Source organism: Epinephelus lanceolatus, chromosome 11, assembly GCF_041903045.1.
Source record: "Epinephelus lanceolatus isolate andai-2023 chromosome 11, ASM4190304v1, whole genome shotgun sequence".
NCBI classification, from domain to species: domain Eukaryota; kingdom Metazoa; phylum Chordata; class Actinopteri; order Perciformes; family Serranidae; genus Epinephelus; species Epinephelus lanceolatus.
Genome location: NC_135744.1, coordinates 25542515 through 25679215, shown reverse-complemented (window position 1 = coordinate 25679215; position 136701 = coordinate 25542515). Strand labels below are relative to the sequence as shown.

Here is a 136701-nt window from a genome sequence, read left to right as displayed (position 1 = left end):
ACATTACAATATATACTCCAGCCCTCAGTTTTTACACAATGACACTAAAGAAATAGTTCATATCTTTTTAGGGCACAATGTGGTTTTACTTTCTTAAAGAGATAGTTCGGATCTTTTAAAGAGGGCTTGTATGAAGTGCTAATTCATAGTCAGTGTATTACTGACAGCAGATTTCAGTCAGCACATCCCCGGTTTGGAGAAGCGGGCTGGAGTCTGACACAGGAGTGAAACAATGTGATGTCATGGAGGGGTCAGCAATAAAACAAATTAAAGCCACCTAAAAAAAAGTCCCACCTAAAAATAATAAAAATCACTTTAAGTGTTGCTATTTGAATATTTTCACTGCTATACCTCACCATCAGAGAGAGGTTGACTACAGAGAACTGATGCTGTTATGTTGCTTTCTTCAAAGCCAGACTCCATTGAGAAAAACAGCAATTTAACATCAATGAACACTGGAGTTGCTGCATCCATCAGTTATTTGGTTTGTGTTATTGTGTGACTTTGGCTTTTATATGGCTTCATTCTGATTCACCAATGTCACGCAATAACACTACCTAACTAAGTGATCAAAGCAGTGGTAGACGAGCAGCTCCCGTGTTCAGCGAGCTTAAATTACTGGTTTTGTCAGTGGAGTCTGGTGGCTTTGATGAGAGCATAGATGGGACATAAAAAGACAGAACTAATGTCTACACATCAGTGCCACCACCAATGAATTTTCAGTTGCACTGTATGACAAAAAAAAAATCTGTTCTGGCCCTTTAATCCTAGATTACATTATTGTCTAAACTGAGGCGGTGTGTATAATTCTTTATTTAGTGTGTGTTTTCTCAATTTTAATAGATATATTTTAGTTGCAAATATCATCATCACTCTCCTATTTGAAAGGTACATATATAGTGTCAGTAACTGCAAATACAAATACAGGACAAAGGTTTTTGGGACCTTGGAGTCAAAGGGCTAAAACACATATTCATATAATCAGTTCTATGCTGGATTATGGTGTTTTTAATGTCTTTATCCTTGTTGTTGTTGTTGTTGTTGTTGTTGTTGTTGTGTGTTGATGTTTACTATGTATTTCCTCTCTGTTTGAATCCCCTGATCCTCTTGCAAACCCGTGTGTGTGCATAACTTTGATGAATGTATGCCTAAGTTGGAAACACTTTCTCTCGATTTACTTCAACTTTCCGACCCCCTAAAAAGATGCCGCTGCCTCCAGAGAGCGTAAACAAGTCTGGTTTCCTAACCCGGCTTTCAAAATAAAAGCACAGCAGGACTGTCATCCTCTGAAGAGGACAAATATTTAGTGGATATATTGCTGGCAGCAGGGAAAAGGCTCTGACCAGAGAATGGATGATGCATGTTGACCCTACTATAGATAGCTGGATAGATGTAACAACTGAGATGTACATGATGGAAAAGGTTACTTTCTCTTTAAACCCCCAAATGGACATTTTAATACAGCAAAGGGGAAAATGGGTGCAATATGTCAAACATCTGAGACCTGATTTTGTTAAGGTAATGAACTGGAGCAATGTCCTTAACACTGTATTCCCGTATTGTATTCTCTTCCATGTCCAAATCAAGGAAAAAGAAAAATCATATTTTCCTTAGTCCAAATATCTCACTGTAACATGTGTGCAATTATGTGAAGCCAAACTGCCACAAGCATTTTTATTTTATTTTTGTTGTCACCTCTATCTGTCTGGATGTGTATGTTATGGCTCTTTTTGTCATAGCCATTCCTTGAAAACGGAAAAAAAAATAGATTATGAGTCAGTCTAACTGAAAACAAGACTGAGATTTGTGGTACATGATCCTTTCTTACTCCATTATTTTAATTTTTTACTCTTGGCTTGAGAACAGTATTGACTGTGCATGTGATAATGCATTTCGAAATAAAATGATGAAATTTTTTTTTTCTTTCAGTTTTTCTTTTATACCCTCAATATTTTTTTACTTTGGCTTAGTATTTATTGTATGTCTCTGTCTAATTTTGTATATTTTCTTCAGTCTGCTTCTATGTCCTGCGTTTGGCTTTACTTGTTATCACCACATTACACAATAAAATAAATAAATAAATAAATATAAATAAAAGGAATAATATAAGGAATATAATAATATAGTATAATATATAAGAAAATAGAATACATCAAAATATAATTATAGAATAAATATTAGTAATCAAATAAAAAATAAATTAATTAAATATATTTAAAAAAAAAACAACAACAAACAATAAAAATTGTATTATTTCAAACAGTATGTTTCGAGCCTTTTCCCCCAAACGCATGTCTGGTCCTCTAAGGGTGGGACATGATAAATTATTAACAGCAATAATAACAGAAAAACAATGTATAATTGATTGGTTCATGGTTGCTGTTATAATTACAGAGTGAAGAAACACTGTTACTTAAAAATAATGTTATATTATTATAGTGTACTGATATAGGAAGAGGGCGGACACGTGGAAAAAAAATCTCAGATAATCTCATATTTATCACGTTTCCCACCAGTCGAGCAATTATTTTGAAAAGCTTATCCAACCGGAAGTCTCCCGTTAAACTTTTCCAGCTCCACACAGACACAAAGCAGTGAAGGCTATGGTGGGTGAAGACGTGCACGGACCTCCAGCGAGCTCATTCCCACTGTGACTGACCTGCAGCGGTGTGTAAATATTCATATCTCCTGTCGTGACAAGATGTCTGTGAACGAGGTGTACGTGTTCCGACCCTTCAAGCTCATCGCGCTGCTGTGCGTCTTCCTGGCGCTGTGTTTGGACGTGGTGGCTCTGCTCAGCCCAGCCTGGGTCACTGCGGACCATTTCTCCCTGTCTCTGTGGGAGTCCTGCTCCCAGTCCGAGGCACGGCATCCGACAGAGGAGGGTCAGTGGAGCTGCTTCTCCACCCTCACATCTGGTAGGAATCAGTGCACCTCTTTGGCTGTTTTTAACTTTCTGTCTTTTGGAGTTAGGATGCTGTGATTCTGTTGGAGAGAGGGTAACCAGACACTGTGTGAAAAGCTGTGATCTTGAGGTTGTAGCACTGTAAAGTACTTTTTTTGGGGGGTAAAATTGCCATTAATGTGATAAATTGCATAATCCTTAAAGCACTGGTAGTTGTGCCATTTAACTCTGCATGGTTTTAAAGCAGCATGTTATCAGTGGCACTTTTCAGAGTCTCTTATTAGGACTGCACAGAGGCTGCACATCCCATGTTTGACAAAAACAAAGAGGAATGTTTGTTGAACTGTACGAGCAGACTGGCAGCTCTGGCCACTGTCTCCCAGGATGAGTTTGTTTTAGTTGGCTTGTTTGTGCAGCAGCAGCAGCAGCTGAGGCATTCAGGGTTTCTTATGCTGCTGATACATTTCCTCTGTTCATACCAGAGCAGTGACGTGTGTCACTGTGACAAACACACTGTGATGCTCAGCAATGGGTTTGACTAATTCTTGAGCAAGAGCTTGAATTAAAATCATGTTCATTGTTCAGTTATCAGTATTTTAGTGGTATTATAAAATATTTTAAAAGGCAGTTAACATATCATTGTTACATTTTGATTCTAAATGAGTGACATTGATGCTTTAACATTATTTCAAGGTCATGTCAAGTAGTTTAGGGACTGTTCGTTACTTATGAGAGGTGAGGGCTGACGCAAAAAGGGATAGGCATGTCAAAAAGTTTTTTAAGCACTTGAGAGGGATTTTTTATATTGGCTTAATAGAGGGGTATACACATTTAAATGACTGTATTTTGGGGTGCGTTCACACCTGCCTTGTTTGGTTTGGTTCAATCAAACTCAAGTTCCTTTGCCCCCTAAGTGCGGTTTGTTTGGGCAGGTGTGAACACAGCAACTGACTCAGGTGTGCACCAAAACAACCGGACCGAGACCTTCTTGAAGAGGTGGTCTCAGTCCCGTTACAAATGAACTCTGGTGTGGTTCGTTTCTGGTGAGAATGTGTTCCGACCACGATCTGAACCAACTGCAGTCACATGACACATTGTTTGGGTTAAACATGAGCATGTTACAGTCCTGGAGGATTATTAATGTGCACCTCCTCCTGTACTGCCTTAATATGCACATTCAGCACATCCAATGCATCAAAACATTGTTTTCTAGTTGGAGCTGCGCCTCGTTTTCAAACTGTATGGTTTGACTAAAATGAACAAAATGCACAAAAGCAATATAGTCCACGATGAGCAGCGCTAAAATCAACCTGCATAGTTGTCCCTCCATTGTGACATTAGAAAGTGTCACATTTATCTTACAAGGGTACTCTTCTTCAACGTTTTGTTTACTTCCTGGATTTTTCCCACATGGAAATTCTGACCAATCAAGAGCAGCTTTCTCACACAAGGCATTTTATCTGGTCCGCTTGTAAATGCTGTCGTGAGAACATGAACCAACTCTAGGCAGTTATGAAACTTTGTAACAAAATTAGTCCCTGATTCAGACCAAAGCAAGACAACTCTAGATTTTCTTTAAAAGTCGCCCACATTACACCATTTATTACAGCCAGAAACAGAAATTATCATTTGATTTTAAATTTCCGGTGGTCCTTAAACACATCAAAATCAACGATCAAATCTGAGCTTTAAACAGTTATATTTCATCAAAATGGCTTTATTTCTCATTAAGATTTGGCCCAACCAGCAGGCATGACGAGTGAAAAACCAAGACCTTTTTCAACTCCAGGATTTCATCTTCAACTTTTAACTTCAACTCTCAAACATCAAAGGGTATGTTGTAAAAATCTAATTACAAATTTATGGTGGAGGGAGGATCAGGCATTTTCTGCAAGTCACTTAGGGAGGCTCACGGAAAAATATTTGTAGCGTCAGGGAGGGTCAAAATGTAAAGAAAAAGGGGAAGAAGTCACACCCCAGCCGCCCCCAACCTCTGATAAACAAAGAACAGTCCCTTAGGATGAGAATTTACAGAAAACTGAGCATGTGCATGTAGGAACATCATCTCTTTGGCACACAAAGAGTTAACCCACTCACACCACCAGAAGGCTTTGAGTGGTTTTGAAGAGACACATTCAGCATCTTCCCCGTCATCCACCTCACCACGCCTGGACCCACCAGGTTGCCTTTTGTCAAGCAGAGAAACCACATGACGGGAGTGTTTATGCCTCCAACCCCCACCCATGCCCCACCAGGGGAGGAAATCCTCATTAAATGTACCAGATTTACCAGCATTTGGCTGGTGGCTGCTGAAACAGTGGCTTGGCTTGTTATTATCTGGAGCTGCGTCTCTATTAAACATAGCAGCTGATGGAAATAGTTATAAAAAGGCTTCGGGCAAACCATGTAAAATTGAAACTAAATTTAATGATCAATTTGTAGTTGTGTTCTGTTAGTTGCTGAAAGTATGTTAAATATTTTAGATTTTAGTTGATCATTAATTTCATGAAGCCTGGGTGACCTTTGGTGCCATTTTACACACAGCGTCAAAGAGGGAAACATCCATGGGGGTGACTGACCGCTCTGATACTGAGGAATGTGTTGGGGTGAATAGGAGGCGGGTTGTTGCTTTGAGTGTCTGCATAGCTCATTACAGCAACAGTGGAGGGGTGTGTGGAGGTTAAAGGGCCAGTTCACCAAAAGGCAAAGCACATTTATAATGCACACATTCTCATACCATGTCCCAGGATTCTTAAATTTCAGCCCATCTTTGGAGTGACGTAACCGAGTAGACACATTTCAATGCAGAATAAATTGCGAGCGACTGAAATAATGCAGATGAAAACAGTGTTATGACTCGCAGCCTCAGTGAGCGGTAGAAAAATACACTTGTGATGTGAGCGTGCAGTTTAATATTCTTTGAAGGGAGAGTGGGTTTTTTTTTTTCAGACTAAACCAGAATTTTAACCACATAATGGAGCAAAGATGTTGGACAAAAAATATTTCCTGCAGGCTGAATCAAATTGAATTCAGATGTGACATTGGGGAATTTTTTAAAGACAATTAAATAAGGAGCTGTGAGGGAGGCAGACACACCCATCAAATGCAAATTCTTCCCTTGAGTCAAGTCTTTGGAGGTTAGGCCTCCTTCTGACACTGACAAGTGGGACATCAAAGAGCTAACTCACAATGCAGGCAGAAATTAAAACATTTTCCTGAATGCATCTCTGTTTTCACACTCTGTATCAAGGCTTTACTGCACAGAGAGTTCAGCTCAGCTCAGTTAAGCTTTGAAATGCGGCGTTTCAATGACCCGGTGTTGTGTAGGTCTTTCCAAGGAAGAATCTTTTGACGCAGAGGATGCGATGACTTAAACTTTTCCACCCGGAGCAGCTAGAGTTGTTTGGAATAAACAGAATTAATGTGGTGTTAAAAGGCCACCATGGTTGAGCCGACATGGAAAAGGCTGACAGCCACAGGCAGAATCTCCAAGGAGATGTCACAGTATTGAACACGCTGACTTACATGTGATATTTTGCAGTACAAAAGCACCACAGTAACCATTAGCTGGCACCAAGAATTTCACCAAAATAGACATTTTTTAGTGATTACTAATAGTGAGAGGTGGATGGATTCACAAGATCGGTTCCTTAGAGTCGATTTGTGTAAATGTATTAAACCTTTTGACTTTTGGTACTTTTTGCAAAATATGGTGTTTATGTGACAGCTCGTGCGGCCCTGCCACAAAACTTCTCTTTAATGCATTACGAGTCATTATGTATGAGTTTACATTAATTAAGATAAAAATATTTATTTAAATGCCTTGCTTCAGCATCTTACTTATATGTAGGTCAGCAATGTAAGCTCAATACGGTGTTACTGAAACATCAACGATCAACGATCTGTCATTCTTTGAGCGTAAAGTAGCAGTTGTTATGGTTACCTCCGCAGCTTCGTGCAGCATGGTGTCAGAATAATCCAAAACATGAGTAGGTGATCATATTTAATGGCTCACCTGATCTGTTTCCTTTGCTTTTCATTATCAAGGTGTTTTTAAAATACTTTAAGGAATAAAATACAACACGTCTTCTTTGTAGCATCCGTATTGTTCCCACATTACAACTTAAACAGGGCGGCTGCAGGCCTTTAAAAAGTCTTAAAATGTTTTTTGGTGACATCACCAATATAATTTTTGGTGTTGGTGTTCTAGGAAACATGATTTTAACAGGAGGGAAACACTATTTGACGGGGTACCAGACTTCGGCACAACACTTGTATGTGCGTTATGCCCCTATTTTTGCCCCCTCAGTGCAATGAATCTGCATCATTAAACTAGGACCTTGAAAGCTATGAAAAATGGGAAAATGCAAGTGCAAAGACACATAGCTTAAAAGAACAACAATTACTTGTGGTGGTTAAAGCCGGTGCAAACTAGGTACAATGGGGATCAGATTGGGATCAAACAGAATGATCACAGTAGTAAGATATTTGAAAAACTGAAAGAATGAAATGGAAAGAACACCATGCAGGTTCACAAAAGGGTGTGTCTGTGACAACCAATCACACCTGTTAAAAGAATACATTATACCTAGCGACAAGGTCAACCACACCTCCTCACTAGGATAAAAGTTTATGTCCCTTCCTTGCTCAGAGTTGCTCCGAGAACGTTCCTAAATCACTCCTTGTCTAGGACTCCTAACTAAAAATTTTTAGGCTAAGTTAGGAGCTCTCTGAGAGTATTCTTAAAATGTCTGTGAACACGGCCCCAGGGCAGTGGCATCACACATGTAGAGCTGTAAGCACAGGGTCATTTTAACTTTACTATTCATTTTGAACCGACACCAATGTGTTTACTTGGAAAGAGTATATTTTCACTTTTGGTGGATATTTCCATCACAAGTGAGGTCTTAAATTCTGTTTAAAGTGGTATTAAAAAGATCTTAAAAGGCCTTGAATTTAGCTCGTTTATACCTGTAGACACCCTCAAGCTCATGAAGAGACCAAACCTGGAAGAACAACCATCTGAGGAGCACATGAATGCACCATTGACCTTGATTGGCAGAGGTCTTGACTTGAGGTCTTGTCCTATAGCCTCTCTTTTACTCGCCATAGTTGGCAGTGTGAGCAGTACCTTACAATAACAGCAAGTGGAGTGGGAACAGCTTGGGATGAATGTGCACCCGGGCGTTTGACAGACTGCTCCAGTACATAACAGACATTAAGAAAAGTCATTCCAAAGACATTATTCGTTCATCATCGCCCAGCGCTAATTTCTAACTTAATTTTGCTTTAAAGATCAGCCTTGATGGAGACAGATGAGCGTTGAATAATGTTCTGCAAATAGCTGCTGAAACTCAAGAAAAATGCGTATAGAAAGATGTAATCAGAAACTATCAGTAATGTTCATGGGTGTGAGAGAGTAAGTGCAGGAGAGGCCAACTTACACTGAAGCACAGCACAATATGGAGATTTATTTTTGCTTCCCCATATTTTAAAGGATACAATTTGCAGATATAGGCAGCAAATATAAATTTTAACCCTCGAAACATGTATCTAATACTTGTAATAACATGTAGCCACATTCTTGTGTGTTTAATCTGTTTAGTGTGATTACAGCGTGAGTGATCAGGTCCCCATGTCTCATGCAGACCTGAGTCCATTCTGCTTCACTCACTTTACTCTGCGGGATTAGCTCTTGTTTTGTGTTTGTCAACACAGCGGTTCAATTCAACGGGGCCGTCCTGTGAATCGAGCTTTTGTTGCTGCACTCTAACCTGCATGTGTCTCGTCCTGCAGACTGGCAGATTGCCACGCTGGTGCTGCTGGTCGCCGGTGCTGTGGCAACTCTGGTGGCCTTCCTGGTGGCCCTGATTTCCCTCTGCAGGGGGACACAGAGACGGCACTACCGCACCGTGGCTGTGTTCCTCTTCACTGCAGGTACGCTTTTCTCCTCCTTTCTATCTCTTTACCACCAAATGTTCTTAAATCATTTTCATATTTTGCCCTGTGCGAGTGTTTATCCAATGTTCCAACACATCATGCACATTTGGAAACAGAAAGATGGCACATATACGTTCACTGCGACCACAACAATTTCCATATAGAGAGGGATTGGGGCTTTTTTTGTTCCAGTGCTCAGATTATATAGAAGGGTGCAGAAGGAAAGAAGCAGCTGAATGAGGCATGTTGGGTTGAGCTCATTCCTTCTGTGGTGTGGAGTCTGGGGAGCTGCTGCATCGCGAGCCAAGAAAAAGCAGCCGCAGAATTTGCAGACTTACCAGAGAAGTGAAGTCACTGAGGGGAAAAAAAGCCACCACAGACTCCTCACCCAGCGCTGCCTCATATGTGTCTGCTCTTCTCCTGCATGCTCTGTGAGAAGGTCCTTTGGCTGAAGCCACATTCTGCCACTGGTGAGGGAGGATCTATTTGTGAAACATATAATTAAAACTGAAGCAGTCAAGAAGACACATTGTTCCATACACTATGCAGGCGTTGTAATAACTGACTCACAGTCTGTGCTTACTTTACTTTAAAAACAGTGATGAAACACTGACCACTTGCCGCTACTTATCTCGTGCCCAGTTTCAGTTATGAAAAATAATATTGGATTATATAAGAAACAGACATCCTGTCATGCATCATAAATAACCGTCCTCATCTTGCAGTTTTACATCGTGTCTGTGGACTAAACTTAAAGGTCCAGTGTGTAAGATTTAGGGGCATCTATAGGCAGAAAGTGTATATAATATTCATTGCTATGTTTTATTAGTTTATAATCACCTGAACATAAGAATTGTTGTGTTTTTGTTACCTTAGAATGAGCTGTTTTATGCCTACATACGGAGCGGTTCCTCTTGCACAGAGTCGGCCATGTTGTTTCTACAGTAGCCTAAAATGGACAAACCAAACATTGGCTCTAGATAAGGGGATTTGGCCTCTGTAGTTCTCCTGCATACACACACGCACATATATATATATATATATATATATATATATATATGTCCCCAGTCTATTTACCACCCAGTCAGATAAATAAGTAATAAACCCAGTTTATTTACAGTCCAAGTACCACCCAGTGTTCCAAAATAAACATGCAATCTTCTTTAATCTTTTTTGTATAGTTTTATTAAATTAATTTATATTCGCGCTTTATTTCAACAGCAACAGACAAATACTTTTTGGTCCCTTTTCGAATTGTGTTGCAAGTCAAGAAAGTCACAGTCTGTCTAAGGTTTGTCGTAGCATCATTTACTTTTGTGCGAAACCACTCAGCAAACTACATCTCTCGTCTCACACAATAGATGTCCCAAATGCCAACATGGCCACTACCTTGGCACATTTCACTCCATTCTTTCAGAACAAGGGAAGAAGTATTACAAGAGGTGAAAATCATTAAAAGTCTGCCCATGTGGTGAGCTGCAGCTATGCCAGAGGAGAGTGAGTTGGTCCCGTAGAAGGTACAAAGCACACAGGCATGTTAGCTTTAATGAAAGAGAACGTCATGATGAAAGTTGTGTGTTTTTGGGTGTGTAATCTTTGTAATTACATATTTTCACAGTCTTTACTTCAACAGTTTGATGAAAGACTGACCTTATTGACATGCAAAATTATCATTTAAAGTGACAAAAATCATATGTGTAGTTCATGGCATGATTCAAACAAGGTCAAAAAAGTATGTCTTTCTTGCTGCTATCTAGCGCACATTAGGGTCCCATTATGTTCCACTGAAAGGGGGAGCTTTGCCTCTCCGTTTGCTTTCTTTGTTTCTATGGATAATTGGTGCCACTGTCAGTTATCTGTTCGTTAAATGAGAAGCTGCAGCCAGCAGACAGTTATCTTAGCTCTGCATAAAAACTTGAATTATGGGGAAAGAGCTGGTTTTGGATAAACTATAAGATATAAGCCATTACTGAGCTTTAGAGGTGCTGGTATGTGACCTCTGGACAGAGTCAGGCTAGCTGTTTCCCACTGTTTCTAGTCTTTATACTAAACTAATGCTGCTTATGGTACCTTCATGTTTAAGTGACACAGTCCTGTGTAACTCTTGTAAAACTAGTGAGTGTATTTCCCACAATGTCAAATTATTTATCCTCTAACATTTGTCTGATGAGTCATAATATTCTCCTCAACCCCAGAATCCATGTGTTGTGTCCATTGTTTCAAACCCATGCTGTGTGGAAACATACTAAGTTTATTTCAAAATCAACATAAGATCCTAAAGTTTCTCAAAATACTAAATATGTAAATATAAAGATTATATATTACTGTAAAAATCTGCATTAGATAATGCACAATGCTTGACTGAATGTCTGGAACAAGTAGATAGATGATAAAATGTGATGCTGTCAAACAGTGCAGGAAAATGTTTAATCTGACCCTGATGGGGAAGTATAGGGGATTTTTGTCTTGTTCTGTCTCGGAAACCATCAGCCACAAAGGACCAGTGTGTGCAGTGGACTTAATGGCTGTGCCTTTGACTGCTGGCCATTTACTGAAAAGCGTGGGAAGGCAGTGTTATCCTTTCCTGTGTGTAATTGCTTTAGGAGCCTTGCGAGAATAAGGTCTCCTTACAGGCACACAGTCCTCAGCAGAGCGGCAGCAGCAGCAGCAGCAGCAGCAGCAGCAGCAGCAGCAGCAGCAGAGGGGTTGGACTCTGTTAAACGCCCCTTGGCATGACCACGGCTGTGTGGTATTTATTTTCTGTCCAGAAATATGACCTCAGCCAGGCTACGAGCTCAGTCTGGGCTCCATCAACATCGCCACATTCTTGGGCTGCCGTCGTTCCCCCTGCACACCCCACTGCTGCGTCCTGTAGGAAGGAAAGGCGGAGTCACACAGTCCCTTCCTCAAGAGTCACCTAGCGTGCACGGGCGGGAGCAGAGGTAGCCGGTGTGAGGGTAGACCACAGTGTGCCTTTGATTGCACGTGTGCACGTCTCACAGTGACGCATTTAGCACCGGTAGTTATGATCCTGGATGAATTAAAGGGAAACTGATTCACAATGATGAGGCATTCAAGTCATTCTTTCTCAGTGATGTCAAGGGCAAAAGAATAATGATGATTGTTGGAAAATTGTTCCACATTTCACAAATGAAAGAAATGCACATGCCGAGATGTGTTGTCACTGTCAGGGGAAAAATGCCACTTCAAAAGAGCAGTCACATCAATGAATTTACTCCTCAAATCTAATTTATTATGTAATTAATTAGTGTTTGATTAGCATTGGTGTTTGTAACTAACTCATTTATTTCAAGGTGCAGTACAGTAATAGCAGTTTGTATCTGAGACGTCACACTAAATGTAAATAGTACCAAGCTCAAGCTACTTAAGTCTGTTTTGACATATTCCGGTTTTCATCTCCAGGCTCCTAAAACCACTCCGAACTTCCATTGTTATTCCCGTCATGCAAAATCTTCAGAGAGGCTCATTTTGATGAGATCATCTGAAGCAGCAGATACACTGACTTGAGGAAGATAATCACTTTATATAACCATTCTCTGGTTACCTTCAGTGACTCTCTTCGCAGACGCTGAAAAACCCTTCCGTCTCTACTTTATCCTTCAGCTTCTTTTTAAAACCAGCCACTTTTCTGCCTTTACAGCAGCGTGTTCGCCGTCAGATCTGTGTTCTTACTCGAGCAAGGCCATAAACGCCTCGTGTTTTACTTGAATAGTGCGTTTTCATGGATGCGACTGCTGAAAGCTCAAACCTACTCAAGGTGTGAGACGAGGAGCAACAGAAGAAATACGTAGAGTAGATTAAAAGCAGGATTGATCTTGAAAAGAGTGATTAAATTCAGAGTTGGACAAAAGCAATGACGGGGGTGGAAAGAAGAAAAGGAGGCTTTGAAAATGTTAACAAATAAAGAGCAAAGTAGGAATATGAGGAGGGAGAATAAACATAGGCATTTGCAGCGGCAGCACCAGGATAAGGAGTTAAAAAGGGCTACAAATACAAGTACAACCTCACTTATGAAAAAAAATTCTGCTGTTTTTCTGAATTCTGAACGAGGTCATTATCTCTTTATTTGTTATCAGAATTCTGAGAAAAGCTTTTTATGGGAATGATCTCATTTATTCAGAAAAACAAGAGTTAAATTTTGTTTCAATAAAAACTTCTCTCATAATTCTGAGGTCATAATCTCTCTAGTTCAGAAAAACACTGCAAATATGTTTCTGAAGAGTTTATTCGCACCCAGGTGAGAATAGACACACACCGTCCCTAAACATTATTCCCACTGAGTGCTGTAATTGTCTCGTACTCGTCATGTTAAAGTCTCATGGTCGGAAGCGTGTAGGATTAGCACAAAGAGGTCATAGTTAGGGCTAGTACTAGCCAATTTTGGATAATCTGTGAGATTAAAGTGGTAAATTTACAAGAAAAAACTCAGATGTACAGCCACAAAGTCACATGACGTGGTATAAAAAGCGACACAGCCGATGGAGGGAGGAGGACATGATGGACAATGGGTTAGGCACAAGACTTTCACACAGAAAAGTGGGGTTTGATTCCCATGTGAGTAATTATTATATATGGTTTTTATATTATGGTTTTTAGACTTAGTTGATTTAGTATTTTAAGTGAATGCAAATTGTATACGTGAACTTTGGCAGAAGAGTTGAAAAGACCTGTTTGTGTTAACATCATATTTTTTGGTGTTGCTAGGACGCCCAGGACTATACACCCCGGAGTAGTCAACATTGGCTACGGACACTCAGGGGCAACTAGCATCTGCCATATTACTTCCTTAAGTGAACGCACTAGACTTCTGTACATGAGTGCAATAACACATCAGGTGAAAGTAGAACCTGGAGTATTTTTAATTATAGAACTTGTAGTCCAGTCAATCTAACTAAAGATATTGCAATAGTAATGTTTCATAGTTTTTATTGGTCTGAATACCATCCTGTGTTATTTGTTAAAAGTGTACCTTCATGGATTTAGTGGAACATTCTTTTGTTAAGGTCAAAACAAAGTTTCAGCCTTTCACGGTTACATGATGTGGATGGAATGATGTTAATATTGAAGGGTCTGTGTACACCTAACCAACATATTTGGTGTCTTTTCTGAAGTTTTGGAGGTCAATCTTTTCAATAAATCACTTTTAAAGAGGATAATCTGATGTGTTGTACCTGTATTTCCACTTACAGTTTGTGGCACACTGCTCCCATGGGTGCATCCGCATCTAAACTGGGTATAAATTCCATATATATTTCGTATCTATGACATCATCATTCGTTGTAAGTTTGAGAGTTATATTGAGGACTGTAGTGCACGGGAGGTGAAGGGTTGGGTTCTATTAGCAACTTTTCTATTCACCTATTCTATCAGCATTTTTTCATCATCTTACTTTCTTCGTTTACTTAAAACAATTCATTTGAATTTGATAAATTGCAAAAGCAGTATGGAACACTGTGTCTCATGGTGATGTACTAGAAAAAGACATCCTCTACAGCTTAGATGGGACGGAATAGGAAACACATACAGTGCAATAGTGGAAACTTCTATTTGTTACAGTGGAAAACATTATGGGAAATCAGTGGTGATTGTGTTTTATGGGTCCAGTCCATGGAACTGGGTCAGAATTTGCACTAATTGGTACCACCCAGAGTGGCAAATTCAACTTTGGTATTGTGAAATGATACCAGATGATATTTCAACATAATAGCCATTCCCAAGTGGCAGCTTAGTCACAGATATCAACCTTCAAAGGCACCAGAAGTTAAACCAAAGACTAAAAAAGCCAAGGTATGTTTCAAGTTTAGTCTGAGTGCTGATATGCATCATGGTTTTCATGGACAAACAAATTTGTATGTGCAGAAAATTGAATGAAAATAACCTAATTTTACTGACTTTGTTTGGATTCAAAAAAAGGTCATTTTGGGGTAAGGATACCCCCTGACTGCACATTTACTTTCAGAACAGGTCATATTTGATTATCTGGTTATATGTGGAAGAACCTCCTAAAAAGCTAAACTTTAGACGTAAATTTTATGAAAGTATCATGTTCAGAAGCAAAGCTATGCACTTGAGCCCTGAATTTACCATAATCCACTAAGTATACAGAGGTATACTTTTAATATGTTGTTTAGATGTCCTAAGATATCACAAACATGCAAGTTTCCCTGGGTCAAACCACAGATTGCCTGGACTATTCTGGTACTTGTGATGGTATTATAATACGATGGTACCAGTCGTAGCAGTAGTAAAAGTTGTAGGCTACTAATTATAGTTGTAGGAGTGCTCTCAGTAACACAAGTACTGTTGTAGTTGTATTTAGTAACATTAGTTTTGTAATTTTCTTTATTAAAACCTTCCGTTTGCCTGTGTTTTGGTTCCAGTGGTCCTGCAGGCCTGTGCTCTGGTCCTCTACCCGATCAAGTTCATCGACGGAACGGTTCTCCAGACCTATCACGAGTTCAACTGGGGCTACGGGCTCGGCTGGGGAGCCACCATCTTCATGTTGGGCGGAGGGATCCTCTTCTGCCTGCGGACGGACATATACGAGGATGCCATGTACTGAGTCCTTTCTCCAACCCCGCCACCCCGCCACTGGAAATATACACACATAAACATCCACACACACAGAATTCCCATACAGGAGGTGTGCTACTTTCTTCACTTCGAGCACAGACCCTGTCTCTCTCCCTCTCTCTTGCTCTCTCTGTTATTTTTAGACAGGTTGTGAAGGCCTAATTTAGGCCAGAGCTGTATGAATAGGAGCCCCACACCACCCCCTCCTCCCATGCAGTCAGCGGGTCCCTCAGCCCTGCCGGTATCAGGGATGAGGTGGCAAAGCTAAAGCGCAGAGAGCTTTCTGGACAGGCGCGAGCCACCAATGCTGGATGTTTCCACCGCACGTTGACCTGGATCTCTATTGTTAGAGAAACGGGACAGTAGATCCTCAGCACAGACCTGAATGTGCAGTGACTGAACATTTAAAGGGACTGATTAACTCCACATTTCCTTTTTTTTTTTTTTTATTCTTTTTGTAGCATTTCATGAAGACAAGCTTGTTGTTAATGTATTTATGGCTTACACTTTATAAATATTGAAATACCTGAACTCTTACCCTCCTCCGTGTGTTCTAGCCGAAACATATCTACTAACGCTAAGCCTTCTGATATTAGAAGAAGTGTAAATTAGACAGCTTCGATATACGCTAGAGCTCTCCAGTGTTTATAGTTTGTTTGCAAACTCACACTAGTTTGTCTCAAATGGAAAAAAAAATGTAAATGTGTACAAAGTATTTCTACATGATGGAAAATCCAGAATAAACAGTTGTAGTTTTGGGAGTATTAGGAGTGTGCATTCATGTTGTTTTTCTCTCTGACACCAGCAGTTCACAAACTCACCTCTGACAGGATTTTAAGAGGGGGAGCGTCAGGGGTGCCCCCTTTTTTTTGGACTGAACAGCAATGAGACAAAAATGCAAAACATTTTCATTATCCACAACCCACATTCCTCGGAGGTAGCCACCCAGGGCTATTTAAAGAGATAGCCCCAGGTTGCTAGTCTGCAGCTAGTCGATGTGTGAAATATGACGCATTAGTCAAAGCATAATGAGCAACATAAAACATTTTATTACCAACCTAAAGACACATTTGTTGCAGTTAAACTTTATAACTTCCTCTGAGATGATCTGCATATTTCATTTAATTATCTGGGACATTTTTACAGCCATTTGCTTTTCGTGGATAAATGAGCTCACTGCGGGCTGAAATTCAAATCACAGCAACCATTTATTGTAAGACAAAACAAAAAAGGATCACAAGATAGCTGTAGGTAGTGTAGTCTGCTAATGAAAGCCACGTTTAAAGAGATCTCTGCTATTTCCCTGGGTGCTTGGTGTAAAACAGAAGGCACTGTCACACCCGAGCAGCCTGGTGTGAAGTTTCCCTGCACGCACTTTCTTTACCCCCCAGAGTTCAAACCACAACAGCTGGTTGAAGAATCTCTGGAAAAGGAGCAAACAATTTACCCAGCTGCAGCCGTGTGAAAAGTCCCCAGCTGTGGACAATATTTACACCCGAATCACCACCATATCAACACGACTGTGCCCTGTCAGCCTTACACTCGGTGTAATGTGGTGTGTTGAGTGTGTGTGGCGCCGGGTCAGTGGTTGTCTTATAATAGCAGCGACCTCTTGGGAATCTTTCAAATGTGACTCACGTGTTAAAGGTGACGTGGTGGAGGGCACACAGACGTGAACACGTTACTTTTTCATCACAGAGACACATACAGCATGTTGTCTTTAGTTAAACATTGGTGGAGAGTGCAAAGTGAAAGTTGTTTTGACAGTGACGGGACACTTCAACAGAGTGGAACATTGACTCAGGACATTAAAAACACATTTATTCTACTAGAGGAACATTTTAAACCTGCAAGAATGTACACAGTGTACCAGCCGATTCACGTGTTTCTTAGAGCAAGATTTTTTTGCCTTTATTTGGCAGGAGAGGATTTTTAACGTTTTGTTGTGTTGTTTCGGGTCAAAGGTCAAGGTGCCAGCACTCCACCCACAGTTACTGATCTCTTCTTGTATTACATGCCACCGCATAGGCCAAGTGAAGAGAAATACGCACTTAATATGCACATCTTGCTCTGTTTACTTGCTCTTGCCTCCATGAGTATTATGTTTGACCACACCCACACTATTCACGCTAACGTCTTCCTCCATCTAGTGGTCAAACATGATACTGTCACTGTGCTTGAGAGACTTCAAAACCTGAGAGCCAAAATTAATGTTAGGATTCTGTCTCTCTAATAGTCAATCACTAAAGTGTTTGATCCAAAAACAGTTGTGATTCACTTTGGTGTGTTTATCTTGATTTTTATTTACTCTCAGCTCTATAAAAATACACAAGTGGAACAGAGAGAGGAAAAATATACAAGTTTCATATGACTCATTTAGTTTTTCTTTGTTTTTTCAAAGATAGGCAGGAAGACGAGCGTTACGCCTGCATTCAAATATAGCATACGTCACCTTTGAGGTTGTTCTTATTCAAATAAGAAAGACCTGAAACATCAACCCAAAAACAAATTATAAAAGGAGCTGTATATGACATTTCAGAGCATATCTGTGATTCTGAGCCTGGGCTGGGATTGTCTGCAAATGGCTCTCAACATGGAGGTGGCTGAGCTGGCCGCTATCAGCTAACGATGCCAACAGCACTAACAGTTACGGAAACAGTGGTAACAAAGCTAGCTGTGTTAGGTGACCAGAGGATTAGCATTATGCTTCCACAACAATGTCGTTCTGCCACCCTGGATCAGGATGTATGAGTGGAGTACAGAGCAGGGGAGGTTAGTGAACACGTGGGAGACTCACATGCACCGACATGCATGCGCAGCTGCAACAAAGACCAGAGAAGCCCATATTAAAACACGCACACAGAGGGAGCCTGACCTCAGTCATTACTTAGGACGCCATTACACTACTATATCTGTACATAGCAAATAGCAGTTTGCTGCTACATTAATATTCTGAATCTCATATAAAGCTCTGTTAATAAATATTGATTCAACAAATTTTTAAAGTCATGCAGCTGAGGATAACTCTGTGCCTCTGCAGCTGCTGCTTCATGCTCTCATCTCTGAATACTTTGGACATGATAGCAGCTTTTCCCACTACAGCGGAGGTTCAGCACAACTCTTATTGTATGTCAGCAAAGGAAACAAACCAAAGCAAGAAAAATCCTTCACCCCAGCTGTTGGACGGACATCATATTTAGTCACATTGGATTATAAATCTCAAAGCAGTGAACTGTAGTGAGGATAATGATATGGCCTTGTGGAGAGAAGTCTGGCCCCTGGGCGCAGTAACCAGCCAGGCCCTGCACTCTTTGACTCTGCAGGGACAGATTCCAGTTACTGAGCCCGGGGGACAGAGACAAAGATGGGCTCTGACGTCCTGGTGCCTGAGGAGGGAAATGATTGTTTTAGTGAGTAAACGATTGTGCAGAGATGTACTAAAAATCCATGATATGTATTTATAAATGCAAACCTGAAGTCGTCCAGCTCCTCCTGTGATCCTCAGCTGTGGACGTCCTCTGCAGACTACGGTCAGACGAGTGAGGCAGATAAATGGACTGAAAAGTAACACCTGGGCTATACATTACCCTCCGACCAATCCTCTATCAAGCTTGGCTCCACCAAAATTACATATTAACCTGAAAAAAGTTACTTACTCCCCTGCAGTCCCCCTGAGTCCTGTTAACCCCACATACTGCTCCTGTAATGAACACCGTGCACTGAAAATCAGGTGTGAATACAACAGTCAGATCTCTTGCATAAATCATTCTCAACTCAATCATATTATCCATTATCTTCTGTTTTGTCATGCGGGAAAGGGTGCTTCATTTGCACAGCAGTCCAAATCATCTTGGCAGTTCCCCATGGAACAAAACTTTAAAATATCAGTGTGAGTGCATCTTTAATAGAGTTTCCCTCATTTATTCTCTACTGAATAATCACATAAAAACTCTGTCTTGTTACCAAGAAGTAAAATGAAGGAAACAAGAGAGACACAAATACATGCACATGGACAGTTGGGTATGAACGAGGCAACCTGGTGTGGGAAGCAGTCAGCTGCCTATCTGACCTTGTGGATGTCAGTGAACATTGGATCAAACACTAAAAAGCAGCGGTCAGCCTGCAGCCAGATGGTCACTTTCCCAAGAAGAAAGAGTGTATCATGCAGTGGAAATTCTATATTTAATGTTCGCTTGAACTGCAGATTGATCCCTTTCGTGAGCTTTATATAAAGTGTCAACAGAAAAGTAAGGAGCATCCAGTAGAAAAGAACATGCACACTAAATCAGAGCTTCTTTAGGGTTTATTGGCAATGTTTCAATCCAACTCTGGTCTTCCTGCAGATAAATACCCGCACATAAAGGTTAATGAGAGATCCTGTACATAGCAACCAGAATCAGAATCAGAAATATTTTATTGATCCCTGAGGGGAAATTGTGATTTGTTACAGTCCCTCCAATGTAAAGAATAGAGAATTATAAGAGAAAATATGATGATATATGAAATAGAAGTATGTAACTATAAAGCAATAAAATAAGATAGCAATGAATATGTACATTAAGATAAAAAATAAAAATAAAATGTGCATCATGCTACAGTGTTTAACACAAGTAGTAAAGTACTGAAATATTAAAAGTAGAATACATATCGTCCCTGTGCTGAGGCTGTAAGTGTGAAATTTAACTACAATATACACATCAATAGAATAAACAAGAACAGAATAAAAGTAAACATAAGAAATATGTGCAGTTATTTGTAAGCTAAAGTCGTACCAGTGGCGTAATAACCACATTCACATGTGCCAGACTATTCAAACCAAAAGTTAAATGAAAAATATTAATATTAACAAGTGTAAAAAATTTAAATAAGATGTATTTTACACAGTCATTTAGTCCAAAAGTCACAAGAGAATCCACTGAAAAAAAAGTTACAGTCATTTTATTTATGAACGTGCTGGGTGCTATATATTATCTGGACACTAGAGGGCGACAAGAGCTCTACTAAAATTCAACTGTCACCTGTTCCTAACTACAGAGAGTATATAGACTTAAAATCAGGTTATCTACATAAATAGACCTTTTTCAAAGCAGACATTTTGACTTCTCATAGTAGGAAAGCACAGGTGTATTTAATAACATTAATGATGGCTGCATTCCACAAGTGGAGGCCCTGGTGTTGTGCATACTGACTCACTGGGACACTGCTAATTCCCCATGAGCCATTGTTAATGTGATCACTTTCACCTGTGATTTTCCTGCTGTGAGGAGTCCATTAAGTGAACATCATGACAGATTATTTTACCATGCATACTGGCACTGTGCCATGTAGAATATACACTCACTTTATTAGGTACTCTTGTTCAACTGCTCATTAATGCAAATAGCTGATCAACCAATCATGTGGCAGCAGCTCAGTGCATTTAGGCAAGTAGACATGGTGAAGACGACCTGCTGAAGTTCAAACTGAGCATCAGAATGGGGAAGAAAGCTGATTTAAGTGACTTTGAACGTGGCATGGTTGTTGGTGCCAGATGGGCTGGTCTGAGTATTTCAGAAACTGCTGATCTATTGGGATTTTCACACACAACCATCTCTAGGGTTTTCAGAGGATGGTCCAAAAAAGAGAAAATATCCAGTGTTGATGCCAGAGGTCAGAGGAGAATGGCCAGACTGGTTCAAGATGAAAGGCAACAGTAACTCAAATAACCACTGGTTACAACCAAGGTCTGCAGAAGACCATCTCTGAACCAACAACACGTCCAACCTTGAAGCAGATGGGCTACAGCAGCAGAAGACCACACCAGGTGCCACTCCTGTCAGCTAACAACAGGAAACTGAGGCTACAGTTCACACAGGCTCACCAAAACTGGACAATAGAAGACTGGAAAACGTTGCCTGGTCTGATGAGTCTGTGACATTCAGATGGTAGGGTCAGAATTTGGTGTAAACAACATGAAAGCATGGATCCATCCTGCCTTGTATCAACGGTTCAGGCTGGTGGTGGTGGTGGTGTAATGGTGAGGGGGATATTTTCTTGGCACACTTTGGGCCCCTGAGTACCAACTGAGCATGGTTTAAACACCACAGCCTACCTGAGTATTGTTGCTGACCGTGTCCATCCCTTTATGACTGTACCCATCTTCTGATGGCTACTTCCAGCAGGATAATGCACCATGTCACAAAGCTCAAATCATCTCAAACTGGTTTCTTGAACATGACAATGAGTTCACTGTACTCCAATGGCCTCCACAGTCACCACATCTCAATCCAATAGAGCACCTTTGGGATGTGGTGGAACAGGAGATTCTCATCATGGATGTGCAGCCAACAAATCTGCAGCAACTGTGTGATGCTATCATGTCAATATGGACCAAAATCTCTGAGGAATGTTTCCAGCAGCTTGTTGAATCCATGCCACTAAGATTTAAGGCAGTTCTGAAGGCAAAAGAGGTCCAACCCGGTACTAGCAAGATGTACCTAATAAAGTGGCCGATGAGTGTTTATATAAATAAAATGAGAAATTATTCAAAGACCATTCGTAGTTCTTCACTCACACAGCTGTTTCTGTCTACTTACAGGCATGCCACAGCTGAAAATATTTGCCTATGAACAGTATTTTGAATTCATAATCATTCAAAACATAATGCTGAGCAGAATATTCAGATACAGCCCAGTGTTGCACGTGGAAACCAAAAGGCAAATGTGGCTCTTCACTGTTTGAAATGAGACCACTGAATGCTGTTTATGTCAGAGCAATTCATTCCTATAGCAGTTTCACCAACCTTACGTCCTGCTGTACATTAGATGTTTTTTAATTTAATGCAAATGCAGCTGTGCAGGTAATGGCATGTTACTTCATGACTGTTATTGAGATTGACTTGTGAGATAGGTTGAAATTTATGAAAATGCAATAAGACAACAGAGACTTAATGTGCAGCAGCGATAGTTATCATTGTTTCTGTTTAAACAAATATATCATGACGCATACACAAAGGATTAAAATAAAAAAGGCTTATAAAGTAGTTGCAGCTGTTGCAGTCGTGACAGGCGAATTATGCAGACATTTAATAGCCTATTGTGTTTTAACTGGAACCATTTTTATTTGAATGAGTAAATAATCCCTTAGTGTTTACTTCTGTCAAGTCAGAGGAATTGAAATATTTCCAGGACGAGGCATTCAGTCTGATGGACCACCCTTTGTGTTCGTGGTGATACGTTTCCACTTGAATGTTTTGTCTTCAGGAGTTCTGAGAAGAGACAGGTTTCAACGAGGTCAGGATTTCACCAGCCTTAGTTGATGCTATCCGTCCTTGGATAACACACTGAACGCGTTTACATGCACACTAATAAACCGATCATTATCTGATTTCCGGAGTTACCTGATTATTCAAGTGGTCATGTAACAGCATAATCTGATAGACTTTATCAGATAAACGCCATTATCTGATTATGAGAAATCAGATAAACACACCTAGCTTTTTCCCCAGTAGTCAGATTATTCGGTGCATGTATACCCTTTAATCTGGTTTCTTTCGGGTTTTGCTATTTTATACTCCCACTTCACTACATTTTAGAGGGAAATATTGTACTTTCTACTCCACTACGTTAATCTGACAGCTTTTGTTTCCTTTCAGATAAAGATTTTACATAAAATAATATATTTTTATATTCTCAGTGTTTAAATTGTCACTTTTATTTTATTTTACTTATATGTTATGCACTTTGTGTGACACGTTTATATACAATACACTTGTATATTGCACTTTGCAGTACTTTTACTTTACTACTATGTAAAATTGGCTCCACACTGATAAACTACACATTCGAATGCTCTCACATGTATTTGTTAATGATAAAAACAAACAGTACTGTAAGAATATAAGCTGTCAGCATGATAAGTGCTTTATTTTGCAAATATATGACTTGCATACTTTTCGAGGTTTTTCAAGGATATGAGTACCTACTGTAACAAGAAGTTTGAGTTTTATGTCATGTACTTGAGGAGAAATCCAACTGAAGGACTGAATCATGTAAACCAGATTTTTCTGATTATCAGATTATTGAAGTGCACGTAAACGCGTCAAATCGGATTATTACCATTACCTGATTATTCACAGTTATCTGATTATTGTACGCATGTAACCGTGCTCACTGTTAGCTGAGGCAGACGCCTTCATTCAGTCATTGTGTCCACTCATTTTGTTAATATCACTGCTCACAGTGCCTTTGACAGTTTGTTTTATTTGAAATAGGTCATTGAATGAAACAGGGGTGATCAGTTCTTTACTCGCTGAGAGGGAGGAGGAGGAAAGCAGGCCAAGGTCCACTTTTGCCGCACTTGGTTGCCTCTGTCATTGACCTTCGCTGTCACATTAAACTGACTTCAGACTGCTGCCACACATGACGCCGGCAGCATTCTGCAGCCTTTCTGAAGGTGCAACTTGACCTTAAGGCTGCGGCATGTCGGGGAGACCTTGGTCTTAGCCTTAGCAGATTAGGAGCACACAGGGAATAAGAGAGAGGGAGCAGTGTTTGCAGCCTGCAGCTTGATTTACCTCAGGGAGGGAAGCACCTGGATCACACCTGTCCTCAATCAGTAATTGCCCCACACACACAGCACCACTGCACACACAAACCACATCCAATCAGTGCCACTAGACTAAAGGTCAGGTAAGATGAAGGTGCATATACAGTCTACCATGTTACATTAATACAGTGCAGAACATAGTCATTTAACATAACTTAGACACTTCTGCAGTCTGTAAAAGGTGTAGGCTGAAGCTACAGCTTATAACACTATGAAAATATCTCTCAAAGCATGCTGGCTTACTCTCTTCTGAACCAACTTTTCGATACTTTCAGATAATAATTGTTTTGTTTTTTTGCTCTGTACATAATTTGAGCTGTTTTAACGTAGACCAAATCTTCAATATTTTTTATATACATATATTTTTATTTGTAGATTTTCAGATATTGACACAAACAACACAAAACCAGGTACAAATCACCCTCCCCCCACCCATGGAAGTTAACAGTACAAAATACATATGCATATAGTACAAGTAACCAAATGTTATTTGTCCAACCTGTTATGAACATGTATCTGTACATGCATGCAAACATTTTGGGCCATTCGTGATAAATGCCTCTCCATGTGTAAGAAGCTGGTGATTTCTGTCAACCGGGTCATGAAAGAAGGCACATCCTCAGTTTTCCAAAGAGTCAGGATATTCCTTTTTGCCACCACCATGCCCTATTGTATTGGCTTTTGTTGCAAGTGAGATAAAGCTGATGGATGTCAGGTTCCATCCGGAATGGCAGTGCGTGGGTCTGGTGTAATATCACAGTTGTACACTTCTGAAAAGTACTTAAAAATATTTAACCAGAACTTGTTCAGCTTGGGGCAAGACCAAAAGAGGTGGCCCCGGGTTCCTTCTGCTGATTTACATTTTGGGCAAAGTGGAGAGACAGAGGGATAAAAGGAGTGACGTTTAGTACAGGAGTAGTGGAGCCTGTGAAACACTTTAAATTGAGTAAGCTGGTGTCTGGAATTTATGCAGCATTTGTGAATGTCTTTTAGGTAAGTTTCCCAGGTTACCAAATCTTCAGATTTAATAGTCTTTAGTTTAGCAAATAATGAGTTTGTTGGTTCTTTATATGGGGTTTTGCTCACAATTCTCATGGCTATCTTTTGAAGTATGAAAATTGGATTTGTGTTTGTTCTATATGAAGTGTATGGTAGAATAAAGGAACAGTATAAGATGTATAATGAGGCTTGATTTAGAAGATCTTCATATAATATTGCAGTTGACTTTGAAATTTTGCCTTTGATATAATTTATGTGCGGCTTCCTGTGTAGTTTATTATGTATTACAACATCCAGTGACTTGTTAGACATTTTTCAAAACAAACATCCCATATTGTGCCCCTAATAACAAAAAACCCAAGCTGTCTTTTTCATCATTCATCTTTCCCTGGCTTGCATGTTAGTGGCGCAATACAATCGCTGGCCCCCTTACTGGCCCCACCTCATGAAAATAATAAAATAGTTGGAGTCTCTGTGTGGTGTTTTCCAAACTTGAGAGGGCTTGTTCCCAGTAAATGTTTTGTTCCTCAGAATCAGCGTAGGCCTTCAAATTAAAGCTGTATATTTGAATTTTAAGGAAAAGGATAACCAGCCTATTTGACATAAACACATTAATACACTGGGATTGTTATGGAACTCAAAATGTTTGTATGAGTCTTTGCACATCAGATAATTAGTGACATTAACTTTAGAATGTTTTGTACAGCATGTCGCTAAGCTTGACCAATCATATTTTTATCACCTCAAAAATATTGCTTAAATAAGATCTATTTTAACTTTTAGAGATACAGAAAATGTTGTACATACTTTTATCTCTTCACGTCTTGAGCCTTTATTCCTGTCTTGATCAAAAAACCTTGCAACGACTTCAGATCGTTCAGAACTCAGCCCAAGGCTTTTAACCCAAACCAAGAAGTACAACCACATCACACCAGTTTTAGCCTCTTTACATTGGCTCCCTGAGTTATATTGGAGCCAAACTGTGTGCCGTTACTTTTGTTAAATGTTGCTGTTGTCCCTGGTTTTATATGAGAAGTGGATATGATCACTAGCTGCTAGGCTAATTTATACAATGTAAAATGCCATAGGCTTGTGCTAATAACGTTAGCATGTTGTATTTGTGGGAAAAATGTGTCCAGATAAAGACAAGTGTTTGTCTGTGAATGCTGCGAGTTATAGTGAAGCCGATTTGTGTACTTGTGTTTGAAATTGTCGCTATTAAGCCATGTTTAATGTGTGTTTAATGTGTGTTTTGAATCAACTAAACTTTGCATTTGCATTACACAGAAAACTCCGCCGCCGACTAGTGTTTTGGAGGTGTAACTGCAGAGTGACACAGAGACAAGTATAAATGATCACAACGGCGTAGGTCATGTGCGTAGGTATTAATCCTGCTTTTATCTGAACTGTCCTTATATTTTATTGGTATCTTATTGATGTTATTTCCCATTTATTCCCTTGATTTTAGCTTTGGCCTTCCTTATTTTATCTTTTACTAAATGACATTTTATGCCATGTTTTATTCTCCTTGTTTTTTAAACATGTTTAGTTTTATTGTACAGCACTTTGTAACTGTTTGAAAAGTGCTATATAAATAAAATTCTATTATTATCATTATTATTATAACAAGAATCCAAAGTATATCAGTATGTTTATAACTCTTCATACTGACATTGTTTTTAACTAGTCTACGTATATACTACAACAGCATAATTGAATTCCTGAAATTCAGTTACGGCTTTTGCTTTTGCTTTTGCTTTTGGTGTGTCACCAAGATTTTCAGTGGCCCCATCTGGCCACCCCTACAAAAACTGCTGCGTGTCAGTAAATTGAACAAAAAATATTTGACAAGTTTTTTTATTGTACCCAATGGACACTTTTTTCTTCTGCAACCTATGAGCACATGTCAGATGTCGTCCATGAAATACAGAGACAATGTGCACCATATACCCATTATGCATTTGCATTATTATTCCATAAAAATGCCGTAAATATAAAAGCAGGTTACGGTTCAAAACTCTTACTACATAATAACTCAAAGTAACAGCAGTTGAAATTATGTTGACCCTGTAAACACATACAGTAAGAGCCCAAAATAGTCCGACAAGATATGAACACATGAAAGCTGCGTGTGATACATTCATTTTCTGCATCATACTTCCTGTTTATGATACTCACAAAGTCTTTATTCAAGAACAGACAGATAGGGTCAGGTATCTGGATGTCTGAATGTTTTAAAAAGAGACATTTTTATGAGGCACGTTGCACATAAAAGCATGATAACATCTGACCAACTCTACAATTTCAAACAATAAAAATGTACAAAATTCAGAAGAAAGGTGGAGTACATTTGGTGTAACTGAGACATTTTGGCAACATTTAGGATCGTTTTGCAGGTTGAGTTACAATTTAAATTCTTCAAGACAAAACTGGCAAGGAGTCTTGGCATTATAATCACCTGACACTCTTTTGTATTAAACCCTTTCAAGTTAAAAAAAAGTCCACTCAGTCATTATTATAAATTCTTGGGATGATCAAAGACTTCATTGGCCTGGTGTGCAGTAAAGTACTAAACCTTTTCATACATATTATCCATTATATAATGGGTCTGGATGTAATAATAAAACCTCTGATGTCTGGACCAAGAGGCAAGAGTTTAGGCAAAAAGTAAACAAGTTAACAAGAAAATATAAAACAGATTTCAATAAAAATTTCTCCACATCATGAAGTGGAGTAGTACTGAGTGACTCAGCTGGCAAGAGATCTGGCAAATAGTAAAAACATCAAAAACAAATTCCCAAAGAATAAGCAACTGCTCCTGAACACAACACTGGTTATACTGCTGACTGAATCAGCTGGCAAGTGTCATAGCAAACAGTAAACAATCATGAACATAACATTTCCAGTTAACATGACTCAGAATAGTTCATGTAAATTCAAGCATTTGTATAAAAATGTACATAAAAAATGTGTGTTATATTTTTGGTAAATAACCCACTGTAACCTTCAGCCTAATGTGTTATATCTTCAGTAACTGTGTGTTGGCAGTAGTAATCTGATGACTGTGAGGCATCTTTGAGAGCTTCATTGTGTGATTTTCAATCCAACAACAAGAGAGGTGGAATGCTATACGATAAAAATCATCTGACAAAGGTGCTGTTTGAGAGCGATAGAGGTTTCCTGGTCTTTTTACACGTCTGTCACTGTAAGGACTGAATTTCTGGCAAACAGGGTGGTGAGCAGAGAGTCTGGCTTCTTTACTTGTCTCGATCTCCTCCTACAACAGACACATTTTGCAGTGAGCTTCTAATTTCAGAGTAAATCTTTCTGTATATCTCACCGTATACTGTATATGTGTGTGTTTACTCACACTTTAAGCACTGCCCCCACACATAGCGACAGCACCAGTATGGCGATGATGGCAACAGCGATATAAACGTAGACAGGTACCATGTCCCATTCTGGTTCAGACGCGACTTCTTGCTTTTCTGTAACAAACATACACACAAATTTACACTCATTTACACTCTTTTTTTTTTTTTTTTTTTTTTTACATATCCCTTTGTCAAAAAAAGCTATCAATGAACCTCACAAAAATCTAAATAACCAACAATAAATGATGAGCACAATGTCTAAACAAAGCTGATGATGCATATTCGGACATTGGTATTCATGAGTAATTTGAACACTTTCGTTGTATGAGAGACAAAATTTTGCCAAACAAAGCAGTAATTACACACACATACCACACACAGACACATCAAAATGGTCACACATGCTAAAAATATCAGCAAGAAGAACATTAAAGTCCGTCAGGGGAATCAATGTTTTGTTTATTTTGCAGTTCATTTCAGTGATGTAAGGAGCATAGTACCAGAAACCAGTTTTCTCCGAGTCAGAGTTGGTAATTTAGTTTTTTAATTCAACGTTTTCTGTGATCCAAGACATGGTTGGTTACATTAAACTCAAATAAGTGAGTTGAAAATCTCATTAGCTGGGATGACATAGTCTTTAAATTGCCGTTCAACCTTTTCATGTAACCTGTGAAAAAAAAAAGTGATAGCTGTGTGATTATAATGAATCAAATGTTGCGTGTAAATGGTGTCCAGTGCTTAAAGGGTCGGGATATCTCCATAAAATAGTGGATTGTAAAATGGTCAGTTTTCTGTTCCCATACAAGAATCCAATCAGAATTTTCAGCTTTAGAGTTCATGAGCTTTATAGAATTTTCTATCTAACCAAATTCCTAAGTTCTTATAATGCCACACTGTATCATTATATTTAGGAGTAGGGACATCAAAGTGCTGTGCTTTTGTGAAATGTGTACTGTTTTTTTTTTTTTTTTTTGAGTTTATAAAGTTTTAAAGTAATAAAAGAGGTCTGGAGGTTGACAAAAGCAGACTAACTTGAAGAAATGCCCGGTTTGCAGTAGAGCTGCTGATGGAATACAGGATGGTATCATCAGCATATAAATGGACATTGCAATATATGGTGGAAAATAGATACTTATTTCCTAAAACAACATGGGACTTAATGTTGACCCTTGTGAGACACCCTAATCAACCATCTGGACAGCAATAACAGAGACACCAGCATAGAGTGTGGTAAAAAAATGTATTTTGCCAAAATATTGTGACACTTCAAATCAGAGATCAGAGTTTCATTTTTCAAGCCTGAAGCTACGGATACTTTAAGTCCATTTCTTCTGTATTGGTAGAAATAGGAATTTTAACAAGAGTGAAGTCATGCACGTTTTAATAAATTGGCAAGGGTTTTGGCGAGTAGTCAACCATAAAACATCGAAACAAACATCCAATTAGTTATACAATATCGGTGTACATCCAGAAGGAGATTTTAACAAGAGTCTTTGAGACCAATTTTAACATTCAGCAAATTAGATGAAAAGGCAGTCTGTGGCCAACAACCATTTACCTTCAAGAGGCAAAATGAACTACTAGACCCCTACTGACCCCCCCTTTCTTCCACACTGTGCAATGCATACAGATGCTGTTGCCTTCAAGTACCCATACAATACAGTGCGCTCAGCAGAACACAGCTTCATCACATTTTACTTAGAGCCCCATAACCAGCACTCCTACATTCTAATGAAAATAAAAACAGATAATACTTGTCAGTACCTTCCAAACTACAGTTGTGTAATGTCCCTTTAACAAAACAAACGTTACATTAGGCAATGGAAAAAAACCACCACTCTATCTGTGCACTGCGGTCCTTAATGTGGCCAACTCCCACTCTTAGATGCAATGATGACAGACAGACAGATACAGTATGAGTCACCAGCTGTGCAACAGTAGCTGTACAATCAAAAGCTTAATCCTTTTCATGATATAATGCACTCAACATACTGTAAATACAGATATTAAGAAAAAATAAAAAAGCCATTTGTGTATCAGTTGCTCACCCTGTGTTACCTTTTGGGATAAAGAAAAAAATTGTTTTTCACGAATGCCTCCATGGTGAGCAAAGAATCTAAAAAAGGTATTTTCACCAAAACAAGTTTAATGTACAGACAAGTAACCTGACTGGGTATTTGAACTCTGCTCTTTTTTTTTATATTACAGCGTTTTAGTGAAAATTCTTGTGTTTGGGAAGTACTGAGCATATGACTGGATAAATGCCATCTGGATAATACTGCACGAGTTGTGTAAGAGTTTGAGAACCAACGTTAAATGTGGACCCCAATAACTAAAATTCAGACCGAATGTTCACCTTCTTTGTGTTCTTCGTTCACTGTGGTGGTTTAACTTTTTTTGTGTGTTTTTACTATGTTATTTGTATTCTATTTTATTGCTTTTATCTTGTTTTATTGCTTTGTCTTTTATTTAGTTTTGTAAAGCACTTAATAACTGTGTTTCGAAAGGTGCTATATAAATAAAGTTTATTATTATATTATCATTATAAGAGTGAAACAAAGTTTTCTGAATGAATTCAAGGTAACACACGGTGAGTCATAGATATACAAAAAATCATTTTACAAGTGCAGTATTTTTGCTGCTAAGTGGTATAAAGTCCCAAACAAATTTGAAATTTTTAAATGACCCCACATAAATGAACACAAAGTGCCACTGAGGCCTTTCAGGCTACTAAATGTCTCTTGTTTGAAGCCCTTAAAATACATTCATGGTGCACTCATCAGTTTGAGCCTCTCAAAATTATCATAACATTTCTGTCAGGATGTTGCCAGTACTCTCTGATGCCTAAACAGAAGGTGATCCTTCCTCCTGCCATTCAGCGGACCAGATCTGGGCAGCATCAGTGGCTGTAAAAAAAATTGGACACATTAGAAGGGTTGTACATGTTGAAATTTTAGTATGTTTTTTGGTTTTGCAAAAGGACAACAATGTTTTAATGCTGCCTAATAGCCTGAAATGTCATTTTGGTATTTTGACACACCTGGTGAGGTGACATAAATTAGATACTGACATAAAAACAGATTAGAATGCACACAAAATGTAATTAATTGTTAATGTATATATTTTTTTATTTTTTATTTTTGATATTTTTAATTGACTTAGATTATTCATTTAACAAAATCCTAATAATATGGAGCAAAAATAACATCAAACTGAAGTAAACATGAGAACAAAAGGCATGAAAATAATGATTTTTTTTTTTTAAATATGAAAATGCCATATGCAATTTATGTTTTGCAGTATCATAAAAACAATAATTATAGATAATATAAAATTGAACTTACTATTTGGTGAGGACATCAGGGTCTTCCAGCTGGGAATCCAAAAAGTTAGCGGGACTCATGAGGACTTGCTGATGTGGCTTTAAACACAAAAGTTGCTTCACAGCTTAGTTTGTAAATCCTTTACCAGCGGGAAACACTCTGAGTAGATCTTTTAGGAAAGCCGCATTAGAAATAAATCTCTCAAGCATTTAAACCCATGATCTATAACAGCTCATGCAGAGATTTGTCAGATTTCTATGTGACGCATTAATACATGTGACAAAATCCGTTTGGTGGATGGCGCACTGGGGCAGTACTGGTGGTTAATCTTTTTTTGTCGCCCTCTGGTGAACTGATTTCATGCATATATTTTGAGTTTTTTCTTTGTAATGACAACAAGTTTGTTGTAGTAAATTGAAACGTCATTACCTGGGTGGCATGTCGGACGACTCCACTCACTCCAAAAGCTCTTTTCTGCACAGTACTTGTGCAATCTGGACCGAACCCTGAAGCAGTTACTCTGATTGTCGTGGATGGCGGGCAGAGATAGGGTCGTCTGTTTGGTTGAAATCTGCTGCTGTAGAAACATGATTTGAAGATAAGTTAGAGTCAGAAAGTTAACACTCATAGCCCAAAGTCTAAACTGGCTTAGTTGCATTAATCAGTATTTTTATTTTACTATCTTTTAGCTCATTGTCCTGGTCATATGGCACATTTGATTCAGTCACACCACACCCATCAACCCAGTTTTAAACAGCATTAGGTCACCTTTTCTTTTCTTCTACCTTTAATAACTCTCGACCTGCACAGCACCAAAGTGCACAAACAAGTTAGCAACGCTCTGGGGAAATACAGATTGACATCTTGCAGCTTAAGACCCAGATAACTGTCTCAGGAGTCAGTGGAGGCCAAATCAAAGTATTGGTGGCCACAAACTGGAGCCCATTTTGCGAAGGGATAAGCCCAGCTGTGATACAGCGAACCACAACTTAAAACAAATGTGGGCCAGGGGTGTAAAGTTGGGGGAGCCGAGGGCCTCCTCTCTGCTTCCTACCCCACTACTTTTAGCCCCCTTGCTCAGACCACACCCATCTTTGAACTCAGCCTTTACTTTGATCTCTAAACACCTATAAAGTTTCATGACTGCATCTTGCAGGGTTGTTACTGTACAAAAATGTTTTGACAAAATCAGTCCTCAGACAGACATACTGTATAAATACCTGGTAAAATACTCAAAACCGCTTCTGTGGTGGTTCCTGCTACAACTGGTGCCAGCAGGTGCACATTTCGCTTCCATGACATGCACACATATAAACACTCATGATGAGAAAACAATACCAGCGCCTGTGTTGTTGTGGATGGATATTTAAATTTTAGTGCAATGAAGAAACTGCGCTGCAAAAATCCTTATGCATTTCTTCACAGTCTATGTAATCACCGCTGTAATCAAAGTGGTGCTGAGGTATTTTAATGCTACTGTTCTGTTGTGGTGTGGTTATTACATGTGATGTGGTCTTTGAAAAACAAGTCATACCTCGAGTGTCTTTTATTGCTTTTTAATATTTTATTTTGTCACAGTCCGTTGCTCTTGTGACAGGTTTGTGTTTAACTGGAAGCGTGAGATCATAATCTGATTTAAGTGTCTGGCAATAAATGTCAGCGGTGTTTTGATATTTAACCTTTTAATTGTTCTCAGTACTTTGAAAAGTGAATAAAACGCTGCAGGGGGAATAAACCAAATTACCACCAAGCTGGTTAGGCACGGAAACTAATCTCTCAACCCAGCTGTCAGATTAAATGTTTGCGTTGTACGTTTCAGCAAACCATGGACATGTTAAATTTGTTCGTTTCATTTGTTGCGGTTTTGAAGAAACGTAATGTTTCTTTGTTCAATTTTTTAATTTCATTTTGTGTCAGTGCTGTAGTTAATGTGGGGTTACTTTTAGGCACAAAAACCATAACTACAACATGATGTTTTGGCTCCAAAAACCTAGTTTGGTTGCCACAAACATGGCTGGAAATGTTTCGATGTATCGTAAAAAATACAGGGTTTTGTCGCCATAAACACAGCTAGAAATGTACTGACTTTTTCTCGCACCATGCAACATTCCCCCCTCTGCTTGATGAGAAACTCGAATCACATACATGTAACCTGAACTACGTCCCTTGAGAAAGCTGCTTTGATACATATGAAACATACAAATGTAACCTGTGGCTTTCTGTGGTTTGCAGAAATATACAATGCTAATGTTTTATTCCAGTGACTGGGCTAAATCTCTGCGCAAAAACTCTGTGATTTAAGGAGGAATTTAAAGAGAATGCAACATGTTTAAAGAAGATGCTTCTATGACTCTCACAGCAGCCTAATCCTGTTTACCACAGGTGGCTTTGCAGTGCTGTCATCAGTCCAGCATCTGTTTAAGCCCATTCAAAACAAACAAAGGATGTGGAAAGTTGTATACCTTCCACACTAGAGGATTTCTGTGAAAAGGATTCTGGTTAGTTCAGTGACTACTTCAGATTTACACGTTAGGTAATCCATACCGAAGCAATTTTCCCATCAGGTTCCTCTTGATTGTGTTCCACCACCCATTCTAGGCAGTGTCCAGGAATCCTCCCAGCAGGACCATCCCAGTGTAGCTCCAGCTGCATGTCTGGACCTGTTTGCAGATGCACTTTCTCTGTGGTGTCAGGCTTCACTGCATAAACAATAAAAAAGCGCAGAACAGATTACAGATTGTGTAAGAAGCTGAGAAGAAAACAAAAAACTGATTTTGGCGAGATCACTTTGGAGCAAGTAATGGCCTGAAACACAGGGTCAAAACATGAGGGTGATAATTACTGTGACCCCCACTGAGTTTGCATGTTAAGGCTCTGTTAAACCAGAAGGTAACCGTGCATGTACCTTGGTTTTGGATTTGCAGGGAGATGAATGTCGGTTTCAGGGGCCCTTCAGAAGAGGAGCCGTTTACGCAGAAGTTTATATTGGTGTACTCCGGGAGAGATTTCCCTGTGAAGTTGCAGCCACTCCTGGTTACGCTTGAGAACAAATATTTTGGGCATTCTTCTGCCTGTTCCAGCTCTTTGTGCCTGACGAAGAGACAGAACAGATAAAACACTGTTGATATGGGTGCAGTCTATTCACCCTGACAGTACTGTGGAAAGTTGTGTTTGAAGATGTTCACCATATGTTTAGCACCACTGCAACTCAAGGTCAATAGCTTTTGTTTTGTGGTACTTCGTGGCATTACAACTCAACAACCCTCAACAAGTTCCAGTGTTTAGGATTTAGGGTGAAATGGGATATGATATGATTGGCATGTTTACTTCAGTGTATATGTAACTGGTGGACTGTGTAACTATAAAGAGCCCCAGACCGTGGATATCTTTGGAGGCGATCTCCATTCATTCCGTGTTCACCGGCATATTTCTGCAGTCGCCCACAACAGACAAATCAAACACAGACTCTAGACAGGGCTGTTTCTGTTTTGCATTTTCACGCATCAGCCCCTTTAGACAGAAGCCAGTCTGTGACAAACAGCATCAGAAAAACACTAATATCTGGTGTGAAACTGCTTTATACTGTGTTTTACTGCTTTTAATCACCTGGTCCGCTTGTTTTGGAGAGGAAGAGACCTCTGCGGATAATTTGTCTCACAGTAAAAACCTTCCTGAACAATGAACCCTGAAGGAATTCTAACCGGGAGAAGTTTAATCTGGTTGCAATCTGCAATCCTCACCACTAGATGCCACTAAATCTTACACACTGAACCTTTAAATAAATCATAGCTATTATTTAAGACCATCAACAATTCTCAGTTTCTCAGATTCTGAAGTGGATGTTAACAAGTCAAATGATCACCAAAGCTGTTCAGATTCATCCTTTAGGGATCTTGAATATCTGCTCCAAATTTATGGCAATTGATCCAAAGTTCTCGAGCCATTTCATTCAAAGCCAACTTCATTGTGGCACTGCAGAGTCAGAGGATCACTAAAGTCGGCAGGATTTATCTTCCAAGGACCATGAATAACTTCAAGGGAAGCTATCTAATAGAAATTTAGCTCAGGACCAAAGTGGTCGACAACTGACCTCTGCTGAAGAGATTAAAAGCGCCTCTAATGAGCACATGACATACCAGAAGTACAGATTTTGCTGTGAGCTGGTCGGCATCTTTGGGCTCCTTCCCCAGCTGCACTCCACGTACCTCATGTTATGGTACACACAGACAAAATCCTGGACAGCAGTACCCACAACACCTAGAGATAGAAAGTGGAATAAAACCAATCAATGTCAATTCATATTTTCCAGATATCTTGATGTCTTTACCACCATGTATAAAACCTTAAGGACTGACCTGTGCTGAGTGGTTTCCGGATCAGTTCAGTGTAGCTCTTGCTCTTCATCATGGTGCCATTGGTGCAGGGTCCATTCAGCAAGGTGTACACTCTCACTCTGACGTCTTTCATCAGATCAAACTGGGCACTGTGTGTCATCCTGGACGTCCTGATAGCCTGTCAAACCAGGAACACAACCGTGTTATTCAGATTACAGTGTAATTGTATGTTTACTATGCTCAGACTTTCAACAAAGACGCCTTTTGGACCATCGACTTTATAAAAGAAGTGGACATAGCCACCATGACGTCACTTATTGGTATGTGGACTACTGTTTTGAAGCCTCATGTTTGGCATTTTGGCTGTTGCCATGTTGTATTTTTGGAGCCAGAAGTGACCATATTTGGATGAGACTGGGGAGTTGTGGAGGACAGAGAGGTGGATCTAACTGTGAACCTGAGAACACAGCAACCAGGTTGCAACTTGTCAATCACAAGGTAGTCACACCCTATATGGGACCATTATTTACAAAATGAACATTATATTGTGTTGAAGAAGACTTGAAACTAGCGATTGAGACCATAAACTCATTAGGAAAATGTTAACTGAAATATAAATCAAGTGAGATGTAGAGTCATTATCGTATAGACTTTTTTTTGCAACCAGTGGCGTCGCCCCCTGCTGGCCATTAGAAAGAATGTAGGCACTTCCCCATTGGTTAGCCTATTTAGACCCGGAGATAATCCCTTGCTTATGACATAAAGTTTGCTTCCCAATTTTAAATTTCCACGACAGATATAGTTCTGAGAAACCCGACCTTGTGCTTTCCTTTACTGTATGCTTGAATTCAAAGCTAACGATTGTGGTTTGAAACTAAATTTGACACCTTAGGTGCTCACTCGAGAAGATCATGTCCTGGAGCATGTAAGTAATGAATAAACAATGAATGTATTTCGTTTAACGCATGATGAGCCTGGGCCGTCACAATTGTCAAATATGATCATTGTCTTAGTTATGACATAGTCACATCTGTCATTGACTGACTCAGACACCAGCATATGTTACACAAACATTAACCTGTGCTCAATCAATGCACCACCCGGCAAAAATAAAACCAGCCTGGGGATTTGAAAGAGACCTGTGGGTCCTTTTTTTGTTTTTGCCCCTCATTAAAAATAAAATGATGAAAGGTTTGTAACAGTGAACTTCACTGGAATATTCTCAGAGGATCAACGAGCCTCCAGGCTGTGTGAAATTGAAACCATATGAACCTGTTCTGACACTGAAACATATTAAAAGTTCCCACACTACCTGAGGTCATAGCTACAGATCTAAAGCAACCTCTAACAGGTTTCCAGTGTAATGGCCTGAAGTGTTGCACCCTTCGCTAATATCCAAATCATTCCAAACAGACCTTTCACACCTTCCACAGAACTGCTCTCCTCGTGTGAATCACTGACTAACACTGTAAAGTACCACAACAAAAGTGATGCGGCAGATCATTAAAGTTGAAGTGGCACATTTATTTTAATTTAAAGGATACCTGTTTTTTCCCCTGAGATATGAAACCTGATTTCTTTAACATAAGTACTTGACTAACAAAGATTTACATGTATAATCAGGGTTGTATGAAGTTAAGCACACTCCACAGAGAGACATCAAAAACATAATTCAGCCTTATCAGCCTGCTGCATTGTTTGGTCCTTTGAAGGGCCTGTTTGTTCACCCAATTTCTCATTTTAGCAAGTGTATCCATACACTGCTGCTGAGATTACAACCGTAATCACAAGATTATTATTTTTATTGATTAATATGATAATTTTTCATACACTGTTCAGCAATAAAAACACTTTTTAAGAGACGTATTCTCAGTATAAAAATACACAGTATATTATATGTGTGTTTTTATGTTCAATTCAATAAAATTTCATTCATAAAGTCCAATATCACAAATCAGAAGTTGCCTCAGAGGGCTTTACAGCATACGACATCCCTCTGAGGTGAATTGTCTCATTTAAATGGCTAATAATGATTTAGCTCTGTCATGCATTATTTTTGATCAATTCAGTCAAGATTTTTTCTTCCAAAGTATCTTTATTACTCTTTAGGCACATGTTATATTATATTTCAGTGGCAGAAATATTTTAATATTGAACATTTTGTTTTAAACACACATTTTTCAAGGAGTTTTTTCACGTCTGCTCGAGAGCACGCGTTTGAGTTTTCACCTGAAGGCATATAAACCATGAATAAAATGATTAATGATGTGGAAACTTGGCTATAAGTATTTAACTTCTATATAACTTGTATATATTTTGCTCCCGAATTCTCAGCCCCCCAGTCAACTGTAGGCATATATTTTCTCCAGTTAACATTTTCCTCAAACACACTGTCACATTTTCTTGTCATAAAAACTGCAAGTTACATTTTTATGACATAAAAACAGTGATTTACAGACAAAAATTACGTATTTTCAATAACAATAGAATCAGAGTAATAGCAGGCCTATAATTGTAGCTTAAATACATCCAGGGATGCATGATGTCCAAATTAGTGGACATGATTAATTATATTTTTTCCACAGCATAAATTCAATACTTGTAAATTTTAACAACTGAAGGCTGCCACTCCTTAGTTGTTACTTGATGTTACCACATATTATTTAGATGCAAGTGTCTCTTCCTATGTAAATATTGGCAAGATAGATTTGCTGCACAGCATTTTGTGGCATTGAGCTGGCCAACTTGGATTTGAGAGAGTTGCGTTGCACTTACGACGGCCGACCAGTAGGTAGCAGTGTATGGCGTCACGTGCTTCAACCACCGTAGTGTTTGAAGCGCAACTACACCATCAGAACCAGTGCATATACATGAAAATTGCTGTAACCACTATGGCTTTAACTTCATGGCAAGCGATTTGGCAAGTTAAGTGCATCCATGTAAGGTGTGAATAAAATGGTTTGCACTTACAGTCCAGGTGTTCTTGTATGTGTTGAAGTACTCCAGCTGATACTGTTTTTGGCACTCTGTCACATTGATCAAACTGGCCGGGGGGCTCCATGTAATGTCGAGATGTCCAAGATGTCCAGGGTCTGATATCACAAGGTCTTCAGGAGGATCCACTGCAGAGGGGAAAAATATACAGAAAATAGCCTTTAATTTTTATTTTTAAAAAAAATCAAAAAACATTATTTCAGTATGTTCAGCCTGTTCAGACATTACGCTCATTTCACATTTCTTGGAAATGTGAGCGCAAAGTCGCACCCATTCTGGCAGCAACTCTCATCTCTGCACAACATTTAATTCATTGTGTGTCCCATTAAATCCTTTGTTTAAACGTGGTTTGGTTTCCACTAAGGAGTTCAAATGATGAAAGGGTATACACGTGAAAAGTGTCATGCGGTTTATTAGCTCATAATTTAACAAATCTGGGCCAACCTGTAAGTCCATTGCAATGCATGCTCTCCCTCCAGGTTATTAATAGCAGCATCAGTGTCGCTTGATGAGTCACCTTTTTACTCGCCATCAGTGTGTAGTCGACACTTTATTACTATAACCAAGACTGAAAAATCAAATACAAATTAAACAAGTTGTAAACACAGATAGAATGTGTCACTGAGTGAGCTCACTTTAAATCCTGGTCTCTTGTTTATTTATCAGAGAAACTGTTTTCAAAAAGTATGGAAACAAAATAAAAGAATAACAAAAAACGTTTTCCCTGTGATACAAAATAAAAACATAATTTTACAATGAATATTTCTAAACCAAATAAAGCCGTCAGACCCAAGAGACTGATGTACTTACATGAATGTGGGAGAGCGTTTTTCCTCTGAGGCAGGTTCAGACAGAGTTTATGAGACTGCAGCGTGGGAGGACTGACCATGTGTGCTGCTCAGATCAGACTGAGACGGAGTTTGGTTTTTTTCCTCACTCTAATCAAGGAGATGATGCCATGCAAATAATTGTTTTGGCGTGAATATTTATACAGAAGGAGGGTTTTTTTGGGGGGAGAAAATGATTAGCTTCACTTTTATTTATGCTCATTTCATGTTGGCTCTTGCCCTGGCGCTTCCATTTCTGTATGGAAACAGAATTCCACTTAATTTTTTCTCACTCCTGTCAAAGGGAAAGCCATGTTGTCAGTGTCATGTCTAACACATGAACATTTTATTTTTAAAATCATGAAAAAACATATTGTCTCATCTCGAATTCAGCTACTAGCACCCTAAAAGTCTTAAAAGTCTTAAATAATGTAAATAACACTTGCGCATGTGCAGTGCTCCTTGTAACAGACTTAAATCTTAAACCACAAGAGGTCAGTGAAACAAAGCTTTGCCAGCTGGTGTTTGAATATTCTTTAGATTTAGATTAAACGTCCATTTTCCTTACATAGAGTGCCCCAGGAAAGAGTCCTTAAACCAAGGAAAATATAGAAAATATATTTAAAAATCTCTATATATGAAAATGAAAATATCTAGTGGCTGGAGAATACTGGACTGACAGACAGCACAGAGGCACTAATCATCGCAGCACAAGAACAGGTCCTAAGCACAAGGGCCATAGAGGCCAGGGTGTACCAAGCAGATCAAGGTGCGGGCTGTTCAAAGATGCCCCTCGGACGGTCCAACACGAAAAGGTGGATAAGTATCAAGGGTTGAAAGAACAGCTGGAATAGACATGGATGGTCAAAGTTGATGTGGTCCCTGTGGTAGTAGGAGCATTCGGGGCAGTGACCCCCAAACCGGCAGATTCCAGGAATTCACAAAAGCTTGGAAGAGTTGCTCTTAGTGACAGAATTATAAGAAAATTCTTAGTATTCAGACGTTTTCTTAGAATTTACCCTCAAAGTTAAGACTAGGTCCTTGTAAAAAAGTTATTCACAGAGCATCTTAGACCTTAAAAGAGCTTCTAAGGGCTTCTAAGGGGAAAACTGTTAGGAGCAGGGAGGGGGACTTTTAAGAGGCTTAAGAGTTTCTTAAACAGAGGAGAAAATGGCAGAATCTCAAAGAGGTCTGAGAAATATTCTCCAAACGCTGGGTGACAGTGAGTAAATAAAATGCTGCAGATGAAATTGTGCAGGAATAATGTTTGTGGTCGATCTCATTAGGGATACGCGTGCATTCCCATCTAATGCTATAAAGGCAGAAGTAAAATGATCACAACACTAAAATATTTGGAAAACTGGAAAAATGTAACAGTGCAGCAGTGATGACTTGTGTCTGTCTCAACCTTACATCAGCAGAGTGATCTCACTAAAAATGACAACACTTTTAGTCTCATACTGTGATGAAATTCATTTCATTTCCACTGGGTGTCCACACCTTGCAGGCTCATGGGAGGGTGTGTCTGTGACAACCAATGACATCTGTTGAGAGTATGTGTCATACCTAGCTACAAGGTCAACCACACCTCCTCACTAAGATAAAAGTTGCTGTCACCTTCCTGGCTCAGAGTTGCTCTGAGAACTGTCCTAAATCACTCCTAAGCTAGGACTCCTGACTAAAAATTTTAAGGCTAAGTTTAGACTCACAAGTCACTCTTTAGATGCTTTGCTGAACTAAAGACTGATGACTTTCTCCCTGATTTTGTGTTTAGATGGGCGGATACAATTTCAGAGTTTAAAAAACTCCCTACGTTGCAGAACCAGTAGTAAATCTGCAGGGCGGTCCTTCAGTGGCTCGCTGAACTCTTGTGCTCGTAAACATAGTCCCACTAGAAACACGTGTAGCGGTAAAGGAGGAGCGCACGTTTCCGAGAAGGCGTGTCCTTTTCAAAAATGCAAGAGGCGTTGCTTTGTTGCCGGCTGTTTTCGCCGGTGTGTTAAACACACTTTAGAAAGGAGTGTCCCCAGACTATCAGAAGGCGGAGATCTCTGATTGTCTGGTGGCGAGACTAGGCTAAGTTAGGAGCTCTCTGAGAGTGTTCTCAGAATGTTTGTGAATACAGCCCCAGAAGTGTGCAGTCCTAGGTACAGCTAAGATACTGCACAGAACCGTCAAACTCTGGTAGAAGACCCAAACATGAGGATGACACAGGTACCACCCTAAGACGGTGAGAGGGTGATTTTATATACTGTATATATGGACCATCACTGACCCATGGCCAAACTGGTCATGCTGGATGATGTTACAGGCAGCATAATATTCACCACGGTGTCTCCAGACTCTTTAATGCCCGTCACATGTGCTCAGTGTGAACCTGCTCTCATCTGTGAAGAGAACAGGGCGCCAGTGGTGGACCTAGAGGACATCAGGCCCTCCTGCCACCTTCATGGAGTCTGTTTCTGACAGTTTTGTCAGACACATGCACACCAGTAGCCTGCTGGAGGTTATTTTGCAGGGCTCTGGCAGTGCTCCTCCTTCATCCTGGAGGAGCCTGTGCAACCTGACTGGACTGTTGGTACCGCCTCATGCTACCAATAGTGACAAGGACACTAGCAGACCACAAAACTAGGGATGACTGTGAATGGTTGTCTGTTTCTGTTCGATAGTCTGGCAACCTGTCTTAGTGACAGGACATAGCCAACATCTTGCCAGTGTCAGCTGGAATAGGCTCCAGCCTCCCCGTGGCCCTGAATACGATACGTGGTTGTGTAATGTGGTACTTGTTATTATTGTTGTCATGGGAACAGCGCATACAAATACACTCTTCATTTGATACATGTAAGTCACCAAGATCTCAACCACCCCTGATGCATCCTGACAGCCAGTCACAAATAGGAACAAGGATATAATCCCTCGCTGGCTTCCCATCCACAAGCTTTCAGTTGTTTCATATAGAAATCTGATGAGTTGTGAGCTTCTGCTCAGCATGACATTGGTACCAAACACAGCTTGTTCCAACATCTTTCAAATTCTCCTAAAATATTTCAGACGCCAAATTTAGGAGGAAGTGAGTCACTGCTAAGGTAGTGTGAGTGGGCAGAAGTTCGCTGCAGAGATCAGCCTCTCATTGGGCGGAACGAGCCACCCGCTGAAGTCCTGCCCTACCACCTCCGGTTGTGTAGCAGTTTTCAACACGTCCTTTACTAACTTTTGCGGTGTTTGATCTTGCGGGGATGTAGCCATTTTTCTGCCATGGTTCACGTCCTGTAGGTGATATTTTTGTGGGCGTGTTACACAAAAACCTGTTTCCCCCCGGCAATATTTTTGCAAGCGCACCGTTGCTGTGGCACTGCCCAGAACGATTGTGATTGGTTGAAAGAAGTACAAGCAGCCGGAGCGTTTTTTTCTCCAATCTCAAAGTGAGAGTCGGCCCAGCCAGACCTTTCTTTTCTTGAGAAAGGTCTGGTGAGCGAGACTACTGCTAAGGAGTTAATGTTGCCTGCTACATCCCAGTTTAAGGTCTGAATCCATCTGAGAATGCAATGCACAAAGATGTCCCTCCTCCTGAAGCATCAGTACTTTACTTGGAGGTTCGGAGGTTCTTATGCTTTAGCATTTCTATTTTCTACTGCTTTATGTTTTTACTCCAAAATACATTTATTTGACAACTTTGGTTACTAATTACTTTTCTGATTTAGATTAATTGTCCATCCATCCATCCATCCATTTTCATCCGCTTGTCCGGGCCGCATCCTAGACTTCCCTCTCCCCAGCAATGCTTTCCAGCTCCTCCTGCGGGACCAGCAAGCGTCTAGTGGATGGGCCTTAGGTCATGGGGCCTGGTCGGGCTCAGCGTGAACAGATTACATGGAGCCGTCACCCTGTGGGCCCACCATACACAGGAACTGAAATCAGGGTCCGGTGCATTGTGTGCCGGGCGGCAGGCAGGGGCAGGGCCCCGCGCGTGCTTATCCCTGGCTTTGTGGACTAAATTAAAGGAGAAGTCTGGTATTTTGCACTTTGAGGCCCATTTCTGGGTTGTTTATGATGAAATAGAGTGACTGAGACCAAAATAGTGGCAACTGCTCATTTTCGGAGAATTTGGCTTTCCCCTGCCTGGCTTAACACTGCTGCCTCTGGCCATGTGTGAACCTGTCCTAAAACCACCCTAAATGTTTGTTTTCAAAGCCATGAAACTCACCGAGTGGTCAGTGGTGTTCCTTGATGTTCTGACATAAAAAATCGTAGCAAGCCGTGTGTACACTTCCACTTGATCGTTCGTTTGACCCTGAAATGTTATACACTCCAGCCCACTTGGTGGCGATAATGCTCCTTTACGTGGGTATCCCCAACCAGCAGGAAACCATTGCAATGTAATGGGACACAGAAAAGAAGCAGAAGAAGGCTGACGTTGTGTTCAAAGGCATCGTACTGTGAAGGTTGTTTACAAGCGAGTAATCCATTGTGCAGTTGTTTAAACTTATTCCAAAACTTTTCGTTCGTTCTCGTTCTTCCTCCAGGAGCACACACAACACTGTCGAGCCGGCACTTTCGCTGAGCTAAAAGACTACAATGACTACAACCTTGTCGTAAACAACCCCCTTTCCATTTCCAGTGGCGGATTACTACCAACGGACAATGAGGCTTCCTATAGAAAATGAATGGGGTAGACAAAATGTCAAGTAAATCATCATCACAATTTTTATGTCAGAACATCAAGGAACACCACTGACCACTCGGTGAGTTTCATGGCTTTGAAAACAAACATTTAGGGTGGTTTTAGGACAGGTTCACACATGGCCAGAGGCAGCAGTGTTAAGCCAAGCAGGGGAAAGCCAAATTCTCCGAAAATGAGCAATCGTCACTATTTTGGTCTTAGCCACTCTATTTCATCATAAACAACCCAGAAATGGGGCTCAAAGTGCAAAATACCGGACTTCTGCTTTAATTGTACAAAATCTAATCTGCAAATACATTGTGATGTGTTATTACAGTTTGAGCTACGCAGCAGAGTATGAATTAGCCCCACCTTTACTAGCTGCATCATGTATGTTGAATGCATCAATAATTATAATCCAATAATATAATATATATTATTCTGAAATGGGACATTCTGCATAATGAGTCATTTTACTGAGTAATAATTTGATGCTAATATTTACTATCGTATTTGTGTAGATTTTGAATGCGGGACATTCACTGACAGGCTTCACAGAGACACAAACTAGGGGTGAATTTGGGCAGCAAACTTGTAGAGTTAAATAATGTATACATGTGTCATTTATGGTCTAACACCAGAAATTGCCCTTGGTATATAGCGGCTTTCTGATCTTCTTACCACTCAAAGCGCTTTTACACTAGGCCTATATGTCACATTCACACACTGGTGGCCAAGGCTACCATACAGGGTGCCACCTTCTACTCAGTAGCCATTCACACACAGTCACACACCAACGGAACAGCCATCAGGAACAGTTTGGGGTTCAGTATCTTACATGCTGACTGGAGGAGCCAGTGAACTACCGATCTTCTGATTGGTGTACAACCTGCTCTACCTCTGAGCCACAGCTGCCACTTCACAAAGTAAATGCATCAATCGGCCACACTGCAGGCTGCTCACAGGCTCAAACAGCAGAGCTTTACCTGACTTCATTTATCCACAGCTTTATTTCCTTTTGCATTTGTCTTGCGAATGTGATAAAAAAAAAAAGACAAGTTGCACACCTGAGCACACCTCCACCTCTCCCATTACAATGACTGATATGGGAAGATTTTGAAACCACCGATTGCTGTGGTGATATGTCAGTCTGAGCAAGCAGCTCACTATAAAGACTGATATTATCTCTGTTCATGACTCATTAATGAAAGTAAATCATTTTAAGGATTTGTCTGTTCACACTTGTTTTCTTTTTCTGGTAATTCTACTTAAGGGAATACTTGCCCCACAAAATGATCATTTGTATATCAATTACTCACCCTGTGTTACCTTGAATTTGGGAAGAAAACTGTTTTTCTTGCACGCATCCACTGTGAGCAAATAATTAAAATAAGGTGAACATTCTTCATGGATTGAAGTCATAGGGGTCTACATTTAACATTAACAAAACATTTTTAGTAGTTACAACTACAACTCCTTCAGTATAATCCAAGTCTCCTCATGCAGTCATAGGCTTGGTATTTCCTAAACAATTGCATTTTTGCTAAAACATCAGTAAACAGTCTCACACATGGCTGAGTCATGTGTCTGAGCACGCGTGTGCCTTTGAACTCTGCTCATTAACACCTGCAAGTTCAGGCACACTCAGGATGTGATTGTCAGGGGCAGATGTGTTGTGACAAATAAAGAGATGATCCGCACACCAGTTGAAGCTCCCACAGAAAAATGTATTCAATCACAGTGTGGCGTTACGCAGATGTGTGACTCATGATGTTGTAGCAAAAATGCATGTTTTTGGGAAGTACTGAGCACAGTGCCAGACCTAGCACATTAGGGGTCAGAGGCAAGCTTCCCTTGGCAACAACCATTTGTTGTATTTATCACAAACAAGAAGGAGACCTAATTAGAAATCTACACAAATAAAAAACTAAGTTAACAAACATCAATAATAAATATCAAACAATAAAATAATCTGGTATATGCAAATTTCAGCTTCGTTTTTTAACTGTGTCCCAGGTGGGGTTTGCCTTTTAATTTTGTCTTACTGTGTTGCTATCCACATACACTCCACACCATTATACCCATCAGTGCTCTAGATCTTAGGATCCTTTTCCCCCTGATATTCAGTTTTTCTTTTTAATTTTGGGGGGGTTGTTGCCTCGTCGTATGCTCCATTTACCGTTGAGGCATGAATTCAAAGAAACACACGGTGAGTTGTTGTTATACAAAATGTCATTTGCGGGTTTAGTGTTCTTTAAGTGTCAAAAAGCTCAGTCTGAATAGCTTACTTTTGATTTTGGTCATAAAGTAAATCACCTGAAGTGGAATCAGTGCAAACAAAGCAATGGCAGAATTGGTTTAGCAGCTAATTGACTGGAAGACATGACAAATCCAAGTGCGCTGAGGCAAGAGAGGTATCTGGCAGGCAACAGGACATACACACAGGTAACTTGCAGGTAAAGCAGCTGTGCTGGACAGTTTAAGCCAAGAGGCACACATCACTCAGAACCATAGACGTGCAGGCACAGAGTGCAGGAAAAAACCAAAACCAAAACAGGACTGCTTGGGAAGGCTGCCAGGATGTTGGAGAGACTGGCGGATCCACTTGGAAAGGAGTCAGAAAAAACAGCTTGAACTGCAGACACAGGTGGGACTGCTGGGGATGGCAGCTCAGAAGCTGGAGAGACTACGAAAACAGCTTGCGAGGACAAGTTGGTTGGTGGCAGGAGACAGGGGGACTGGATCGGGAGGGGAAGCCCAGAAGCAGGAAACAAATAGGATGTCCTGGGAAAAAGTGCAGGTAAGTACAAATAAGGACCGCTGAGATGTCAAAACCCAAAAGTTACTTAACTAAGGAAAAACGCGGACTTATGATGATGAGGCTTAGAAGGGAAGGCTTGGAGGAGGAACTACAACACGGAGGCTGAGAATGAGGAGTAATCATCGGGGGCAGCGAGGCAGATAAAATCAACTTCCCAGGAAAACCTGCAGGAACTAAGTAATATTTTTGCATGAGTGTGCTTGTGTGTACCTGTGCGTGTGAAGACAGTCATATGAACTAAAACAAAGACACGCAATCAAAAAAGTTGAAAAAACTTCAACTCAAAGTGAAAAAGCGCCCCATGTCATCTCTTTTTCGTCCCGAGTCATCATAAAATATGCCTGGAAACGGCCATCGTGGTGGTGAAGCTCCTGGACCAACTGGTGGTACTCCCCATGGTCCACCCTCTTTTTAGGGTCTCATGTGCCCAAAAAACTATTTACTGACAGCCTCTACAATCAGAGATAAAGCAGGTACCCTCTGCCTGAACATTTTAGGAACTAGATACTAATTACTGTCAAATAACTTAAATAAATAAATAAACGGTGGATTGATTACACGGGAAGGTTAGAATAAGGAGGTGAGTGGTTGCCTGGCAACAATAAAAAGGCACAGCAAGCATTTTTTTTTTATTTTTATCACTAGTACCATTCAATCTTTTTTTAAAAGAGGCAGTGTGGCACACCTTAAGTTTTGCAACCTGCAAAATGTTTTCCAAGTGATCGGGGCAACCTCACGACCTTGAATTGACCTTATTATGGTCAAATATTAATTGTTTTTCATGCTAAAATGGCAGCTTGTATTTCAGCTGAGTAAAAAAACATTTTAAACTACAGTTTATCAGACATGTATAGACCTCACCCCCCTATCAGAGTGCATTACATGCATAACACAGAACAAACCTTAAGATGAAATGTCCTAGAACAAAGCCCATGTGCGTCAAACCACCCAAGTGGCTGCACGCAATGTGTCTTTCTTTGCTGATGATATCATGAAAGATCAACATCAGAAATCATACTATAAACCATCTCATGATTATTTATTTGCTGTCCTCTGTTGATTTGGTAACTGTGTTTTTCCTGGAAATGGAGTCATAGATCACTGGGAATGAGTCATTTGTTAAATTGTTATGAACACTGATATATAAAACAGTTTACAGCAGATTGAGCACTGACAGACAGACAACAGATTTTGACACAAGGTTGGAAGGACAGACTCAGGATCAGCTCTGGGACAGAAAAGAAACATGAACACACAGAAACAATGTCAAGCTGGACAGAGAAACAAAGACAGGTTCACGCTGTAAAGGGATTCAGAGAGGCAGAGACAGAAAAGGGCTCTGACTGGGAGACATGAACCAGATCTAAGTGGGGAAACTGGCACAAGGAGAAGAATGGGGACAGGAGATCTGGGCAGCAGAGAGACTAAGGAGGGGGAGGAGGCAAACAACTCAGGTGTCATGTTTACAATGTCAGTTTTAAAAATCCAAGTCAATGCCCTGAGCTGCTGTTGACCTTCTTTATGATTTCTATGCTTTTAACTCTTTGATGTTCTTGTCCTGGATTCAAAAGGCTGATTCACATCCATTGCTGTACATGTACGTGTCATGACTATCAGTTTATAACTACAATTTGCATATTTTTGCAGTTTGTTTAATCTTGCACATAAATGTGATCACACCTCTGAGGAAACTGGGTGGTACCCAGGGTAGTCCCTGCAATTACAGTTCTCCACACAATGAGCTGGTGTCTTTCCACAGTAAATTACTGCATCATTGGCAGACATCCATCAAAGGCACACCACTTGTCAGAGTCTGAGACGCATGTAACGACAGGACAGACTGAGCTGCAAAGAATTTCACTTTATTTAATATTGACCATGTTGTTTTTTTTGTTGTTTTTTTTAAGAAATCCCTGGAATTTATACAGATGACATGTACAGAGGTTCAGCTTCAGCCACTCGGTCTTCTTGCATGCATTTGACTTGTTTTGAGATACAAAAAGCTTCTTTACATACGTTTGAATTTTCTTGGCAGTGTAGCATTGTAGACATGGCTCACTGTTTCACTGCTTTCTTTGGATGAGATGGCAAGTGTTAAATCATAACAGGCAAAAATCTGATGGCAGTTATTCAGTGGCTGACAAGGGCGAACACGCTACAACGGCCCAGGTACATTTTCATCTGGAGAAAAGTGCTGCAGCTTCAGAAACAATGTCAATTCAAAAACACATATGAAAATCCAAAACGAATGCGACAACGGAAATGTCCTGAAAATCGAAAAAATGTGCAATCAAAGTCAAAACTACTCCTGGCGACCTGGAGAGAGCGTGTTTGCTTGACTTGTTTTTTAGAAGAGAAGTGAAGTATAGAGGTGACATAAAAGGGTACGTATTCTTTTTAACATTTGGCCGTAGTCTTTTACGAGGGCCTGGAGAATATCTGATGTGTTCACTGGGCACGCAGCATTTTTCTGGTGCATTTATCTTATCTTACTATATAATGACGAAAACTCTGTCTGTGTGTCTGTGGGCGTCTCTGTTCCATGTTTTTCTCCTCACTGACTTGGTCAATCCATGTGAAATTTCGCACAGTAGTAGAAGGTCATGGGAGGATGCGAATGAAGCAATATTACATCAATTGGCCAAAGGGGGGCGCTATAGCAACCAATTGAATTTGCTTTGAATGGGCATATCTCATGCCCTGTATGTTGTAGAGACATGAAACTTTGCACAGAGATGCCTCTCCTCATGAGGAACAAATTTACCTCTAGAACCCATAACTTCCGGTTATATACGATTTTCCGCCGTTTTGAATTTTTTGAAAAACACTTCAAATCGATCTCTTCCTAGGAAATTTGACCGTTCTGCATGAAACTTGGTGAATATAATCTAGGGACCAATATCTAAAGTTCCCTCTTAGCAAAAGTTGGAAAACTTACTAAAACTGAGCTTCTATAAGGCAATGAATATTGTGGAGGGCGTGGCTCATCACATAAAGGTGTATAACATCTCAAGGGTTTCACTGATCACCACGCAACTTTGTAGGCATATGACCACACATAATCTGAGGGGACCCCTCCATTATTGACCCCATCAAACAAAATGGGGACGCTAAAGAGCTAATTTCTTATCTAGGCCTAACCGCCATATCAATTTTTACTAAACTTGGTAGATATGTAGAACAGGACGCCTCAAGGTGACTGGAGAAATTTAACTCTAACTGGCAACTGGGTGGCGCTATAACAACAGAATTTTTTTTAAAAAAAATGCTTAAAAATGGCTAAAATGCGACCGATCGCTGTGGCTCCCCCTGTGGACCAATGTTGTTTTTTTTCCCTAATTTTTGGTATGACTAAGTCATGGTATGGTATGCTGTACATAATCACTGAAACTGTCAGCGTGTCATTCTGTCAGTCAGTCATTCTGTCTGTCCCACGTTTTTCTACTCACTGACGTGGTCAGTCTCTGTGAAACTGCACATAGGCATTGAGGATTGGCATAGGTAGAAGGTGACAAAGCTACCAATGGGTATGGACTAGTTTATATTTATTTTTGTGTTTTTAACTCCACACTTGTATTTATAGTGTGCTTGCTGTTAATGTGGGTTTTTTTTGACTCGTTGCAGCACTTTTTTCATTTGCAGAACTTTTTCATTGTTGCATTTCTGTTGGATTTTTGTTTTTAAATTGCCGTAATTTCTGAAGCAGCAACATGGTTCTTGTATTAGAAATGTTTTAGGCCAGTGTAGCACCTTTGCCTTTGTTGGCCACTGTACAACTGTGACACGTGAACCATGTACAGGTACCGATGTACTGATTATGATGATACAAAGGATGATTGCAGTGGATTTCTCGCCAACAATGATGCGTCAATTAGACTTTGCCATGACATTTCTCAGAGTTCATTACTTTTTATAGCAGGTGTGCTGCAAAGGGAGTGTCACCCTAAAAGCGAAATAAAGAACATTATGTTCCACTTGCTCCCATGCATCATAAAATACCTGCCAGGAAACCTATTTATTAGTGCGATCTGTACAACAGAATAAACAAATAACTGGATAGAACAGTTCTTGAGGTAAAACACTACGTTCACAGATGATAACACACACACTGATGTTGAAAAATGACAACCAGCTATTACTTTATGAGTATAAGTCACTTCCGACACTTCTGTGTGACTCTCCCAAACAGGGCAAACATTTCAAAAGATAGTTTCAGCTTTTTTCAAGTCTGTCTTACTCACATGCCCATATGTATGTCGACAGAGATAACAGTCACTATAGTAGTTCCTCCAGGCCATACTGGCCCTGAAGAAATCCCCTCAAGTTAAATCCTAAAGTTCAGCCAAAGTTTATATGATGTTTCAACAGTCTGAGTCAGATAAATCAAGTGGTTATCTTCTGAAGTTACAGTCTTTTTGGTGCACAATTCCCTCTTTCTACTACTATTACTCTGCTCAACAAAAAAACACTGTTGTGGAAGTTTCACACTGAGCCGACTGTAAATTCAAAAGAAACCCACTCGATTCCAGTATGAACAGGAGGAACGACTTCAGCCAGCACAAAATGGGTCAATGCACATGTGGACATGTGACTGCTGTTGTAAGATTAGGTAATGTGAACTTGTCCTTCAAACAAAGACTTACAATCACACTGTATGTAATATTTCATATTCAGTTTCAAAGTCATAATACAAACCATCTGAATAGTCTTGATACAGGTCCTGCTATACAGGAGCTGTGTGAGTATGTGTGTGTGTGGGATTTTCATCATTTCAGCTCGATAGTAGTAGTAGATATTTGTATACAGTGTTGACAGTGCCCGTAATTATGCTTTTGCTCAAATACTGAAGGCTGTGAAGTAATAATGCCTTCGTGATTTGGCACTTGGTTAATTTACAGTAAAACAATAAAAGGGCATCATGACATACGGGGGTGTAAACAGGAAAAACAGGAGTAAGGCATCAGTGTGACATTTGACGACATAGTTACACTGCACAGAAAAGTCACAGTTGTTTTGCTCTCCTTGGCTGACAGATGAATGAGTCATCTCACTAACAAAGAACTGAAGGTAACTGAGGCGCTGGCTCACGCAGACATCAAGGGAAAGAGGGAGGAGCCGCACACTTAGGTGGCATTGTATTGGGAGTTATTTGTAACTGTGTATGACTTAAACATCACACATTAAATTGAATTTTCGATCATGTGTGCGTATTAGTGAGAGGATAAGTGCTACAGGCAATTGAAAAGAATATTAACGGGATCAAAAAGGAAACAAAGCAGCGCCTTTGCGTACATGGAGGGAGATATATCATGCCCAGGCATGCAGTGCATGATACCAAGGAGATAACACTGAAAAAAAAAAACACAAAAGGGGTGACTCATGTAAAGGACTTTCACCTGTGTCCTATAGCTATACAGTTTAATTGAGGTGTTAATTCCCATCATTACAATAGAGAGAAACTCATCATAATTTCCAGCAGGTGAAGTCACCACACCTTGAGGAAGAAGTGTTTTATGTAACTGCAGTTTTTTTGTTTTGTGAAGATAATCAGCCCATTCGCCAGAAGAATCCTCTGTTGGCATTCTATGTTTCTGCAAACCACTGATACGTTACATTTGTACGTTTCATAGTGGCGCCACCAAATTCAGGTGTATTTTTGTGAGACGTGTGGCTTTTCCAGTGGCACTTGTGCCACCAAGAACAGGGGGAGGGGGTTAGCAGGGCACTGGTGGCATTTCCAGCGGTGATTGTGCCTCCAAATGTGGGTGTTTTTTAATGGGAAATTGGTGGTATTTCCAGCAACGATGGTGCCACCAAAATCAGGTGTTTTTTAGCAAGACATCAGCAACATTTCCAGTGGCACATATGCCACCAAAAACAGGATATGTTTTAGCGGGATACTGGTGGCATTTCCAGCAGTGCCAGCACCAGCTGGTAACACATCAACAACATTTCCAGCGGTGATTGTGCCACCTAAAGTGGGTGTTTTTTAATGGGACATTGGTAATATTTCCAGCAACAGTGGTGACTTCAGTGGCATTTCCAGCGGCAATTGTCCCAACAAAATCAGTTGTTTTTTAACGAGACATTAGCAGAATTTAAAGCTGTAATTGTGCCACCAAAATCAGGTATTTTTTAAGACATCAGCAACCTTTCCAGTGGCACATATGCCACCAAAAACAGGACAGGTTTTAGCGGGATACTGGTTGGCATTTCCAGCAGTGCCAGCACCAGCTGGTAACAACATTTCCAGCGGTGACTGTGCCACCAAAAGTGGGTTTTTAGCAGGACAATGGTGGCATTTCCAACTGTGATTGTGCCAGCAACAGCGGGTGTTTTTTAGCCAGAGATCATTGGCATTTCCAGTGGTGACTGTGCCACCGACAGTGGTTTTTTTTTGAGAGACACTGGTGGCATTTCCAGCAACAATTGTGCCACCAACAGCAGGTGTTTTTAGTGGGACATTTGCAGCATTTCCAGCAATGATTGTCCCACCAAAAGCAGGTGTTTTAAGCCAAAACATAATCTTTTCCTATCAATATCCAAGTGGTTTTTGTGCCTAAACCTAACCACACATTAACCACAATGTTACTGAAACATAAAGAAACGCAAAGTTTCAACATATCCTCTACATAATTACGTACAAATGTTAAATATCCGTGGTTTGCAGAAACGTACAATGCCAAAACATTAATTCTGGCGACTAGGTTGAAATAATAAATCAGGTTCATAGACATTCTGGCATTAATAAGTGGTAATACTTGGTCCAGATGGTTCAGCCTCAGAAGCGAATATCAAGATGTTTGTGCTAGTTTTTTGCCATACTATTCACATTTATTTGAAAATGTAGTTAAATCCCATTACAAACCACAGCAGGAACCACACGATGATTAAGCAACAAAATATTTTCTTTGTGGTTTGACTTTCTGCCCCTTTTGTGTCTCAGTTAATTTAATGTCATTGTCATCAAAATGCATTAAAATTCAAACTCACTTCTTTTTATCTTTCCGCAAAAACAAAGTAGTTGTGTGTAAATATGTGCAGTAACATACAAGACAGAAAACATACAGTAAGGTATGGCCAGCTTATGTTTTTAGGCATACAGGAACATCTTTCACTTTTGATCAGAAAAGTATCTCAAATCTAAACCCGCCAGTGTCTGACACAGCAAACCTGAGGTAGGTTACACATCAGCTCTGTTTCTGCATCGTCTCTAAACCTGTAATCATAGACAGAAAAAAACTGAAGAAGTTATAATGCTACCTTTAGTAATGCCTTTTCTGTGTGACACTTTCAGATAAAGGCAGCTTCTGTAATGCTAACATAGCGCTGTGTGCTACAGTTTTTGAGATTTCACATCACCTCTTGTTTGATAATACGGGAACCGCTCACATGCTGATAAATATGGTCAGCACGTTTAATAGATGCTGTTGTGAGATGCAGTCTGTTGTTGCACACCCTATGAATACGTGTCCGTACTTAAAACAGCTGCTTGTTTGATAAATGCAGCTCAACAGCACAGGAAATAGCACCTGATAACCCACAGTAGCCTGAAATTGATGGGAATTTTCTGCAGCAGAAAAGATGTAACATGAGAGTTTATTTTTTTTTTTTTTTTTGTTACACCCTAAGCCTGATAAACTGGAAGCCCTGTATTGTTTGGCATCTCCATGGCATCTCTTCCTTGGAAAATGACGGCATAAAGTTAGTCAATAATAGAGCCCGTTTAAAGGAAGCAGAGGTTCTTCTGGAAAGTCCAACCATGTGACATACAGGTGACTTTTGTACAGTGAGGTTCAAAGCATTAACAGTAAATGCCAGAGTGAATAAAACCTCAAATACGCTCTCTCAGATTTTGGTTGCCTATGCACTGTAGATCGCTGAGTTAATAAACAGTGCCACTGAGCTCTAACTTAATTTTCCTGCAGTTAGCAGCCAGTCAGAAGCTGTAGCCCTCCAGCAGAGAAACTTCTTATGTTACAGCTAATCTAGAGCATCCCTTCAAAAAAACAGAACAGGGAGGAAAACCATTACATGTTTTTTTTTACAACAAACAAAAAAAACTGCAGATAAACAAAATAAATACCCCTTCTTTAAGGCACAGTATGTCATGTTCTTAGATGTTACAGTGCTGCTTGATGATGATATTTGTAGACTCTCAAGGTGTTAAAGTGGCATCACCCTCCAAGATGTTTCAGCTACACAAACAATGCTCTCATGTTTTAACAGTTTTTGCATTATGATTAGCTATTTCTTCATCAAAGAAACTAGCAAAGCCTTTGTCAATAGCCAAAGGTCATTTCATGGATGTCTTATCAATATGTATAAGTCTTAAGCTTGTCAAGAATCCTGACACACCAAGCTGACAGCTGGCTGTCCGTCAGTGTCTGTCGCCCTAATTTTTGCAATGTGTCCCACATCGTTGGCACTAGTCAACACTTGACGGTTGTTTTTCGATTGATTCAGCATGTTGAATGGCAGCCTGTCGGTAAATGAAAACACTCTGATTGACAGCTCAGCGTACGAGAAGAGAAATGCAAATGAAGAAAGCAAACAAATGACTATGATCAAAAGGGCGTGGGATCAAAACAGACTTATTATATTATGTAAGATTATTTTTTGCCATTGAGCTCTTTAGCAGAAACAGTTTGCAATTGTTTGTGTTATTGATCGCTAGTGCACAGGAAATATTTTTTGTTTTCTTAACATTGGGTTGTATTGTTGTTACAGTCTGGTATGAAGAGTTATTTCCTCTCTCGCAGACGCACAGTGTCCGTGCTAGTTGGTCATTGGCTGTAGTCTTTGCGGTGTGCTCAAGTGCAACTTTCTGGCCGAGACACAGGCAATGTGAGACAATGCAGGGTTTCCCACACATTCGTCTGTCGCCTAGCTTTAATTTTCTATTTTTGGAGCTGGACTGTTCATTGAGAGTTATAGTGGAAAATATATACTGTTGAGTTATTCACAGTTCCACAGTCTTGCAGTGCAGAGCTCACTCTGGGCACAGACGGAGCAGCAGAACATCAGCCGTCATGAAAGTGAAACTTAACCGTTTATTGCGCTGGGTCTAAAACTTAGCTTTCAGTCACAAACAGCTGCTCCTCTCATTCATCGATCTGATCTGATCAGCTGTGATCGGATTGACTAATCAATCATCCACCCTGCTGTTTAAAAACTCCAAAACTTCTGCTGATGGAAGAAAAGAAGAGTTCCGCCTGTGCTGCGTTCACAGACCTGCAAAACCCTCTGGATTTAGAGAGGAGACACAGACTCTTCCCACCAAAACCTGTTGGAGTTTTAAAAAGATTACAGCCTGGACTAACATGCCAATCACCTCACGAGACTGACATTAAAACTCTTGCATAATGTCTACCCAACAATCATGCCTCTATTCTTTAAGTACCTCTCATGCTGTCAACACTGCTGTCAGCTACACTCACAAATGGTGTGAACGTAGTTGTATTTAACGCCCATACTGAACTAAATATCAACTCTAACAGTTGTCACTAATGCTGAGAGGTCACAGAGGACCTGTTTAGCCACCTGGTGATTAGTCACTTCCCCACATCTTGCCAAAGAGTCATAAAGTAGATCAGGTTGTTACAGAAAACACACAAAGTCAGCTGCACCGCACCTGAACTGATAGCCAGGGCTTCGATGCACAAAACCAACAACATATAAATACAAAACAAATGAATAAATACATAAATAATTTCATTTCCCTGAAATAATGAATTGTATCAGAAACCACAGAGCGGGGTGGCCTGGCTGTACAACAGGACCGTGCAATGTGTGGAAGGTTTGCAGGAGTGACGGCCCCTTCATTCAGACCCCTCCACTCACAAACACATACAGTATAAACATGTTTCATCAGAGGTTACGCACAGCAATAAAATCCTAACTGCTTTGTGCCCAACATGGCACACCCAGGCTCTGACCTCCAGAAAAATGGCCAGTGATAATTGGCAATGATTGGAAAGTATAAAAGCTTTAGAAAAGTTGGATTACAGAATATTTTCAACAACAGAAAATTAATGTACAATGAAAAAAAAAAGAAGCTACATAACAGGACCGCCATGCTTTGAGCCGCAGCCAAGCACATGTTGTCACAGTGGTCAGATGTCATGGCATGCAGGTTTGTATTAAGAGAGGTTTTTTTTTCTGAAGTACTGATTTGCGCAGTAATTTATATGTTTCAGAACAACACTCGAGGGGAAAACAGGCAGACATCAACTGGAGCGTGACTTCAAGCAAATATTAATTGTCACGCTGTTCTGAGGCACACCATACGTTCACCCTCAAAAAGCTGTGATGTGATTGCTCAAACAAATGTGAACACGTCTGGCTGCTGAGAAGCAGTGACAGTAGGAACCTGGAAAAAACATGTATAAATTCAAAAATGAATTTTCATGGGAAGAAATAAACTCCACAAAGAGAAGAGAAAGTCAAGAGTGTATGAACCCCTTGAGGTCAGTCAGTGGTTTGTGGCTGCGAGGCCAGCGTGCAGCTTCAGTCTCTTTAGTGAAAGAGTGAGTCAAATGTCTGTCATCTCCTCACTGCCAATGTCTCCAACACCAGCATGGAAATGTTGTTAGTACTGGCACTTGCAGGCTCAATAATCACTGAGCATGCAGAGAGAGATGCACAGGTCCTCCTGTATAGACCCATTGTCTTTTCAGTCTCCTCTCGGCAAGCTGTGCAGCTCAGGAAACACACAGTCACACTGCTAGTCCACACACATACAGGATGACCCCAGTAATTAGGAACAGGATACAAGTAAAAATGTGATGGACAGGAAGTGGGGTGGCGGCTGACATCATATAAAGAGACAGAGGTATTTCTCCCTCCTGTCTCCCATTTCAGTCAGGCAGAAGCAGACTCCCAAAGACCCACGGACCACTGGGTCCTCACCCCGAGGGGCTCTCTGGTCCCTGGCGATGGGGTGTAGGTTCAGGAAGGGGAGAGGGGTTGGCTGGATGACTGTGGGTTGGACGCAACATTCAGGCTCGTGTCAAACGGCTGACAGTTGTGTGGACTTCGATGTAGGCAGATCCAGCAGAGCCTGCACGGTCACGCCCACCTTCACCAGGCCACGCTCTTCTAGGATGTGGTGGGGCAGACACAGCTTGTCCTGAGTAGGCAGAGAGACGTCTTTCGTCAGTTACACTCAGAAACATACAGGCCTGACTTACGTGGCTTCTCCTCACCTTCATTGTTCAGAGGGTTGGTTCACCCAAATTACAAAGAAATCCTACTTAGGTGTAGTCGTATCTAACCAATCTAACCATGCAGATAGTTTTGGTTTTATTTGTTGATATTCATTTCTGAGATTTCTGTGATCTGTTACTGTCATTGAATCTCTGGCTGTGTTATGTTTAATTAAATAATTGTAACAATATTTTGGGTAGACCTGGGACTTTCCTTAAAGGGATAGTGCACCCAAAAATGAAAATTCAGCCATTATCTACTCACCCTCATGCCGATGGAGGCTCTGGTGAAGTTTTAGAGTCCTCACATCAAATGATGTTTTTTGAAACAACTTTTTATGTCGGGGCTGCAGCACACTTAGATCACTATGGATGAGCATGTTGGAGATATTTTGTGATTCAATTTTGTGTTCTTGGACGTTAGTCTGGGGCACCGTCAGCCATTAGGTGTGCTAGCCGCTCCCCCCGCTGATCTCCGCAAGGGATGTGAGGACTCTAAAACTTCACCAGAGCCTCCCTTGGCATGAGGGTGAGTAGATAATGGCTGAATTTTCATTTTTGGGTGCACTATCCCTTTAATGACCTTTGTGGCCAATAAAAGCACATTAATGAAACTTTCCACAGTAACAGCACGCTGCTTCATTCTCTAACCCTGATCACTTTGTAAAGGATCAGTTCACTCAAAGCAAACAAAAAAACATAATCTATTTTAGCTGGTTTTGAGATATTTGTAACCCAGTTTTGTGCACAAGCATCACAATTAGCCTCAGAGGGCTATATATATGGATTTAATATCAAGGGCAGGGGTCGGCTCAAGAGCCACAAACAGCTCTTTAGCCCCTCTACAGAGGCTCCCTGTTGCTTTGACAAAAATTACACAGAAATAAATAATATTTATTTTTTCAACATCTTAATTTTTAAATGTGTAGCCTATTCACATAATACAAGAAATGTTTCAACATGTCGTCAACTAAAATGTCAGTTTTTCATCAGTGGCCTGGTGCCTTTTCCTTCAAATTTTGCCAAACCTCAATAGCGGTGGCTAGTCTTGAGTATTCCTTGTTAGCTAGCTACTGTCTGGATTACAAATCCAAAAAAGGAAAAGTAAGGGACATAGAGAATATAATAATGTGTGGATGGATTTGTATGTTTTCACCGCCAATGCCGCAAAGTCAAAGCACAACATAATCATAAATAGTCCGCTGCAGAGTAGCCACCACCTGGCAACTTTTTATGTCGGGGCTTCAGGACACTTGGATCACTACGGACAGGCAGTATGGAGTTATTTTATGGTTTCAATTCTGTGTTCTTGGACGTTTTAATCTGGGTCGCCGTCAGCCATTAGGTGTGCAGTTGTGCTGCTAGCCACCTCTCCCTCGGATTTCCGTAAGTGATGTGAGGACTCTAAAACTTCACCAGAGCCTCCTTCGCCATATGGGTGAGTAGATAATGGCTGAATTTTCTTTTTGGGTGCACTATTAGATTTAATAGTCTGCGTTTCTTTAATTATAAGGCTCAAAAGAACTACCATGCTCAACTCAAATGTTTTTATAGTATAACAAGTGACCACCCAAATATCCCAAAATAGCAAAGGAAGGTGTCAGCACTCACAAATATATGACACTTTATGATGCACAGCAGTCAAAGGAAATTGCCTTATTTCAGCCCTTGGCTTTCAAATATGTTTTGTAGCTCCAGAGAGATTTTTTAAGTTTTAATCTTTTGGCCAAAAATGGCTCTTTTGATAGTAAAGGTTGCTGAGCCCTGATCTGGGGTTGTATCTGTGTTTAATCATGTTTAATATAAAAAAAAATACATTGCTTAACTTTAGCTGGTCGTTTTCTAAATTAAAAATTGAAGTCAAGTGAATGCATCAAGTTACTAAAACTGTATTGGTGGAATTCAATCATTGAAATTCAAGCAATCCAGCCTGAACCTCGACTTAACGGGGTGAGAAGCTCATTTGTTCCTCAGTCTGTCAACCTGTTAAATCAGGCGAACAATCAATGTAATACGTACTGAGTAATATGTTGCACTGCATCCACTTTTCATAATGACTCTGGTGATTTCTGGCATTTGTTGTAGGATTTGGTTATTTGCTTGCTTGCTAAATGTTGTTTTGTATTTTTGTATTCAGGTGTTATTCATATGAAACAGTCGATGTCCTGGGACACAAGACAGATTTCAGAATTTTATTCTAACAATACAGTGAGATCAAATCAAATAAAATATAAGCTGCCCTCTGTGCTGTCATGTGATCTAAGAAACACAAAGTGCACTTGAGAAACTGGAAACCCTGGGCACGTGAATTTAGGCTTAAAGTAAACTTTTTTGGCATTGCAAAAACTTGAAATTACTCATCTTAAATTTCAAAGCGGAGAATTCAAACCACATAAATGTACATTTGTGTTTTAAAAAGATATATATTTCAGTGCTATACATGTATTAATATTCTTCAGCAGTGGTTTAATTAATTTTATTGGCTTCCACACAAACCGCGCCCTTTGATTTAATTTGTGTGGATGTAATTTTAAGAGTGGCTGACATTTACATGCCTTTCAATACTTACCGCTATATAATTGTCTCGTAATAAGAATTTGATATATTTATTTGTCAGGCAGGTCTTGCTAAAGAAAATGAAAATGAATGCTTTTTTAATTTTCATTAGCCACGCAATACATTTTCCATCAGTCAGTGCAAACCAGACGAATTAGTCAGCATGACAGAGCATGGAGAGATTTAGTACAGTCAGGCAATATTACTGTACATTTGTTAGTTGATCTCATTATTAAATCATCATCAAAATCTGAACAAGAAAAACATTAAGTAAATGTAAACTGCATGTTTTTAATATATTATATGTAATATGATATTATTACCTGTGTGACACCCAGCTTCTTACAGGCATCCAAGAAGTTCTCCACATTCCTACGGCATTTAGCCATGCTAAGCTTTGGCTGGAGGCCACAATATAAATCATGTTAGACATTCAAAGCAGAACACACGAAACATTTCATGACATTGTGTGGTTACTGTCGGTCATGCAGACAACACTGCAAATCATTATTAACAGAATGAGAAAGCTCATTTATCATCACAAAGTGATATCTGTCATTCAAAATAAAAAACTCCCTGCTGCTTACCACTGCAGGAGACGGCACATGGATGCTGGCGACGGACCGAGGACAAATGTGATTGGCTAAATGGCAAAGGACGACCCCATCCATCAGAGCAGCTCCAACATCGTCTGGGAGCAACACCTTCAGTCTGGACTCGATATTCTGCAAACACATTAACAATGACCTCATGAAATCACTGTCCCAGAACACAAAAGGAGTTTTATTTATTTCGTTTAATGAAACCATTCACATCGAGCTCTGTCGCCTCTACAGACGCTCTGTTCTTTATTTACCATGAAGGCCCTGCAGCCAACAGTGCAGCTAGAGAGCTGCAGAGAGTGTCCAGGCCTGCACTGCACCGTGCGAGTTAGTCATATTTGGGCACGTTTACAAAATAATGTCACTACAGTAAATACTGTGAGAAAAGCTGTTTATGCAATCATATAAACTAATAATCCCATCTCACGTCTTGAAATATCATTTTGATTTCCAGAGAAAAAAGTGTTTTGCTTTAAGAAAAAAAAATCCTGAGGCATTTCGTGGAATTCAAGGTACTTCCAATACACCTGAGGACTTGATGTGTTTGGCAAGCACCAAGTCTGCAGATTTAATCGAGCCAAGCTGCAGATCATTTGATTTGCATGAACTGCTGTTGAATAGGATCTGATGCTGGGCTTTTCAAAGACACATTGTGTGCATATCTGGAAAGTAAATGAAGTGCAAGACAGGTCTATTCTGGGCTTTGAGTGAAATATTAGCTAAATAGAAGACACTTTGAGAACGCTATGCGTGCACTTTTTCCCACAAGATGAGGGCTATATAGTGTTGCACGGTATACCGGTACTAAAATAGTACCGCGGTACTAGAGTATTCCAAACGGTACTATACTGCATTTGGAAAATACCGGTACTTTGAAATTGATTCAATTCATTAGTTTAGTTAATTTATTTTACTAATTTATGCACACAAACGCCTTTCTTGTTCCTATTGGAGCACAGATTGCGCAAGTGGTGTGTATGACAACACCTGTATCAACATTCGCAGCTGGCGCACGTGAAAAAAGGCAAGAGAAAGTCTGAATTGCAAAGGGAGACAACACGAGACAACACAAACTTGGTGGAATATTTGAGTTACCAAACCGTGATGTCCGTACTGAGGTACTTACCGAACCATGATTTTTTTGGTACCGTTACACCCCTACTATTTATTGTTCTAAAGGTTTGTATCCAAAAGGACTTTTCCTTAGGAAAAGTACCGAAGAGTATCGAAAAGTATTGAAATTCATATTGGTATTGGTACTGAAACAAAGATTTTGGTATTGTGACAACACTAGGGCTATACGTTGTGAGGAAGTCTTAGTCAAATAGCCTGATGTTGTCAGCTCAACAAAAAAACAGTGACTGAATGAACATGGGAGATTTTTGTGGATTCTTGGAACTTTAAATCTCCTTGGACCAGAAATCTATGGCCTACACTTTAACGTTTTATCTCACTCACATATCCTCCTGTGACCCGAACTTTTGTTTGGTATGCAAACTAAATATTGTCAGCGATATTAAAGTCCCATTATCCTCAAACAAGACAACAATAAAGTCCATTGTTGCCATATCAAACTGCAAACATTATTAATCATAAATAAACAAGTTTCAACTATAACATCTGATCAGGTTTTGGTCCTTATCCAGTTTTGTGTCAGGATCGGCTGCAGACTGACTTGGCAGGGATGGCTGCCATCTTGTTTTTACATGGATTGGTATATTGTGCTCTTACTACCACTAGATGGCACAAAAAAAGTGTCCACAAATGCGGAAGTCAAGTAAACCCAAAATGTGATGTCCTGACATGAGGACACAGAGGGCCTTTCCCAAACCATCCCCTACACCCTCTCCCTACCCACTTTCACTTCATTCCGCGTTCACGTGGGGGGTCAGCCACACTGAGTGACATCCCAAACCAACTAGTGAGGAGTCTAAGTGAGTTTTAAATCCCTCTGACAGTGAGCCTGCATCGATGTTGACTTACTGACCATGTGCAACGCCGTATTGTGTTCGCCATGGAAGACGCTCCGTACAAATCAAGTTCTGTGACTACCCTTACAAACATAAACCGCTCAAACTATGATAGACATTTATGGGCCTATTGTCATACAGACGTTAACATCTTAAAGGTTAGCTTGTATTGTCATAGATTTAACCATTTACTGCAACAAATGGAGATAGTTATACTTGGTGCTGACGGCTCCACTCTTAAGATGCTCCCTGGATCAGACAAGCAGCATGCTAAACTAGCACAGGGGAGCGCAATGGGAATGGGCTGTGATTGGTGTGTGACTGATTAGAAGCAATGATTCAGTCAGCTAGTTGTCAGCTGATTACAGCTGCGTATGACTTCCGTTTCCTACACAAACTAATGCAAAGCTTCATTTTTCATCAGTTTCTAAGATTAAGAATAAACCTTCATACTCAACATATTGCATACTCACTAACATACTCAACTGGTCTAGTTTTGTGCTGTTGTGGTGACAGATGGAGACCTCCTGTAGTTACTTCATATATTCTTTACTGATAGTGCTGAAGTGTTTTCATTGTTTGAACTATTACTGAAGACTGACAAAAGTCATCTTCACTCACCATTTCACTCTTTCTCTCCAACTTGGCTTTGGTCTCTGCCCTTTTTTGTCAAATGAATATTTGTATAAATTTCCCCCCTCCCATATGTTGTATCTCTAAATGGAAATATGGAAATGACCCATATTTATTTTATACATAAATGGGAACTTGATACGTTTCTCAGAAGCCAAAGGCATATCTAAATTCAGCTGAATCTGTCTCAACATCTTTTAGCGCCCAAAAGTTCTTGCTGATTGCGTTCCTGTACATGAGGGTGGTGGGGGGGGGGGGGGGCAGTATTGTAAGCAAAGTCCAGGTCCTGCAGCTAGTTGGGCAGAGTCCAGTGAATGCTGTGTGTTTGTCATCGAGAGCCAGTAAACGAGGGGCAGGCACAGGATGTGAGACATGGTAGGTTCTTTCTGGTTTTCTCCATAAAGTTGATGGACAAGGGGTTGTTCTGCTCAGCATGGTGTTTTCTAAATGTGAAACTCTGCACTTTCCTTTGTGTAATCTGACCTCCACTGTAGTTCTATCCAGAACACTTTCCTGGGAACGCAAAGTCGTGTAATCTCTCACAAGCCATGACAATGATTTGATTGAGACAGAAAGTTCACTCAGTCACGACCTGACGTCTTGGTCAAGGTCAAGACTTTTAAGCCAACATGGACAAAAAGGCCTTGAAATGTTGAACACTGCCACTTGCATCTAAGAAGTTCTCCACATTGCATTATTATTAGTCAACATAGATGGTGTCCTAACTGATTGTAAAAGACGTCAGTGGCTGGTTTCCTAGTAAAGGGAACATTTGTTCTATTATGCCTGTGCATGCCTTACATTCCTTGCCTTGCTGCTGTCAACTATTAAACAGCCTCCCGCTTTGTGTCCTTTCTGTCATTGGTGTGATGTTATCTGGTTGTTTATAATCATGTCGAGCACAAAGTACACAGCTACCTATTACGTCAAGTGATTTCAAGTTCGTGTCATTAACTCAGTGAGCTACATGCCACTGAGGTCTCTATTGGTTCTTTGGTCTTGCCAAGCACATGATGTCATATCTCTGTCCTTGTTCTTCTAGACAATCTGGGCCACCCTAAATCTTATCTTCCAACTGTTTTCCGTCTCCTATCTTTGCTTACCTTTGGTTTTAAGCCAAGGACACCATGCTCTTCTACTCACACGGTTTAGGTGTGTCCAACAGTCTCTATCTTGGTTAAAGTTTGATTCTTCAGTATTTCTGTACAGACAACTTGCAAGCAGACACTCAGCTTCACTCATCTTTTTTTTATTTTGCACAATCCAGATTAGGATGTCAACTTGCCTTCCCTTTTGTCTTCATGGTGTGATGCTTCAGATCTTAAGCTTGACTTTTTTCACAGAGATCATGAAGGTATTGGCACCAGGATATGAGACAGACCAATTAGGTTAAATGCCACTGACAATAATATGGTTCATCCAGTTATTCTTACTCTTCCTCATCCGCATAATGGGCCTCATTCAACAGTACCTTGCTACCAGTGGCGACTGCTGGTCTTTCAAACAGGGGAAGTTCACTTTAAGTTTACATCATAAAATTTGTCATATTGTAGCGAGGCAGTAACTTATAAAAGGAACATTTGATTTAAGCCGTTTTTCAACCACACTCATGCCACAGAACCACAGCAAAACACACCTCAAAGATTTTCAGATGGGTTTAAACACCTGAATTGTGGTGAAAATGAGCTATATCGCTTATGGAAATAAGAAACTCCGGACGACACTCGCCACTGGCATATATATCCGCATGGGACTGAGCTCGAAATGCGAATCATAAAGGGGTTCAGCCTTTTAGACAATTACTCCAAACATCATGCATACCACCGAGCGTCCTCTCCCGCCTACCACTCCATTAGGTCCCCGGGAAGCTGAACCTCCCTGGAAGTGACAATTTTGTCGTATTTATCCAATGACTGTCTCCCTTTGCTGCATTAAAAAAACCTGCCCAGCGCTGTCTCATAGGAATTCTTGGAGGCTCCGCGTCCACCGTGCTGACACGAGAATGTATGACAGGGAGGTCGCGTTTGAAAAACAGCTGAGGTTAGAACATCATAGTCATGATGTTAAACGCATCCTAGCGCACATTTAATGCAATGTAAATTCTTATTTTAATGTAAATTCAATAGTGCATATTTGACCATTTCTTCTATGCAATTTTAGGGGAAGTTCAGCCTCCCTTGTTGTCTCAGAGCAATCGCCCCTGCTTCCTACGTTTTTTTCTTAAATTTGTTCTTAAGAAAGGACCTAAGAAAAGTAAGTCAGCTTCATGACATGTTCTTAAACCCCAGAATTGTTTCTTAAAATGATGAATTCCATTGTCTTCAAAAGTTGAAAACAGGTCAATCAATCAAACAATTTTATTTATAAAGCCCAGTATCACAAATCACAATTTGCCTAAGAGGGCTTTACAGCATACGACATCCCTCTGTCCTTAGGACAAAACTCCCCAAAAAAACCTTTAACGGAGGTGCCAGTTGATTTTAATCAGCATAGCTTAACACTCCACTGATCCCCAATAAAGGGCATAAGGCTGCAGGGCATTCAGAAGAACAAAAATTGAGAGAATTAAGTGAAGAATGCCCATCTGAAACTCTAAAAAGGGTAGAAAAAAACACCAATAGCTTCGAGCTGCATGCCAAACAAAGTATCAGATTTAGTAGCCTCAGGAGTTGATATAAAATAGCACAAAAAATACTACGTGGGATGCTTAAATTACATCTTGTTGAAACAAGCCTGCAAATGTTCCACATTACAGTAGCACAACTGTCAGGACTGAGGACAGAGACTGACGCCATAGCGCTCTACAAGATCTGCATGTATGCGCTTGAGAGAGGGACAGAGAGAGGGGGTACTAAGGTGAGGAGGAAGCTGGATTATGTCAAGCAATTTTCTGTAAGTTATCAGCAGAGGTGTATAAAGTACTTGAAAAAAATAACTAAGTAAAAGTATAAGTACCATAACTGAAAATGACTTTGGTAAAAGTTAAAGTCACCTATAAGAAAATTACTTGAGTAAAAGTCTTAAAGTAGCTCACATTAAATGTACTTAAGTAACAAAAGTATCTTGTGAAAAAATATACTCAAGTATCAAAAGTAAAAGTACAAGTATTTTATAGTACGCATGAAAAGAAGCAAAACAACCAAAAATTATTCTCCCCTTGTTTTTTTTATTTCACTTTTTCAGGTGAATGAAATGTGGTATAGAATACAACTCAAAAAATAAACAATGTCTTGCAAAATTTAACACAAGGACCACTTTTTCACTTTTTAACTATGTTGGGGGAATCCTCATGAACTGAGGCACACTACCACACACACAAACTTTCTGGTTCAAGTGGAGAAGTTGAACTTGCGGTTCATCCTCAGCAGAAGCTGATTTTCAAAAGTGTCCGCAGCTAGCCGTGCTCTTTTTGGGCTGAAGATGAGACCTGCTATGCTGAACAGCCTTTCGCAAGCTGCAGAAGCAGGCAGAGGTGTGTTGAGTTTGACAGACAACTTGAGAACCACAGGAAACGTCTTGAGAATCTTGATGTCATCTGTTGAGTAGGCCAGGTACGAATCAAGCTGCTTGGTGGCGCTTGGTGTTTTGTGGGAACTTTTCAGGATGTGGAAGAAGTCTCCCTCATCAGATGAGCCAGATCCAGCATCTGCTGAAATGGAAGGATCCTCCAACTGCTCCCTGATGTAGTCCAACCCTGAAACACAAGGAGGGTGACACTAGCATTAGTACAGTCACATTTTTATTGGACAAATTTAATTACATTTATGACATTTTCCATAATTCTAAAGGAATAAATAATATTACATTGACTAACAACACTATCAGAAACAAAAGGCCAAAATTAGCACACAAAAAAAGAAATAAAATAGAAAAAAAGTTGAGACAAATTGTGAAAATAACAGATCTACAACCAAGGCAGTGTGAGCTTGCAGATTGCCTACTTTCACAAATTCAGGGAATAGATAAGGAGAGAATCACAAATTTAAAGTCTTGACTCTGACAATTAGACATCTTAGATATTGGCTCAACTTCTATTCGATGAGTAATAAAATAACATAAATGTAGTAAACGTACATTAAATTTGTAATTTAATGAATATTTTCTCCATGTTGTCTTACCAATTTTCAGTGTAGCATCATCTTGGATCCAGGCCGTTTTGAATTTTGGGATGAGAATCGCTGCAGCAACCAATTCAGGGTCTCTTAACATTTCACCAAAACGGTTCTGGATGCCCACTTGAATGGCTTCAACCGACGGCTTGCAGTGCTTCAGTGCAATCTTTATTTTTTCCAGTTTGCTGCTCATCAGGGAAATAGTCGGAAGAAGCCATCCCATCTGGACTTCCACTTCTCCTTGGAGGATGTTAATGGACTGGGCGACAGGGCTCATGGTGGTGTAGTACTCTTTGAGGAAAGTGAGCTCAACTGGATGGAACCTGTTAGGGAGAAAACAAACCACTGTTTCACAATTATGCATGAATATTGTACCCAAAAATAAAAAAAATAGATAAATACATAATTCAAACTTACATTGGAACCTTCAGTTCTACACAGATCTCTCTCAAAGCTGGCTCTCCCTTCTCTCTCAGAATCTTGAGGAGCCTTTCCACAGCCATAAACATGGAGTTCCACCTGGTGGCGTTTGGTCGTAGCAGCTGGAGGGAGCAGGCATCTTCCACAGCTTCAGCTGCTTGGCAGGATCTTCCACACTTATTCCACAGCCCATAACACTTGCTGAATGTTGAGCGTTGCAGTTTTTTGTATCCATCGTTGGCTGTTGCTTTTTCAGCATCAACTGTGTAGACACTAAGTTGAGGAGATGACAAGCACATCGTTGATGTTTTGGAAGCTCAAACTCAAAGCCATCATTCTCATCTAGGACCGAAGTCACGTCAACAAATTCCACACCCTCCTCCATCTCATTCCCTTCCTCATCCTCTTTCTCTTCCTCTTCTGCTTCATTATTGTTTTTGTCCACACTAAAAATTTGAAAAGCCTTCAGGAAGTTGGAGCCATTATCGGTTGTTGTCCTCACAACTTTGTTCCTGATGCCATATTCAGAATGGATGTCATTGAGTGCGGTGGCCAAAACATCAAAGGTGTGGGAACCTCTTAGCTGTCTGCAAGCTAGGGCTGCTGATCGTCTAGTTAGGTCTGTAGGGTTCACCCAATGGGCAGTCACACCAAGGAAGCTCCTTCTCCTAACTGACCAGCAGTCTGTAGTGGTGGCGATGTGATCCACTTTACTCATCTCCTCAGTTAACACGTTTTTCATTGTCTTTGCTAAATCTTCAATCCTTGATCTCAGGGTGACCCGTGTGATGACTTTGGCAGTAGGAAGGAGATCTGTGAGAAGCTCTCTGAAGGCTTCATTTTCAACAGTTGACAATGGCTGGAGCCCGTTGACAACATACTGAACAACGGCCCTGTCAACTGCACTCTGAGATATGGATCGGGTATCCAGCAAGGTGGTCTGTTTGATGGTGGAGGTCCCAGCTTCCGAAGCCCTCTTTCTTTTCTGTGAAGTCAGCTGCTCATATTTTTTTTTTGAGATGGTGTGGATGTGCTCTCTACATGAAAAACACAAAAGTAAAAGAAATAACAATATTAGTTTAAATGATACTCAAGACATCATTCAACAGTTACCACAATGATAGGTCTGGATTGTTCTAACCACTTTCACCCTGGTGTCCCATTTGTGGGCATGTCCAACATTGATAAAAAAAAATGTTGGTCAACTGTCAACTATATTTTATCTTTCAAAAATACCAAATTGTTTAAAGCTAAAACATAATACAGCACACTGAGCTTGGACATCTAATTGCTGTACAGCAAATACAATTTAAAAAACAAAAACAAAGCCATTTTATTGAACGGCATGCTATTTTACTACAGCTCCTATGAACACACAACAACAAACAATAACCCAATGCTTAACTTCAAGTTACTGATCTTGTATGATTTGATTGTGTATTTTTCATAAAAAGGTGAAGCACTTGATATTAAAAATGTATCATGCAGGAGGAAAACTGCCTCGTTTGAGTAAGTTAAGATGCTAACCTTGTTTTATTGACACTGCTGCAGAACAATTTTCCGCAAGATATTATCTACAGGCAAGTTGCTTATGTTATTAGCACATAGCGTTAGCAACTTGCTTCTTACTAGCACGTAATGTTGGCTAACGAAAAGGCCAAAATGTTGGCTAAAACTATGTAAAACTATTAGCACATATTTATTAGTGCTGGGCCTTTAACGACCGTCGGTAACACCGTTACCAGCCATCGGTAACGGCGTCGTTAACGCTCGTTAACGGCCCAGCACTAATATTTATACTCCTCCTGCCACATGACATGACATTGGCAGCGATTAACTTACTTAATTCACTTACCTCAATGTGTTTCTTAAGGTTGGATGGAGAGTTGTTAAACGCCTTTATCTCGTGGCACTTTGGAAGGCACAACATGCACTTCATTCGGTAGGTTTTGGGATTTACCCCCATCCCGAGGTAGCTGAACATTGTTGCCAGGTATGACCACGGGTGACCGTCGTCTTCTGCCGAAGCTGTACCGTCTTCTGTCTCCCCCTCGTTGTCGACATGGTCTGCGGCTGCCATGTTTACAGTGCTACAGATCTCTGCCGCCCCGCGCATCCCGCCCTTCACCTTAATCTTCGCGAGAGTACCGTATGTGATTCTTCTCGTCCTCTCGGACCCGCGCATTCCAGATATCTCTTTGATTATTTTAATTTGTAACGAGTAACGAGATGGCAAATGTCAAAGTAAAGAAGTAAAAGTATATTTTTTTTACTTTTAAATGTAGTAAAGTAAAAGTAAAAGTCTTGATTAAAAAAAAAACTCAAGTAAAGTACAAATCCTCAAAAAAACTACTTAAGTAGTGTAACGAAGTACATCTACTTCGTTACTATACACCTCTGGTTATCAGTAACTTAGTCGGAATGTTGCTCTGTCACTTTTTGTCTCGCCCGCTTCGTCTGGCATTTTATAGATGATCAATAACTAGTTATAAGATGGCATGGTTCCCATGCTTCTACATGCACTGACCTTGCATTGCCATATGCCTTGTGTGTATATTTTCTTGAATGTTTCAGTTGCACGTTTATTGTGACTGATTGAACTGTGGTTTTATTGTTTGTACTGTTAAGCACTCTGTGTACGCGCACTATGAAGGGTGCTATATAAATAAAAGTTTACTTACTTACTTATCAGATGTGAACTAAAGTGTTAACGAAGTCTGGTGTTTATTTTAAAAGACCATAATGCTTTTCTTTGGTACAGTGGTGTTGGTGCAGAGTTTGTATGTTCTCCTTGTGTCAGCGTCAGCCTCCCACAGTCCAAAGACATGCAGGTTAATTGGTGACTCTAAATTGGCCGAAGGTGTGAATGTGAGTGTGAATGGTTGTCTGTCTCTATGTGTCAGCCCTGTGATAGTCTGGCGACCTGTCCAGGGTGTACCCCGCCTCTCGCCCAGTGTCAGCTGGGATAGGCTCCAGCCCAATTTAGAGTCACCAGTTAACCTAATGTGCATGTCTTTGGACTGTGGGAGGAAGCTGGAGAAAACCCACACTGACATGGGGAGAACATGCAAGCTTCGCACATGGGGGGGCTCCCCCACCCTGGGATTTGAACCCTCCAACTCGGGTTTGACCCAGGAGCTCTCTTGCTGTGAGGTGACAATGCTAACCATTGCACCACTATGCCGCCATAAAGCCTATCATTAAGTGAACAAAACAACCTATCATTCTGCACAAACATGTCAACGCAAAGTGTGTGTAAGAGTGCTTAGGTGTGCTCAGATTCTGTTCTTACCTAAGAACAAATCCCAAATAAGAAAACATTGGTAGAACATTCGGGAAAACAGCACACCTGTTTCAAGAAAAAAATTCTTCTTCAGCTGGTGAATTAGGCCAAATATCGTCTTTGTCCTTTTCTCGTAGGAAAAGATAGTACCATCAATGACAAGGTCGTTACTTATTTGTAGTCAATTAAGCATCCTAAACTCCACCCATGGCTGCCCATTGTTTGTTCAAACTTTTTATTATGTTGACATTTATTATCCTTAAACTCTGTACCTGGCAAATACAGTGCTAAGAGCCAAATGCATAAACAAATAACTGATATTTCAGTAAAATATGATACACATAAAAATTGTTTGATATATATACTTCTATATATTGTTTAAACTTCAAACAAGTGAGCTGTAGCTGAAGGCTGTATCAGGTGTTTTAAATCACTCAATGATATTAAAGTCTGCATGGTAAAGGTATCCTGTGGATACAGAATTCCACTGATCAAAGGGTGGCAGCAATGCACCAACACATGCGACCATCTGCCAACAAATACGCGGAAGAAGAAGACTGCCAACTAGTAAACATGAATATAAACAATGATGGATTCAAAATACTTAAGAATGCAACTGTTTTATGGAAGGGAAATGCACTCAACATGTTTGTGATACCCAGAAGATACAAACAATGAGCTTTGGTGAGTAGCACTAATTGTGAACCTGACTTTTGTTTGTTTACAAGAAAGTGCACTTTAATAATTGCAAAGTGCCACAAATAGTGTTAAATGGAAAATACAGTCAATGGGAATTGAAGTGGTTCAAGTGGCTCATCTGTTACTAGGAACTCCAGATTAAGCACATACTTATTGACCATGTGGGTGAATGTATGAAGGATAAACACATTGGAATGTGAATTCTGCATGTTCACACATGAGTATAAAGTCTTATACAACAGATGCGTTACGTAATTATCCTGTCACTTGTGTCAACTCACTGTCTGAAAATGGCAGCTATTCACAAAACATCTCCTCTAAAAGAAGACTTGGCAGCCTAAGGGCTACTTTCAGACACAACGCTACAACGGCCCTGTCTTGGAAACACGTTTCCAACCAAGTAGGCATATCAACACGAAACATGTATGGAGGCATACGTGTAGCCTATATGATGAATATAGCTTAGGTTTGTTTTTTGCTTTACAAAGACCTCCCCCTCAGTGGCTCTACAGATCTTTTGCTGTTTCTTTTCTGAGGTTTTTTTTAGAATTTTCTTTGTTGCTGGCAACAACAAAATGATGCAGTGCTGCTAGAAGTTCTGAAAATTCTGCCCCCGCTCCTCTGAAACTTCCTTGAACACCTAGTCAAATGTGTGCTGAACCCAGCAGCATGCGCAACTCGAATCATACTGTGTCTGAAAGGGCCTTGGAGGAAAACCTAAACCACAAAATGACCATTTGTAAATCAATTAGTCAAGCCATGTTAACGTGAACTCATGAAGAAAACTTGTTTTTCTCGTCTGCCTCCACAGAAAATAATTAATTGATGAATTGATTGGGGACCACGTTAAGCAACAGCAAAACTTTATCAAACTCACACAACTCATGCAGTATAACCCAAGTCTTATTTATCCAGCCATTTGCTCAGCACTTCAGAAACACGCATTTTAACCAAAGCGTTACTATTTACTATTACATATCTCGTCTGGCCTGGGAACACCTTGGGGCTCCCTAGGAGGACCTGGAAAGCGTAGCTGGGGAGAGGGACGTCTGGAATATTTTGCCTGCGTTTGCTCTGCGACCTGGCTTTGGATAAGCAGTTGAAAATGGATGGATGGAACCTTACTATTTAAAAGTGAACTGAAAGTGAAACCTATCAATGCTTTCTTCAAAGACTCTAACCCAGACTCTAACCCCAAGTTTTTTAGCAAAAAAATGTAAGTGTTTGGGAGGTACTGAGCATACGAATGAATAAATGAGACTTAGATTATACTGCACCAGTTGTGTAAGAGTTTGTAAACAGATGTTTTGATATAGTCCTGCTGTTGTTTAACGTGGTCCCCAATCAATCAATAAATCAATATGTTCCCTCATTTCTGTGGAGGCATGCAAGACAAGACAAGTTTACAAATTTAAGGTAACATGACATGACTAATGGTATACAATAATCATTTTGTGGGCAAAGAATTCCTTTAACAAGGCTTCTTTCTGTTAGTGCTTATGGGCAGCAGGTTTTACTGCTACTAATGTAGCTAGAGAGAACAGAGTTTAATACTACATTAACTACTACTGCAACTGCGAAGAATTACTCCTAGTACTACTAAACACTACTCATTTTAATACTAAAAAGTACAAAATGTGGCACTTGTACAAAGCAGTAAAACCATCTCTACAAAAACCGTGACAGTAGGGTTGGTAGTTCCAAAAAGGGCAGCTCTCTAATTAAGGAGAAACTGGCAGCAGCAGCATGGTGATGAGGTGTCATGGTCAAGTTTAACTTAACACAAAATATACTGTACTGCATAGGCAAACTAAGTCAGTCATAGGGCTGATACACAGTGCAGAGGGCCTCAACTTGTCAGACACCAAATGGACACACACACACTCCTCTGGTTTTAGATACCACTTATTCACTTAAAAGTATAAACACTGGAACAAAAACAGGATCTGGCAGGCTTCGGCCTGCGAATGACTCAGCACTTTGTGCAAAATGCAAAAGCATAAACAAGCCCAGAAGCTTCTGACCTGCCGTAACAGTCCAATCTGCTCCATTTCCTCTCTCAAGTGCTCCATCTTCCTCCTCATGGTGAAACTGGGGTCTGTTGAGCTGTACTCCTGGCGGCTTCCTCTGGTGAAAGCTGAAAAAATAAATGAAGTGTGCTCAGTTCCAGATAACCCAGAATCCTAGAAACAGCTACTGTTGACATTCCTGGCAAAGCTACTTCAGGTCATAACAGATAGGCACCTTTCATTCCTGGAAAGTCTGCCGAAAAGAAAATCTCTTGTAAAGCCAAAAACCAACGCCCTTTGATAATGTCCAAGATACCTTGATATTATCTTTCTTATCTGAAAAAAGGGTGATGTCACCAAGAAATATGATTGCATCTTGTTTTTACCTCCTATAAAAAAATGGTTGAGATGTGACGAATACTTCCGAATACTTTATCTTTATTTTGTAGAATATGGGCGAGTGTTTCCTACAAATCTTCTTGTAAAAAGTTTTGCATCCTACACAAATCCTTGTTCCTCATTTGCTCACTTAAGTTCTAAAACCTTAGCTTCTAATAATACATGATACAAACATTTTATATAACAATGGAGATGGAACAATTAGCCAATTACAGAGGCTCAATGTGAAATTCAGAAAGCACTCCAATCATGGAGGTGGCTGCGCCGGTGGCTAACAGCTAATGGTGCTAACTCCATAAACAGCTAACAGTGTTAACCAGGGAGGAAACAGAGGATGGGCACTACGCATCTGTGGCGACACCATCCTAATATAAGCTATAACCAGAGTATAAGTGCAGTGCAAAGTGGCAGCAATGAACTACTGGTATACACACTTGCACTAATGTGCACACATGGCTGGACAGTCCACTGCAACAAACCACACAGAGGGAGCCTGATGTCATTCTGTGGTCATGACGTCATGACTCCTCTCTGTTTTTACATAACAAATAGTGGTTTGCTGCTGTATTACTGCTCTGAATATTACATACAGAACCTTTAAAGCAATTCTGCAACAAAACAGATTAATCACGTTAAGAGAAAATGCCAAACATTTCACAGTTTCAGCCTCTTAAATGTGGGGATTTGCAGACTTATTTAATCCAGGGTGTCTACAGGTAAGTTAAATTTAAGACTTTTTAAGACCTTTTTAATACCACCTTTTATGAATTTTAAGACCAAACCTGCAATGAAAATACACATTACATATACACTGATCAGCCAAAACATTAAAACCCACTGGTGGGTTAAGTGAATAACATTGATCATTTTGTTACAGTGCACTGTTCTGCTGGGAAACCTTGGATGCTGGCATTCATGTGGATGTGCTCCACCCACTCAAACACCGTTGCAGACCAAGTAAACCCCCTCATGGCAATGGCACATGGCACTGGACAAATTGGACAAAACAAGCAACATGAAGATGTCACTTTGGTTCTTGTTGATTGTCATGGAGTTACTCTCTATTTTTTTAAGTTTAACAAAACAAATAACAAATTGATTAATCGAGAAAATAATCAGCAGATGGATCCATGGCGAAGACTGTCATTAGTTGCAGCCTTGTATCAAACTTAAAGAATTAGCTGCAGCTCAACAAGCTGCAAATGAGTGCACGAGTAATTGAGTACTGTGATTATGCTCACATACTTTTTATTAAATAACATTTTCAATGCAGGACTTGTAAGTGCAATGGAGTGTTTTTACAGTGTTTTATTGATACTTTTACTTTAGTCAAGTATCTGAATACTGTTGTTTCTACAGATAGCTATAATCAGCAACAATAAAAACACATTTCCATGACTTTTTTGGGCACTGAAACAAGATTTACTCATGCACCCAAATAAAGCATGTCAGGAAGAGACATGAATCCTGTTGCACCTTGTCCTTGACTGCTAATACACTGATAAAGAACAGATCAACAGTTCCTCAGAAACCTTCCCCACTTCCAGAGAAGGGGTGCCGGGACTCCACCTAAAGAAAAAAAACTTGGCTTCAGCTATGAGCCTTGGGTTAAAATGGATCACTGCCTCTGTGTTTATGCAAGCTTCATTTTGATTTTTTTAGATTAGTGGAGGCTAACTGGACCTAACAAAGACTCATTCAGTTCATCCCATTGATTTGAAGGTATCCTTAGTAAAAGAGACTCAATGACAGCAAATGAATGAGGTAGATTTTACATAAATATGTTTTGCTTTTTACTAATTTTACACTTTTACTTAGTTACTTTTAGATGTATAAGAAACTCTCTCACAGACGAGGCAGCTAAGACCTTTTTTGCATGCTATGATTTTGTCCTACTTCTCATGTTGTATAACTTGCTGGTCCCAAACAAATTGTACAACTCTTATGCCACTTGTATCACTCTACAAGCAAGCGCTGAAAACATTTGATAAGAAAACGCTAATGTATCATCACTGTAACATACTCGCTAAACATAACATGATGAACTTTGAGAACTTCGTGATGTATTCCGATCTAAGGCTGGTTTTTAAAATTGTCGATGGCACTGCACCTCGCCCACTTAAAAAATTCATTCAGCTCACCCCGGGGCAATCAAGATCTGGCAAGTTGCTGTTACAGTAAATGTGTTGGTTGTGACTATGTGTGGCCGTGCTGATGTTGTACTGTGAGGGGACAGCAATTAACATTGACTGTCTGTTAACTTATTTTGTTTATTTGTTGTTGTTTTTTGTTATTTGTTATCTTACGTGGGGACCGCAGATGGAAACTAGCTGTCAGCTAAATCTGGTGTTATGCATCTCTTCTTGTGATTCGAGATTAATGTTTATAACACATGGTCCCTGTTAAATAAAATTTGGGGGAAAAAAAACAAAACAAACAAAAAAAAACCTTAAAGCTTGAGCATGGAGCTTTTGTCTCCCCCCTCTGGCAGTGAGAGTAATAACACAAACACTGTCGACCCATGCTTATGACGTATGCATACAGGTGAGCTCGCCACATCTTCCCGTAGGAGCCCATAGGAGCACTCCCTTCAAGTCTTTTTTGACTTTAGTCTATCCTCTGAATACAAAGTTTTTTATTTGAACCATCTAACACACATTTTCCGCAACAGTTTTCGCCATACTCCCAGCTTCTGCTCCATTGTTGTGTTTTCCTCCTCCCTCCTGCCCCCTTTAGCTCTGGCTGGTTCATGTGAAATGAGATATTTCCTGTGTGCCAGCATGGGAAAGTCGCCACAGACACCACAACTCCAGTATACTACAGAACAGAAGATGCTTTCCCTGACAGTGATAGGCTTAATCAGCATTGTGTAACCTTGTTTCGCAGGGGCTTGCATGTAGCAGACAGTCATTAATATGTTAAAGTCCCGCACTCCAGCTTCAAGTGTCTGGATTTATCAAGTCTTAAGGGTTTACATCCTTGCTTGTATCCATGTCTTTATAATCATCAGAAATCTCTTCAGAAGAGGACATAGGGCTTGGACTTGATGTCACGCTGGACGTGAACTTCCTCACGCACATGGAGAGGTGATATCCTACATTCCCACTGCATATTTAAAAGACAATAACCCAGTAGGGGACTATTTTTAAACTTCAGCTCCGTGATTACTACTGCAGTGAAAAGGAAAAATATGGAGCCAAACAGTTGACAGTGTCATTCAACAACCACATTACCTGATCTGGGCTTGAGTCCAAACACTGTGAGAGTGGTGCTGAAATCGGCATTGCGCAAGCCCTCCTGTAGACACAACATTCATGAAACCAGAATGAGGCATTGTCTTAGCACTGAAAGATGTTCTGAAATACTATGATGTTTAGATGTTTATTCACACAGGAAGTTTCTTAAACTCACCTCACAGTCATCGTTCCCACTGGAGCTTTTCCGAGCACTCTGACACTTATACTGTCAGGAAAGGAAAGACATGTTCTTTTTACGATTTGACGCTAATTACTTTGCTAACCTCTATTTGTGTTGTCTGGTTGAATGGGTGTCTGACTATGGATGCAAACTTGAGGAGACTTGTGTTGTTGACTGTCTGTTTCGTAGACATCGTGCTGATGTACTCATTATAAAAGAATGACTTACGATCATCCTACATTCTTTCACTGTGTTATTTTTAATCAAAGTAACCATAAATTAGACTGCTGCGGCTATGGGGAGCCGTGCGCACGCTCATACCTTCAGATAATCTTTTCTCAGGTACTTGTTCCGCCTGCGATCTTCATTCTGATTGAGGACTGGTGGGACTTCGGGCCACTTTGGCTCTGAGTCTGACTGATCTGTCTTCAGGCTGCCATCAAAGGAGCAGGAGAAAGAAGGCTGTAAGCAAGCACATAAAAAAAAAATCATCCTCTTCATCCGTCCAGAGAGAAAACATCATATGAGGAATGGGAGACGCGAGCATAAACAAAGAAACTGATAGACTCGGGACATTTTGACTCATGGTATGTTTGCTTTGAAGAAAAGGAGTTTGTACCTGTCCACTCAGCACCGATGCTCCACTACTTCCTTCATCCAGAGAAGCACTAGAATAAAGACACGAGTAGCATCAGATGACTTTAAAGAAACTATGGACCTAAGCATCTCTCTCTTGTAAACATTTTTGAGATTTGTTTCCAAGTGATTCTTGCATGAGGCTCAATGTCCTCAAGTCTGATTAGAACCAGAAATTAAACACTACAGAGCTGCCCTGCGATTAACCTGACCATGCAGGATATTATCTGGGTAATATCTGAATATTAGCGTCCACGCTGGTTGCAAGCCCTGGCATTGGAAGGTAAAGACCAGTAAAGCCAGTGGCTGATCAAGTGGATTGCAAGGTTAAAGGCATAAGTTGCTGCCTGGATCATTATCCACACCAAATCATCCAAACACATCACCCCTGTCCTCATCAAATTACACTGGCTCCCTGTTGAGTACCAGATTGTCTACAAAAACCGTCTGTTCACCTTCAAAGTCCTGCACAACCTAGCCCCCACCTACCTCTCTGACCTTTTCCAGGAGTACACCCCCCCCTACTCCCTTCACTCTTCCTCTGGTGGTCTCCTGACCATTCCCACCTCACGCCTAAACACCACGGGTGCCAGGGCTTTCAGCTGTACTGCCCCGAGGCTCTGAAACTCCCCACCTCCACACATTGGAAAGTCTGACAGCAAAACATTCTTCAAATACCATCTCAAAACCCACCCTACAGTCAATTTTAACTTTATCACAGCAACAATATCTTCATTTATGAAGCAAAATGACAGACACTGCTGGTTTTATCAATTATAATGTGAGTATCTGTTGTTATCTCTGCTTTATACAATTCTGAATGTTAGAGCTTTGAGTTTTGGACTATTGGATAGGTGAAAACTTCAGCTCCTTGAAATTGTGATGGTCATTATTACTGTATTTTTCAGGTATTTATAGACTACAGGAAAGATCATTTATTGGAAAAAAGTTAAATATTTGCCTCCGAAGTTGATGTTTTACTTTGTTTTTCTCTCTTTTTCATAAAACCAGTCAGAAAAATATACTATTCCTCCAGAGGCACAAGTTTCTGATCAAACAGCACAGGTAAATGACATCATGTGACAATCAAAGCAGATATATTGCTTCTGAGGCTGTATTCACAAAACTTCCTTTTCCTAAGAGTTGTTCCCTGTGACAAAATTCTGAGAAAATTATCAAAATAAAAGTAAACGTTATTCACAGAGCATCTTAACCCCTCAGGTATTTTAAAAAGCTCAAGAGTTTCTTAAACAGACTAGAAAATGGTGGAAAGACAAAGAGGTAGAAGAAATATTCTCCAAACACTGGATGACAGTGAGTCAGTGGAACGCTACAGATCAGATCATGCAGGGATTAATGTTCTCATCAATGTTCTCATGCAGTAACACTATAATACCAGACGTGATCACACTAAGATATTCGCAATTGGGAAAATGCAACAGTCTCAACTGTCTCAACCATCCATCAGCAGAGGGATCACACTATTACAACTCTTTCACAATCACAGTTCATTTCCACTGGATACCCACACCTTGCAGGCTCACAAAGTCATGACAAGACAACCACTTACATCTGTTAAAACAATGTGTCATACCAAGCAAAAAGGTCAATGATACTTCCTCACTGGGGTAAAAGTTTCTGTCCCTTCCTTGCAAAGAATAGCTCTGATAATTTAAAAAATAATCCCTCCTTACTAGAAAATTTTAGGCTATGGAGCGCTGTGAGACCCCTGGTCATCTTTACCACACGCCCTCTGCAAGGGCCCTGTTGTAAATGTGTGCTTGTCCTCAGCAGGACTGAACATGTGGTACAGTGCATACCTGCGAGCCGTCTGAGGCGGTGGCCTCGGCTTGCTGCCGGAGCTTCCAGAGTGACTCAAGAATCTGCAAAAAAAGAGACAGGTGCAACTGTGACAATGGTGATGACTCATGTTACATGATAGGCATGGATTGCCATGCGTCACTTAGGATGCTATGTTTACAAATACAAAACTATGCAACAATTGGGCTGAGTCAAATTCAATGGAAATGTTGCCAGTTGAGAAACAATGGGGAATTGTCTGCACAACAGATGGGACAGTAAGTAAGAGCGTCTGTTTAAGGGTTGTTTCATTGCTCATATGTTGCTAGGGCGACAGCTTTGGTCCCTGCAACTTCCTGTCAGCTACCAGGGAAAGTAAAATAGAAGGAAAGGTCATATGTCAGTAAGGAGGACCCAGACTTTGATGTCACCGGGGCGAGCACTGCAAATCACACTAGAACCCATAAAATCTTTGTTGTTTCACCTTCAAATGAAAAAAACCCCCACACATTACATCCGTCAGCTGCATCGCAGCCTCTGTTGGACAGAGACATGATCTGTCTGGAGACCAATAAAAAAGAAGAAATGCACACACTTTGATTAAAAAAAATCTGTCAGTGTCAGGGTTTGAATGTGATGTTCTGCTTCCTGTTTTATTTTGAAAGTCTGTTATTTGCCTCCCGATGTCCTGTCAAGTTTCCCGCCGCCCTGATTGTCTGATTGCTTCCACCTGTGTCTCATTACCTCCCCTGTCAGAGGGTATATAAGTCTGTGTCTTCCCTTTGTTCTCTGCTAGATTGTGTTGTCCTTCGTGAGAGCTTTCTGTGTTCTCCTTAATGTATATTCCTCATGAGATTGACCTTTTTCGTATTAAAACCAATGAGTTTTTGCCTGTTGGTTTGGTTACCTCTACCTGTGCTGACTGCCTATTGTGTACTAACCCTGACTGTATTAAAAACCCTGAACTTTGGAATTCATCTCAGTCTGCATTTGTGAGTCCACCATTGTGTTTGATAGTGTTTTTTTAATCTGGTGGAAGGATTTTTCAGTCAAACTTGAAACAACAAAGATATATTGAGATTTACCGCACCGCCCCGTTGACTCCGACTGACCTGACACAGTCAGACAGACAGTCTGGCTCCTCGAACATGATCACTGTCATGATGAATGCTCCTTCTTTATAGTTTCCTTGTCAGCAAGTGCATTAACAAACATTCCAACAGGTAAAATACACTTAGACCCATTTAAAAAGTTTATTTTGTCAAGTTTTAAACAGCCTATCGATGAGTCTTCATTTTAACAACAGCACTGATTTAAGTTCGAAGTTTGCATAAACTAGCCTCACAGGTAAAGAGAGCTAAATCCATTTCTATGACAAGAATATTTTCATGAATTCAAGCATAGAAACAGCTGAAATTCCTCATACTGTGTCAGTGTGATTGAAACGACCACTGGTTATCAACTGTGTGACAAACAGTAACTTTATCTGTATGCCATCTATGAAAACCAGTTACAAAGTGCTTTGCAAAGACATAAAAACAAGAGAAATGACCACATGAATAATAAATAAAAGTAGAATTTTAAGAGAGTTGAGAGAAGAAACAGATCAGCTGTGGGGTCATGACTCCAAAGACTTGGCCTCCTCTAGTTTTTAGCCTTGACCTGTAAATGCTGTTAAAGAAAGTTCACCTACCTGTGTGCTCGGCCAGTCACTCTCCGTCGGTGAATAAGACTCTCTGCTCTGCAAATTAAGGACCGTCGTCTAGAAGCCGTACATCAAATGTGCAGCGGTTGAGTTGAGGGAGAAAGCAGGGAACAATAGATAGTCAGGAAGGGAAAAGAGTGCACAGAGAGTGAGTGAAGTAACGCTGATGACAGTTTGATTTGGGGGGGTTAGGGTGGTAAAATGGTGATGATGGAGCCATATTTGGGGATGTCAGACAGAACATCTGTTTGGTTATTGAGGAACAGGAGCACAGATGTGATGAGAGGATAAGATAAGAGAGGATTTCACGGGTTGTACGATTAAACAACAATCTCTCCTGAGAGGAGTGAGGAGGAAGTAACAGAAGAAAGAGGTGCGTTTTTGCAGTGCAGCAGAACGGAGATCAAAACTAATGGCAGCGCAGAGTGATTCGGTTAGAGTGGGATGGCTTTCTGTGACGTCACTACAAGAAAAGCGAGAGCCACACACCTATTCTGCTGCTCCTGCTGCAGAAGCTGGACAGCAATCTTCCTCAGATCCAGCACTTCTTTCAGCTCATCGTCCTCTTCCTCGACCAGCTGCTCCTTGTCAGAGCTGGGGAAAAGTTCAGAATCAGAGTTACTATTGTCACAAAACCCCACAACCCTATTTGACTCCCCCGTTTAAACATTTGGCAGCAACATAATCACTCAGAAAGCCTCGATACAGCTGTCAAAACACTAAAGCCTCGCTGACAGGGCCACGTGTGTTGGGTAAATTCTGTAATATAAACTTAACTTTTTGACCATGTGATATTTGTTTCTTGTTGAGGTGAAATAAATCACGTCCGCACATTGCTGTCTAACTTTTTGCATTGTAAACCTCCCAAAATATTTGCAGATGTTTTAAACTGGCACAACCCACAAAAAGAGTATTCATAAAAGCTGCTGGCGGATTTTGTAGTGTTTACATACAAGGTCAACACCTGTCCATCAAACCGATTCGTCAGTGTCACAGCGGAGTAGTATTCAAGCTGAGGCACGCGTTGTATATTTGCAGCTGCTGATCAAAGGAGCTAACTGCTTGCATCAGGGGTGCGCCACCTAGCTGATGGATCGAGCACTCAGCTACTCTAACTACTGATCAGTGCTTCAGGATTATGTGTTTTCAGCCTGCGTCTCCTGATTTGTAGAAAACCTTTGCTCACATATCTACAAGCACCTTTTTTTTGCTTTTTAGTGCTGCAATGTTTTCACAGAGACATCATTCAAGAACTGCAGAAGGCCTCTGTGCATGCTCTATGTTTTTAATTATTCAGCCTTATGACAGCCTGTCAACTCGTGACTCATTATTGAAAAAGCTGCCATCAGGAAACTCCTCTCTTCCATTGAACTCCTTGTGCAGTTATTGCAATCATGAGCTCCATGCATTGTGAAATGAATAAGACAAAACATGTTTGCTCAAGCATCAGTGTCCAAAGATGTGGTGAATTATGACCTCACCCTGACTCCTCTTTCCAGCCATCTTTATCTTTGCTTTGGTGAGACATGTTAAGAACTTTCTCCAGTTCCTGAAACACACACAAACACAAAAACATAATGTCAGGAACCAGCAGCCTGTGACTGATTTTATCTCCTGGGGAACTCGTTCTGATTTCCTTTACGTTTGAAATGATCCGTTTTGATAAACAGATACATACACGTACCTTTATACAAGACACATGACTGCTCTGCTGCCCGTCACACTCTGACAGAGCAGGATCCTCGTCCGGGTTGGGGTCTATAAAGTCATAGAGATCCTGATCTGATAGAGGGAGGAAGCATCCGCGTTCATCAAATACACTGTCACATTTTAGGCACTTCATTCAACCACCCCGTGTCTCTGTTATTGCTTTCAAAGGGAATATGTGATACTTATTTTCGGTAACCTTTGCAAGAATCCATTTTGGAGAGGAGCGACAGGGCATCAGCACGGGCTGTCTCTGAAACCTGAGAGTGCAGGCTGACAGTGTCATCGTCTGAAGGCTGCAGGAGAAGAAGCAAAGGAGAGAGGATTATTTGTGTACAAGTACTTCTCATTTCTAGTGCAGTATTTTAGTATTCCTTTTTAACGAATGTGACTGGATGAAGTCTCTAATGTTATTCTGCTTTCACAAGATTGACGATCAGGGTTCACACACATTTTCACACACATCGCAAATTTGAGCTACAACACGTCGACAGCTACAGAAAATACATTTGATGCTATGTGACCTTAGGTGGAAGCTCATCCGCTGAAGATTACTTTTCCAAAACTTTCAACGACTTTCACTAATTCCATAACTTTTCCAGTGACTGTTAAATTCCAAGTCTATGACATATGTTGGCTTCTAATGCAACACTTTGACTCAGCAGCAGGAGCAGCAGGGTGGTTCCTAGTGTCGGGGGCAAAGGTGGACTCCTACACGTGTTTCAAAGTTGGTGACTTCCCACAACAGCCTTTCCTGTCATGACTCAGCCGTTCTCCATCTGTCTACCAGTCACCCTCGGAGAACTTCCCACCTCAGCCAGTCACCCCTGATCACCTACCCACCCGAGCTGCACACCTGCCTCCCATTAGCCAGTCTACCTGGTCCAAAGCTTTTAGTTCTTGCCAGATATTCTGCTGCCAAGTTGCCATCACTATCTGACTCTTGTCTGCTCTGCCCACCATTTTTGTTATGATCCTCTGCCAGTTTTTTACCACTGCCTACTGCTTTGGCCTCTCACGATTTGTTTGTTGTACCCGTCAACTTTTCTACTGCCTAGTAAGGACTGTTTTATCCTCTGCTGCTTCGTCTGGAGGGTCTGCTTGTGAGTGCTAATGCCTCAGCAAGAGTTTTTCCGTTTGTTAGATTTATATGCAACCATCTGGCTAGCAGCAGTGAATCAGAAGCAAAATTCCACAGGGTGCTTTTACATTTTTGGATCTTGAAATGTTCAATTTAAGTAGTACAACATGATAACATGTTCATCATGCACTGGCAATCAGCTGAGCTCAAGTGTTTGAACTCTGACCTCAGTTGTAGACAGCCTCTTGTCACCATTGTCACTACCGATTCCAGAGTCAGGCCCGTGGTTCTTACTGGGATAAAAATCTTCCATGCTGGAAATGTGCAAAGAAACCCAAACTGCTCATTAGGGCTGTATTTTGAAACAGGTAACTACTGTACATGCAAATAATATGTTAAAGGAAGATATAACAGTGACAATAAATGTGTCAGTACCTATCTGTAAGTGGCTGTGGAAGGCAACGCTTGCCGAGGGAGGGGAGGTCCAGGGTGTCCGGCTTCTTGTCCATCCTGCATGCCTGGATGTTCAGGTACTTGAATATGTGCACTTTGCCCTTGAGACAAATCTGAAACATAAAAAAGCACACCAGGGGATCTTGTTATTCCTCTATTTTTTGCCTCCTCGTTTCCTCCCTCCTCCCAGCGACCCACAAATCTTAGATCTTAGCACACCACGTTGAAGGATGTCTCAATTCCCAAAATGCATCTTGAGGAGAGAGGAGGCTTGCTGGAAGAGCAGTAAGTGAGGAGGCACAGGTGTATCCTTTGTAGAAGTCCTTTCTGGACCCGAGATGTATAAAAGAGGTGTCACACACAGCTGATGGCGCAGCTGTGCCACATGTCATGTTTAATTGACGTCATTTAAAAATGGCAGCTCCAAAGAATGGATGTCTCATTTTGTTAAGTGCCTTGTGTCTCTTTCTTGCCTCCTCTGCTCACGTCTCAGTTAGGAGGGCTTAAGACACGAGGAGAGGAGGCGAGGAAAGTAATCACAGGTGGACAAGCTGAGAAATGACAAGATAGGAAGGTGTCTCTAGAGTAGTGGTTCCCAACTGGTGGATCGTGGGTCCATTCTGAAAGGGCCGCAAATGAAGTTTGTATAAGACACACTTTATTTTGAAGTACAGTGAATTTCGGGGAATTTCCTGCTGTAGACTGGGTGACTAACAGACAGCTACTTGAAAGAGATAGCAAACTAACTAGATGACATGGCCAAACACAAGTATGACGCTAAAAATATCAAACTTTGTGGACCTTGAACTAATGACTAAGGAGAAATCTGGACCCTGTGGCTGAACCAGTTGGGAACCACTGCTCTAGAGTCAGAGGTGTTGTAGCCACAAGAGAGAGAACTTTGTTGATTCATCCACTAGATGGTGCAACTGTACCAGTTTCATTAGAATGAGCGCGACATGTCAACCTGTCAACTCAGAAAACCCTTAAAAACATTCATGCTGCATGTCATGTATACACTCAACACCTGTATGATGTGAACAAACAGAATCATGACATGAATGCACCCACCTGTGCTGGTGGAGACTGCATAGGATTGTTATCTAGGATGATGTGCTGCAACTGCCTGAGTTTCCTGTAAGCTGGAGGAATCTCTGTGATCTTATTGCAGGAGAAGTCAAGTCGGATTAGAGGCAGGTCAGCCAACTCTGCAAGTACAGACCAGAGAACAGCGTATGTTGAATGTGATGCACGCGAGTTGGATGCTTTGTTATGCTAGCCGGTTAGACCTAATCAGAGTACGGCAACACCCTAAAAACTAAGTCCACAATGGTCTCATCTCTTCTACATCATAAAGGAGTGCCCTGTTGATTTAGTATTCACTGTTAAATTAATCAACACTTTAGATTTTTGTCCCTAGTATGAGTCAAACTCCAAAAATCACTAGATAATGTAACTTATAGCAACTTCACATTGCACCCTCCTTACCTTGTTAACACCCACATCTTCTAAACTGGTGGCAGCTTGTGGTGCTCAAAGCGCTAAAAAAATACATTTGACAAACTCAACAGCAACGTCATGGTAGTTGCTCCAGATAATCCGTAGAAATAGTTGTCAGCAGTTTCATGTAGGAACTATTTTCCAAATTTACCAAACCCCACCCACCAACAGCATCACTGCGCAAAGGTAAGGCGCATTTACTCATGGATGAGAGGCTCATGCTTTTGACAGCATGAGATGTAAACGTTAATGGTGTCCTCCTCAGCTGAGCTAGCAGTAGATGCACGCTTCCTTCTGTGTGGTGATACAGTTGACGGGTGTAGTTCAGTAAGCTCCTACATGAAACTGCTCACAACAAGGTCTGTGGGTTATCTAGAGTGACCGGGTCATGATTTCTGCAAAGAGTGCCATCTAGCCATATAGCACTACGGGTAAGAGGAAGAATCGATATTCTTGATTTGGGGGTGAACTGTCCTTTCAAGGGTGTGATGGTGTTATATTTTTTTTCATTTAATTCACTCTAATTCAGATGCATACAGACTATGGAAAGGTATCCACAACTGCCTTTATGTCTGCTTCATAACAGTCCAGCCTGGGTGAATTCATATGACCTAAACACACTTAACCACCAAAGTTGCTCTTAATTATTGCAACCCTTATCACTTTCACCTTCTAACTTATAAATAAAAAAAATATACAATATAAACTATTATTTATGATATAAACAGCACGTTACTCCACAACCTCTGCCTTTGGCTGGTCCCCTATTGGATAATATCAAACCTGTTGCAAGAAATCTTGGAGTCTGGTTTGACAGTAATTTAAATTTTACGCAGCATTTCACAAAGCTTGTCATCTCTTCACGCCTGGATCACTGCAACAGCCTCTTTTCTTGCCTGAATCAAAAATCTATTTATCGACTCCAGACTGTTCAGAATTCAGCTGCCAGAGACGTGATCACATCAGCTCCCAGTATGTTTTAGAACAGATTTTAAGATTTTACTGATTACTTTTAAGGCTCTTCATGGTCTCTCTCCCGGCTATATCTCTGACCTCTTAGTGCCGTACACGCAAGGATGTACTTTGAGGTCCTCAGGCAGAGGTCTTAAAACTAAAGGGGACAGAGCATTTGCTGTCAGGGCAATCTGCCCTTGGAAATCAGGTCGACCGAGTCAATGATCTCTTTTAAGTCCCTTCTTACAACATACTTTTATCGGAGAGCCTTTCCTAATTTTACTTGAGTTTTAACTTGATTTAAACTGTCCTTTATTTTCTCAGTTTTTATACACTTAAATGTTTTTATCAGTTCTTTTGAAAGTAGTTTTCATGTCTTGTCTGTTTTAAATATTGTAACTGTTTTGAAAAGTGCTTTATAAATAAGATCATTACTATTGTTATTAATATCAGAGGCTGCATGATTTGTTGCATTACATTTAAGGATTGTTAAAACATGTCTAGACTCCGGGAATTCTTCACCTCTGTTGTATGACTATTTATCACTCATCAAGGGCATTTTGGCTGCACAGACTGTAACATGACAGCCAACACAAAAAAAGCAGTAGAGGTGTCAGTCTTGGCTGTGAGAGGACTGGTGCTCTTGCCAAAAGTGTCAACCTAAATAAATGGTGGGATATTGCTAAAGAACACAGGGAAATGAAACATGGATAGCATCACGTGTGATGGACTGACCCTCAGGCAGCATGTGAAGACAGTTCTTCCTGATGTTGAGTTCTCGTAAGGCATGAAGCCTCCCCACCTGAGCTGGCAGCACCTGGATCTCATTACAGCTCACGTCCTGCAAGGGGAGACAAAGTGTAGGGAATGGGATCGCTCTGGGTCGCACAGTGTACACAAGTCTATATGCACTGAGACACACACACACACACTGCTCACCAGTTCCATCAACTCTTTGGCCTTGCCGATCTCCTCAGGGATGGACACAAGCTTGTTGTTGCTCACGAGCAGAACTTTGAGGGGGAGGCTGAACAAGTATTTTGGCAAAACTGACAGGAGATTTCGGCTGTAGGGAGACAGATAAAAGATTGACCTACTTTAAAACAGTATACAGAGGCATGTAACAGTGTGTGTCTGGTCACTGGGAATTGAGTTTCAGCAAAAGAGGAAGTGCTTCTCTTTCATGAAAGTGTTTTTGTCCTGTTTGTGCACTGAAAAGGGAACAAGCACTTCTTGAGAGATATAAAACCAAACACACACACATTCACTTTTGTTGAATGTATATAACGAGACACAGGAAGCAAAGTGAAAGTAAAGTGTTGGCAGTGACCCACCTGATGTCTAGATAAGTCAGCATCTGCAGATTGATAATGGCTTCTGGGATGCACTTGATGCAGTTGTGGTAGAGGTTTAGCGACTCGAGGGGGGCGAAGAGACACACTTCAGGGGGGATTTCTGTGAGGCGATTCTTGGACAAGTCTGCAAGGCAAAGGAACAGGAGCTGATGAGATACACATGTGACATACATATTCTAATCTTGTCAAGCCCTGGCACCGTCCATTATGTTTGCTTCCAACATGAGCCTTGAAAGACCAATCAATACTTGACAAAGTGGCGGGCAGCGGGCCTCCTCATTGAGTACTAGTCTAAGATTACACCAGAGTCCTGGGCCTTGAGGGGTGGAGTGCTACTGGCAGTGTAATATCTTGGAATTTCCAATATCGATCTCACTGGGAGTGGCACAGTAATGGCTTTAGATTTGTATGAATGAGCGAAAAGTGTCAGGACTCACTCCAGATGTTTTCTTTTTGTTGACAGATCAGTTGCAAGTAGCAGAAGATAACCACCAACTGGTTATTCAAAACAAATTTGTACAGAAGCATGGTAGGTTTTGTATGCAACTGGAAACTTTTGAATAATTTATCAAGAAAAATATTAAGCTCTTTAATAGGACTTATCTCTCTAGGCTTGATCATTAGGAGCTTCTTTTTAATGGTGCATAATATCTCGCCTGAGCTATAAAACTGCACTTAACTGAAATATGTATTTTTACACACATGGAATACATCAGATATATCGACATCGATTTAACATATGTGCAGTCTAATGTGATATACCAAGTGTTGTGGTGCTATGTTGCAGAAAGAGACCAGTCTTTTCATATGCTAACAATTCTGAGGCAGTGGTGCTCTAAGCTAAATGCTAATGCTAGCATTGTAACATACTCATGACAATGCTAACGTGTTACTGCAGGGGTACTTAACATGCTCTACCTGAGCCAGTTTATAAACAAACACTTACCATTTTTACTGCTATATATAATAAATGAACTGCCTGTTTTCAACCTTTTGATGTTTGCTGACCTTACTCAGCTCTGCCAAGAGGTAAATCCAGTCGCACCAGCCTCACACAGGTCTACAGGGGCGTATAAAGGACTTGGCTCAGGCCTCTGTCAAGGGGTCAGGGGCCCTTTTCTGACACCTTTTTCTTAAATAAAACAAGCTCTGTTTTGATGCTGTTTATGCACTCCGACACCTTCTTTACATTCAAAGTACAAAAAAATTTCCCAGTTCATTTCCATTGTAAATTAGAAAATGGTCGACAGGCAAAAAGGCACCCTGTACTGCAAGTGACAGTGAGGCTCATAGATACGTCTATGGTGAGGCTGAAGCGACCAGAGCAGAGAGTGTGAAGTTAAACATAGCAGTGCAGTGTGTGCACCGTTTAGCCTGTCTGTCAGTGAATAAATGCTACAACTCCTCGACACCAGCACCTCTTTCAGTGGCACTGTTCAAGACACAAGCCAAGTTCCTGTGTCTTGCTCTCCACCTGCTGATTTAAGTGAGGAGGTTTAGCCCTGAAGTTTGCAGTCAAAGTTAGCCTCTCACTAAAACCTGACCAGACTCACTTAAGGTGGACCAGCTATGGAGAAACATCCAGCTGCCGAGTCTCTCCTGAGTTACTGTGACCATTATTGATCCCACCTCAAAATTTATTTTGCTGTTATATGTACTGCAACTGCTATTTAGTGTTCTTTTATTAAGCTCAGGCCCTAGTTGTAGTTGGGTTAGGTTTTATTTATATTATTATTGTGTGAATTTGTAAAATGTGTCTTGGATTTATTGTATAATATATTGTTTAATTTCACATACAAATTATTTGAAATAAAAAAGTTCTTTAACCCTTTGAAACCTGGAGCAACATCACTTTTCTTAGGCTGCTTTCAGATGCCTTTCGTCAGTATTTTAACCTTTGAACCCTGAGCAAATTGGTGCAATATCTTTCAAAAACATGAGGAAAAAGGCAATGAGCAACTTGCTAAGAAAAAAATAGATTTAGAAAATTATATTTAAAATGCTAGGGAGCAACTGTATTTATAATTATCACTATTTTATATTTTAAATAATGCTACAGAATTATTATGTTTTAAAGCTCTTTTTCCAAGTTATTTCCTTGTTTGTTTTTAGCTTTCATATTTTTTTTCCTAACTTTTGATTTTTAATTTTTAATATTCTCTTTTTCCTAATTTCTTGCAATTTTTGGGCCATTTCTTCTTCCATTGTTCTTTGCCTTCTTCCCAAGAAGAAGAAACCGAGCCAATCTGCTCAGATTTTAAAGCATTAATGACATTGACCTTCATTTTGTGCTTTTTTTGTTTGTTTGTTTGTTTTTAAGTATCCGTTCAGGCACTTTTCAGAAACTAGTACAGTTTTAAAAGCAACGTTTTGGCACTGGTTTTGGAAAAACCCAAACTATACCTGATTTTAAATTGAATAATTAACAAATTCCTTTTTTAAAAAAAAATCATCCTGTCAGGGATATTAACATCTGTACTAAATTTCAATCCATTCAAAACCTTTCCAAAAAATTTCACTTTAAAACCACGAATGTCATCCTTATGCTGGCACTAGAGGAAAAGTTGCTGAAATATTTCAGTCTGGACCAAAATCGGACAGACACACAAGCTGACATATTCATCCCTTATAGCCATGCTGACAGTGTGGCAAAAAGCATTACCATATATTTTCTATGAATACTAGGAGATATTAAATATTAATCAGGCGTGTGTTGTAATATGTGGTGTCCTTCTGTATATTCAGAGATATTCTATATATAACACTATATTTTTCTATATGCCGATCACTTCAGTTGCATGAGAAAGATACAACTGATTCGTGCTGTGCTGAATCAATACAGGACGAGCTGTAATTAAAAGTGTGTGTGACACAGTTAGCACAGGCCTGACTATAACTCACTTGCTCTCTGCTTCCCAGTTTGCTGCAAAATCACAGTCCCTCAAACCAGCCCAGAGTAGCTGCTACTATTCTGCAGCTAGTATATGAATGTAATCCCTGCTTCAGTCAATGAATGTGGGCACAGCCTTCCATCTGCATCTGCCTCCTATGATGAAATATTTAGATACTGGCTCTCTTGCCCGAGAACATAAAAGCAGAGGAGAGCAGTCACTCAGCACTTTCCCATATACATACATCATGTACTAAATCATAAATTATATCATCAACCAGACTCACGTTCCCTCTGGAGGTCTACATTCTTATGCATGCTTTTGGATCACGCACAAAGCCTGAGTTAAGGCACATTGTCCCTCAACGTTGCTGAATCACTCACACAGCCCAAGTTATTTCCATGCACGCACACACACGAGCATGCTCTCTCTTTTAGTGTCCCCTATTAAATAAACCCTGACACAAACTGCATCCAGGAAACACGAGGATACACGAGGAACCATGAAAACAATACATGTAAGGATACCGTATTGATAAGACTTCACCTTCAGACACATATTGATCCAGCAGCTGCAAATTGGTGTATGTGTGCGCCTATGTATGTGTGTGTGTATGTGTGTGAACGATCTTGTCTTCTGAATTATCTCCGGGTGACACGATAATTAGAGACCTATGTGATGGAGCTGCACAGCCGCAGATAAAAACAGCTTTCAATTATTCTGTCTCACCCCACTGATGCGCTGCAGCCATATACTACTGCAGCTCCATCCCTTAATGCACGCAATTACATACAGACACCACCCTTTATTATACAATTACACTATATGGGCTTTACTGAAAGGAAACACTCACTGACTTTCTGTTCACTGTGGGTGGATTAGCAATATCATATCAGCAGCTATTATTCAAAAAGAATTTTAACATACTGCAGATACTGCAACCTTTAATCGAGACTCCCCAAAGTTACAAGATGTCATGAGAACTGTGTGTGAGTTGCGTCTGCATCTTTAGATAGACTCTCATTTCTGAAAAGCCTTAAACGACCAACAATAGACCCGACAGGCGTCGTTCTGTAGCTGTGGTCTGAGCTCTTGACAGCAGCTAGTAAGCAGAAGTGAGAGGCAGACCATGAGACAGTCAGCAGCGCAAAGGGAAAAGAAGTCGAGAGGTTAAGGGAAACAGAAATTACCACGCAAGGAAAGACCAAAGCTGAGGTCACAGGGTGTACTCGCTCTCCATTAAGAGTAAATTCTGCCTCTCCCTGAGGCTCAAACCTTGATGCTGTAACCCAGCTGTACGTAGACGCCTTCCCCACTCCCCTCCCTCCCTCCCTCCCTCCCTCCAGCCAAACAACTGGGGATTCTTCTTTAGCGGTGGAATCATGTGGGTCGATGGGCGCTGGGTGATGGGGGTGGGTGGAGGCGGTCTTTGTGAGCCTGTCCATCTCCATCCCCTTCTCCCTCCTCCAACCCAGGGCCATGCACCATCTGCAGCCCACAGTGGGCCTTTTATCCACCTGCTGGTCGCCCAGAGCTCCCGCAGGACGAGGCCTGCCAGGCAGACGAGCCCCTCCATCAAGGCTCCACTGTGCTGCACCCTCACGCCAGATCAGCAATCTATTCATTTATGGTGCTAGTACAGATAATGTCTGGTTATGTCTTCCCATGACACAGCAAACTCTGTACTAACAGACATCCTGCTGAGTGCCCGAGGAAATAACAGACTCTTTACTGCTGCAGAGGGATTCTGGACAGGAAATATTTGTTTTCAGGTTGCGATTAAATGATTCAACCTGTGATCATCTTACCACGCAAACATGTCACTTAGAGTCTACAAGAAGTACCAGCATTAAATGCAGAAACTGAAACACACCAAAATAATTAAAATCTCTTTTTTGCACCTCAGCAACTTCACTACAAGGTTCAGTGTAATAAAAACAGGACAGGAGCACGACACAAACAAGATTAATTGGGGTTAATTATTTGCGCCCTGTAGCAGACGTGACCACGGCGTCTGGCGGGGGGGGGGGGGGGGGGGGGTGGGGTGTCTGTGGGGGCTTTTATGGGGCACTTTTAACGTACTCACAGTCAGACACTAACTTAGTGCATGTCGGGTCCATGCATTACTGTCATACAATGTACACTTCTCCCCTCCAGCAAGGGCATGGATTTTAGGGGAGGTTGGGGGTAATTTTGTGCATCAACGCTTTCCTGCATTCTGTTGAATTTTTACGCACCAAATTGTGTCTTTTTTGATATTGATTTAAGGCAGAAAATAAAAGTCCTTTCATGATTTTATTGTGTCCCCTGCAACCCCCACCCCCCCACCCCAATCTACGCCTATGCCCACGAAATATGTCCTATTTATTGCTCAGCAGCCCCAAACTAACAACACCCATACATTCTTGTCTTGTGCATATGCAGACAGATTCATTTATACCCTATAAACATACACAGAATCATTATTACAAGCACTTTAGATATAAAATATTAATGGTCACTTAATGCTTGTTTTTATCCAAGGAGGTGACAATCACACTAACACACACTCCATCTTTTAAGGGTCCTAGTCTTGGTGTTCAAACTCCTCTCCAACTGTCAAATGATCATGAAAATAAAGTATATAGCACAGTGTGTTTGATTCCCATATTTTTTTTCTTTAACCGTCCCAAGAGTCAGAACAAAACATGGTGAAGCAGCGTTTTATCATGCAGCACAAACCTGGAATAACCTCCCAGATGATAGACAAGCCCCGACTCTGAGCACTTTTAAGACCACCCTTTTACACTGCCTACTCCACCCTGTGATGACTGCAACCTTATTTTAAAACTCAATATGAGGTCATTTTAAATAATCTTTGTATCTTTTTTACCCTTACCACTGCTGACTGCATGAAATGAAACCGAAACTGCGACCCATATGCCTGCATTGTAACTGAAGAAGCATAAGTCATGGCCGTACACTTAAGGTGACACTAAAGCTACCTGCTGATTCACATGTAGGCGACTTCACTGCTAACGTCTCATCTAACCAAATCATGCTCTGAAATATGATTACATTAAAATAAGCACAGTCGCCATTACGTGACACACAAGAGTTTCTTATTTTATTTACAGTCTATTTAATGGCATAATTTGGCCGGTCTAATTTAATCAAAAGGTTCTTTCAGGTCAATTTTTGTTTTCCATGCAGCTCTTATACCAGTGATTTCTGACCAGAGTATCTACAGATCTCTTCTTAATTTCATCAGAAGCTAACTTTATGGAAAGTACTGCGGGCGTATCAGATATTTCCTAAAAATATATCATATTTCCATATGTAAACTCAACACTGTCAGGAATAAGTAAGCACTTACAAAGAGAGCTTCCTCAACTGTCTGTAGTGTTAACAGTCCGTATACCATCAGGTATATACTGTATGATTAAATCTTTGTTTTATTACAGACGCTGCAACACAATAAGCATTATGATAAGGAGCACTATTTCATTTTCAGTTTACTTTTATTGTCCAAGTATGAAACAGTAGCATCATTAATGTGACATGGCATTGTGCTCCTGCTGACAGGTATGCATTTTTCTTGTCTAGACATGCAGAGGCATATCTAGAAGGAGCCCTGAGGGAAGAAGCACCGGTTGGGAATGTGGATTATTTTTCAAGCTACACTCATATTACTACCAGCGAATTTTTGGGGCCAGATCTGTTGAACAGCCTCCCAGCAGCCGTGACAAGAGGATAGACAAGACAGGCTTTAACAAGACACCCAGAATATGTGATTTCACATAAGATGGAGCACGAAGTATGAGTAGAACAGTGTTATGTTTTTACTGACCAAGCCTCTGGAAGCCTTTTGAGTGAGTCAGCCCGCAGTGCTCTTAAATACAGTTAACAGTATTTACACTGGTTGATTATTAAATCCAAGAAGCTTGATACTTTTGTCCTTGTGGAGAACGTCCTTCACAAACTTTTCAGGAATGTTAACAACTAAGAAGCAGACCTACTGTTTGCTTCAAGTCACACATAGTGACATAAAATGTGGGATATTCACTCCGCCACCTGTTTCAACCAGCTCTCAACAGTCCACTATAAAAGTCTGGACATGGTATGCTATGAATATTTCAGCTTTTGGTTTGTTCTTGGCTGCCCGATCTTTGTGCATTCACCCTCAGTTGGCGACAAAAATCACACTTCTTTATCTTTTCTTTGACCTTCCGTTCCAGCTTTATTTGGCTGTTTAATATTACACTGAACTCTTCCTAGAGGACACGAGAAGGCGATAGATATGTAGTGTGATGACAGATTCTGTTTCTAATTTTGAAGCGGGAGTCACAAAACAAGGAGATATAAACTCAAATCTCCTGTGCGACCCATATTCTAACAATGTGGATTTTAAAGTATATTTGTTTCCTAGGATTCCCCAAGCTACCACACATACTTTAAACACACATGTAAGCACACTGCATGTTGCACTGTCTAATGCGTGTGTCTGTACCCTCAAAGGGCAGGGAAATGGCAGGCAGGGGCATGCTGGGATACGAACCTGAACATCTGCCCAGGTTGATGCACTGCTCCCCGGCCCCTCTCCAAGGTCAGGGCGGCAGCTCAGAGCTCATGCACATTCCCATGGGAAAACAAACTGACTGGAGACAAACTGCCAGGAGCGCAGTGCAAACAGACACCCTTGTGTGAGCAGGCCTCTCTCTTTCTCTGTCTACACACACTGGGGCCTTCTGCTGCTCATTAGTCAGATGGAGGTCACTTAGTTAGACCCCATTCTGTATCAAAACCCCATTTAACTTCTAAAACCAGCAATCGGATAGACTGAAATTACAATAACACCCAGTTAATGGTGGGATGAAATGCTATAGCTTCAATAAAGGATCCATATCTAAATAGTGCACGGACATTAAGCTTTATTGCATGAGGAAGTAACATGCAAAGACATGTACTGCCACAACAGTTTTCAAAGGAATCAGCCATTTCGTCAGCTTGCAGGTAAAGTAAAAAATAAGTGTGAACTAACAGCAGAAGAAATGGCCGCACTAAATCTGAGTGAGCTTCCTTTCATTGCATTTAAAAGGCCTCTGATGCGATCAATCCAGTGAAATGTAAAGGCTCCATGCAGCATCGTAAAGCTGTTTCTTTTCACGGCGGCAGAGATCAGAGTGATGATGCAAAGGATGTTGCTGTGAGGTGTTGATCTGTCTTTGCACATCTCAAAGTGAGACTTCCCCCTGGCACACCTTTCATTCAAGGCATGGAAATGAAGATGTGGGAAAAAAAAGTGATAAGGCTGCTAAATTCACAGCGACGGGATTAGTCACTGTGTAAGCAAGAAGTCAGAGGTGTGACAGGAATGTACACTCGTATCTCTTTTGATTACTATCAGTGTTAAGTAACGTGCACTCGGAGAAAATCAAACAACACAATATCTTTTACCAAATACCTTAATATTGATATTGCACCGAAATTGTAGGGTTGACTTTATGCTTTTACAAAATTTTTTACAAATAATCATCTGTAATATGGATATAACGACTAAATGGGTAAAGGAGGAGACCAGGAGGAGACAACCTTTATGATACTACAATGTCCAAAATCTCAGACAATATCAAGTCTCATATTACAATGGGGCGGCTGTGGTTCAGGGTTAGAGCGGGTCGTCCACCAGTCATAAGGTTCTTGCAGTCAACATGTTGGAGTATCCTTGGGCAAGATACTGAACCCCAAACTGCACCCAGTGGCTGCTCCATCTGTGTGTGAGAGCGTGTAAATGGTAACTGAGTAGCAGGTGGCACCATGTATGGTAGCCTTGGCCACCAGTGTGTGAATGTGTGTATGAATGGTAGTGTAAAAGTGCTTTGAGTGGTTGGAAGACTAGAAAGGCATTTACCATTTACCTTTATTGCCCAGCCCTAATCCATGCAATAAGTTCCTGTTGTGTCTACCTCCTCGCTGAATGTCAGCCTATGCCTAATATCTATGGCTTCAGCTCTATAAGGGCAGTGGTGTAGTGGTAGTTGACGAGATGGGTGTACTACTAAGTAGATGGATAGGTTTCCGAGAATGAAGTGGGTATACTCTCCTCTATATTCCATGGCTTTTGGGCTGATTGACGGGTACACCTACCATACTCCTAGATCCTCCTCTGCAATCCAACTCGCATCACCATCTGCCCTCTTGACTACCATGGGTTCTAGACCCTTCAGTCTCTGGAACTCTCCCCTACGACATTTGCAATATTGACTCCCTTGCCACTTTCGGATCCCATCTGAAAACAGGTGGGTCTTCTTCCTGTACCTGTATACACCGTCTACTAATCAGCTGTTCAAGGGTATAGATTTTCACACTGTTTGGGCACGCGTCATTTAAAATGACATCATTATGTACATCTATATGACTAACACAAAAAAGCCACAATCAGCATTCATGTCCAAAATGTCTCCTTGATGTTAAACAAACCTGTTACCTACATACAATTTGCCTCCAGACACCAGAGCCAATCAATTTGTGTTTAAAACATACTACTACAAATATTTTCACTTTTCCTTTCAATTCCACGCATGAGGTTAAAAAACTGTCTGGAAGACGTACCAAAATCTTGGAGCAGAAAATGAAACTCCCCTGGGGTAGGGGCTCTCCAACAAACCAGTGGCTTGCCATGAGCTACACATGACAGAGTAACACCATATGGTACGTGGACATCTTGGAGGAGGAAACCACCACTCTGAGATCCAGCATAATCTAGACGCCTGTGATAATGACTTAGAATAATTAATAATAACTGAGTTTCACTATCATCTATTCAATCTGCCTACAGTATGAGAAGTGGAACAAATATCCTCCTACACAGGGTTCCCTTTTACAAAATCATGAAACTTAGACAAGATTTTTTTTTGTCTAAACCACCATGTGTGATATAATTAAGTATGTATAGCCCGACCCTTCAGAATACGTGAGCCTAATACTGACCTACTGACCACCAGACTACATGGCTGCATCATTCTAACCCAGTAAAACACAAAATCAAATAACAAATAAATATCTATCCCACGTATGAAACCAAAAGCAGACCAGAGTCTTCCTCCTGCCTGAAAGATCATGGGCTATATGGGCATATGCACCCATGGCAGGCAGGCAGGCAGGCAGGGGGTGAGGCTGCAACTACACTGCATCTTTTGTCTGGTTGTGCCGAAAATGAAAAAAGGAAAGAAGAGGAAGAAGCCTGTACGTGTGTCACATGCTCACCGCAAATGATATTCACTGAGCAACAATTTACAACTGGCCTCATGGTTCATTCATATTCTGTTCCAGCAGTCCGGTGCCAAATCAACTGCAGCTCGGTGTGCAAACCACTGCACAGCGGCTGAGTTGGGTGCGCCTGCCGTCTCATTCATGTGTCTCGGGGGGGGCTGTACTCAAAGCCGTTGGCGTCGACCAAAACAACCACACAACAGCAGACGGACCCCCTTGTGCAGTAGGCTGATGTGATATATGAGCCTGAGAGGAGAGTAATTACAACCAGGATGCAGCCTTATATGTGCATTTACACAGGGCGGCTCAGCTCCCTTTAAATATTGTCATGCGCCTCTATAATAAAACCAGACAAAATCCATGCACAATGCGGGCGTGCTGCATTCACAAAAAAGGAGTGAGCACGTTTTTATATGAAGCACACTGGCACCCGTGGTTTCCTATATAGTCCACGCACGCACGCAGCAACCCACCTGCTTGTGTTGTATCGGTCAGATCGTAGCTCATCCCCGGGTACTCCCTCAGCTTCCTCCCGCTCAGGTTCAGTATCCCCGAGCACACGGCATCCTCCAGAGCCCGGTCCAGGCTGCGGGCCGTGTGGTGCTGCTGCTGGTGCTGCTGGTACTGGCTAACGCCCGGGCTCCAGTGAGGTCCGCTCGAGTAGTGATGGCTTTGTAGAGCCGTGACAGCTCCCACACCTCCCTGACTAGACGCCATTTTCGTAAAAAAGAAATTACTCTTACAATAATAACAGCGCACAGCGGCAGTCTCTCCGCCCATGCGCATACGGGGCACATTCCCTGGACGGACGCTAGGGGATGGGCTTCTGAGGTGGTGCTGCGAGTAGTGATGAGGATGATGATGATGGTGGTGGTGATGGTGAGCAGGGTATGGTGGCCATTTTAGGCTTTTTATCCTGCCTCCACCTGCTAATATCAAACTCCCAGCAGGGGCCCCAGTGCTGCACACAGGGGGCCCTTCATGTAATCCAACATTCAGCCTGGAGGGCAGTGGATGGTTACTGACAAATTATAATTAATCACTATGATCACAACTATATCAGATATGGTTATTAAAGCAATGCTGAGTGCCATGTGGTGCCATGTCCCTCTGAATACTATCATAACCTAAAGCAGGGATGTCAAACATATGGCCCGTGGGCCAGATCTGACCCACCAAAGGGTCCAATCCCGCCTACTATCACTAGATAACTATCACTAGACAAGAGGTGCCAGATTTCAGGAGCAAGTTGAACAATGCCTACTTCATGTTAAATTCTGCTTCAGATGCTTTCCCACCCTGACCAGAGCACAGTCCTCTGATATACCAATGAATCCTTACTGTGACCATGTTTAAAGATATTGAACAATGTGCAAAATATTGTCAATCAGCAGCTTCCGTTCAAAAGAATCTGTACCAGGAAATGTGTGAATAAATGCACATGTCATGACGGTCAGAAGTAGACTAACTGAATGTGGAAAAACTGAGACATACCGTTGAAATTGCACTTATTTTACTTGCTGTTGATCTGTTTTGTAAAAGGATGAACATCAACAGAATTCTTTACAAAAAAAAGGGAAAATTTTGGAGGTGATAATACTTATAAGTTATTGCGCTCTGAGAATGCAGGGCTGCTTGTGCTTACTAAAGTCACAGAAGCCAGAGCCTTCAGCTATCAGGCTCCTCTTCTGTGGAACCATCTTCCTGTTTCAGTCCGGGAGGCAAACACCGTCTCCATATTTAAGACTAGACTTTACTTTTTGATAAAGCCTATAGTTAAGGCTGGCTCAGGCTTGCCTTGGACCAGCCCCTAGTTAGGCTGACATAGGCTCTCTCTCCTCAGTTTCTAAAAAGTTGGTTCTTCTTCATTTGCTAACATTCATGTCCCATTATTGCATATTGCTAACTCAGCTTTACTGCATGTCACTAACTCAGCTTCTGGAGGCAGACGCCGTCTCCGCATTTACTAGACTTAAGACTTTCCTTTTTGATAAAGCTTATCGTAAGGGCTGGCTCAGGCTTGCCTTGAACCAGCCCCTAGTTAGGTTGACATAGACTCTCTCTCCTCAGTTTCTGAAAAGTTGGTTCTTCTTAATTTGCTAACATTCATGTCTTATAACTGCATATCACTAACTCGGCTGTACTATATGCCACTAACTTGGCTTCTTCTCCGGAGCCTTTGTGCTCCACTGTCTCGCAGGTTTACTCGTATCGCAGCTGCGCCTAGATCGTGTGTCGTGGTTACACTTCTGCCGTGGTCCTGCGTGATGCAGACTACTACTGCTGTTATTATTAGTCATACTTCTTCCATTATTATTCACACATCCAGCCCATCTAAGATCAAATAGGGCTGTATGTGGCCCATGAGCTAAAATGAGTTTAACACCCCTGACGTAAAGCATCAGATAGTGGACAGAAGATTGTACATGGTAAATTTGCACATCTCATTCTCCCATTATACCCCAATGCATTCTTAAAACAAATTTGCACACACATATAGCATATTATATTCTTTATATTGTACATTCTATAGATATAAATCTTAATCTTACAGAATATGCTAGGGTTTCCAGCATTCATCGTCACTGAGTCGGGCCACTGCCACTGTCTAAGCAATTTGCAGGTTAAACTTAATTTGATTTATTCATTCACCCACTCTGTTACTCATGTATTTCCTTCGTATTCCTTTCTGACTTTTGTTTCTGCTCTACCTCATGCCATCTCACGTAGCTTGTGCCCCCTTCATATATGTTATGTCACCCTCTTATTTAGTTGAGCGTCTGTATACAATTACATGAGTGATGGCTTGTTACGATCAGGGTGCACTTTTCTACTACCTCAGTGAACGATGCTTCTAGTACATTGGACAATTTTTTATTTTTTTAAATGTTTTTGTTTCATTTATTTGTTTTTTATATATCTTTATTTATTTTATTGCATTGCTTTCTCCATCTTCCCTCTTATTGTTCTAGGTTGTGGGAAGGGTGTGTGGTTGTTGTTCACTGTGTTGCCCTGTAACTATGGCAAAATATCAATAAAAATATATTCAGGGGGGGAAAAAAGAATATGCTGGGGTTTCCTTCTCTACTGAGATATTTTTCCCTTCTTGTGTAATATGTGTATCACTGTGTTTTTACTGCTCCCATTCAATGCCTTAATAACCTACTGCTGTAACAACATAATTTCCCAACTTGGGATCCATAAAGCACATTTATCTATCTATCTATTACAGCATGGAGTAGCTACAGCACCCATATACCAGGTAATTACTGGCATGATTTTGTTCAGTGGGTGTCAATTATGGTTCATCATCTTCATCATCTACTGCTACTGCTGGTTAGGGAACAGCTACCGGCAGACTGAATAATGGAAGCTCTGAGCAAAATAATTTACATAGATCGTTGCTGCGATAACCTCCAGCAGGAAATATCTGGGTCCTAATGGTGCAGTTCATTTTCTCCCCTAACGTCACACTAGAGAAGCACAAAGGTAGCACAAGCTGCCGTCTTCTGCAGAATTGCACAGACTGTGCTCTAGTGTGCTGAAACACACCTTGTTATCCCAAAATGTTGTTTGGCCCACATGCTCCTGTAAGCACCCCTCTGGTCAACACTGCTGCAACACACAGCTGGTTTCTCCAAGCTCCAATGTTCATTGAATTTCATTGCTTTCTGTTTTTCAAGCAAAAATATCACTAACAACAAGTGTGCTAATTTTTGTGTTTTCTGCAGTTATGGCTGTACGTACTGTGAATGAATTTAGCCTACAGTCTATATGTTGACTTTCTTTTTCAGTTCTCTGCATCAGATTATTTCACCACCACAAAGCTTATAGATGCTTTTAATATTATCATTGGTAAATAGCAATAATGTATTGTATAATCTGCTAACTCCATGACACAATAGAAAAATGTGTCAAAAATATGCCGTCATCTACACTTTTTTGTCTTAATATAATGAGACGTGTAATATTCATATAATGATCAGGTTTGCTTTGGTTGATATTATATTGTATTCTGTGTTGCGGAGTAACTAGTCACATGTAATTAAATGACAGAATTAATATAATTGTAACCACTTACAGTTACAGAGAAAAAAATATGTAATCATAAATAATAAATAAATAATCAAAATGTTGGTGATTACAAAGACGTTACATCTGAATATATTCTTTTCTGTACAAATTTTAGACTGTATGTGGAACATTACAGTTTGTTGTTATACATGTTTTTGCCTTGCAGTAATTCACAATATTTTTCAGCTTTGTTGCCCAGTTTAAAACATTAGTTAGCGAAGTAATCAAATGTTATAAGTTACATTACTTTGAAGTATTTAAAATAGTTACATTACTAATTAGATTTTTTTTAACAGTGTAACTAAACTATCTGTTTTGTAGAGATGTTCTCCACCAGATTGCTTCTGTCATCGATCAAATGACTGATTATGAGGGACATTTAAAATCACTTAGGGACTAAGTGTGTTACTTATGAGAAGGGAAGGGGTGGTGCAAAAAGTGAGAGGCATGCCAAATATTTTTTTTGAGCACTGGGGAGGGACTTATGTTTTTTATTTTGGCTTAGAGGAGGGGCATAAAACTTTAAATGTCTGTATTTTGTATTTATTTAACTATCGTGGTTTCTTGAAAAAAAATAAAAGAAGCCAAAATTACACCATTTATCATAGCCAGAAACTTAAAAAAGAGAAATTATCATTGAATTGAACACATTTTGTAGGATGAACACTTCGGTCAGAAAAAAACATAACCAAATCTGAGCTTGAAATGGTGATATTTCATCTAAATCACTTTTATTTGCAAAGTCTAAGGGCTGCTGTGAAACTGCGCCTACTTGGGGCAACAGAAAAGTTTGTCTTGGGTGCGTCAGTACAATAAACAAACGAGAACTTTCCTATCATTCTGTGTACAGTTGTGTTTTTTTGTACATTCGTTTTCTTACGTTCTGCTATCATATATTGGTATTTGAGGATGTGAATAGTGAAGTACTTGTATGACAGGTCACTGTGATTTGGTAGTCAGGCTTCTGCTCCTCAGAGTTGATCTCATGTGATGAGTGGCACCAGCTGATTGATTTATCACCTGGAAGGAATCTGTCAGTGTCTATATCCAGCCCCGGGCAAGGGGGGGGGGTTAAAGGGCACAGATGACCCTGGCCCAAGGCCAATAGGGGGCCCATGTAAAGTCTTTGGTAGACCCTTGAATGGGATCAAGTACAATTCACTTACTGACTTAAACCACTTACAATACAAGTTCTATGTATTTACATGATAAACAAATGTAATTTTAAATTAATACACATTTCAATGTGCCATCTGATACTCCCAACCCCTGGAGTATTGAGAAATGGAGCGGGTCAGGTGCACCATGGAGAAAACGCACAAGTGTGGCTGATGTAAACATGTGAGGTGAAGTGCAACCTGATGAGCTAAGTCAGAATGCCTCACAAAAAGTCAGGGGCTCCTAAAGGAAAAGTCAAGGCACAGAGAGAACAAGAAAATGAAAGGAGCAGAGAGTGGATGACCAAATGTCTGACAAAAAATGTGAAGAAGCAGCAAGTATGACAGGCAGAGCTGAAGGTGAGGAGTGGAGCAAATAAAACCTGCTGTATCAGCTCAAGTTAAAGCTACAGTGAAGACGCAGGTATCATATTAAAGTAGAGGACCTAAAAGGCATCCATTGGTACCAACAGTGTTATGCTATCTTGTTGGAAAGGGGGCAAAATAATGCTCCAACATAATGCTAAATTTGGCGCGGGAAAAAGGAATGCCATTTTTCAAAATGGTGTATTTAAATATTTCTGCATACTGGGGTCCCTAAACAGTCTTGACACTGTTTCAGTTCTGCACTCAATTTGACCAATATTTGATTAGCCTCAAAAAAAGATTTGTTCATACTGATTTGATCTTATGATTTATCCAATTTCCTCAATCCATGTTTGACTTTACTTTTCTCTAATCATTCATTGGAGGGGATTTCTTTGGCCCAGGACACGTGACTACCTCTGCTTTTCAGGTAAGAAAACAGGTCTTAACTAGGGATGTTCCTGGCGGCTGACTTCCCTGTCGACTAAACAAAAATTTGAATTAAGTCGACAAGTCCAAAAAGAGAAGCACAATTTATTGTTAAGTATTTGAAACACTGTCCCAAAAAATAGTGTGTACATTAAGAGCCCCTTGAAGTCTTAAATCACAATCTTCATCGACCATGTTGGATTACAAATGCCCCTGAAGTACAAGACACTTTGCTCTGTGCGGTATGAATGTGAACATGAACATACAGGCTCAACATATTGCATTAACTTCCTGAAGCTTTTACCTTTGACAAAGTTAAGTGGAAGCATATCTTGCGAGATCATCATCGTGATGAGCTGCGTTATCGTCACAGCGTCTCCGGGTGAATGACGCTTCTGCTTTTACTCACTTTTTTTTATTTTGCACTTTTAGCACCTTTTTTGTGCACAGGTGTCTTAAATAAATAGACTATTTTTGCACTGATCCCAGCCTGCGGACTTTTTGTGGCTCTCTAGCCCAGTTGCATTGGTGTGCAGGTACCTCCTCTGACATCATTTCTCATTTAAAATTTGGCCAAAAATAAAGCAGTTGCACAAACTAACCTGCATGCATGACAAATGCGACAAACCAAGGCTTTTTTTCCAACTCCAGAATTTTGTCTTCAGCTTTTAACTTTTTAAAATCTAACAAGTTTATAGTGGAGGGAGGGTTATTCATTCATCCCCTCCTCTGATAAGTACAGAACAGTCCCTTATTCTACCATGCTCCTAACATTATCAGTGAAAGAGTGAGAGTTTGTTCAATGGACACTTACACAGATTTTAAAACCTTAATGAGACCTGGTTAAACCTCAAACTTCAGTACAGGTCATATGTAGGCTGTTAGATATGAGCAAACTTTGCCTACCACAACACACATGGGAATATAAATAGGGAGCACTCCATAAACTGTATCAGTAACATGGATAACTCGACTACATACCTATGAAAGTCCAATTTCCATGAGAAAGAGTCTCCTTCATGAATATGTACGAGCAGAGACAGACTCATTTATTGAATGTGCAGACGGAGCAGGCGTCCTCCTCACTCCACAGCTCCTCTTGGATATCTGTCGCCTCCTCACAGCTTCATGTTGTTATAGAAATCAATTGTCGTCGCAGCCAAAAATGGTGAAGCAATAGCATGACACACATAGTAAGTCACAGTTTAAGATGAAGTACGAAGCTATGTGCATGCTGTGTGGGTTTACAGTCTGCTGTGCGGCCAGTCGGTGCTTGTTTTGTGGCGATAACAGAGGAAAATAGACTGTTGTGTTAGCTAGCGTTAGCTAACAGTGTCACTGTGTGTTATCTACAGTTAGCTGCGGATGATAGCGGTGAGATAATGTTGCATCTGTGTGGCTCATGAGATTATCAGGATAATGCTCGACCGAGATATATCAGCTGTATTCAGCGTTACTCATCTAAAGGCTAACGCAGGGTTAGCTAACCATGTCACTAGAGTTCAGCTACAGTTAGCTAAGCTAATCATTATTGTTAGCTAACGTTAGCTAAGTGTAGCTCATATTTAGTCCAGGCCTTTTAAACAGCGTTTGTTCACCAAGCTGACCAAAATAACTGCAGCAGAGGATATGCAGGACATTTATTGAATGGTTTTATCAAGTTAAAACAGCTAGCTGTGTATAATATTATGGGGTGAATGTGCTTTGCTGCAGCTGTCTGCTAACTTATTAGAGTATCCCAAATGTCCATCCCCTTTGACCATATGTTTAAGCTGTTTGCAGTGTAAATAAGGAATGACTAGCACCTGATTTTGCTTTGTTTTGGCAACTCCTGTTTGTTTACCTGATACACTGCCTGTCTGACCTTAGAAGAAATGCCATAATGATACAGGTAAACTTAATAGCACACACATATTTATGCAGTTTTTGCCCTTAAGTGCATGTGTGCTGTGGGTCCTGCCCTGTTCCCCAGAGGATAAGGGAGATGTCTTAATATTTATTGTTCTCCACTGACCCTGACAGTGATGCACAGTGTGTGCACACAGCATAGAGGATGTTAGACTTGTTTGAGACAAGGATACATACACTGCAAAACTTCAATTAGTAATCCTGGACTATTTGCATAAATCACTGAAAGCAACAGGCCTATATTTGGGATAGGCCTTTAATTCCTTTGACACAAAACTGTTAATCAGTAAAGATGGGAAATACAATCAAATTGTTGATTTAAACCAGTATGAATAATACTTGTTTAAAAATTAGGCTTCAGATAATATATCTGAAGCCTAGCGTTGAAAGGGGTCAGTTGAGGTGGTTCAGGCATCTGATCAGGATGGCTCCTGGGTGCCTCTCGCTGGAGGTGTTTCGGGCACTGGTAGGAGGCCCCGGGGCAGACCCAGAACACGCTGGAGGGATTACATATCTCATCTGGCCTGAGAACACCTTGGGGTCCCCCAGGAGGAGCTGGAAAGCGTTGCTGGGGAGAGGGATGTCTGGGGTGCTTTGCTCGGCCTACTGCCCCCATGACCTGGCTCCAGATAAGCGGTTGAAAATGGATGGATAATATATCAATTATAAATCATTCATTTGATCTAGCTCTTACAGATAGCATACCGACACAACACCACTTTATCCTGCTGAGGTAGCCAACAACCCGCTTTCATACATCTGAAGAACTTCTGTTAAAATGAACTGCTTGGCAACCAGACCAGGCCTCTAATTGAGACAGGCCTTTATTTGTCAAAATGTGTAGCCACACCAGGCTAGTAAAAGGGACTGGGCCTTTACTTGAAGTTTTACAGTAATAAGATTAGAGCCATTTGAACACCTATTGAAGGTAAACTATCTTCTATTGATATACTATTAAAAGAACGGGTGTTTGGGATATAATGATATAAATAAAGGGATTATGTCATGAGTTTAACAGAGATGCCATTCTTATTTTGAACAATTTAGCATTTTGGTATTTTTATTTTATTCATGTACTATTATTGTTGTTATTTTTGCAGTGTGAGCATGGCAGATAGAAAGGGAAAACCTGTCACTCCGATCAAAACACTCACAAAGAAAGAACAAGAAGAACTCAAGAAAAAGGTAAGGACATTTGGGGTGTTATGATACTGGATAAGATTTAGTGCTTTTTAGATTTAGAAAGCTGCATTTTGTAGTATGAAGATACATGTTTTCCCAATAAAAATGTGTGTGAAATAAATGCATATAAGTAATCACCAAGTCTAGAATTTTGAATTTGATTAACAGTGAACTAAAGCAGTGGTTCTCAAATGGTGTGCCGTGGGATTTTGTGATAAACGCACATTATTATTAAAATATTCAACTGGGCCTATACGAAAAGTTATGACTTAATATTTTATTGACTGAATTAGTATGTTGTGTGCACCCATTTCCTAATAAAGAGGCAAGCTCTAGATATAAAATGTTATCTAATTTGATTTAATTAAAAAAAACAAACAAAACCCTTCATTAGGAATCTATTTGTTGCTGTTTGCACGTATGAATTATTAGTGTGTGACACATCAAAAGCCCTGACTGGCAGCCAGTGTGAGGGGTGATAACATTTAAAAGGAGTGGGACAATGGATCGCTTTATTGTATGGAGCAAATTACAACAAAGCACCAGCAAAGATGACCTACCACTGTCAGTAGACAGTGTCATGAAAGCTGCCTGTCTTGTTTTTGTCTTATTTTCATTGTCTTTCGTTGTGAAGAGTGACAACACACATTATAGAAGCTACTGTGCACAGATATAAATACAGGTGTGCCTTGAGATTTTGGCTTGCCCTTTGGTGTGCCTTGGGTACAAAAAATTTGAAAAACACTGAACTAAAGGATGGATAAGATACATATATTGTGTTTCTGTTTGCTGTTTTAGGAGGAAGAGAAAGCAGCAGAGGTTTTTGAAGAATTCTTGGCATCATTTGAGACCAGCGAGAAAAGCGGAGTGAAAACTTTTGTCCGTGGGGGCATCGTGAATGCAACTAAAGGTCAGCAGCAAGGACTTTGAATCCAGCATTATGACAGCACACAACTACATCTTAGTCCTGTCCACTTCCTTTGTGACTCATGAGTTATCTGCTCCAATAATATTAAACTGAATTGCCCTGAACATCTAAAGAGAACTGAAAATAATTATTGAAGAATATCAGGCTGACTCAGCAGTGAAATAGTTCACCTTCATAATTTTTCAGGGCCCCTATCTTTTGAATGGCTTAATAAAAATCACCCCTCTGGGGACCCGTAGTCAGCAGTCCATTATCACTTTAATTAAAAATAAAATAAAGCTCTTTCAATACTGAGCACTTCTTCAACTTTCTGTGACACATAAAGACATCCAGATAATTTAAATCATTACAGCAAACACAGCAGGAAGACCAAGCCTCAACAAATACATCAGTTGTTTTTCAAACCAAGGTCAACCTGTCTTCTAATTATACAGGAAGCTGCTCAGATATCCTGCAGACCAATAAAAGAACAGTGGTGACAACAGAGCCTCTTCCTCTTTTTACAGACCTAACTTACTATTACTGAAATAATAGTTTGCACACCTAATCATCATTGTTCAGGGATCACTTTGATTATTTTTTGCAGAGGAGGAAGCAGCAGAGGTCAAGAAAAGTAAGCTGTATCGACCTGCAACAAAGTTTGTCCCCGTGTCCCAGCATATCTCACCAGTTTCATCTGCTGAAAGCAAAAAGTCTGTAAGTTTGTACTCTGATATTTGTGTTTACAGAATTTATTATTACTACGTACATTCATCTTTAAAGGTGTCTCATGACCTCTCACTTAAGTCAGTGCAGTTGTACAATGAGTCAGTCATTGTAATAATAACCACAGCGGTTGCCTATCTGATTAACAGGCATTTAAAAGAAAGACAGAAGAAAAGAAGAAGAGTAATCTTGAACTCTTCAAAGAGGAACTTAAGCTGTAAGTCTATCTGTAAAAGTGCCTGATGCCATGTTTCAGGTCAATAAGTTGACTCTTTTTTGGGTATATGTAAGTCTGTTTTCATGTTTGAAAAAAATGCAGAATACAAGAAGAGCGTGAGGAACGATATAAAAGGAAGAAAAATGACTCCAGTGGAGGAGCAGCAGGAGGAGGAGGAGCAGGAGGAGGTGGAGGAGGAGGATATGGAGATCTTGACACACCGTTATCAGGACGGTCAGGTAAGAGCCCCTCTCCAAAATGAGAGTTTTATAAGTTGAAAATTGCTAACCTCTGTATCATTTTAACCTCAATCCTGCTTTTTCCCTGCAGTATTATATGACGACCTAACAGTGCCAACCACCACTAACCTCTACATTAGCTGCATTAGCCCAAAGGTAACGCAGCACGCTGACTTTAATTGGCTTAGCGCAGCATAGATGTATATTTCTCATTCTTCATTGTTCTTGTTTTCCAGATGAATGAGGAGATGCTCTGCAAAGAGTTTGGTAAGTATGGTCCCCTGGCCAGTGTGAAGATCATGTGGCCCCGGACAGACGAGGAGCGCTGCAGGACCTCCAACAGAGCCTTCGTGGCTTTCATGACACGCAGAGACGCAGAGAGAGCCTTGGCTGCACTTGATGGTACAGTTGGCTCTTAACAAGCAGGTTGATCTAATAACCATTCCCCCACTGCTCTTATCGTATCGTTATGTTCCTCACTGACTGTAATTTTGTTTTGTATCGCAGGTAAAGTGATTATGGGGTTTGAAATGAAGCTGGGATGGGGTAAACCAGCTCGTATTCCACCTCAGCCTCTCTACACACCAGTGGGGGTGAGGGCCACGCCGCCACCCCCATCTGGTCTGCCTTTCAATGCTCAGCCAAGGGATCGCTTCCGCAATGACTTCACCAAGCCGCTGGGCATGTCCAAAGGAGAGCTCGACAAGGTAAAATTGTCTCTGTTCTCTGGGGGTGTCTGCATGACCATTTTTCTCTGTGATGTGCACTCCGCTAGGCATGACAGGCTCTCATATTTAAGTGACAAGTGATGGATGTTAACTGCATTGGGATGGTGGTGCACTAGAACAAGAATTACAGTCTATACAAAAATGTGAATATTAAAGGAGGGTGAGCCTTTTACCGAGGGTTTTCCTTTATGATGGAACACAGAAGTAGAAGAAGAATCTTTCTGCCGCTTTTTAGAAAAATACACTCCCTGAAAATTTATCATTTGACCTTAAAGGGATAGTTCAGATTTTTTGAAGTGGGGCCGGATTACATATAGTAGATAGCGGTCTGTAATCTCCTTGTTTGGAAAAGCAGACCAAAAGAACACCAAAGAAGCTCACCAATGTATGGCTGTGAATAGGGCTTAGCAAGAAAATGGATTTTAGCCACTTAAAAAAAAGCCTACTTAAAAAGAACATCCCTATCAGTCTGAGCAGACGCTATATTGGGAAATATTTTCACTGCTTTACCTCGCTGTCAGGCAGCCATTTTCTTTGGTACCACATTTTCTCAACTGTATAACCTCCATATTCCTAGCCATGCACTGCATCATGCCGCAGGTCAGCTGTTGGGGTCAGAAAGTGCTGTTGAGCGATCCAACTGATTCTGACTTTTCTAAAGATTGTAAAGATGGTGCATGCTTGTGTTTTTCCAGGTTGGTCAAACAGAAATTAAAACAGTTGTAGCTAGTTGCATTGAATATAGACATCAGCTCCACCTGCAAGACTGAGACAACTCTGTGTTTGCAGTTAACATTGCTCCCAAGAAGATTATGTAAAACTACCACCAAATAAGCAAGAGAGAATCTTGCTGAAGTGCACTGCTATGCTTAACCATCAGGTAAAAATAGGCAAAATACCTAAAGTAGATTAAACTAATTGCCAAACAACTAGGAAAGTGTGAAGCAGTGGCATCCTCTGCTTCAGAAGATTGTGAAGTGGTGTTGTAACCAAGTCCCACTCATGGCAGCAGTAGCTCTCTGGGACAGTGAGCATGCATTCCAGAGTTAGTTTGAGCTCTTTCTTGGCCTCCAGTTTGCACAGAAGCTCCTTCTTTTTCGGCCTGTTCAGTCCCTCTCCGTAAAGCTCTTCTTCCCTATACTTTATAACTTTATAAAAGTATCCTTTTATCTCCATGGTAAACTGCATTTCTTCCTCGCTGTCATAATCACTCAGTTTTTGTATTGTCTTGTATTTGTCATTTCTTCCATAAAATGCTGAAAGTCTGACCCAAACAGCTGACCTGTGGCACAATACAGTATGTGGCACCTTTCTATAGGATACAGACATTATACAGTTGAGAAACATGTAGTGCCAAAGGAAAGGGCTGTCTGACTGCATGGTAAAGCCATGATCATCATTATAGTATCCACTCAGCCTAATACTGAATTGTTTTTTGCTGGCCTTCTTTAAGTGGCTAAAGTACGTGTTGCTGCAAACCCTAATCCACGACAATGCGTTGCTGAGCTTCTGTGGTGCTAGTGCCCAGGGCTGGGAATCACCAGAGGCCCCTCAATATGACATTATTACGATACTTAATTCATGATACAATATTATTGCAATTTTAAATGTTTTGCGATACACTGAGTATTATTATTGTTTTTCAACTGCAAATCATGTCCCCAAAGGAAACTTGGTCAAAATGTTTCAGCTAATAAGATAAAGTGTTCAGTCTGTTCATCTTGCTTCAGTTACTGTTATTGCAGCAAAATGTATCCAGTGGACTGAAAAGCCAAATTGATTTATTCTAGTAGGTTACCAAAAGTTAAATTTTTGTTTGCAGTATTAATAATTCATAGAATTAAAAAAATCAATACTTGGCATCTACGCAAAAATATCGCTGTACTATGCTGTATCAGTTTTTTCCCTCACCCCTACTAGTGCCGTCCGCTTCTCCAAACAGGGAGCATGCTGACCACCATTTACTGTATGTAAAACACTGATTATAGATGTATATGTCATGCAGCCCCACTTTACATTATCTGAACTGTCCCTTTAATAATAAATTGAAATATAAGCATGTAAAACTGCAGTTAGTTCTAGCACTAATTTAGAATATGTCCATGTCTAAGAAATCATTGTATAAACTTGGGAATCAGATTATTATATGTTGCATGTTTGTTCATTCGTTTAATTGACCACCTTGTCCGTGCAGTGTCATATCACAGGATGCAGGGGTGTAGAAATGCACAAATGCATAACAGTTTGAGTGTGTATACAAAATGTTAATATAAACTTTTAGATCATTTAGCTAGTATAGATGGTCTAGCATTTTTGAGTAGTTGACTAAAGCTGTGTCCCCCTCCCCCCATTTCACTGACTCTGAATGCTATCGTGGTTTTCTATGCTGTATGTATCCTGCAGTGTTTCATCTGTACAAGTACTCACTCTTTAATACTTTCACTATTTGATTTGACTTCACAAACAGACTCTGTCCGAAGCCGTAGTCAAAGTGGTTATCCCAACCGAAAGGTACACACACTCTTCTTACTACGACTGACCCGCTGTTCTTACACAAGTGTTGTAGGACCCACACAGATTCTGTCAGGCAGGAGGTTCCAGTCCTAAGATCTGTTCATGCATCTGACATATAGATCATGGTAAACAACACCACCATGCAACATATGAGTGCACATTTTGACATCTTTAATTAGGACTGAGGGTTCTTGTTGTAGATGTCAAAGGTCCCATCAGATTTACACATAGTGAATGCAGTTTGTATTTTTTTCCTAGTTTACTCAAATACCTCAGATAACTCATGTTTTTCCAATATTAATATATTAATGTGTTACTATGAAAAGTGTAAAGCAGTAGACATTGTAAAGGACTGTTAGAGCCACTGATTTAAACCAACATCTTTGAGCCCTGGGTTTCCCATGGGTAGGCTGAGACACTGCAGACCGATACAGCTAGAAGGCAGATAGATGTAATATTAACTCAAGTCAGACGATGTAGATTCATGCTAGTGCCATAAGTCAAACTAAGTCCCATGTCAGGTTAGAGTAGTGAGTAATATATAAGTCTAAACTGCAGTGGTAGATCTGACACAAAATCAGCAACACTGCGTAAACACACTTTACACTGATGCTTCATTTCAGAAAGGTTTCAGGCCTGAAGCCCCAATCCACAGTAACTTCTCTACATAACTGCCTGAAGAGATGTTGTCACCCTGATGCTGACCTATCACTCATTGACTGTGTTCTGTTACAAGTTATTTTCCAGAGACATACATTTTCAGACCATTATACCTAAAGAAAATATCTTAAATTTGATGGCCTTACAACTGAATACCAACCACGTATAAATGTTGTAGTTGAGACTTTTTATTACATCCTTAGAATAAAAACTGGCCTCTAAACTCGTGTTGTGTTGAATTTGTGAAGAAAACTTTTTTTGTATCCCTCAAGTGAACGAAGAATTAAAAAACTGAGAATATTCTCAACGAATTGAAGTCATGGGGGCCATGTTTAACAACAGAAAAACTATATAAAAGCATTGATTCAAAACCTCTCACACAACTCGTACAGTATAATCCAAGTCTCATTTATCCAATTATATGCTAAATACCTCCCAGACACATGCATTCATTTTTCACTAAACCATTACTGTTTATAACTGAACTGAAAGTACAACTTGTCTATGCTTTCTTATAAGCCACTCACTCTGTTGACAAAAATAGTAATTTAAAGCCCCGTTTCCACCAAACACTTTTGGTATGGTACCTCTGGAACCAAAAGTAACCCTTCAGATATGGTACCTAGACCCTGGCGTTTCCACCACAAACAGTACTCTTAAAGGTGGGCAGGGTCATCGTCACTCACTGCTCCGTCCAGCACTCACTGTATTTCCTCCTTTATCAGTCTGCACCTCGTTTGTCGTCCACAGAATGCTGACATTTTCAAAACAAAATAAAACAGGCTGCAGTTTACTAATAAAACTCTCCACGGTATGAACAGAGGTTACATGAGCCTCAAAACCAGCCACAACGCAGTCCTGAGCAGAGTGACCGTCCTCTATTGACCAATCAACAGACTGCAGTGTTCACAGCTCCACCTTTTAGTACCAGATCTGTGTGCTAGGTACCCCAAGAGAGGGGGGACCAAAAATGGGGACGATACGGAACAGTTCCATTGGTACCATCCACAACTTTTCACAGTGGAAGGAAAAAAAGCGTACTGAACTGAACCGTACCGTACTGTTCAGTGGAAACTGGGCCTTAGATCACTGAACACAGGACTTTGTTGTTTTAAAGGATTAGTTCAGATTCACCAAAGTCATACACTAACTCAAACAAACTACAAATTGAGGCAGCAGTAGACCAACAGCTCTCATGTTCAGTGAGGCAAAATTACTTTTTGTTTGAGTCTGGTTTTGAGGAGAGCATAGATAAATTCCACCTTAAGTTTAGTGCTAAATTGTAAGGTTTTAGCAAAATGCATGTGTGTGAGAAGTACTGAACATTTGACTGGATAGATGAGACCTGGATTATACTACATGAGTTGTGTGAGAATTTGTAAACGGATGTTTTGATATGATTCAATTCATCAAGAATTTTCTCAGTTTTTGGATTCTTCCGTCACTGCATAGGCATGGAAAAACAAAGTTTTCTTCACAAATTCAATGTAACACACTGATATATGATTGATAATTGATTTACAAATGGTCATATGGGGGTTAAAGTATCCTTTTAAATTTTGGATTGGGGCTTTCACATCTTAAAAGCTAAGTCAGTGTTCATGAATAAATACTGTGTGATTTCTTTTACCCCTTTTCATGGACACAGTGACCCAGGAATATTACAGTGTGCTGACAGTGTCTGTCCAGAAGGCAGTGACTCTGCAGTTCTTGCACAGTGAAATATCCCTCAGGCTGTCGCCTTATTATGGTCAACATTCTTTGAAGTAGTGAATGCTGTGACATGGAACGACACTGTTAGCGGTCAGCTACATTCAATCAGACGGTCAGCCTGCAGTTTGCATGGGTCACTAGTTCAGTGTAAAGAGGTGTTAGAGATCTCATACTGTAACTGACAGGCAGTGTGCAAACCCTGGTCTGATACGCTCTTCTCTCCCCACAGGAATCTGTTATTCCTCATTCACAGGATGATAGAGTTTGTGGTGCGTGAAGGCCCCGTGTTTGAAGCCGTAATTATGAACAAGGAGAAAAACAATCCAGACTTCAGGTGGGAGTTGCTGCGCCTGGCTGTGTGTTGGCTGTGACCTTGAAGGGTTCGTATTAAATTTGCTCATTCTTTATCGTCTCAGGTTCCTGTTTGACAACAAAAGCCAGGATCATGTGTACTATCGTTGGAAATTGTTCACCATCCTCCAGGTATGTTTTTACAGCACCACCTTGTTTCTGAAAATGTCTAGGACTTTATGTGGAGGAACTAAAAAACTATTCTATACTATAAAAGCTGTTGAATACCTGAATTCTCTCTAGCTTTTACTCCATGAAAATGAAACTGTGGCAGTGATGCAAAGTTGACACCTCTCGGCAAAAATCACCTTTTTAAATACAGAATAGGTCATTTCTGAGATTTGTGTAGATTGGATGAGTTTTTGAATTGGGGGGTCGGGGTTGTCTGGGCTTGCGAGGACAGAGTCACAGGAGATAAACAAAGTCAGTTTTTGACTGCCCACATGCCTGTAGGTAAGAGTGTCTTACAATTGCATGATGATAACCTCACTTGGATTATATGATGATCTGTGATGTTGTTCTGACACAGTGGATGCTAGCCAGTGTTTCCCCTTCATGCATTTAGCAGCAGCGCTGCAATAAAATCTCCACATGCACAATTAACTCGCTCTTTCAAGGCTTCTCTAAACAGCAAGAGTCGTGGACCAGCAAGAATTATAAACAGAACACCCCCAGATATTGGAGCTCTGATTGATCAGCCACTGACTGTTATTGGCAGATATTCTTTCTAAATAGTTTGAAGGCCGATGAGATGACACAAAACAGGAGAGACTATGTTTATAAGCAGTACTGAATGAACTGAAGCTCACACTGAACATTCACTGTCACATTCATGGTTTACTGCTAATCTGATGTCCAGCTCACCTGCCTGTCCTGAGTGCAGACACACCGTGTCTCTCTCCTCGCTTGCAAGACACACACACACACACACACACACACACACACACACACACACTGAATGCTTCTGTAGAGGCTACAGTATACTCCACTGTTTTCTGACAATGTCAACAAGCTGCAGTTCAAAGGTGAACGGTCTTATGATGGAGCATTACATTAGGCTACAGTTGTGTTATTTATTTTTGTTATGTATTGAAAAAATGTCAGTGTTTGAGTGCTTCAACTCTTGCAGTGAGAAATATGACCAATGAGCCACAGTTGTTTACATTTTTCAAAATAAATGAAAAAATGTGGGCAATTAGCTGAAATGGACCTAGGTTACTTATAATGTATTTAAATTAAAGGCTTGTTACAGTAGCCTAATATGTAGCATAAGAAAAGGGCAAATGCTAAGCTCACTGAAAACAATAGAAGCTGAATTTACTTTGTTACAGGTTTTCTTTTAGTTGTAGTGGCTGTGAGATTAATTTCTGAAAGTCATATCGAAGCCCTGTGTTTAAAATGACCAAACAGCAGTCGTTCTAACTGTAAAGAGCAACCCCCCCCCCCCCCCGATTTTTAATAGCTGCACCAATGTAGTAAAGGGCACCTTAATACAGTTTGGGACTTGGCTCTGCACTACTGTGTCCTGACCTGATGTCCCCCTTACATTACTTTGACAGTAAGATCAGATTTATTCTAGGGGGTGTTTGTCACAGTATGGTTATGCTGAAATCAGCTGAATAGCCACATTTAAAAGCTGATATTTAATAAGTATCCTCCCAGGGGAGCATGCCCCTGAACATCCTAGAAGGTTCGCAGTTCACATCACAGTCACCTTTTTCACCCGGATGAGTCTGCACCCCTGCTATGATGTATCCGTATGTAAGTTTCCATGTACCTGGCCTTCATTACCACAGGGACAGACACCGACAGAGTGGAGGACCGCAGATTTTCGTATGTTCCGGGGAGGATCCATGTGGAGACCTCCTGTCCTAAACAATTACTCTCAGAGAGTTGAAGAGAAAGCCGAGGTGGAGGAGGATGCTCCCCCTGAGGAGGAGGTGAAGAAAGGGCAGCTCAGAGCTGAGTAAGTATATCTAGCAGACATAATGACATTTATGTATGGATATAACTTTAGTTAAATCAAATTATTCTTCTGTTAATACCATTCAGGCACAGACAGAGGCTCGAGACGTTGCTGAAGGAGCTCACTCCGAGCAGAGAGGATGTCGCCAATGCCATGCTGTTCTGTCTCGAGCGAGCAGACGCAGCAGAGGAAGTGGTGGGGCACATCACCGAATCTTTTTCCTTGCTTCAGACGCCACTTCAGAAGAAGGCCAGTCTCCTTACTCTAAAAGTTTTTTTTATAAATAAAGTGTAGGTGATTTCATTTACATTATGTATTCTTTGTCCTCGTCTCTACAGATTGCCAGATTGTATCTCGTGTCAGACATCTTGCACAACTCATGTGCCAAAGTAGCCGGTGCATCATATTATCGTAAATAGTAAGATACTTTCCCTCAATTCGGCTTGAACGCTTCTATCCTCCTTTAATTCATCACCATCTGATAATCTTAAAGTCTTAAAATGTTCTTAAATCTCCTCTCTCTGTTGTTTTTTTTCCTCCAGTTTTGAAACAAAGCTAACACAGATATTTGGAGACCTTAATGCAGCGCATAAAAACATACAAGCCAGGCTGCAGGCAGAACAGTTTAAGGTAAACACGTGTTTCATTTGCCTCACACAAGGACATTTATTAAAAATAGAACAGCAACAACAACAACAAAAATTAATTCTCTCTCTCTCCACAGCAAAAGGTCATGAGTTGTTTTCGAGCATGGGAGGACTGGGCCATATACCCGGAGCCTTATCTAATCCACCTTCAAAACATCTTTCTGGGCTTTGCCAAAGCAGCGGAGGAGCCGACAGAGACGCCAGAGGTGAGCTGAATATTTATCTGCTCATTACACACAGTATTACCTTTCTCTGATGACATTTCAGCCAATTACACAGCTGCTCATGCTGAAAAATATTTGAACACGAAGAAGATGATGCTCAAACATATTTGGACATCTGTCTCCTCGCAGGAAGCATCCTCTGATCTCGACGGTGCTCCGATGGACAGCACGCTCATAGATGGGTTACCTTTGCAGAGCACTCCAGTGGATGACCTTGACGGCTGCCCCCTAGGCTGGGACCCTCTTGATGGAGTCCCTGTCGATGACATAGACGGCGTTCCCTTAGGAGCAGGCATTGACGACATTGATGGAATGCCCTGTGAGTCCAACACATATCAAAAGCACATCTTTCAACCAGAGGTCCACCGTTTCCTGTTGCTGTTGTCAATTATCTGCCTGACTCAAGTGTCTTAGATCAATACATAATCAATCCTCCCTCTCATGGGTTGTTGTCTTTAGCTGAGTGTGCACTTTAAACTCTATTAGAACATGACAATGCAGAATTTTCCAGCAGGGATTAATGAACTCATCAACACCATTAAATGATGTCACTGTCCTGACCCTGCTGTGTCTCTTGTGTCCTCAGTGGATGAGAGCAATGCTCCTCTCTCCAGAGTGCCTTTGTCCAAGTGGGAGAGTGACACAGGGACATTTTCTCAAGGTAACACAGGTCAAGATGCACTTGTGTATCATATTAATCTCCCCCCTATGATCCTGCTCATCTTTCCCTTTTCTCTCTAAGCCAACCCTGAGTCTAAGTGGGACATGGTGGTGGAGAATAACAGTGAAGATGAAGTCAATGTAAGGTAAGGCCTCTGTGTTTGGTTTGAATGCACCATCAGTCTGCATACAGAGTGTACATAAACTGTCAAATGGTATGTAAATGTGTTGTTCTCCTCCCCCTCCTGGTGACAGCATCAACTCACAGGACCGAGAGGAAGACTCGGAGAGTGACAGTAGTGATGACTCGGGCGGTTCGTCTAAATATGAGAGTGCAGACTTTCAGAGCTCCCTCAGAAGTTTTCAGATGTCTGAGGGCAAAAGGAAGAGGTTGAGAGAGCTGGAGGCAAGTACGCATTTAAAAACAAAACAAAAAAACAGATGAAAACTGTGTTTGCTTTTAAATACAATACAATATAACTGTGGTTGTCGTCCTGTGTTATCTGCTGTGGTTCAAGCCATCCAAATTTGAAAGTCGCCCTTCAGTCCGTGTCAGTATCCTGCTGAAAGGGTGACTTCAGTGTTTCTTAACTTGGACTCTGTTTGCCCATGTTTTTGAGTTAAAGCCACTAATGGGAAGTGTTTTAAACAGGTCGAGTACTGAGGAAGACCACTGCATCCAACAGTGGCGACACAGGCTGTAGTTGAACCACTCAGGGCATTAAGCACTGTGAGTTTAGGTCCACTAAAAGTGCTTGTTTTTGCCACTGAAAGGCTCAGTGTCTGACAACATTATGGCAAAGATCTCTACAGAGATAGACCTCTTAGTTAAAGCATAAGATCCTTTTTGTTTAACCAGAAACAACCCCAAAATCGCCATCACCGAACCCACCAGACTCCTTTTAAATAAACGGTAATTTAAGAGTGTAAACGCCAGAATATTTTTACATCTAAATGAGTGAATTAAGGGTTTATTTCAACAGGAGCAGAGTTGGTGATCGTTGCAGCAATCGAAAAGACTAACCAAGCCGTCGAGGTGCCATCTCACTCAATACTGGACCAGTTTTAAAAGTTGTTGCCTCCACTAATCACCTCCACTAATTGAAAAATACTTAAGTTACCCTTAAGATAAGACATATACAGTTTTTAATTTCAGAAGGAAATGTCACCAGTTATTGGATTGAGCAGTTAGAGCCATAACTGTATTGGCATATCCCAATTCCTTTCCACCTCTTGACTCCACAGTGAGCTGCCTCCCTGCATCTTCAACCATATTAAAATGTCAAATTCTAATTAATAAACTGCAGGACTGATGAGATGTGTCCTGACACAGGTAAAGGTTATGAAGATCCAAGATGAGCTGGAATCTGGCAAGCGGCCGAGGAAGTCTGGAATGAGCATACAACAACAAGTGGAGCACTACAGGAACAAACTGTTACAGAAGGTGGGCTATGGGACACTTTTTTATTTCATATTGCATGTTTGAGTTTGACCTTAGATAAATAGGAGGTGTCCTGAATTATTAAAGCAGTTAATTACGCAGTATTATTTACACCCAGTGTTTGTTCTGCAGGGAGGGGTCCTTAAAAGAATATGTCACTCAGAAAATTAACATTTGTATTTCAGTTTCTCACCCAGTGTTATGTTGAATTTGTGAAGACATCAATACTGAGCATAAAACTTGATAAATGAGACTTGTAGTAAACAGATGTTTTGATATAGTTTTGCTGTCGTTAAACACAGCCCCCTTCGACTTTTCTTTTCAGTTTTGGGATTCTTCGTTCACCATTAAGGCATGCAAGAGTTTTCTTTACAAATTCAACTTAACATCGGATGATCATTTTGTGGGTGAACTATTCATTCAAAGAAAAAATGCAACCATCACTGATGTGCAATAGAAAGAGTTCTTTAATTAAGAACAACACTGGGCAAAATATACAAAAGTTCTTGTTCTACGTACATTAAAATTAGACTGTTAAATCAGTTAATTAGCACAGTAAAAAAACGGTGGCACTAAAAACCAGACACAGCTGATGGAGAGCCACAGTAGCAGTTTCAGATCTGCAGATTTAGTCCAGTGTGGCCATCTACAGGAAAAGAAGGTCTAGCTACAGTTGCTGTTTGTATTTAACAAGTAAAACATACAATATTGATGTTTTGTTTACTGGAGCACAATCTGTGTTTAATACTAAAGTAAGCAACAGTTTGCTCAAAGTATTATGAGCTTGTTTGACACTAATATTTTTGGCCACACAGAGAAAACGATTGCTCTCTCTGCCTGTAGGTGTCGATGTTGATATTCATACATCTCTAGGTCTGAATGAATTATTTTTCCATTACAGTAGGTGGAACAGTTTAGCATGTGTTGAAGTCATCTGACATTGACCAGACAACTCCCCCTTGTGGAGGAGCCACGGGCTATTGAGCGTGAATGAGTGGGTGTGTGAGTTACAAGCCAGCTCTGCGTTTTCTTGACAGGCAAAGATAAAGAAATATGTCTGACCTCACTGGGATGTTTTACTTTGTCCATTATAGGAGTTTGAAAAAGATGAAGACAAGATTGAGAGGTCGACGTCGAAGTCTAAAGACAAGTCAAAGGACGACAGGAGGGACAGAAGACGAGGATATAGTAGAGATCCTGACGACCAGAGCCAAAAGTCGAGGAGCATCTCCCCTTCAAAGTAAGTGCCATGAGATGTTGTTGTAGAGTGCTGCCAGTGTATTCCTCCTGATTGTTATTCTTGAATCTATTATACGTTCAACCCTTTTAAACAGGACAAGGTCTCCCAAATGGTCCAAGCGTTCCCGATCGCCATCTCCAGACCGTAAGGCAGGGAAGTCCAGGTCACGGTCGCCGCATCGCTCGCACAAAAAGGCAAAGAAGAGCAAACACTGACTCTCAGTGACACTCTGGACCCTGTCATCCATTAGCCTGCTGGGTTACACAACGCAGTGCTCTTTAAAGAGACTTGGTACGTTTGTTGTCTTGGTCCCCTCTCACACTATCCATGCAAGATTCAGCACTCTTTTGTATGATGAAGTTTGAACACTGTAACTAATTATATATATTTTTGTTTTAATGTTTGTTTTTAAAATGATAACCAGAAATGTTGCTGCAAAGTTCTGACACTAAATAAATCACTGCTGGTGATGAATGTGTGTGTGGAGGACGTGTTTGAGGGCCAGGTATCAAAATGTTACTCACTCACCTAAGTTGTTGGCAATGATTTTGATTTCTCAAGGTTAAAAAAAAGGTTATCAACAAGCATTCTTCTAGTTTGTGTTTGCTTTTATTGAGGAAATTAATAGAGCATTTGGTTCTGTTTACAAAAGCAGCAAGTATGCAATGTTAAACACTGAATTTACAGTACTATTTTATAATGAAATGTGCTTTCATTGAACAAAACAATTTATCAAAAGTACGTAAGAGCCAGTATTGTTTCTGAAAAAAATTTAAGATACCCAGCCCCAATCACAAATAGCCGCATACAGATTTCCTGTACCGCAGATTTGCTGTCATCCGCTGAAACGTCTGATAAACCTTAGAGGAAAGCTTGAAGTTAAATTTAGAAAAGCGATCTAGATTTCAGAGGCACAAATAATTTCAAACCACCTTGCTTTCGAGACAAAGGGTTACATCTCTTTACATAAGACACATTGAAATTTGTGACTGACATTAGGACAGTGTCTTGCACATAACTCTTCTGAAATGTGGGAGCAAAAGAAATTAGTAAGGTGCCCATACTGTTACAAATAGCCTTCTAGCTATACTCAAGTCTTACAGCTGTAAATTAGCACATACATATCTGAACAGACCGCACACACTCAACATATGCAGCTCTTTTTGTTTCTCGATGCCACACCGTTCACAGTTCCTTGGTATTAAAGATAAAAAATAGAAATGTGACAGGGAATCACACAGTCTGTTCTGTACAGTCAGTTTTCTTCCACCCATTCCCTCATCTTCCATTTTAAGGGTCCCTGTTCTTCTGAAAAAGCTACAGACGGCTCTTTGTCTCAGAGGAATAACCGTTAGGTAGTTGGGTGATGTTAGATGGCCCCTGACAGGCTGTCCTTCATCTTCAGGACTGATCTCCGACAGGCAGGCCTGAGTGCGGGGAGCCGACAAACCTCTGAAGTGCTCAGTACTTTTTTACATTGATGAAAACCTTGATGGCTCCAGTGAAGTCAGCGGAGAGTAGAACCTCCGTGTGATCGGTCTTCAGGGCTCCTGCCGAGGACAACACTGTTTTATAGCTCTGAAGTGACAGTCTGAGTGTCATGAAATCTGTCCGTGAATTAATTCAAGCCAACATACCTGAGGGTATCGTCTCAGAGTCTGTGGAGTCCAGGCTCTTGCACTCCGCTTCTGGTTTGTCTGCTCCAGCTTCCTGTGGAACAATAAGGCCCGGGTGCGGTGCAAAAATCGCTGAGGTGACCACTGCGTTGTGTGCTGAAAGATAAATAAAGCTTCAGTACCAGTTCTATCAAGGGGCACAAATAGAGCGCTCCAGACAGATGGGTTAGTTAGCATCACCCTGGTTCCCTTGACAAAAAGCCTACGGGTTTTTTCCACTGGAGTTTGGATTATTGTAGACAATACAATATTTACACATTTTGTTCAGCAGGATAATCATCTTAAATGAACCCCACATTTAAGAGTTCAGTTGGCAGAGGTACAAAGCTAACGGACTTCACCAGGGTGACATAACTTAACATTTCTACCACGGCAAGGCTGTTTGGCCTGATGACTTTCTGTAGTCTCATTTAGCCACTTGTTAGCAACTGCCTTTTTTAAGAAACATAAAAGCTACAAAACTCACAAGTGGGTTATTTCATGACATATTGTATGTCAGAGAAGAAAACATGAAAGCATCTAACCAAAATGCCCTTGACTTTGAGACTAGGGAAATGGGAGATGCCAAATTCCTCATTTCCAGGTTTCAGGACTCATTTCTGGGGCACATAATTTGTCAGACAGGTAGTCACATAAAAGGGACAGTTCAGTTGCCCCGTGTTGGAGATATCAGCTGTAGAGATGTCTGCCTTCTCTCTAATATAATGGAACTAGATGGCACTCGCCTTGTGGTGCTCAAAGTGCCAAAAAAATACATCTGACAAACTCAACAGCAATGTCTCTTTCCAGTAATCATGACCTGGTTTCTCAAGATAATCCACAGACCTCATTGTGAGCAGTTCCATGTAGAAACTATTTGCTTTCTACGAAACTACATTCACCAACCACATCACAGTGCAGAAGGAAGTGTGCATCTATTCATGCACAAGAGGCTTGTGCTCATGACACCGCAAGGTGTTAACATCAATGGTGGCTGAGCTGTAATGTATGTTAGCTCAGCGATACTAGGTGAGCTAGCTATCAGATGTACGCTTCCTTTTGCGTGATGATATGGTTTGTAGTCTGTAAATTATCTTGAGTAACCAGGTCATGATTTCTGGAAAGAGACATTGCTGTAGAGATTTTCACAATGTATTTTTTGGCACTTTGAGCACCACAAGCCAAGTGCCACCTAGTTCCATTATATTGGAGAGAAGGCAGACATCTCTACAGGCGATATCTCCGACACTCATCATCTCACACCAAAACAACCTAGACTGATAAACAGATCTACAGGTAAAAGCAAAAAATATGTATTTTTGATTTTCAGGTGAACTGTCCCTTTAAAATCACCTTTGTCATCCAACACACAGCACAGTTACCTTTAATTCCTTCCCAGAAGTCATTGCGGTCCCGTCGTACAGATGTGAATTTGCTCAGGTCGTGGTAAGTGCTCCAGATGTACACGTATTTATCCTCTGAGCCACTGACTATGAAGGAGTAGTCATGACTGTAGGAAGATAACCCGCAGTAAATCAAGGTACAGAACAATATATAAACAAGACTTTTGTGACTTGTTCAAAATGGTCAAGTTGAAACTCCAAAAAAGGGAGTCATCCTCACCTAAAGCTCGCCTTGATCTGGCTGCTGCTGTTCACATAACCTTTGTACTTCATGGATAAAGACAAGTCCCTCAGGTCATAAAGGCGAATGCGGGAATCATTTGAGGTCACCAAAATCTATCAGAGGGAGAAGAGGGAATTCATCATTTACAAGTCTGACTGGCGTCTCATTATACGGGCATCAAACCAACTCTAGATGTGTTTGTAGTGGTGATGAGATGTTACCTTATTCTCTCCAGGTAAAGGTTCAATTCCAGTGATTTTGCGTCCAACTTTGTTCCTGCCTCTGGTGGACCTCACGTGAATTTGTGTATGGTACTTCAGGCGCTACAGAACGGACAAAGAGAAAAATAAGTTCAACCTGGAATGAAAAAAAAACTCATAAGGTCGTAATGAAACCACTGCTGGGTACCTCTGTGTCATAGAAGATGCATCTGCCATCATAGGTGCCGATGACGGCGTACTTCCCATTTTGACAGAAGTTAGCTGCTGTGATGAGGCGTGTCTGACCGTCCACCTCGTTCCAAAGCGCCACCTTCTTGTCAGGAATGTTCCAGAGTCGTAGCTTTCCATCCAAAGAGCCACTTAAAAAGTATCTGTCATCCTGGAAAAAAACAGAAGCGAGTGCTACTATAAATACAATCTGAGAGCCAAAATTAATAGATGTCTGATTTTTGCTGAGAGAAGTAACGCAAGGTGACTCTACTTACTCTGGGATGGAAAGCAATGGCTGTGACAAAATCAATGTGCTGAAAGCAGCAGAGACACTCTCTCCTGGATATGTGCCACAGTCTGACTGTTTTATCCATGGAGGAGGAGAGCAGGAAGAAGTTCTACAGTGACACAAAAATGGAAAAAAGTAAGATGAAGATAAAACCAGTGCTGAGAGTGTCGAATGTGTGAGAAGAGGAGGGATAAAAGGACAAAGAGAGGACAGTAAGATATCACCTTTGACCAGGACAAGTCCAGTAGATCAGCTGTATGACCTTTATACTTGCAGAAGGGGACTTGACGGAAAGGGGCATTCCTATCTTCTGTGTCTGGGTCCTCTGGAGCACAACTTGCCTAAGATGAGAGTACGATCTGTTAAGAATCTCAAGACTGTGAAAGACACAACATTGCAATAGTCGCACTACTATTCTTAGCATTTTTGGATGTCCCCCAAATTAAAGGGATCATTGATTTCACTCACCCCAGGGTCATCAGATTTAGAAGAGCACAGACTTTCCTGAGAGGGAGAAGGTGAAACTCGACCTGGAGAAGCCAAACAAATAAATCTTAATGCAGCTAAAGCATCTATGGGTGCTTTCAGACCTAGAGTTGTTTTGCTTTGGTCTGAATCAGGGACTAATTTTGTTACAAAGCTGTATAATTGCCTAGAGTTGGTTCGTGTTCTCACAGCAGCATTTACAAGCGGACCAGATCAAATGCCTTGCGCAAGAAAGCTGCTCTTGATTGGTCAGAATTTCCATGTGGGAAAAATCCAGGAAGTAAACAAACCATACAGTTTGCAAACAAGGCGCGACTCCAACTAGAAAACAATGTTTTGATGCATTGGATGTGCTGAATGTGCATATTAAGGCAGTACAGGAGGAGGTGCACATTAATAATCCTCCAGGACTGTAACATGCTCATGTTTAACCCAAACAATATGTCATGTGACTGCAGTTGGTTTGGATCGAGGTTGGAACTAAACGAAACGCACCAGAGTTCGTTTGTAACTGGACTGAGACCACCTCTACAACAAGGTCTGGCTGTTTTGGTGCAAACTCAAGTGTGATTGCTGTGTTCACACCTGCCCAAATGAACCGCAGTTTGGGGGCAAACATACTTGACTTCGATTGAACCAAACCAAACGGGCCAGGTATGAAACCATTAACATAATCAATCATCATACAACAACAAAAAAATCTGCGATTCCGATGATGTTACCTTCAGTGTTGTACTTTAATCTCATGTTATTAAAGTAGTCAAAGGCAGTCTTCAACACCCAGATGCGAACCACATTATCTTGGCCTGCTGTCGCCAGCAGCCTCCCGCAGTGAGAGAACTTCATCGTCCAAACGGCCCCCTGAGGACAAGACACAGATGGTGTAATTCCAGCACTCATTGGTGCACATCTTCTCTTAAACATTAATATCACACAAAAACCTAAGCTCCTCTCACCATGTGCTCTCCACTCAGGTCCTGCACAACTTTAATCTGATCAAAGTCAAAGGGACCCTTGAAGCTGTGCGCTGCCTTGAACTTGGCGGGCCGGGTGTAAGGCATGCCCTCATCGTCACTTGACGACGGATCGTCCTGATCTGTATGGAACACTGACCCCACCGGAAACAAAAAGCATAACTGATGTTATCAAAACATTTACAGCAGGAGCATTAATATTTCACAGGCATGTCCTGCCAAATCCTGTAAAACGGATGTACAATTTTGTAGCAGCATTCAATGTGAGATATTTAATAAATTGCTTTAGCCATATCAGACAGAATTGTCAGCTTCAGGGGAGTGGGTGGATTTCAAAGCCTGGACCCAGACAGCATTAGCAGTTACCATCCTCATGATTATGTGGAGCTTGAGCCAGATCTAATACAGTGAAACATTCCTCAGGGAACGATGTCAAATCTTGTTAACTCATTGGAAACAGTTTAATAAATACCCACAAAGTGAACGCATGTAGAGTCACATAGTTCACCAAGCGGAGGAAAATAATTGAATAGTGTCATTGATTTGTGGGTTTTGATGAGTCAGTGGGGCATTTACTTGACTTCTGCCATTTATGGTTATCACAGTGAGACGTTTGAACTCAGCTGTGATACCCTCAGCACCCACATCCATTTAGAAATGGCAATCTCAACCAAGTCTCTTCTCCTGCTTGCACTTATCACTCTGCATCCTGTTGTCCTTCCACTTATCCAGCACTTTTGTTGACAGAATAAAATATAAAAATACATGGTTGCATTTAAAATGTTTTCCTGAAATTTAACTTTCTGCCCAAATTCTTCAAATAATAATAATAATGATAACAACAATAATAATAATAATGATAATATCTTTTACCTTCATCGCGCACACTCTTCACTTTGTTGACTGCCTTCTCTCCATACTCCTCAGCGAGATGCTTGGCCTTCTTCACAGACTTGCCCAGGAATTTTTTAAACTGGGTTCTGGATACAAATGAGAGACAACAAATGATTATATTCTATATTTGATCACAGAAGATGAAAATCAATTCCAGCAACAGGCTATAAGAAGACACTTACGTTTTCTGTTTCAGCTTTCCACCATCTGTGTCTGCCAGCGGAGCCGCAGCCTTGTCATCATCATCTGATTGTGCTGCATCATTCCTGAGAGGAAAAAATAGAACAGATGAACTTCCTCCAGAAAATGTTACATGTAAATGTACTTAGGTTAAAAACAAAACACTGCCAACACTGGGAGAAAAAAGGGTTTTACTTGAAGCTTGTTTTGACAGTGAAGTGTCTGGATTCAGTAAGTGCATATGTTGTAATATTAGACAAAGCACTGCCTTATTCTTCTATACACACTGGTTTCTCAGTTTATAGAACAGTGTTGAGGAAGATGCATAATATTGCAGCTAATAGAGAAAAAATAATTTTCTGCTCACGTGATGTACTCCTTGGTCCTCCTCATGATGTGCAGAGTGAGGGGGTTAATCCCTGCAGGAAGTTTCTCCTCTGCCTGGATTAAAGGGATCTCTTCCCCAGTGTCCAAATTCTTGATCATCACACTGGCCAGGATTTCCTGTTTTCAGATAACACACATTTTGAGCGTACAGTGCCGGTGGAAGGAATGTGTGAGGGGTTGGGTGAATAAAGGCAATAAAAACAAACACAGAGGGAATCTTACTTCATCTGTCAGCTCTCTACCAGAGTTGGAACGTGGACGCTGAGGGCCTGGAGTTTGTCCTCCACTCTGAGACGAGGCCTGTTCATCCTCATTTTCCTAAAAAAAAAAAAGAAAAAAAAAAAGCATATCTTAGCATCTGAGCATATCTAAAAGGAGGACAGAGATTAGGTCTGCAGCCTCACTGACCTGTGCTGTCACCACTTTGTCCCCACTGGTGGCACTGGCCAGATCCAAGGAATGCTGCAGCTCTTTGGTTAGACTCCTCACTGTGCTGCTGGGAGACACCAGGCCGGAGGGCTCCAGAGCGTCGACGCTGACTGCAGACACTGGACAATCATATCACAGAACACACTTCATTTAAAAAAAACTACATATTTTCAGAAACTGGTGTAGCATTGAGCACATTTTCTGGCCTTTTGTGAACAAAAATGAAGTTCACTGTTAGAAAATCATAAAAATAAAGGTAAGCTGTAACATGGGAAGTGATATATCAGCATTACCCTGAAATATTTGACTTTTTAGTATGAGATCAGTACTGTTCTTAAAGGTTTTCCACACATGGTATTGCTCTAAAGGCTGTACACACAACAACATCAAATGCTTTAAGTTACTATTCCAGTGATGTCTTGCATCAAGCACCTATCAGCTGTGAAATGTTTTCTCTACCTTCCAGTCCACTTGGCCTCAGACACTCCTGAGACTTCTTGGAAGGTAAACTCTGCCAAGCTGGCGGAGGCGGTCTCGGGGGAGGACCTCCGGCGGGAGGTGGTGGACGTGAGGGAGGAGGCTTCTTGGTGCTGGCTACGATATCCGGTTCCACTGTGAATTGCCGTGGGGGCTTTGTAGGCCCAGAGTCCGAGTCAGCTGGCCTGTCTGTGAACGGGACCTGTTCTAAGATATCTGCAGGTCTCCGCTCCTGCTCCCCTTCTGCACCCGCTCCAGCCCCATCAGGCTGACACAGTCCTACAGTGCTGGTGATGTCTGGGGGTTGAACACTTTCTTGCACCCCAGCCGATGGCCCGGGGAGATCTGCAGGTTCAGGGGCAGGTATAGAGCATGCTCCGTTCGTCGCTGCGCTTTCCTGTTGTTCCTCCGGCCTCTCGACAAGCAGAGGTTTGACAGCTGGTGCCGCTAGATCCGCAGGAAATTCCTGAGCATTACTCCCTTCCTTTGGCTCCGGTTCTTCTCTTACATCAACATGGAGCTGATCTAACAGCTGATCCACCTCAACAGCATCACTAGCACTTCCCTTTTGACTCTCCTCAATGATGCTATCAATGATCTAGGAGGAAGAGAAAATAATAGGCAGTTTAACAATACAGCAACTACAATGCAAAATCCAGGTGTCCAGCTCACCGTCAACACAAATATGTTACTGTCTGTACATGTACCTTTTCTTTCTTTCTTTCTTTCCACAAAACAAAAACTCACAACTAGTGATATTAAAACGACTACCACAGATATCTCTAAAATCCACACTAGTTTACACTTTTGTTATACAAAAGAAAAAAATATATATGAGAACATTTGATCTGAGTCATCTTGTGCAAGACACCGTGCAACAACAGAGAAAACCATACCAGTAGGGAATCATCTTGCTGAGTCTCAGATGCAGCCACTCCACAGCTCACATCTTGTGCAGCGTTCACTGTCCTCTGTGAGAGCTGTTTGGAAACAATAAAAAATGTTTCACTTACAATAGATACACACTGGACATAACAAAAGTCACATGCCAGCTTTGATTTATATCAGAGTTCATTAAGCACATCAAGAGAAAAACCTATATTCACACGCACATTTCATTAAAATTTACAAAGTTCTCACATCCAGTTAACTTTTACTTTTATCTGTCCATTTCTTCATTTGATGCAGACATTTTGCCATGTGGGTAAACTCAGTGCCCTCTGTGACTGCCCCTATAGTCATATCCAGGGTCTTCACGCTGGTTTAATCTATGTATGACACATTGTTCTATAAGTTAATTTGCGTGCAGGGCTAATATTGCTCTGTGAGAAAGGTTCACCACTTGGGTCCAGTCCAATATCACTTCAGTATTGTTAAAGTAGTTCTTATTTGCAACCTCTCGTGAGCAGGGGTAATTTGAATTTCAGTTGTAACGGTCTGTGTGGGAAGGGCGGGCAGAGCAACAAGGTCAGATGATTCATTTACATTTCATTTACATTTTTCTAGCTGTCAGGTACGAGACGCCGACTAACCACTGTGGGCGGCAGACATCGTGGCAAAGGGTTGAGTATTTGCAGTCAATGACTCATTACACAACAGGCTGCGGTAATGTTTTCACACAGGCAGGAACCAATATCTTACTCTGACGTCTCCTGAGGTTGGGGCAACTTCAAGGAGAGCTACTATAAACACTGCAGTCACCTCTAGATAGTTACAGACTTGTTGGAACAGTGTACTGTTTTAGTAGGTTTCAATTCCAACGGTGCCTAAATCTGGTAAAATACCAGATTAATTTAGGTGCAATTCTCGCAAAGTCTCTCTTTTTTAATGAGAAAAGAACAGCAGTTGACAGTAAGTCATTTGGCTTAATAAAAACATTCAGAAGTAATCTATCTGGCAAAGATAACTCCATAGATTTAATAAAAAATATGACAGGAATGTCATGAATTTTATGTATGAGCTACCTCCACTTCATGTCCAAGCCTTGGTAACATTGCAACTGCAGTTAAAGTAACCATTGCAATACTGATTGAGCAGATACTGCCTTGTTTCAACAGCAGCTGGGCTTAGATCAACATACCTGAGGGGAAGGAATGACAAACTTTGCAGGTGACCTAAAAAAAACACAAAGGGATAAAGTTCAAAAAGGCGATGCAAATCAATGTCAAAAACACAAGCTAAACATCACAAAACAAATCTAATCTGAAATCACATTTGTTATGATTTTATCTGTCCCTTTGAGCAACACTTTTATCCTAAAATGAAATACAGATTTTAAGGCCTCTACTATCACTTAGTGCAAGACATAGCAGTCATGCACATGCAGAAACTGTTTAAGTGAGATGGTGGACAAAAGAATAGCAATATACAACATGAAAAAGGCTGCACACTGTAGCTCTCTTAAGTGCAATTTATTGGCACATCCACAAGTGGCATCTCGAGCTGAATGCTGTTCTTCACACTTGTGGATGTGTCAATAAATTGCACTTAAGAGAGCTACAATGCACAGACTTTCTCCTGTTGTTTATTGCTCATATATCGCTTGACGAACTTTGAGGACATGGCTGCACACAAGTAAAAGACACAGCATCAATGGGCTTTGATTCAGTGGTGTGCTGAATGTTGTTGAGTAAACATGACTTGGTCAATACTCAAAAAAAAAAATCAACCAGATACTGCAAAAATTTGGTTTCTGAATGTGGTCAGTGCTAAATAGCAGCAAGATACAGCCAAATTGTCGTTTCAAAAAAGCTTTAATAACTAACATACAATGCATGTGATCTTACATGGCGGCTTCAACCATTTATTTTTACTCTGAAAAAAACAGTCACTTGCTTTCATGTCAAATGGACAAAAAGTGGCAGAGTTAAAGTTTAATCTTGCTGTAGTTTACCCTTTCCCCCTAAACTGACAGCTTTTAACATTACTTTGAAAACATGACAATGTTTCTTGGTTATGCTTGACTGAAGTCGTCCCCACCAACCAAAACAAATAGCTCCCACAATGACAGGCAGTAGCATCTTTTTGGTGACACAATAAACAAAGTTTCTGTCCATTTGATCTCAGGGAAAAACATCATGTGACTGTGTGTTGGGGTTAACTCCGCCTGTATTGACATCAAACAGCTGGTGACCTGAAGCATCGTTACTGTATCACTGTATACAACATATTTTAACAGTTTAAATACTAAATTGACTGGACATTAATTTACCCCCTTTAAGACTTATTTCTGAAGCAGCTCAGTTAACTTGATGCTATCGGCAGCAATCTGGATTTTGCTAACTTAACGTTCGCTAGCTGTCATTGCTAAACTGACTTATGACGTTAACATGACACAAGATGGCCTAAAACAAGCAGAAAGACGTGTGCATTAGTCACTGTTATCTGAAATAGTATTACAAAAGGTGTTTCCTTACACTTTGGGAGATGGAGTGAAATTAACGTCCTCAGCAGCATCATAGAATTCCTCGGTGTCACTTGTATCTGACGCCATGCTAACATGAATTTAGCTCACTAGCTAGTCAAAGTTCGTCGCCAGGCAGCTATCTAAAAGCCTAACCTGCGAGAGGAAGTGTTACACACATGCGCTTGTCTCTCTATACCCTGCCCCCTCTATATTTATGTTATAATTTAAAAGGCTTGACCCAGGCGTCGTCAACCACTTTCCTGTCCAACGTCACTCCATAACGTTACAGTAACAGTTAGCCGCTAGCGCTACTAGCCAAATGCTAGGCTAACAAATGTAATCTGGCCGTACGACTGACCAACGCCTAATGCTAACTAGCTTTCTACCCTGATATAAATCTGTCCCGCTCACAGCGAGAGTCTTCTATGAAAGCAAACACCAAAAAGCGCGTTTTAAAACAGCGTACACTTGATCAGACGTCAAGCTAACGGAGCCAGTGAACCGCGTCATAAACAAACCAGTAACACAAAAAATACATTAGCGAGGTGAGTCAAAGGGCGGGGCCCAGGCGAGCTCTTCTTCTACCTCATTGGTGGAGATGACCGTGACGTGTCACTGCCCCCTACTGGACGCATTTCAGAACAACAAGCAGGGAAATGATAAAACAGGGTATGAGCTGTTGATGTGTCATGGGATGCTGGTGTGGAGATTTTTGAGCCAGATGACACAGAGATATTTGACAATATGATAAATCTATAACATAAACAAAGATTTCTTTGACAATAATGTCTAAAATTTTGTTAAAGGGGGACTACACCCATTTTCAAAGTTCACACATGTTATTCCTGTGGTTTAAGACAGTCCAAAAATATAAGTAAACACTATTTGAGCGCTAACTCAAATTTGTGATAATAAAACAAAAATAATAATAAACTTTATTTATAAAGCACTTTCATACAAGAAATGCAGCATTAAGTGCTTTACAACAATGGCAGTATAAGCAGAAAATAGACAGAACGAACATAAAACAGAATTGATTCATAAAATCATAGAGCTGTAAAACTATATATCATAAAATCAGGTAAGATTTTAAAAGAGTTGCAGCAACATGGAGTGTAAATAGAAAGTTTCAGTTTCAGACCTGTATCACAAAGTCAGAGCTAGTTAAAGGCAAAAGTGAACACATACATTTGTAGCTTTCTTTTTAAAAACATTTAGCAATGTCTCTAAAGGTAGTGTGTTCCATAGCTTTGGGGCGTAATTGACAAAGGCTGCATCCCCGATCTTCTTCTGGCTGTTGCTGGGAGACAATAAATGTCATGGGGCATAAAGTCTGGAGCTGCTCTATAGATGATGAATTTGGAAAGATGACACTGAGAGCACCCAGGGGAATGTTCTGAGTATATGGGTACATTACTGGTTTCAGAACTGAGAACACTATGATACAATAAAGCTCATTTAGGTATAAAAAAGAAAACAAACCTTCTGTGGGTCCACAAAATCAGTCTCCAATGCATTGTCTATCGAGCAGCTCCAGACTTTATACCCTGTGACATCACAGCTCAGTGGCCTTGTGGTAGAGTGTCCGCCCTGAGACTGGGAGGTCGTGGGTTCAATCCCTGGCCGGGTCATACCAAAGACTATAAAAATGGGACCCATTGCCTCCCTGCTTGGCACTCAGCACCAGGGGTTGGAATTGGGGGGTTAGATCACCACATGATGCTCACTGCTCCCTCAGGGGATGGGTCAAATGCAGAGAACAAATTTCACACATTCAGGTGTGTGACAATCAGTGGAACTTTACCTTTACAAGTTTGAGACCTATGTCTCTGGCTATTAGAGAGTAGCTCATGTTCACAAATATTTATTTATTTATTGAACTTTCCTAAGCCATGGAAACAACATATTGATATTCTTAATCTATGTGGTGCCCCCCTTTAATAATAAAAGATAGATGTGTAGGCCACTGACCAGGACATTTTACAATTAAAAACTAAACTTCTCAGTGCTCTCTGGTGGACAATCAGAGAGCACTGAGACTGAGGTTTATCTGACTGAGGTTTATCCACACACTTCTCCCAGCAAACCTCCGTCATTTGATGCACCAGCTGCTGAAATCTC

At 40.7% G+C, this 136701-nt stretch overlaps 6 protein-coding genes across 10 annotated transcripts; 2 read left to right on the top strand and 4 right to left on the bottom strand.

Moving 5' to 3' along the window:
* Positions 1-2564: 2564 nt before the first annotated feature.
* Positions 2565-16203, top strand: LOC117264045 (transmembrane protein 47-like). The gene is made up of 3 exons (XM_033637846.2): positions 2565-2918; positions 8702-8842; positions 15247-16203. The coding sequence occupies exons 1-3, from the start codon at positions 2702-2704 to the stop codon at positions 15426-15428; spliced, it is 540 nt and encodes a 179-aa protein (XP_033493737.1). The 5' UTR covers positions 2565-2701; the 3' UTR covers positions 15429-16203.
* Positions 16204-26865: 10662 nt separating this feature from the next.
* il13ra2 (interleukin 13 receptor, alpha 2) lies at positions 26866-39996 on the bottom strand. 4 transcript variants are annotated; one of them, XM_033636703.2, is made up of 10 exons: positions 39860-39996; positions 39494-39617; positions 39026-39177; positions 36077-36233; positions 35858-35978; positions 34627-34811; positions 34266-34420; positions 32151-32298; positions 28395-28512; positions 26866-28301 (listed from the first exon to the last, which is right to left on the bottom strand). In XM_033636703.2, exons 2-10 carry the CDS (start codon positions 39579-39581, stop codon positions 28214-28216), a joined length of 1212 nt encoding a protein of 403 aa, XP_033492594.2. In that variant the 5' UTR covers positions 39582-39617; positions 39860-39996; the 3' UTR covers positions 26866-28213. The 4 variants fall into 4 exon arrangements, with proteins under 4 accessions (XP_033492594.2, XP_078028543.1, XP_078028544.1 ...); XM_078172417.1 differs by having other exon boundaries at positions 39494-39605; positions 39860-39989; XM_033636719.2 differs by lacking the exons at positions 26866-28301; positions 28395-28512 and adding exons at positions 29620-31304; positions 31743-31819.
* Positions 39997-57509: 17513 nt separating this feature from the next.
* Positions 57510-100895, bottom strand: lrch2 (leucine-rich repeats and calponin homology (CH) domain containing 2). Of its 2 annotated transcripts, XM_033643179.2 has the most exons (21): positions 100471-100895; positions 89835-89979; positions 89440-89566; positions 89236-89341; positions 87118-87254; positions 86029-86159; positions 85820-85907; positions 84712-84808; positions 84490-84587; positions 84287-84354; positions 83295-83399; positions 82794-82862; positions 81121-81183; positions 79284-79332; positions 78986-79126; positions 78659-78709; positions 78481-78544; positions 74864-74976; positions 61708-61845; positions 61444-61521; positions 57510-58488 (listed from the first exon to the last, which is right to left on the bottom strand). In XM_033643179.2, the coding sequence occupies exons 1-21, from the start codon at positions 100781-100783 to the stop codon at positions 58369-58371; spliced, it is 2301 nt and encodes a 766-aa protein (XP_033499070.2). In that variant the 5' UTR covers positions 100784-100895; the 3' UTR covers positions 57510-58368. The 2 variants fall into 2 exon arrangements, with proteins under 2 accessions (XP_033499070.2, XP_033499078.2); XM_033643187.2 differs by lacking the exon at positions 82794-82862.
* Positions 67510-69285, bottom strand: LOC117267345 (zinc finger BED domain-containing protein 4-like). The gene is made up of 3 exons (XM_033643209.2): positions 68855-69285; positions 68444-68760; positions 67510-68019 (listed from the first exon to the last, which is right to left on the bottom strand). The coding sequence occupies exons 1-3, from the start codon at positions 69154-69156 to the stop codon at positions 67655-67657; spliced, it is 984 nt and encodes a 327-aa protein (XP_033499100.1). The 5' UTR covers positions 69157-69285; the 3' UTR covers positions 67510-67654.
* Positions 100896-106975: 6080 nt separating the features above from the next.
* On the top strand, positions 106976-123820 carry LOC117266000 (U2 snRNP-associated SURP motif-containing protein). The gene is made up of 24 exons (XM_033640889.2): positions 106976-107216; positions 109032-109116; positions 109912-110023; positions 110628-110737; positions 110896-110963; positions 111066-111202; positions 111294-111358; positions 111439-111604; positions 111710-111909; positions 114398-114441; positions 117047-117151; positions 117234-117300; positions 118965-119134; positions 119221-119383; positions 119473-119552; positions 119677-119764; positions 119859-119987; positions 120135-120324; positions 120592-120666; positions 120748-120811; positions 120921-121071; positions 121999-122109; positions 123201-123346; positions 123441-123820. Exons 2-24 carry the CDS (start codon positions 109039-109041, stop codon positions 123559-123561), a joined length of 2640 nt encoding a protein of 879 aa, XP_033496780.1. The 5' UTR covers positions 106976-107216; positions 109032-109038; the 3' UTR covers positions 123562-123820.
* A 121-nt stretch (positions 123821-123941) lies between these two features.
* Positions 123942-134808, bottom strand: wdr44 (WD repeat domain 44). Its single transcript, XM_033640873.2, has 20 exons — positions 134591-134808; positions 133255-133288; positions 132071-132154; positions 131157-131772; positions 130677-130816; positions 130491-130586; positions 130249-130385; positions 129884-129967; positions 129681-129787; positions 128790-128941; positions 128556-128694; positions 127816-127877; positions 127572-127688; positions 127334-127456; positions 127036-127227; positions 126849-126950; positions 126625-126740; positions 126384-126511; positions 124984-125118; positions 123942-124896 (listed from the first exon to the last, which is right to left on the bottom strand). Exons 1-20 carry the CDS (start codon positions 134665-134667, stop codon positions 124808-124810), a joined length of 2730 nt encoding a protein of 909 aa, XP_033496764.2. The 5' UTR covers positions 134668-134808; the 3' UTR covers positions 123942-124807.
* Between the last annotated feature and the right edge of the window lie 1893 nt (positions 134809-136701).

Bases quoted from the DNA above. Each gene is read 5' to 3' on its own strand.
- LOC117264045 (XM_033637846.2), top strand. From the start codon at position 2,702: ATGTCTGTGAACGAGGTGTACGTGTTCCGACCCTTCAAGCTCATCGCG. The intron at 2,919-8,701 runs GTAGGAATCAGT...CTCGTCCTGCAG, and splicing joins CTTCTCCACCCTCACATCTG to ACTGGCAGATTGCCACGCTG. The intron at 8,843-15,246 runs GTACGCTTTTCT...TTTTGGTTCCAG, and splicing joins TGTGTTCCTCTTCACTGCAG to TGGTCCTGCAGGCCTGTGCT.
- il13ra2 (XM_033636703.2), bottom strand. From the start codon at position 39,581: ATGGCGAGTAAAAAGGTGACTCATCAAGCGACACTGATGCTGCTATTA. The intron at 39,178-39,493 runs GTTGGCCCAGAT...TCCCCTCTGCAG, and splicing joins GCATTGCAATGGACTTACAG to TGGATCCTCCTGAAGACCTT. The intron at 28,513-32,150 runs GTAATGACGTTT...TGTTTGTTACAG, and splicing joins TCGTCCGACATGCCACCCAG to AAAAGCAAGAAGTCGCGTCT.
- LOC117267345 (XM_033643209.2), bottom strand. From the start codon at position 69,156: ATGTGCTTGTCATCTCCTCAACTTAGTGTCTACACAGTTGATGCTGAA. The intron at 68,761-68,854 runs GTAAGTTTGAAT...TCTCCCTAACAG, and splicing joins GTAGAACTGAAGGTTCCAAT to GTTCCATCCAGTTGAGCTCA. The intron at 68,020-68,443 runs GTAAGACAACAT...CTTGTGTTTCAG, and splicing joins TGATGCTACACTGAAAATTG to GGTTGGACTACATCAGGGAG.
- lrch2 (XM_033643179.2), bottom strand. From the start codon at position 100,783: ATGCGCATGGGCGGAGAGACTGCCGCTGTGCGCTGTTATTATTGTAAG. The intron at 74,977-78,480 runs GTAATGTGGTTG...TTATTTTTTCAG, and splicing joins TGGACTCAAGCCCAGATCAG to CTTTCACCAGAGGAAGCCGC. The intron at 58,489-61,443 runs GTAATAATATCA...CTGCCTACTCAG, and splicing joins AGAAGCTGGGTGTCACACAG to GACAAGCTGTGTCTGCCCCA.
- LOC117266000 (XM_033640889.2), top strand. From the start codon at position 109,039: ATGGCAGATAGAAAGGGAAAACCTGTCACTCCGATCAAAACACTCACA. The intron at 110,024-110,627 runs GTCAGCAGCAAG...TATTTTTTGCAG, and splicing joins CATCGTGAATGCAACTAAAG to AGGAGGAAGCAGCAGAGGTC. The intron at 114,442-117,046 runs GTACACACACTC...CTCTCCCCACAG, and splicing joins GTGGTTATCCCAACCGAAAG to GAATCTGTTATTCCTCATTC.
- wdr44 (XM_033640873.2), bottom strand. From the start codon at position 134,667: ATGGCGTCAGATACAAGTGACACCGAGGAATTCTATGATGCTGCTGAG. The intron at 127,457-127,571 runs GTGATATCTTAC...GTGTCACTGTAG, and splicing joins TGGACTTGTCCTGGTCAAAG to AACTTCTTCCTGCTCTCCTC. The intron at 124,897-124,983 runs GTATGTTGGCTT...TGTCCTCGGCAG, and splicing joins CTCTGAGACGATACCCTCAG to GAGCCCTGAAGACCGATCAC.